Below are 144,179 nucleotides of genomic sequence, written 5' to 3'. Positions count from 1 at the left end.
CTGCCCCAGCTCCTGCCACACCTGTACATTCCTGCACCAGCTCTTGCCAGCTCTTAAAATCAGCTCCTTCCGCATGTTCAACCCTTCACCAGGCCTCCCACCCCTGTACAAGCCTGCCCCAGCTCCTCCCACACCTGTACATGCCTGCCCCAGCTCCTCCCACACCTGTACAAGCCTGCCCCAGCGCCTCCCACACCTGTACAAGCCTGCCCCAGCGCCTCCCACACCTGTACAAGCCTGCCCCAGCGCCTCCCACACCTGTACAAGCCTGCCCCAGCGCCTCCCACACCTGTACAAGCCTGCCCCAGCGCCTCCCACACCTGTACAAGCCTGCCCCAGCGCCTCCCACACCTGTACAAGCCTGCCCCAGCGCCTCCCACACCTGTACAAGCCTGCACCAGCTCCTCCAACACCTGTACATGCCTGCCCCAGCTCCTCCCACACCTGTACATGCCTGCACCAGCTCCACCCATACCTGTACATGCCTGCCCCAGCTCCTGCCACACCTGTACATTCCTGCACCAGCTCTTGCCACACCTGTACATGCCTGCACCAGCTCCTCCCACACCTGTACAAGCCTGCCCCTGCTCCTCCCACACCTGTACAAGCCTGCCCCAGCTCCTCCCACACCTGTACAAGCCTGCCCCAGCTCCTCCCACACCTGTACAAGCCTGCCCCAGCTCCTCCCACACCTGTACAAGCCTGCCCCAGCTCCTCCCACACCTGTACAAGCCTGCACCAGCTCCTCCCACACTTGTACAAGCCTGCACCAGCTCCTCCCACACCTGTACAAGCCTGCCCCAGCCCCTCCCACACCTGTACAAGCCTGCCCCAGCTCCTCCCACACCTGTACAAGCCTGTCCCAGCTCCTGCCACACCTGTACAAGCCTGCCCCACCTCCTGCCAAACCTGTACAAGCCTGCCCAGCTCCTGCCACACCTGTACAAGCCTGCCCCAGCTCCTCCCACACCTGTACAAGCCTGCCCCAGCTCCTCCCACACCTGTACATGCCTGCCCCAGCTCCTCCCACACCTGTACAAGCCTGCCCCAGCGCCTTCCACACCTGTACAAGCCTGCCCCAGCGCCTTCCACACCTGTACAAGCCTGCCCCAGCGCCTTCCACACCTGTACAAGCCTGCCCCAGCGCCTTCCACACCTGTACAAGCCTGCCCCAGCGCCTCCCACACCTGTACAAGCCTGCACCAGCTCCTCCAACACCTGTACATGCCTGCCCCAGCTCCTCCCACACCTGTACATGCCTGCACCAGCTCCACCCACACCTGTACAAGCCTGCCCCTGCTCCTCCCACACCTGTACATGCCTGCCCCAGCTCCTCCCACACCTGTACAAGCCTGCCCCAGCGCCTCCCACACCTGTACAAGCCTGCCCCAGCGCCTCCCACACCTGTACAAGCCTGCACCAGCTCCTCCAACACCTGTACATGCCTGCACCAGCTCCACCCATACCTGTACATGCCTGCCCCAGCTCCTGCCACACCTGTACATTCCTGCACCAGCTCTTGCCAGCTCTTAAAATCAGCTCCTTCCGCATGTTCAACCCTTCACCAGGCCTCCCACCCCTGTACAAGCCTGCCCCAGCTCCTCCCACACCTGTACATGCCTGCCCCAGCTCCTCCCACACCTGTACAAGCCTGCCCCAGCGCCTCCCACACCTGTACAAGCCTGCCCCAGCGCCTCCCACACCTGTACAAGCCTGCCCCAGCGCCTCCCACACCTGTACAAGCCTGCCCCAGCGCCTCCCACACCTGTACAAGCCTGCCCCAGCGCCTCCCACACCTGTACAAGCCTGCCCCAGCGCCTCCCACACCTGTACAAGCCTGCACCAGCTCCTCCAACACCTGTACATGCCTGCCCCAGCTCCTCCCACACCTGTACATGCCTGCACCAGCTCCACCCATACCTGTACATGCCTGCCCCAGCTCCTGCCACACCTGTACATTCCTGCACCAGCTCTTGCCACACCTGTACATGCCTGCACCAGCTCCTCCCACACCTGTACAAGCCTGCCCCTGCTCCTCCCACACCTGTACAAGCCTGCCCCAGCTCCTCCCACACCTGTACAAGCCTGCCCAGCTCCTCCCACACCTGTACAAGCCTGCCCCAGCTCCTCCCACACCTGTACAAGCCTGCCCCAGCTCCTCCCACACCTGTACAAGCCTGCACCAGCTCCTCCCACACTTGTACAAGCCTGCACCAGCTCCTCCCACACCTGTACAAGCCTGCCCCAGCCCCTCCCACACCTGTACAAGCCTGCCCCAGCTCCTCCCACACCTGTACAAGCCTGTCCCAGCTCCTGCCACACCTGTACAAGCCTGCCCCACCTCCTGCCAAACCTGTACAAGCCTGCCCAGCTCCTGCCACACCTGTACAAGCCTGCCCCAGCTCCTCCCACACCTGTACAAGCCTGCCCCAGCTCCTCCCACACCTGTACATGCCTGCCCCAGCTCCTCCCACACCTGTACAAGCCTGCCCCAGCGCCTTCCACACCTGTACAAGCCTGCCCCAGCGCCTTCCACACCTGTACAAGCCTGCCCCAGCGCCTCCCACACCTGTACAAGCCTGCACCAGCTCCTCCAACACCTGTACATGCCTGCCCCAGCTCCTCCCACACCTGTACATGCCTGCACCAGCTCCACCCACACCTGTACAAGCCTGCCCCAGCTCCTTCCACCCCTGTACAAGCCTGCCCCAGCTCCTCCCACACCTGTACAAGCCTGCCCCAGCTCCTCCCATATGTGTAAAATCAGCTCCTCCCACACCTGTACAAGCCTGCCCCAGCTCCTCCTACACCTGTACAAGCCTGCCCCAGCGCCTCCCACACCTGTACAAGCCTGCCCCAGCGCCTCCCACACCTGTACAAGCCTGCCCCAGCGCCTCCCACACCTGTACAAGCCTGCACCAGCTCCTCCAACACCTGTACATGCCTGCCCCAGCTCCTCCCACACCTTTACATGCCTGCCCCAGCTCCTGCCACACCTGTACATTCCTGCACCAGCTCTTGCCACACCTGTACATGCCTGCACCAGCTCCACCCACACCTGTACAAGCCTGCCCCAGCTCCTTCCACCCCTGTACAAGCCTGCCCCAGCTCCTTCCACCCCTGTACAAGCCTGCCCCAGCTCCTTCCACCCCTGTACAAGCCTGCCCCAGCTCCTGCAACACCTGTACAAGCCTGCCCCAGCAACACCTGTACAAGCCTGCCCCAGCTCCGTCCACCCCTGTACAAGCCTGCCCCAGCTCCTCCCACACCTGTACAAGCCTGCACCAGCTCCTCCCACAGTAATGCTATAGAACTCACCTGATAAGCCTCCCACATTGGCCCAGTTCATCCGAGTCACAAATATGCTTTTAATTCGTGATAACCTGAGCCTAGGAGAGAAGACATGAAAGGCATTGTCCGCCATCATGTATGAAGCAAACACGCAGTATATACTCGGACATGCTGCATACACAGACACGCTATATACACTGACACTGCATACACGGGACACGCCGCATACACGGGACACGCCGCATACACGGGACATGCGCACCGGACACCCAGCACGCACACAAGGGACACGCCGCACACACATAGTCACCTACTTGTTCTCATGCAGCAGTCTCTGCGTCCCTTCTCCACAATTAAACAGATACCTGCAGGAGAAACACAGATGGAAAATGATAGAACAGTGATAAAGCACAGAGGCAGCAGTCCTAACGTCAGCAGCCTGTCCTCATCTCATTACTTCCTCACAGCCCCGCCTCCCCACCTCTCAGCATTTTCTCCACTCACATCTGTCCTCACCCCACTGCACTCAGCATGTTACATAGTTATTTTGGTTGAAAAAAGACATACGTCCATCGAGTTCAACCAGTACAAAGTACAACTCCAGCCTGCTTCCTCACATATCCCTGTTACTCCCCTCAGCCACAGGATGTCTCCACCGCAATATGTTCTGAGCCCCTCCCATGGTGTGGTGAGGTCCCGCCCCCGCGGTTACTGGTTGTGTGGTGAGAAGAGTATTCGTACAATACGAGCAGACCAATAGTTAGAAGATATCTCCATTATTGCATCCCAAGCAGTAGTAACACTCCAAGATTCCATCTCAAATATACAGCAGTTCAGCTCACTCACACCCCCAGCACAATTCTGCCTCCAAAACACATAAACACAGCCACCTTGCTCTTATAGGCATTGTGCTGGGAATACACGATGAGATTTTTCAGCAGATTTACTGTCCGATCAATTTCCATTCACTTCTATGAGCAGGCACGTGCAGGGGAGGGGGGGGGGGGGGGGCTTCTGGTGCCCAAGTACCCCCCCCCCTCTTTAAATCCCCTTTGCAGGCCCCTTTGGCTGCAAAAATGAAGCTCCGTCCCTTTCTGTGGTAAGCTCCACCCACAACCGCAGGAAGCCCCTCCCCATCTGGCACACTTTGGAGTAAAGAGGTGCCATACAGAAATCCTAGTGTAACCATCCCCACAGCTGTGTGGGAGCAGGTAAGATGGTGTCTCCCTGACAGCAGTGACCTCTCCCTAAACCTTGCACCCACAGTGACCTATCCCTTCCCCTAAGACCCATACTGACCTCTCCCTCCCCAGCATTAACGCTGCAGTGATCCTGCCTCCCCCAGCACCCACACCAACTCTTTCCTCCCCCAGCACCTACATTGACTTTTCCCTCCGACAGCAATGGGATTGGCTTACAGTGATGACAGTGCCAGGAGCCAATGAAAATGGCTCCTGACCTGCACACAGTGCTCTGCTGTCACAAAGATGGCAGGCCGAGCGAATTGCAGCGGGGTCAAAGCGGCGATCTCAGCAGTAACGGCGGGGACGCACGGTTAATGGGACATTGAACCTACGTCCAGCTCCTTCCCTGGTGTAGTGTGGCCCCACCCCCAAGGTTGCTGGCTGCGCTCAGAGAAGAGGTAGAGGGAGTCCCCGGAGTCCCGGCTCCTCACCCCCACACACTGCACATAGAAGGAATGTGGCCCCTCCCCTGGTGTAATGTAGCCCTGCCCCCATGGTTACTGACTGTGCTCAGAGAAGTAGTAGGGGGATGCCCTGGAGTCCCAGCTCCCCGCCCCCACACACTGAACTTAGAAGGTATGGGCCCTGTTCATATTATGTGCGTGTGGAAAACGTGCAGAACGCATTTAGTAAACGCACTGGAAAAACGCATGCGTTTGTACGCGTTTTTGTAATGCGTTTGTATGCGTTTTTCCTTACGCGTTTTTGATCATACCTGGAAGAGGTGTATACCAAATGTTTTTTTTTTTTTTCTTGAAGGATGTCAGCTACACTTCCGACGAGAAACGCACCTCCGAATACGCATACAAAAACGCATGCCATGCGTTTTTAGTGCGCGCCCATTGACTTTCATTATAATGCGTTTCTGTGCGCGACGCACAGAAATGCATCCAACTATGCGTTTCTGGCACGCATACGTTTGCCACGCGTATATGTGAACGAGGGCCATACCTTTGCATTGATTTTTCTGGCCCTCGCAAAACGCACACAAAACGCGTACCTTAAAAACGGACACAAACGCGTGCAGTGTGAACGGGGCCTAAGGGTCGACCCCCAAGGTTGCTTGCTGTGCTCAGAGAAGAGGTAGAGGGAGTCCTAGCTCCTCACCCCCACACACTGCACATAGAAGGAATGTGGCCACTCCCCTGGTGTAATGTAGCCCTGCCCCCATGGTTACTGACTGACTGTGGTCAGAGAAGAAGTAGGGGGATGCCTTGGAGTCCCAGCTCCCTGCCCCCACACACTGAACTTAGAAGGTATGAGGCTCTACCCCTGGTGTAGTGTAGCTCCTCCCTGGTGTAGTTCCTCCCCTGGTGTAGTGTAGCCCGCCCCATGGTTACCGACTCTGCTCGGAGTAGAGGTAAGGGGAGGCCCCGGAGTCCCGGCTCCCCGCCCCCACACAGAAGGCATGAGGCCCCTCCCCTGGTGTAGCTCCTCCTTGGTGTAGTGTAGCCCCTTCCCCACAGTTACTGGCTGTGGTCAAAGAAGAGGTAGAGGGAGGCCCCGGAGTCTCGGCTCGCCGCCCTTACACACTGCACGTAGAAGGTATGAGGCCCCTCCCCTAGTGTAGCTCCTCCCCTGGTATAGTGTAACCCCTCCTCGAGGTTACCAGCTGTGCTCAAAGAGGTAGAGAGCGGCCCCAGAGCGCCGGTTCCCTGCCCCCACACACTGCACGTAGAAGGTATGAGGCCCCTCCCCCAGTGTAGCTCCTCCCCTGGTATAGTGTAACCCCTCCTCGAGGTTACCAGCTGTGCTCAAAGAGGTAGAGAGCGGCCCCAGAGTGCCGGTTCCCTGCCCCCACACACTGCACGTAGAAGGTATGAGGCACTTCCCCTGGTGTCCTCCCCTAGTGTAGTGTAGCCCCTGCCCAGGTGAAGAGTAGCTCCTGCTCTGGTGTAGTGTAGCCCCTGCCCAGGTGAAGTGTAGCTCCTGCTCTGGTGTAGTGAGGCCCCGCCCCCACGGTTACCAGCTGTGGTTGGAGTAGAGGGAGGCCCCGGAGTCCCGGCTCCCCACCCCCACACAGAAGGTATGAGGCACTTCCCTGGTGTAGTGTAGCCCCTCCCCAGGTGTAGTGTAGCTCCTGCCCTGGTGTAGTGAGGCCCCACCCCCACTGTTACCAGCTGTGGTTGGAGTAGAGGGAGGCCCCGGAGTCCCGGTGTAATGTCAGATATTGCAGCCCCGCACGTTGTGCAGCCCCGCATGCGCAGTAGGAGCCTGCGCCCCATTACATTGTGCAGCCACGTGTGAAACGTCCTAAATATCTCCGCTTCCGCACCACGTACACCCCCGAAATTTTCAGGGGAAGGAGGGGACCCCCACATCTAGCTCTGTGCCGAATTGCAGCCCCCGAGCCCCGCTGGTTCCCGAGACTGATTGCAGCAAACCTATCTCGGGAACTAGCGGGGCTAGGGGGCTGCAATTCGACACAGAGCTGGATCTGGGGGTCCCCTCCCTCCCCTGAAAATTTCCCGGAGTGTACGTGGTGCGGAAGCAGAGATATTTCAGCTAAATGTTTAACTTCCCACTGAGCATGCGTGATACTCAGTGAGGAAGTCTGCTTCCGGGCTGCAATATCTGACATTACACCGGCTCCCCGACCCCACACACTGCACTAGAAGGTATGAGGCACTTCCCTGGTGTAGTGTAGCCCCTCCCCAAGTGAAGTGTAGCTCCTCCTCTGGTGTAGTGAAGCTCCTCCCCTGGTGAAGTGTAGCCCCGCCCACGCGGTTACCGGCTCTGGTCGGAGAAGAGGTAGAGGGAGGCCCCGGAGTCCCGGCTCCCCGCCCCCACACACTGCACGTAGAAGGTATGAGGCCCCAGGCCGGTCGTGGCGCTCTGCTTGTCTTTGTTCTTGATGTGTCGCAGAGGCTCCCGGGGCGCTTTGCTCTTGCGGCCGGAGTAGGCCCGAGCCTCGGCCTGAGACATGATAAGCGGCCGGGACAACCTTCGCCACAGCAGACCGGAGAGCCCCATACAGCGGAACATGTGCTTTCCCGCCAGCCAATCAGCGCTGGATCCTGAGACTGCTGCCTACTGCCAGCCAATCAGAGCACGAGTCCCGCCCCTCAGCTGGATCGCCAGCCAATGAGCGCCTCGCACTTCCGCCGCTGACGGCTTTTCCCTGTTTCGGGCTGCGAATTACCGATAAGCGCCCAGGCTGTGCAGCCAATCATGGCTCAGCATCCGGCTGCGTCACTGCAGGTCTGCGGTCTTCCTCCAGAGGTTGGGCGGAGTTATATGACCCGCCTCTCTGTATCCCGTTATCAGTCCCATCCTCTCCAGTGACGTCTAGATCCGCCTCCAGGTGAGTGACAGCCCGGGGATCCAATCACAAAGCATGATTCATGCTCCGGACTCCGGTTGACCAATGAGAGGACGAGTTACCTCAGAGCGGCCGGTGTAGCATTGTGTGCTGTGCAGAAGCTGCGTGCGGAAGACCTTCAAGGGTCCCCGAGGTGAGAAGAATATGGGGGCTGACATGTTTATTACCTATAAACAATGCTCATTGCCTGGCTGTCCTGCTGATCCTCTAATAGCCCCTAAACACGCATGCAGCAGATCAGGTGACGCAAATGTTATTGGATTAGCTGCCTGCTTGTTCCTGGTGTGTGATTCAGCCACTACTGCAGCCAAAGAGATCAGCATGACAGCCAGGCAACTGGTATTGTGTAACAGGAATAAACATGGCAGCCTCCATATACCTCTCACTTCAGATGTGCTCTCAGCTTTACCTGTGTGTGGCTTATACCCGAGAGGAGGAGCCAAGGCAGTGGGCGTGGCTACAACACTTTTGATTGAAAAATGTAATTTTTTATATTAACATATTTTTATTATTGATCTTCCATAGCGCTGTGTCATGTAAAGTGTGAACTATGCAGTATTAATGACTATGAGAGCGCAGATGCATGAGGGGTCCACACGCTGCAATGAGGACAGACAGGGTCAGATCTGTACTTTCCCGCTCTAAAAGCATACCTGAAGTGACATGTGCCATGATGAGATATACATGTGTATGTATAGTGCCTAGCACACTAATAACTAGGCTGTGTTCCTTTTTTTTCTTTCTCTGCCTGAAAGAGTTAAACATCACGTAAGTGGCAGTTCCTGTCTGGGTCAGACTACAATGTGACCCTCACTGATAAGAAATTACAACTATAAGGGCCCGTTTCCACTAGCGCGAATCCGCATGCAGACAACGCATGCGGATTCGCATAGGCAATACAAGTGGATGGGACTGTTTCCACTTGTCAGTTTTCATTTGCGTTTTTGTGTGCAGGATTTTTCTGCACGGTAGACCCTGCAGAATTCGCCTGCGTGTGGAATGCAGACGAATCGCAGGCAATGTATTTAATTGGGAAATCGCATGCGTTTTTGCATGCGTTTTTCCCGCGATTTCGCATTGAAAGTAATGTAAATTGACACAGGCAGTGACATGGTTAAAATCGCATATACCCTGCCGATGCGAAATCGCGGCAAAAAACGCATGCGGAATCGCATCCGCATGCGATTTTGTCAGCGGTGATATGCGGCGATTCTGCACCGCAATAGTGGAAACGGGCCCTAAAACACTTTCCTAGCAGAAAATGGCTTCTGAGAGCAGGAAAGAGATAAAAAGGGTCAAAAGTTCATAGATTTTTAGCTCTGGCATACTTCAATGAATGTGTCATTGAGCAAAATCAATATAACAGTCAAAACTTAAAAAGTCAATTTCAAAATCTGTGGAGTATCCTAAAAAGTCATTATTAGAAGAAGGAGGAGCGATACAATTGTTTATTTCATTAGTTTATTTTCACCTCGGGTTTCTTTTAACCACTTTAAGACCACTCCACGCCGATTAGCGTGGACCCATCGGAAGACCGAGGACTGCTCAATGCCAATTGACATATAGTCCTGGGGCGGGGTTTTGCAGGAGATCTCGCACCAATGTGCACACATCTCCACTTGAATGACGAAGCTCCACTCCGTCATCAGTCTCCGCGCGGCGATCGCTGCTAGGAGACTGATAGGTGGCGAGTAGTATAGCGCTGCGATGTACGGCAGCACTGTACTGGGGACAGCCGTGCCACTTGACTGTCCCCCTGGGAGGCTCAGGAGTGATTGGCCTATGACAGCGATCGCTGTGATTGGCTGGCGGGGGGAGGTAGGGAAAAAAATAATTTTAAAAAGCCAAATAATTAAATAAACAAATGTCCCAGCAGGGATCAGAGCCTACCAACAGAAACTCTGTTGGTGGGCAGAAAGGGGTGGGGGGAATCACTTGTGTGCTGAGTTGTACGGCCCTGCAGCAAGTCCTTAAAAGACTTACGAGGCCAAAATCTGCCCCCAAAGCGTAAAAAAAGTTATCTACCTGCATGACTTTGTAAGGCACGGAGGACGCTGTCCGCGCCCTCTGTGCCGTTCCGCCTGATCCCCTCTGCTCAATAGCCCCCCGAAAGGCTGCGACCCCACGGTCCGGGTCGGTATCTGCAGCCTGCATACTCCTCGGGGTGGATCGGGGTGGTTGACCCTAGAGCTGCGCAGCCGCAGTAGCGGCTATGCGGACTGCGCAGCCGTGGCCAGCTCCGGCGGCCATCTTTATGCAGGCTGCAGATACCGACCCGGACCGTGGGGTCGCAGCCTTTCGGGGGCCTATTGAGCAGAGGGGATCAGGCGGAACGGCGCGGACGGCGTCCTCCGTGCCTTACAAAGTCATGCAGGTAGTTAACTTTTTTTTACGCTTTGGGGGCAGATTTTGGCCTCGTAAGTCCTTTAAAGAGGAACTGTCGTGAAAATCTTAAAATGTAAAACACATACAAGAAGTATGTTTCTTCCTGAGTAAAATGAGCCATACATTTCTTCTCTCCTACGTTGCTGTCATTTACAGTAAATAGTAGAAATCTGACAGAAACAACAGATTTTGGGCTAGTCCATCTCTTCATGGAGGATTCTCAGCATGGCCTTTACTCTTTATAAAGACACTCCTTGAAAAAGATTTATACAAAGATGCTGACCAACTTCGCTGCTCACCGTACACTTTTTTGGCAGTTGGACGGAGCAACTGCCATTCATTAAGTGCATTTTGAAAATAAAGAAATTCCTGTGTACCCCCAATGAGGAGATGGGCTAGTCCAAAACTTGTTGGTTCTGTCAGATTTCTACTTCCTACTGTAAGTGACAGCAACATCGGAGAAAAGTAATATATCCCCCGATAGCAGTCTGACCGATGGGTTAGAGACTGCTCAACTTTTGCTGCTGCAGGAGGCTTCGGCTATCTTCAGGAGCCGGAGTGCGCAAGAACGTGTGCTCACAAATGCACAGTAAAGAGCGCCATCGTCAGGAGCACTCAGGCTTCCGAAGATAGCCGAAGCCTCCTGCAGCAGCGGAAGTGAGACGTCTCTGACCCATTGGCCAGAGACTGCTAATGGTGGATCCAGTGCTGGAACTCGAGGACTATAGAAGGAACAGAAAGGCTCTATAGGACCTAGAGCCTTCCCTCTTCTTAGGTGAGTATCTGTTTGTTTGTTTTTTTATACGCTTCAGACTCTCCTCCTGCTTCTCCCTGATTGGCTGAGGGCAGTTCAGGGTGACACAAGGCTGAGAAGTGAGAAGCTACTGAAATACGATCTATGCTTTGCTCACATGTGTTTACAAAGCAAGCTAGCTATGACAGTGCAGTTTCTAGAAGGGAAAAAAAAAGAATAAGGGAGGAAATTACATCAGGATTGGCTTTAGTCAGAGGAAGTAAAATGGAAAATTCCTGAAAAAGTTTTCTCTTTATTTACTATATAAGATTCACTGAAATCAAAACGTGGACAGTATTATGCTATGTACGTATTAAATTAATAATGACAATTATTTATGTTTTTGTGGCAGGGACCAGGTGCATACCATGTGATATAATCCAATCTTAGTAAGAACAAATTACATAGTGACTGGTGAAGGAGGGTTGCAGGATAGCTGTCCCAGTTACCAAGGTGAGCATGAAGCCTGATGTAACAGACCATGTTTTTACATTTTATTTATAATATTTAATACATTTTTTTTCTATTACTACTAGTACTGGGATGCAGAGGTGGATTGCTGAGTGAGGCAATTAAGCACCTCTTCTGCATTCTGGGAACTGACAGCTTTCTTCTGCAGGAGTTCACATATGCCACAGCCACGGGATTACTCACCACCATGACCCCACATACCTCTTAGGTACCTAGTACCTCAGAGGAACATTTGAAATAACAGCCACACTAGGGGAGACCAGAAAAATTGAGCAGTTACTGCCTAAACAAAAATAGCAGCCACATTAGGTGAGGCCAGGAAAATGAAGCAGTTACCTGGCTAAACATCGGAAGAAGCCACCACATTAGGTGAGGCCAGGAAAATGAAGCAGTTACCTGCCTAAACATCGGAAGAAGCCGTCACACTAGGTGAGGCCAGGAAAATGAAGCAGTTACCTGCCTAAACATCGGAAGAAGCCACCACACTAGGTGAGGCCAGGAAAATGAAGCAGTTACCTGCCTAAATATCGGAAGAAGCCGTCACACTAGGTGAGGCCAGGAAAATGAAGCAGTTACCTGCCTAAACATCGGAAGAAGCCACCACACTAGGTGAGGCCAGGAAAATGAAGCAGTTACCTGCCTAAACATCGGAAGAAGCCGTCACACTAGGTGAGGCCAGGAAAATGAAGCAGTTACCTGCCTAAACATTGGAAGAAGCCACCACACTAGGTGAGGCCAGGAAAATGGAGCAGTTACCTGCCTAAACATCGGAAGAAGCCGTCACACTAGGTGAGGCCAGGAAAATGAAGCAGTTACCTGCCTAAACATTAGTAGAAGCCACCACACTAGGTGAGGCCAGGAAAATGAAGCAGTTACCTGCCTAAACATCGGAAGAAGCCGCCTCACTAGGTGAGGCCAGGAAAATGAAGCAGTTACCTGCCTAAACATTGGTAGAAGCCGTCACACTAGGTGAGGCCAGGAAAATGAAGCAGTTACCTGCCTAAACATTGGTAGAAGCCGCCACATTAGGTGAGGCCAGGAAAATGAAGCAGTTACCTGCCTAAACATTAGTAGAAGCCACCACACTAGGTGAGGCCAGGAAAATGAAGCAGTTACCTGCCTAAACATCGGAAGAAGCCACCACACTAGGTGAGGCCAGGAAAATGAAGCAGTTACCTGGCTAAACATCGGAAGAAGCCACCACATTAGGTGAGGCCAGGAAAATGAAGCAGTTACCTGCCTAAACATTGGAAGAAGCCACCACATTAGGTGAGGCCAGGAAAATGAAGCAGTTACCTGCCTAAACATCGGAAGAAGCCGTCACACTAGGTGAGGCCAGGAAAATGAAGCAGTTACCTGCCTAAACATTAGTAGAAGCCACCACACTAGGTGAGGCCAGGAAAATGAAGCAGTTACCTGCCTAAACATTGGTAGAAGCCGTCACACTAGGTGAGGCCAGGAAAATGAAGCAGTTACCTGCCTAAACATTGGTAGAAGCCGTCACACTAGGTGAGGCCAGGAAAATGAAGCAGTTACCTGCCTAAACATCGGAAGAAGCCGTCACACTAGGTGAGGCCAGGAAAATGAAGCAGTTACCTGCCTAAACATCGGAAGAAGCCACCACATTAGGTGAGGCCAGGAAAATGAAGCAGTTACCTGCCTAAACATTAGTAGAAGCCACCACACTAGGTGAGGCCAGGAAAATGAAGCAGTTACCTGCCTAAACATCGGAAGAAGCCGTCACACTAGGTGAGGCCAGGAAAATGAAGCAGTTACCTGCCTAAACATTAGAAGAAGCCACCACATTAGGTGAGACCAGGAAAATGAAGCAGTTACCTGCCTAAACATTGGTAGAAGCCGTCACACTAGGGGCTTGATTCACTAAACCTTCATAACTCAAATATCACACCTTATCAAAGATATCAAACTTTAACAAAGTTAACACGCCTTATCAGAGTAGCATAGCGAGCGCTACAAACGTATGCCTAATTGGCAATGGCACTCGTCCTGCCCTGAGCGCCTGCGGGTTCGTAGCGCTCGCTATGCTACTCTGATAAGGCGTGTTAAGTTTGATAAGGTGTGATATATGAGTTAGCACGGTTTAGTGAATCAAGCCTTAGGTGAGGCCATGAAAATGGAGCAGTTACCTGCCTAAACGTTTGAAGGAGCTGCGGAGGAGGCAGAAAGTGGAATAATAGGAGGCTGACTTGTGCTTTGAGTGCTTTTCTCCTTAAGGGCCTCATGCCACAAAGCCTGGTGATGGGACTCTAGGGGCCTGCTCAGTGTTGTTGTCTCTAGATGCGTGCTGCTCTGCCCTCGACTAAGTTTTTCTTGACAATGACGCAGATGGTGTTGATGTCAGCAGCACACACACCCTGAAATATTCCCACACTAAAGACCCTTGTTGAGCTGGCCTGGTACCACTGGAAGTCATAGCTCCCAACTTTCCCTCTTTCTTCCTAATTTGTCCCTCTTTCAGGACTTTGTCCCTCTTTCTATGTAAATATTTATATTTCTCTACTAAAAAATGTGTTTGTTTGCCTCTAAACTTTATTCCCATCCTTTAAATTGATTAATTAAAATTAATTTTAAAATATTAATATGTAGGAGAATGCACCAGGATAGAAAGGGCCAGTGTGGTTTGAATTATAAAACCACATTTTTATTATGAAATCTTTCTGGTATGCATGGCTAGGGGTGTGGTCAGGGGGTGTGGCATGGGCGTGGCTTAAGTATCCCCCTTTCTCATCTCAAAAAGTTGGCAGGTATGCTGGAAGTGACCGTGTGCGGTGGCTGGCCAACCCCTGGTGACGTGACACCCCGCTGTCCTCTGCAACCTCTCCCTGCTTCCTGTCCTTTTCCTCCCTCTCTGATGAAGCAAGTTGTTTCATGGCCAAGCTCCTGAGCTGGGCGCCGCTATGGCACTAATGCTATTGTGTGCCCCCCGCCTAAGGGTGATTCAGTGTCCCAGCAATTGCCAGACCCTGAATTACCTCTCCCTCCGAGTTGCTGTAACTCGGAGGGGGAATAGTATTTGACGCCGCCAGGAATTTGAGCGGCAGCCGGGAGAGACGTCATTTGGCCCACCCTGCGCCCAACTGACGGGCAGCATACCAATACCATACCTCCCAACCTATTGAGATGAGGAAGAGGGACACTTAAGCCATGCCCCTGCCACACCCCCTGATCATGCCACTGCCACACCCCTAATCATGCATACCATAAAGATTTCATAAGAAAAATATGTTGTTATATAATTCAAACCACACTGGGCCTTTCATTCTTGGTTCATTTTCCTTCATATTAACTTTTTAAAATTAGTAATATATCAATTTAAAGGATGGGAATAAAGTTTTGAGTCAATCAAACACATTTTTTAGAAGATATATATATATATATATATATATATTTACATAGAAAGAGGGACAAAGTCCTGAAAGAGGGACAAATGAGGAAAGAGGGGCAGGGCTCCAAAAGAGGGACAGTGGGAGGTATGCTAATACATAGTCCTCTCTGAGGCTTGGTCTCTTCCTCTGAACTCTTCTCCTCCTGTTCCTTTCTTGTGGGCACCCATGTGACATCCATCATCACCACCCTCATCATCGCTTACAGCTCGCAGCAGGGATAACCTTGTGGTGACCTGGGGACTTCTGTCAGAGTGCCTGCCTTGCTCCTCTCCCTCATCCGATGCGTCTCTCTTCTACATCAATGCCTGGGGAAATAGCACCTCCTCGTCCTGGACGCTGACTGATCAGTGGCTTGCATTTGCTGTCACGATGCCCACTTCCTGGGTGAATTGGTAGAATGTTGCACTCTCCCTATGAATGAATGTGAGTGTTGGGCTGTCCAGGTGGCACCATATGGTTCCCTTCAGCTGTCAGCTTCCAGTTTGTGATCTCTAGATAGAGATTATCTGCTGTTTGCAGCCGAGAAGTCCCCAATCGGGCTAATGACGTGTTTGGTGATGGTGTAGATGCTTTGCCAGCCCGATGGCTCCGACGCAGCGGAGAGACGGTTCTGGAGAGGACTGCGCAGAGGTCAGCATCCCAAGCAGCTTGGCATGACTACAAAGCGGCCAGAAATGTGTTTGTCATTTGTGATTAGCTAAACACATGTTTAACCTCTGCCTATGGCCGCAATGTTATGTTCTATAGTAGGCCGGGGGAATCATGTCCATATGTTCAGAATGGGATAATTGCTGTACTTTACTTCACAAGACAACAGCTATACATACCAGAAAGATCTGCAGTGCAGTCGGTCTGTCAGGATCCGCGTCACAGCACGCCTGCAGAGGGTTTTGACCAAATCAAGAGGAGGAACAGCATTATTTAACCTCCTTCGCGGTAATCACGAGTCGGGGGTGTAACAAGGTCCCATCGGGCCCCCCCTGCAGAAATACTGAATGGGCACCCCCCCCCTGGGGCCGTTTTGGGGGGCTGGAGGGGTCGCAGCATGAGGGGAAAGCCATGCTGCACAGCGGCGGGGAGGGGGGACGCCCCCCCCCCCCTCACCTCGGGCTCTCCCCTCCAGCGTTGAATACTTTGTGTACGCAGGCGGCGGGCAGTGGCAGATACATACCTTCCGTGCGCTCCAGCATGGACGTTTCTCCCTCTAGTGTCTGAAGTGACTTCCTGTATAAACAGGAAGTTGCGTCAGGTATGTATCTGCCGCTTCCTGCCACCTGCGTACACAAACTATTCAACCCTGGAGTGCGACCCCTCCAGCCCCCCAAAACGGCCTCAAGCGGGCCCCAGGGGGGGCTGCAGGCCCTATTGTTACGCCAGTGTCACGAGTTCAGCTCGGGGTGGAAAAAACATGCCAGGAGCGGTATCCCCGAGCTGAACTCGTGGTAGCCGCCAGGAGGTCTATGTAAAGCAATACGCGCAGCGGGCGGTTTTCCTCATCTCCCGGGAGAAACCCGACATTGGCAGCCATTCTTCTTCCTCTCCTCCGAGGCATTGCTTGTCCCGGTGAGATCATTGTCTATCGTGATGATGACATCCGGCAATCTCACTATGCGGTTACAGCACCACCTGGAGGACGGAGGGAAAACTGCAGCGCTGGGAGGTGAGTAAATGCTGAACTGCTGCAGATCTACCTAGCAGCATGATTTTTTCCGGGTTTTAGGATCCAAAACCATGCAAAAAATTGCACCGCTTTTAAGCACCATCTACACCATACAATTTTTTGTGCGAGGGCTGGTTCTTATAAGACAGAATGTACCCTGGGGCTAACCAAGCTTCTACTCCAAACTTAATCCAATTTCCTCCTATTCTATAAACAGTAGCTGCCCCTCCAGTTCTGTGGGCTGATCAGGCATGGTGGCAGCGATATAAGACGCACATACGTGTCTGCTGTATGTGGGGTCTCTGGCAATGATGTACCCTCTAATGGGGCACGTTGTAAAATGGAAACTAGACAGAGAATTGGTCTGGCTGCTCTCTCATACCTGCCACGTTTCAGTGCTCCGGAGTTTATGCTTTTATCCTTAAACAAAACACAGCGAAGGGCTGAGGAAGAGCAGATGGAAGAGGGGACGGCAGACAGAGTGCAGCCGAGAGGATGACATTTATGTGAGCACAGCGTTATATAAACACACATTCTACCATGTGACATCACACACGCCACAACACTCCGCAGACAGACTTCTCCATACTGTCCCCTCTACTCTGCCTGACCCAGCATCAGCTACTGCATGTTATCCCATACTGTCCCCTCTACTCTGCCTGACCCAGCATCAGCTACTGCATGTTATCCCATACTGTCCCCTCTACTCTGCCTGACCCAGCATCAGCTACTGCATGTTATCCCATACTGTCCCCTCTACACTGCCTGACCCAGCATCAGCTACTGCGTGTTATCCCATACTGTCCCCTCTACACTGCCTGACCCAGCATCAGCTACTGCGTGTTATCCCATACTGTCCCCTCTACTCTGCCTGACCCAGCATCAGCTACTGCATGTTATCCCATACTGTCCCCTCTACACTGCCTGACCCAGCATCAGCTACTGCATGTTATCCCATACTGTCCCCTCTACTCTGCCTGACCCAGCATCAGCTACTGCATGTTATCCCATACTGTCCCCTCTACTCTGCCTGACCCAGCATCAGCTACTGCATGTTATCCCATACTGTCCCCTCTACTCTGCCTGACCTAGCATCAGCTACTGCGTGTTATCCCATACTGTCCCCTCTACTCTGCCTGACCCAGCATCAGCTACTGCATGTTATCCCATACTGTCCCCTCTACTCTGCCTGACCCAGCATCAGCTACTGCGTGTTATCCCATACTGTCCCCTCTACACTGCCTGACCCAGCATCAGCTACTGCGTGTTATCCCATACTGTCCCCTCTACTCTGCCTGACCCAGCATCAGCTACTGCATGTTATCCCATACTGTCCCCTCTACACTGCCTGACCCAGCATCAGCTACTGCATGTTATCCCATACTGTCCCCTCTACACTGCCTCACCCAGCATCAGCTACTGCGTGTTATCCCATACTGTCCCCTCTACACTGCCTCACCCAGCATCAGCTACTGCGTGTTATCCCATACTGTCCCCTCTACACTGCCTCACCCAGCATCAGCTACTGCGTGTTATCCCATACTGTCCCCTCTACACTGCCTCACCCAGCATCACTACTGCGTGTTATCCCATACTGTCCCCTCTACTCTGCCTGACCCAGCATCAGCTACTGCGTGTATCCCATACTGTCCCCACTACTCTGCCTGACCCAGCATCACTACTGCGTGTTATCCCATACTGTCCCCTCTACTCTGCCTGACCCAGCATCAGCTACTGCGTGTTATCCCATACTGTCCCCTCTACTCTGCCTGACCCAGCATCAGCTACTGTGTGTTATCCCATACTGTCCCCTCTACTCTGCCTGACCCAGCATCAGCTACTGTGTGTTATGCCACACTGTCCCCTCTACACTGCCTGACCCAGCATCAGCTATTGCGTGTATCCCATACTGTCCCCTCTACACTGCCTGACCCAGCATCAGCTACTGCATGTTATGCCATACTGTCCCCACTACTCTGCCTGACCCAGCATCAGCTACTGCGTGTATCCCATACTGTCCCCACTACTCTGCCTGACCCAGCATCAGCTACTGTGTGTTATGCCACACTGTCCCCTCTACACTGCCTGACCCAGCATCAGCTATTGCGTGTATCCCATACTGTCCCCTCTACACTGCCTGACCCAGCATCAGCTACTGCATGTTATGCCATACTGTCCCCTCTACTCTGCCTGACCAAGCATCAGCTACTGCGTGTATCCAATACTGTCCCCTCTACACTGCCTGACCCAGCATCAGCTGCTGTGTGGTATCCCATACTGTCCCCTCTACACTGCCTGACCCAGCATCAGCTACTGCATGTTATCCCATACTGTCCCCTCTACTCTGCCTGACCCAGCATCAGCTATTGCGTGTATCCCATACTGTCCCCTCTACACTGCCTGACCCAGCATCAGCTACTGCATGTTATCCCATACTGTCCCCTCTACTCTGCCTGACCCAGCATTAGCTACTGCGTGTATCCCATACTGTCCCCTCTACTCTGCCTGACCCAGCATCAGCTACTGCGTGTATCCCATACTGTCCCCGCTACACTGCCTGACCCAGCATCAGCTACTGCGTGTTATCCCATACTGTCCCCTCTACACTGCCTGACCCAGCATCAGCTATTGCGTGTATCCCATACTGTCCCCTCTACACTGCCTGACCCAGCATCAGCTACTGCATGTTATGCCATACTGTCCCCTCTACACTGCCTGACCCAGCATCAGCTACTGCGTGTATCCAATACTGTCCCCTCTACACTGCCTGACCCAGCATCAGCTACTGCATGTTATCCCATACTGTCCCCTCTACACTGCCTCACCCAGCATCAGCTACTGCGTGTTATCCCATACTGTCCCCTCTACACTGCCTCACCCAGCATCAGCTACTGCGTGTTATCCCACACTGTCCCCTCTACACTGCCTCACCCAGCATCACTACTGCGTGTATCCCATACTGTCCCCTCTACACTACCTGACCCAGCATCAGCTACTGCGTGTATCCCACACTGTCCCCTCTACACTGCCTGACCCAGCATCAGCTACTGCGTGTATCCCATACTGTCCCCTCTACACTGCCTCACCCAGCATCAGCTACTGCGTGTTATCCCATACTGTCCCCTCTACACTGCCTGACCCAGCATCAGCTACTGCGTCTTATCCCATACTGTCCCCTCTACACTGCCTGACCCAGCATCAGCTACTGCGTGTTATCCCATACTGTCCCCTCTACACTGCCTCACCCAGCATCAGCTACTGTGTGTTATCCCATACTGTCCCCTCTACACTGCCTGACCCAGCATCAGCTACTGCGTGTATCCCATACTGTCCCCTCTACACTGCCTGACCCAGCATCAGCTACTGTGTGTTATCCCATACTGTCCCCACTACACTGCCTGACCCAGCATCAGCTACTGCGTGTATCCCATACTGTCCCCACTACTCTGCCTCACCCAGCATCAGCTACTGCGTGTTATCCCATACTGTCCCCTCTACACTGCCTGACCCAGCATCAGCTACTGCGTGTATCCCATACTGTCCCCTCTACACTGCCTGACCCAGCATCAGCTACTGCGTGTTATCCCATACTGTCCCCTCTACACTGCCTCACCCAGCATCAGCTACTGTGTGTTATCCCATACTGTCCCCACTACACTGCCTGACCCAGCATCAGCTACTGCGTGTATCCCATACTGTCCCCACTACTCTGCCTGACCCAGCATCAGCTACTGCGTATTATCCCACACTGTCCCCTCTACTCTGCCTGACCCAGCATCAGCTACTGCATGTATCCCATACTGTCCCCTCTACACTGCCTGACCCAGCATCAGCTACTGCATGTATCCCATACTGTCCCCACTACTCTGCCTGACCCAGCATCAGCTACTGTGTGTTATGCCACACTGTCCCCTCTACACTGCCTGACCCAGCATCAGCTACTGCGTGTTATCCCATACTGTCCCCTCTACACTGCCTCACCCAGCATCAGCTACTGCGTGTTATCCCATACTGTCCCCTCTACACAGCCTGACCCAGCATCAGCTACTGCGTGTATCCCATACTGTCCCCTTTACACTGCCTGACCCAGTATCAGCTACTGCGTGTATCCCATACTGTCCCCTCTACACTGCCTGACCCAGCATCAGCTACTGCGTGTATCCAATACTGTCCCCTCTACACTGCCTGACCCAGCATCAGCTACTGCATGTTATCCCATACTGTCCCCTCTACACTGCCTCACCCAGCACCAGCTACTGCGTGTTATCCCATACTGTCCCCTCTACACTGCCTGACCCAGCATCAGCTACTGCATGTTATCCCATACTGTCCCCTCTACACTGCCTCACCCAGCATCAGCTACTGCGTGTTATCCCATACTGTCCCCTCTACACTGCCTCACCCAGCATCAGCTACTGCGTGTTATCCCATACTGTCCCCTCTACACAGCCTGACCCAGCATCAGCTACTGCGTGTATCCCATACTGTCCCCTCTACACTGCCTGACCCAGCATCAGCTACTGCATGTTATCCCATACTGTCCCCTCTACACTGCCTGACCCAGCATCAGCTACTGCGTGTATCCCATACTGTCCCCTCTACTCTGCCTGACCCAGCATCAGCTACTGTGTGTTATCCCATACTGTCCCCTCTACACTGCCTGACCCAGCATCAGCTACTGCATGTTATCCCATACTGTCCCCTCTACACTGCCTCACCCAGCACCAGCTACTGCGTGTTATCCCATACTGTCCCCTCTACACTGCCTGACCCAGCATCAGCTACTGCATGTTATCCCATACTGTCCCCTCTACACTGCCTCACCCAGCATCAGCTACTGCGTGTTATCCCATACTGTCCCCTCTACACTGCCTCACCCAGCATCAGCTACTGCGTGTTATCCCATACTGTCCCCTCTACACAGCCTGACCCAGCATCAGCTACTGCGTGTATCCCATACTGTCCCCTCTACACTGCCTGACCCAGCATCAGCTACTGCATGTTATGCCATACTGTCCCCTCTACACTGCCTGACCCAGCATCAGCTACTGCGTGTATCCAATACTGTCCCCTCTACACTGCCTGACCCAGCATCAGCTACTGCATGTTATCCCATACTGTCCCCTCTACACTGCCTCACCCAGCATCAGCTACTGCGTGTTATCCCATACTGTCCCCTCTACACTGCCTCACCCAGCATCAGCTACTGCGTGTTATCCCATACTGTCCCCTCTACACTGCCTCACCCAGCATCAGCTACTGCGTGTTATCCCATACTGTCCCCTCTACACTGCCTCACCCAGCATCAGCTACTGCGTGTTATCCCACACTGTCCCCTCTACACTGCCTCACCCAGCATCACTACTGCGTGTATCCCATACTGTCCCCTCTACACTACCTGACCCAGCATCAGCTACTGCGTGTATCCCACACTGTCCCCTCTACACTGCCTGACCCAGCATCAGCTACTGCGTGTATCCCATACTGTCCCCTCTACACTGCCTCACCCAGCATCAGCTACTGCGTGTTATCCCATACTGTCCCCTCTACACTGCCTGACCCAGCATCAGCTACTGCGTCTTATCCCATACTGTCCCCTCTACACTGCCTGACCCAGCATCAGCTACTGCGTATTATCCCACACTGTCCCCTCTACTCTGCCTGACCCAGCATCAGCTACTGCATGTTATCCCATACTGTCCCCTCTACACTGCCTCACCCAGCATCAGCTACTGCGTGTTATCCCATACTGTCCCCTCTACACAGCCTGACCCAGCATCAGCTACTGCGTGTATCCCATACTGTCCCCTCTACACTGCCTGACCCAGCATCAGCTACTGCATGTTATCCCATACTGTCCCCTCTACACTGCCTCACCCAGCATCAGCTACTGCGTGTTATCCCATACTGTCCCCTCTACACTGCCTCACCCAGCATCAGCTACTGCGTGTTATCCCATACTGCCCCCTCTACACAGCCTGACCCAGCATCAGCTACTGCGTGTATCCCATACTGTCCCCTTTACACTGCCTGACCCAGTATCAGCTACTGCGTGTATCCCATACTGTCCCCTCTACACTGCCTGACCCAGCATCAGCTACTGCGTCTTATCCCATACTGTCCCCTCTACTCTGCCTGACCCAGCATCAGCTACTGCATGTATCCCATACTGTCCCCTCTACTCTGCCTGACCCAGCATCAGTTACTGTGTGTAACCCATACTGTCCCCTCTACTCTGCCTGACCCAGCATCAGCTACTGCGTGTATCCCATACTGTCCCTTCTACTCTGCCTGACCCAGCATCAGCTACTGCGTGTATCCCATACTGTCCCCTCTACACTGCCTGACCCAGCATCAGCTACTGCGTGTATCCCATACTGTCCCCTTTACACTGCCTGACCCAGCATCAGCTACTGCGTGTATCCCATACTGTCCCCTCTACACTGCCTGACCCAGCATCAGCTACTGCGTGTTATCCCATACTGTCCCCTCTACACTGCCTGACCCAGCATCAGCTACTGCATGTTATCCCATACTGTCCCCTCTACACTGCCTGACCCAGCATCAGCTACTGCGTGTTATCCCATACTGTCCCCTCTACACAGCCTGACCCAGCATCAGCTACTGCGTGTATCCCATACTGTCCCCTTTACACTGCCTGACCCAGTATCAGCTACTGCGTGTATCCCATACTGTCCCCTCTACACTGCCTGACCCAGCATCAGCTACTGCGTCTTATCCCATACTGTCCCCTCTACTCTGCCTGACCCAGCATCAGCTACTGCATGTATCCCATACTGTCCCCTCTACTCTGCCTGACCCAGCATCAGTTACTGTGTGTAACCCATACTGTCCCCTCTACTCTGCCTGACCCAGCATCAGCTACTGCGTGTATCCCATACTGTCCCTTCTACTCTGCCTGACCCAGCATCAGCTACTGCATGTTATCCCATACTGTCCCCTTTACACTGCCTGACCCAGTATCAGCTACTGCGTGTATCCCATACTGTCCCCTCTACACTGCCTGACCCAGCATCAGCTACTGCGTGTTATCCCATACTGTCCCCTCTACACTGCCTGACCCAGCATCAGCTACTGCATGTTATCCCATACTGTCCCCTCTACACTGCCTCACCCAGCATCAGCTACTGCGTGTTATCCCATACTGTCCCCTCTACACTGCCTCACCCAGCATCAGCTACTGCGTGTTATCCCATACTGTCCCCTCTACACTGCCTCACCCAGCATCAGCTACTGCGTGTTATCCCACACTGTCTCCTCTACACTGCCTCACCCAGCATCACTACTGCGTGTTATCCCATACTGTCCCCTCTACTCTGCCTCACCCAGCATCAGCTACTGCATGTTATCCCATACTGTCCCCTCTACACTGCCTGACCCAGCATCAACTACTGCGTGTTATCCCATACTGTCCCCTCTACTCTGCCTCACCCAGCATCACTACTGCGTGTTATCCCATACTGTCCCCTCTACACTGCCTCACCCAGCATCACTACTGCGTGTTATCCCATACTGTCCCCTCTACTCTGCCTGACCCAGCATCAGCTACTGCGTATTATCCCACACTGTCCCCTCTACTCTGCCTGACCCAGCATCAGCTACTGCGTGTATCCCATACTGTCCCCTCTACACTGCCTGACCCAGCATCAGCTACTGCGTGTTATCCCATACTGTCCCCTCTACACTGCCTGACCCAGCATCAGCTACTGCGTGTTATCCCATACTGTCCCCTCTACACTGCCTGACCCAGCATCAGCTACTGCGTGTATCCTACACTGTCCCCTCTACTCTGCCTGACCCAGCATCAGCTACTGTGTGTTATCCCATACTGTCCCCTCTACACTGCCTGACCCAGCATCAGCTACTGTGTGTATCCCACACTGTCCCCTCTACACTGCCTGACCCAGCATCAGCTACTGCGTGTATCCCATACTGTCCCCTCTACACTGCCTGACCCAGCATCAGCTACTGCATGTTATCCCATACTGTCCCCTCTACACTGCCTGACCCAGCATCAGCTACTGCGTGTATCCCATACTGTCCCCTCTACACTGCCTGACCCAGCATCAGCTACTGCATGTTATCCCATACTGTCCCCTCTACACTGCCTGACCCAGCATCAGCTACTGCGTGTATCCCATACTGTCCCCTCTACTCTGCCTGACCCAGCATCAGCTACTGTGTGTTATCCCATACTGTCCCCTCTACACTGCCTGACCCAGCATCAGCTACTGCATGTTATCCCATACTGTCCCCTCTACACTGCCTCACCCAGCACCAGCTACTGCGTGTTATCCCATACTGTCCCCTCTACACTGCCTGACCCAGCATCAGCTACTGCATGTTATCCCATACTGTCCCCTCTACACTGCCTCACCCAGCATCAGCTACTGCGTGTTATCCCATACTGTCCCCTCTACACTGCCTCACCCAGCATCAGCTACTGCGTGTTATCCCATACTGTCCCCTCTACACAGCCTGACCCAGCATCAGCTACTGCGTGTATCCCATACTGTCCCCTCTACACTGCCTGACCCAGCATCAGCTACTGCATGTTATGCCATACTGTCCCCTCTACACTGCCTGACCCAGCATCAGCTACTGCGTGTATCCAATACTGTCCCCTCTACACTGCCTGACCCAGCATCAGCTACTGCATGTTATCCCATACTGTCCCCTCTACACTGCCTCACCCAGCATCAGCTACTGCGTGTTATCCCATACTGTCCCCTCTACACTGCCTCACCCAGCATCAGCTACTGCGTGTTATCCCATACTGTCCCCTCTACACTGCCTCACCCAGCATCAGCTACTGCGTGTTATCCCATACTGTCCCCTCTACACTGCCTCACCCAGCATCAGCTACTGCGTGTTATCCCACACTGTCCCCTCTACACTGCCTCACCCAGCATCACTACTGCGTGTATCCCATACTGTCCCCTCTACACTACCTGACCCAGCATCAGCTACTGCGTGTATCCCACACTGTCCCCTCTACACTGCCTGACCCAGCATCAGCTACTGCGTGTATCCCATACTGTCCCCTCTACACTGCCTCACCCAGCATCAGCTACTGCGTGTTATCCCACACTGTCTCCTCTACACTGCCTCACCCAGCATCACTACTGCGTGTTATCCCATACTGTCCCCTCTACTCTGCCTCACCCAGCATCAGCTACTGCATGTTATCCCATACTGTCCCCTCTACACTGCCTGACCCAGCATCAACTACTGCGTGTTATCCCATACTGTCCCCTCTACTCTGCCTCACCCAGCATCACTACTGCGTGTTATCCCATACTGTCCCCTCTACACTGCCTCACCCAGCATCACTACTGCGTGTTATCCCATACTGTCCCCTCTACTCTGCCTGACCCAGCATCAGCTACTGCGTATTATCCCACACTGTCCCCTCTACTCTGCCTGACCCAGCATCAGCTACTGCGTGTATCCCATACTGTCCCCTCTACACTGCCTGACCCAGCATCAGCTACTGCGTGTTATCCCATACTGTCCCCTCTACACTGCCTGACCCAGCATCAGCTACTGCGTGTTATCCCATACTGTCCCCTCTACACTGCCTGACCCAGCATCAGCTACTGCGTGTATCCTACACTGTCCCCTCTACTCTGCCTGACCCAGCATCAGCTACTGTGTGTTATCCCATACTGTCCCCTCTACACTGCCTGACCCAGCATCAGCTACTGTGTGTATCCCACACTGTCCCCTCTACACTGCCTGACCCAGCATCAGCTACTGCGTGTATCCCATACTGTCCCCTCTACACTGCCTGACCCAGCATCAGCTACTGCGTGTATCCCATACTGTCCCCACTACACTGCCTCACCCAGCATCAGCTACTGTGTGTATCCCATACTGTCCCCTCTACACCGCCTGACCCAGCATCAGCTACTGCGTGTATCCCCAACTGTCCCCTCTACTCTGCCTGACCCAGCATCAGCTACTGCGTGTATCCCATACTGTCCCCTCTACTCTGCCTGACCCAGCATCAGTTACTGTGTGTATCCCATACTGTCCCCTCTACTCTGCCTGACCCAGCATCAGCTACTGCGTGTTATCCCATACTGTCCCCTCTACACTGCCTGACCCAGCATCAGCTACTGCGTGTATCCCATACTGTCCCCGCTACACTGCCTGACCCAGCATCAGCTACTGCATGTTATGCCATACTGTCCCCTCTACACTGCCTCACCCAGCATCAGCTACTGCGTGTATCCCATACTGTCCCCTCTACTCTGCCTGACCCAGCATCAGTTACTGTGTGTATCCCATACTGTCCCCTCTACTCTGCCTGACCCAGCATCAGCTACTGCGTGTTATCCCATACTGTCCCCTCTACACTGCCTGACCCAGCGTCAACTACTGCGTGTATACCACACTGTCCCCTCTACTCTGCCTGACCCAGCATCAGCTACTGCGTGTTATCCCATACTGTCCCCTCTACACTGCCTCACCCAGCATCAGCTACTGCGTGTTATCCCATACTGTCCCCTCTACACTGCCTCACCCAGCATCAGCTACTGCGTGTTATCCCACACTGTCTCCTCTACACTGCCTCACCCAGCATCACTACTGCGTGTATCCCATACTGTCCCCTCTACTCTGCCTGACCCAGCATCAGCTACTGCGTGTTATCCCATACTGTCCCCTCTACTCTGCCTCACCCAGCATCAGCTACTGCATGTTATCCCATACTGTCCCCTCTACACTGCCTGACCCAGCATCAGCTACTGCGTGTTATCCCATACTGTCCCCTCTACACTGCCTCACCCAGCATCACTACTGCGTGTTATCCCATACTGTCTCCTCTACTCTGCCTGACCCAGCATCAGCTACTGCGTATTATCCCACACTGTCCCCTCTACTCTGCCTGACCCAGCATCAGCTACTGCATGTATCCCATACTGTCCCCTCTACATTGCCTGACCCAGCATCAGCTACTGCGTGTTATCCCATACTGTCCCCTCTACTCTGCCTGACCCAGCATCAGCTACTGCATGTTATACCATACTGTCCCCACTACACTGCCTCACCCAGCATCAGCTACTGTGTGTATCCCATACTGTCCCCTCTACACCACCTGACCCAGCATCAGCTACTGCGTGTATCCCAAACTGTCCCCTCTACTCTGCCTGACCCAGCATCAGCTACTGCGTGTATCTCATACTGTCCCCTCTACACTGCCTGACCCAGCATCAGCTACTGCGTGTTATCCCATACTGTCCCCTCTACACTGCCTGACCCAGCATCAGCTACTGCGTGTATCCCACACTGTCCCCTCTACTCTGCCTGACCCAGCATCAGCTACTGTGTGTTATCCCATACTGTCCCCTCTACACTGCCTGACCCAGCATCAGCTACTGTGTGTATCCCACACTGTCCCCTCTACACTGCCTGACCCAGCATCAGCTACTGCGTGTTATCCCATACTGTCCCCTCTACTCTGCCTGACCCAGCATCAGCTACTGTGTGTTATCCCATACTGTCCCCTCTACACTGCCTGACCCAGCATCAGCTACTGCATGTTATGCCATACTGTCCCCACTACTCTGCCTGACCCAGCATCAGCTACTGCGTGTATCCCATACTGTCCCCACTACTCTGCCTGACCCAGCATCAGCTACTGTGTGTTATGCCACACTGTCCCCTCTACACTGCCTGACCCAGCATCAGCTATTGCGTGTATCCCATACTGTCCCCTCTACACTGCCTGACCCAGCATCAGCTACTGCGTGTATCCCATACTGTCCCCACTACTCTGCCTGACCCAGCATCAGCTACTGTGTGTTATGCCACACTGTCCCCTCTACACTGCCTGACCCAGCATCAGCTATTGCGTGTATCCCATACTGTCCCCTCTACTCTGCCTGACCAAGCATCAGCTACTGCGTGTATCCAATACTGTCCCCTCTACACTGCCTGACCCAGCATCAGCTGCTGTGTGGTATCCCATACTGTCCCCTCTACACTGCCTGACCCAGCATCAGCTACTGCATGTTATCCCATACTGTCCCCTCTACTCTGCCTGACCCAGCATCAGCTATTGCGTGTATCCCATACTGTCCCCTCTACACTGCCTGACCCAGCATCAGCTACTGCGTGTATCCCATACTGTCCCCACTACTCTGCCTGACCCAGCATCAGCTACTGTGTGTTATGCCACACTGTCCCCTCTACACTGCCTGACCCAGCATCAGCTATTGCGTGTATCCCATACTGTCCCCTCTACTCTGCCTGACCAAGCATCAGCTACTGCGTGTATCCAATACTGTCCCCTCTACACTGCCTGACCCAGCATCAGCTGCTGTGTGGTATCCCATACTGTCCCCTCTACACTGCCTGACCCAGCATCAGCTACTGCATGTTATCCCATACTGTCCCCTCTACTCTGCCTGACCCAGCATCAGCTATTGCGTGTATCCCATACTGTCCCCTCTACACTGCCTGACCCAGCATCAGCTACTGCATGTTATCCCATACTGTCCCCTCTACACTGCCTGACCCAGCATCAGCTACTGCGTGTATCCCATACTGTCCCCTCTACACTGCCTGACCCAGCATCAGCTATTGCGTGTATCCCATACTGTCCCCTCTACACTGCCTGACCCAGCATCAGCTACTGCATGTTATGCCATACTGTCCCCTCTACACTGCCTGACCCAGCATCAGCTACTGCGTGTATCCAATACTGTCCCCTCTACACTGCCTCACCCAGCATCAGCTACTGCATGTTATCCCATACTGTCCCCTCTACACTGCCTCACCCAGCATCAGCTACTGCGTGTTATCCCATACTGTCCCCTCTACACTGCCTCACCCAGCATCAGCTACTGCGTGTTATCCCATACTGTCCCCTCTACACTGCCTCACCCAGCATCAGCTACTGCGTGTTATCCCACACTGTCCCCTCTACACTGCCTCACCCAGCATCACTACTGCGTGTATCCCATACTGTCCCCTCTACACTACCTGACCCAGCATCAGCTACTGCGTGTATCCCACACTGTCCCCTCTACACTGCCTGACCCAGCATCAGCTACTGCGTGTATCCCATACTGTCCCCTCTACACTGCCTCACCCAGCATCAGCTACTGCGTGTTATCCCATACTGTCCCCTCTACACTGCCTGACCCAGCATCAGCTACTGCGTCTTATCCCATACTGTCCCCTCTACACTGCCTCACCCAGCATCAGCTACTGCGTGTATCCCATACTGTCCCCTCTACACTGCCTCACCCAGCATCAGCTACTGCGTGTATCCCATACTGTCCCCACTACACTGCCTCACCCAGCATCAGCTACTGCGTGTTATCCCATACTGTCCCCTCTACACTGCCTCACCCAGCATCAGCTACTGTGTGTTATCCCATACTGTCCCCTCTACACTGCCTGACCCAGCATCAGCTACTGCGTGTTATCCCATACTGTCCCCTCTACACTGCCTCACCCAGCATCAGCTACTGTGTGTTATCCCATACTGTCCCCTCTACACTGCCTGACCCAGCATCAGCTACTGCGTGTATCCCATACTGTCCCCTCTACACTGCCTGACCCAGCATCAGCTACTGTGTGTTATCCCATACTGTCCCCACTACACTGCCTGACCCAGCATCAGCTACTGCGTGTATCCCATACTGTCCCCACTACTCTGCCTCACCCAGCGTCAGCTACTGCGTGTTATCCCATACTGTCCCCTCTACACTGCCTGACCCAGCATCAGCTACTGCGTGTATCCCATACTGTCCCCTCTACACTGCCTGACCCAGCATCAGCTATTGCGTGTATCCCATACTGTCCCCTCTACACTGCCTGACCCAGCATCAGCTACTGCATGTTATGCCATACTGTCCCCTCTACACTGCCTGACCCAGCATCAGCTACTGCGTGTATCCAATACTGTCCCCTCTACACTGCCTCACCCAGCATCAGCTACTGCATGTTATCCCATACTGTCCCCTCTACACTGCCTCACCCAGCATCAGCTACTGCGTGTTATCCCATACTGTCCCCTCTACACTGCCTCACCCAGCATCAGCTACTGCGTGTTATCCCATACTGTCCCCTCTACACTGCCTCACCCAGCATCAGCTACTGCGTGTTATCCCATACTGTCCCTTCTACTCTGCCTCACCCAGCATCAGCTACTGCATGTTATCCCATACTGTCTCCTCTACTCTGCCTGACCCAGCATCAGCTACTGCGTGTATCCCATACTGTCCCCTCTACTCTGCCTGACCCAGCATCAGTTACTGTGTGTATCCCATACTGTCCCCACTACTCTGCCTGACCCAGCATCAGCTACTGCGTGTATCCCATACTGTCCCCACTACTCTGCCTGACCCAGCATCAGCTACTGCGTATTATCCCACACTGTCCCCTCTACTCTGCCTGACCCAGCATCAGCTACTGCATGTATCCCATACTGTCCCCTCTACACTGCCTGACCCAGCATCAGCTACTGCATGTATCCCATACTGTCCCCACTACTCTGCCTGACCCAGCATCAGCTACTGTGTGTTATGCCACACTGTCCCCTCTACACTGCCTGACCCAGCATCAGCTACTGCGTGTTATCCCATACTGTCCCCTCTACACTGCCTCACCCAGCATCAGCTACTGCGTGTTATCCCATACTGTCCCCTCTACACAGCCTGACCCAGCATCAGCTACTGCGTGTATCCCATACTGTCCCCTTTACACTGCCTGACCCAGTATCAGCTACTGCGTGTATCCCATACTGTCCCCTCTACACTGCCTGACCCAGCATCAGCTACTGCGTGTATCCAATACTGTCCCCTCTACACTGCCTGACCCAGCATCAGCTACTGCATGTTATCCCATACTGTCCCCTCTACACTGCCTCACCCAGCACCAGCTACTGCGTGTTATCCCATACTGTCCCCTCTACACTGCCTGACCCAGCATCAGCTACTGCATGTTATCCCATACTGTCCCCTCTACACTGCCTCACCCAGCATCAGCTACTGCGTGTTATCCCATACTGTCCCCTCTACACTGCCTCACCCAGCATCAGCTACTGCGTGTTATCCCATACTGTACCCTCTACACAGCCTGACCCAGCATCAGCTACTGCGTGTATCCCATACTGTCCCCTCTACACTGCCTGACCCAGCATCAGCTACTGCATGTTATGCCATACTGTCCCCTCTACACTGCCTGACCCAGCATCAGCTACTGCGTGTATCCAATACTGTCCCCTCTACACTGCCTGACCCAGCATCAGCTACTGCATGTTATCCCATACTGTCCCCTCTACACTGCCTCACCCAGCATCAGCTACTGCGTGTTATCCCATACTGTCCCCTCTACACTGCCTCACCCAGCATCAGCTACTGCGTGTTATCCCATACTGTCCCCTCTACTCTGCCTGACCCAGCATCAGCTACTGCATGTTATCCCATACTGTCCCCTCTACACTGCCTGACCCAGCATCAACTACTGCGTGTTATCCCATACTGTCCCCTCTACTCTGCCTGACCCAGCATCAGCTACTGCATGTTATCCCATACTGTCCCCTCTACACTGCCTGACCCAGCATCAGCTACTGCATGTTATGCCATACTGTCCCCTCTACACTGCCTCACCCAGCATCAGCTACTGCGTGTTATCCCACACTGTCCCCTCTACACTGCCTCACCCAGCATCACTACTGCGTGTATCCCATACTGTCCCCTCTACACTACCTGACCCAGCATCAGCTACTGCGTGTATCCCACACTGTCCCCTCTACACTGCCTGACCCAGCATCAGCTACTGCGTGTATCCCATACTGTCCCCTCTACACTGCCTCACCCAGCATCAGCTACTGCGTGTTATCCCATACTGTCCCCTCTACACTGCCTGACCCAGCATCAGCTACTGCGTCTTATCCCATACTGTCCCCTCTACACTGCCTGACCCAGCATCAGCTACTGCGTATTATCCCACACTGTCCCCTCTACTCTGCCTGACCCAGCATCAGCTACTGCATGTTATCCCATACTGTCCCCTCTACACTGCCTCACCCAGCATCAGCTACTGCGTGTTATCCCATACTGTCCCCTCTACACAGCCTGACCCAGCATCAGCTACTGCGTGTATCCCATACTGTCCCCTCTACACTGCCTGACCCAGCATCAGCTACTGCATGTTATCCCATACTGTCCCCTCTACACTGCCTCACCCAGCATCAGCTACTGCGTGTTATCCCATACTGTCCCCTCTACACTGCCTCACCCAGCATCAGCTACTGCGTGTTATCCCATACTGCCCCCTCTACACAGCCTGACCCAGCATCAGCTACTGCGTGTATCCCATACTGTCCCCTTTACACTGCCTGACCCAGTATCAGCTACTGCGTGTATCCCATACTGTCCCCTCTACACTGCCTGACCCAGCATCAGCTACTGCGTCTTATCCCATACTGTCCCCTCTACTCTGCCTGACCCAGCATCAGCTACTGCATGTATCCCATACTGTCCCCTCTACTCTGCCTGACCCAGCATCAGTTACTGTGTGTAACCCATACTGTCCCCTCTACTCTGCCTGACCCAGCATCAGCTACTGCGTGTATCCCATACTGTCCCTTCTACTCTGCCTGACCCAGCATCAGCTACTGCGTGTATCCCATACTGTCCCCTCTACACTGCCTGACCCAGCATCAGCTACTGCGTGTATCCCATACTGTCCCCTTTACACTGCCTGACCCAGCATCAGCTACTGCGTGTATCCCATACTGTCCCCTCTACACTGCCTGACCCAGCATCAGCTACTGCGTGTTATCCCATACTGTCCCCTCTACACTGCCTGACCCAGCATCAGCTACTGCATGTTATCCCATACTGTCTCCTCTACACTGCCTGACCCAGCATCAGCTACTGCGTGTTATCCCATACTGTCCCCTCTACACAGCCTGACCCAGCATCAGCTACTGCGTGTATCCCATACTGTCCCCTTTACACTGCCTGACCCAGTATCAGCTACTGCGTGTATCCCATACTGTCCCCTCTACACTGCCTGACCCAGCATCAGCTACTGCGTGTTATCCCATACTGTCCCCTCTACACTGCCTGACCCAGCATCAGCTACTGCATGTTATCCCATACTGTCCCCTCTACACTGCCTCACCCAGCATCAGCTACTGCGTGTTATCCCATACTGTCCCCTCTACACTGCCTCACCCAGCATCAGCTACTGCGTGTTATCCCATACTGTCCCCTCTACACTGCCTCACCCAGCATCAGCTACTGCGTGTTATCCCACACTGTCTCCTCTACACTGCCTCACCCAGCATCACTACTGCGTGTTATCCCATACTGTCCCCTCTACTCTGCCTCACCCAGCATCAGCTACTGCATGTTATCCCATACTGTCCCCTCTACACTGCCTGACCCAGCATCAACTACTGCCTGTTATCCCATACTGTCCCCTCTACTCTGCCTCACCCAGCATCACTACTGCGTGTTATCCCATACTGTCCCCTCTACACTGCCTCACCCAGCATCACTACTGCGTGTTATCCCATACTGTCCCCTCTACTCTGCCTGACCCAGCATCAGCTACTGCGTATTATCCCACACTGTCCCCTCTACTCTGCCTGACCCAGCATCAGCTACTGCGTGTATCCCATACTGTCCCCTCTACACTGCCTGACCCAGCATCAGCTACTGCGTGTTATCCCATACTGTCCCCTCTACACTGCCTGACCCAGCATCAGCTACTGCGTGTTATCCCATACTGTCCCCTCTACACTGCCTGACCCAGCATCAGCTACTGCGTGTATCCCACACTGTCCCCTCTACTCTGCCTGACCCAGCATCAGCTACTGTGTGTTATCCCATACTGTCCCCTCTACACTGCCTGACCCAGCATCAGCTACTGTGTGTATCCCACACTGTCCCCTCTACACTGCCTGACCCAGCATCAGCTACTGCGTGTATCCCATACTGTCCCCTCTACACTGCCTGACCCAGCATCAGCTACTGCGTGTATCCCATACTGTCCCCACTACACTGCCTCACCCAGCATCAGCTACTGTGTGTTATCCCATACTGTCCCCTCTACACCGCCTGACCCAGCATCAGCTACTGCGTGTATCCCCAACTGTCCCCTCTACTCTGCCTGACCCAGCATCAGCTACTGCGTGTATCCCATACTGTCCCCTCTACTCTGCCTGACCCAGCATCAGTTACTGTGTGTATCCCATACTGTCCCCTCTACACTGCCTGACCCAGCATCAGCTACTGCGTGTATCCCATACTGTCCCCTCTACACTGCCTGACCCAGCATCAGCTACTGCGTGTATCCCATACTGTCCCCGCTACACTGCCTGACCCAGCATCAGCTACTGCGTGTTATCCCATACTGTCCCCTCTACACTGCCTGACCCAGCGTCAACTACTGCGTGTATCCCACACTGTCCCCTCTACTCTGCCTGACCCAGCATCAGCTACTGCGTGTTATCCCATACTGTCCCCTCTACACTGCCTCACCCAGCATCAGCTACTGCGTGTTATCCCATACTGTCCCCTCTACACTGCCTCACCCAGCATCAGCTACTGCGTGTTATCCCACACTGTCTCCTCTACACTGCCTCACCCAGCATCACTACTGCGTGTATCCCATACTGTCCCCTCTACTCTGCCTGACCCAGCATCAGCTACTGCGTGTTATCCCATACTGTCCCCTCTACTCTGCCTCACCCAGCATCAGCTACTGCATGTTATCCCATACTGTCCCCTCTACACTGCCTGACCCAGCATCAGCTACTGCGTGTTATCCCATACTGTCCCCTCTACACTGCCTCACCCAGCATCACTACTGCGTGTTATCCCATACTGTCTCCTCTACTCTGCCTGACCCAGCATCAGCTACTGCGTATTATCCCACACTGTCCCCTCTACTCTGCCTGACCCAGCATCAGCTACTGCATGTATCCCATACTGTCCCCTCTACATTGCCTGACCCAGCATCAGCTACTGCGTGTTATCCCATACTGTCCCCTCTACTCTGCCTGACCCAGCATCAGCTACTGCATGTTATCCCATACTGTCCCCACTACACTGCCTCACCCAGCATCAGCTACTGTGTGTATCCCATACTGTCCCCTCTACACCGCCTGACCCAGCATCAGCTACTGCGTGTATCCCAAACTGTCCCCTCTACTCTGCCTGACCCAGCATCAGCTACTGCGTGTATCTCATACTGTCCCCTCTACACTGCCTGACCCAGCATCAGCTACTGCGTGTTATCCCATACTGTCCCCTCTACACTGCCTGACCCAGCATCAGCTACTGCGTGTATCCCACACTGTCCCCTCTACTCTGCCTGACCCAGCATCAGCTACTGTGTGTTATCCCATACTGTCCCCTCTACACTGCCTGACCCAGCATCAGCTACTGTGTGTATCCCACACTGTCCCCTCTACACTGCCTGACCCAGCATCAGCTACTGCGTGTTATCCCATACTGTCCCCTCTACTCTGCCTGACCCAGCATCAGCTACTGCGTGTTATCCCATACTGTCCCCTCTACTCTGCCTCACCCAGCATCAGCTACTGCATGTTATCCCATACTGTCCCCTCTACACTGCCTGACCCAGCATCAGCTACTGCGTGTTATCCCATACTGTCCCCTCTACACTGCCTCACCCAGCATCACTACTGCGTGTTATCCCATACTGTCTCCTCTACTCTGCCTGACCCAGCATCAGCTACTGCGTATTATCCCACACTGTCCCCTCTACTCTGCCTGACCCAGCATCAGCTACTGCATGTATCCCATACTGTCCCCTCTACATTGCCTGACCCAGCATCAGCTACTGCGTGTTATCCCATACTGTCCCCTCTACTCTGCCTGACCCAGCATCAGCTACTGCATGTTATCCCATACTGTCCCCACTACACTGCCTCACCCAGCATCAGCTACTGTGTGTATCCCATACTGTCCCCTCTACACCGCCTGACCCAGCATCAGCTACTGCGTGTATCCCAAACTGTCCCCTCTACTCTGCCTGACCCAGCATCAGCTACTGCGTGTATCTCATACTGTCCCCTCTACACTGCCTGACCCAGCATCAGCTACTGCGTGTTATCCCATACTGTCCCCTCTACACTGCCTGACCCAGCATCAGCTACTGCGTGTATCCCACACTGTCCCCTCTACTCTGCCTGACCCAGCATCAGCTACTGTGTGTTATCCCATACTGTCCCCTCTACACTGCCTGACCCAGCATCAGCTACTGTGTGTATCCCACACTGTCCCCTCTACACTGCCTGACCCAGTATCAGCTACTGCGTGTATCCCATACTGTCCCCTCTACACTGCCTGACCCAGCATCAGCTACTGTGTGTATCCCATACTGTCCCCTCTACTCTGCCTGACCCAGCATCAGTTACTGTGTGTATCCCATACTGTCCCCTCTACTCTGCCTGACCCAGCATCAGCTACTGCGTGTTATCCCATACTGTCCCCTCTACACTGCCTGACCCAGCATCAGCTACTGCGTGTATCCCATACTGTCCCCGCTACACTGCCTGACCCAGCATCAGCTACTGCGTGTTATCCCATACTGTCCCCTCTACACTGCCTGACCCAGCGTCAACTACTGCGTGTATCCCACACTGTCCCCTCTACTCTGCCTGACCCAGCATCAGCTACTGCGTGTTATCCCATACTGTCCCCTCTACTCTGCCTGACCCAGCATCAGCTACTGTGTGTTATGCCACACTGTCCCCTCTACACTGCCTGACCCAGCATCAGCTACTGCGTGTATCCCATACTGTCCCCTCTACACTGCCTGACCCAGCATCAGCTACTGCGTGTATCCCATACTGTCCCCACTACACTGCCTCACCCAGCATCAGCTACTGTGTGTATCCCATACTGTCCCCTCTACACCGCCTGACCCAGCATCAGCTACTGCGTGTATCCCAAACTGTCCCCTCTACTCTGCCTGACCCAGCATCAGCTACTGCGTGTATCCCATACTGTCCCCTCTACTCTGCCTGACCCAGCATCAGCTACTGTGTGTATCCCATACTGTCCCCTCTACTCTGCCTGACCCAGCATCAGCTACTGCGTGTATCCCATACTGTCCCTTCTACTCTGCCTGACCCAGCATCAGCTACTGCGTGTTATCCCATACTGTCCCCTCTACACTGCCTGACCCAGCATCAGCTACTGCGTGTATCCCATACTGTCCCCTCTACTCTGCCTGACCCAGCATCAGCTACTGCGTGTATCCCATACTGTCCCCTCTACTCTGCCTGACCCAGCATCAGCTACTGCGTGTTATCCCATACTGTCCCCTCTACACTGCCTGACCCACCATCAGCTACTGCGTGTTATCCCATACTGTCCCCTCTACACTGCCTGACCCAGCATCAGCTACTGCGTGTATCCCACACTGTCCCCTCTACTCTGCCTGACCCAGCATCAGCTACTGCGTGTTATCCCATACAGTCCCCTCTACACTGCCTGACCCAGCATCAGCTACTGCGTGTATCCCATACTGTCCCCTCTACACTGCCTCACCCAGCATCAGCTACTGTGTGTATCCCATACTGTCCCCTCTACACTGCCTGACCCAGTATCAGCTACTGCGTGTTATCCCATACTGTCCCCTCTACACTGTCTGACCCAGTATCAGCTACTGCGTGTTATCCCATACTGTCACCTCTACTCTGCCTGACCCAGCATCAGCTACTGCATGTTATCCCATACTGTCCCCTCTACACTGCCTGACCCAGCATCAGCTACTGCGTGTATCCCATACTGTCCCCTCTACACTGCCTGACCCAGCATCAGCTACTGCGTGTATCCCATACTGTCCCCTCTACTCTGCCTGACCCAGTATCAGCTACTGCGTGTTATCCCATACTGTCCCCTCTACACTGCCTGACCCAGCATCAGCTACTGCGTGTTATCCCATACTGTCCCCTCTACACTGCCTCACCCAGCATCAGCTACTGCGTGTTATCCCATACTGTCCCCTCTACACTGCCTCACCCAGCATCACTACTGCGTGTATCCCATACTGTCCCCTCTACACTGCCTGACCCAGCATCAGCTACTGCGTGTTATCCCATACTGTCCCCTCTACACAGCCTCACCCAGCATTAGCTACTTGCGTGTATCCCACACTGTCCCCTCTACTCTGCCTGACCCAGCATCAGCTACTGCGTGTATCCCACACTGTCCTCTCTACTATGCCTGACCCAGCATCAGCTACTGCGTGTATCCCATACTGTCCTCTCTACTCTGCCTGACCCAGCATCAGCTACTGCGTGTTATCCCATACTGTCCCCTCTACACTGCCTGACCCAGCATCAACTACTGCGTGTTATCCCATACTGTCCCCTCACCTCACTCAGCATCAGAACCTCACCACTGGGCAGAGTAGAGGGGACAGTATGGGATAACATGCAGTAGCTGATGCTGTGTGTGGGTGAGACACAAACCACTGCAAGGAAACCTCACCACTGTGGGAGGGCAGGAGACACACACTACTGCAGGGAGATCTCGCCATTGTGGGAGGGGAGGAGACACACACCACTGCAGGAAGATCTCTCCATTGTGGGAGGGGAGGAGACACAAACCACTGCAGGAAAATCTCACCATTGTGGGAGGGGAGGAGACACAAACCACTGCAGGGAGATCTCTCCATTGTGGGAGGGGAGGAGACACAAACTACTGCAGGGAAATCTCACCATTGTGGGAGGGGAGGAGACACAACCCACTGCAGGGAGATCTCACCATTGTGGGAGGGGAGGAGACACAAAGTACTGCAGGGAGATCTCACCATTGTGGGAGGGGAGGTGACACAAACCACTGCATGGAGATCTCACCATTGTGGGAGGGAGGGGAGGAGACACAAACTACTGCAGGGAAATCTCACCATTGTGGGAGAGGAGGAGACACAAATTACTGCAGGGAAATCTAACCATTGTGGGAGGGGAGGAGACACAAACCACTGCAGGGAGATCTCACCATTGTGGGAGAGGAGGAGACACAAACCACTGCAGGGAGATCTCACCATTGTGGGAGGGGGGGAGATACAAACCACTGCAGGGAGATCTCACCAGTGTGGGAGGGGAGGAGACACAAACCACTGCAGGGAGATCTCACCAGTGTGGGAGGGGAGGAGACACAAACCACTGCAGGGAGATCTCACCAGTGTGGGAGGGGAGGAGACACAAACCACTGCAGGGAGATCTCACCAGTGTGGGAGGGGAGGAGACACAAACCACTGCAGGGAGATCTCACCATTGTGGGAGGGGGGGAGATACAAACCACTGCAGGGAGATCTCACCAGTGTGGGAGGGGAGGAGACACAAACCACTGCAGGGAGATCTCACCAGTGTGGGAGGGGAGGAGACACAAACCACTGCAGGGAGATCTCACCAGTGTGGGAGGGGAGGAGACACAAACCACTGCAGGGAGATCTCACCAGTGTGGGAGGGGAGGAGACACAAACCACTGCAGGGAGATCTCACCATTGTGGGAGGGGAGGAGACACAAACTAATGCAGGGAGATCTCACCATTGTGGGAGAGGAGGAGACACAAACCACTGCAGGGGGATCTCACCATTGTGGGAGGGGAGGACACTGCAGATCCCGTCCCTTCCTCGCTTTCCAGTAGATAAGCCTGTCTCAGTGAGGTTTTGCGGAATATAAAAGCACAGCGGGTGACACGTCCCAGACGCTGCGGTGGAAAGCGAGGTCCTCTGTTTTTCCTGACTCTCTGCCAAGCCGTGGCACAGCCCGTGAATCACGTTTTATGTTATGATATTTGTACACTCTGTGAGCGCGCTGATAATAGCCATGCTACACAGCCTGGAAAATGGAAGGAATTGATGGCATCATTAGCTGCCGCATTCTCTTCCAGATATTCCTCTCCGACGTCAGTACAAGGGCTGCAGAAAATTCCTCACAGCAGGCGGTGCAGAGGACTATCAGCTGAGACCAAACACTAGGGAACACACCTTTACCCATTGCTCTTTACTATCTATGTTACAGAGGTGGAATAGTAAAGTGATTGTGGATTCTTTACTGTACAGGTAGTCTGGTTGTGGATTCTTTACTGTACAGGTAATTTGATTGTGGATTATTTACTGTACAGGTAGTCTAATTGTGGATTCTTTATTGTAAAGGTTATTTGGTTTTGTATTCTTTACTGTATGGGCAATCAGCCTGGATTCTTGACATAAATCTGTAGATCCTTCTCCACTTACAATCAGACTGTGACTATGGTTAAAGCCTGGTACAAACTTTCAGTTATGATTGGCCAATCACTGACCAATTTTACCACCTCCGTATTGTATGAGGGTCAACATCTATTGAACATTATGAGCAGATTGTGTTGGTTGCCTTGATCTCTTGGATTTTGATGAAGCATCCATCCGGCGCAAGCATCCAACAGGCGCAAGCATCTAACCAGCGCAAGCATCCAACAGGCACAAGCATCCAACAGGCGCAAGCATCCAACAGGCGCAAGCATCCAACAGGGACAAGCATCCAACTGGCGCAAACATCCAACAAGTGCAAGCATGCAACAGGCACAAGCATCCAACAGACACAAGCATCCAGCGGGCACAAGCCTCTAACAGGCACAAGCCTCTAACAGGCACAAGCATCCAACGGGCACAAGCATCCAACGGGCACAAGCATCCAACGGGCACAAGCATCCAACGGGCACAAGCATCCAACGGGCACAAGCATCCAACAGGTACAAGCATCCAATAGGCACAAGCATCCAATAGGCACAAGCAGCCTGTTCAACCTGTTCAGTCAGGGCTGGTTTTAGTAACAATGGGCCCCCCGGGCAAAATTAACCTGGAGGCCCCCAACAGACCCATCACTCCACCCCTCCGACCACAATGCGGCATTAGGGGCCCTTTGTTGCAGCAAAATTTCACCCCAGGGCCTCTGAGCCGGCTATTGTTCCTCCCCCCACAGATCACCTCCCAACAGCTGTGCTTTCTGGGGCCCCTGCAATGTCTGTGGCAGTGTAACATCTCACCTGTCCTGATGGGGGCGCCCCTCTGTTAGTCCTTTGGCTTTACTGCAGGGTCCAGGAAACACAGTTAAGTTGGGGTGAGACACCTTGTGGGCCCCTACAGGCTCTGAGGCCCTGGGGCAGTCGCCCCCTTTGCCTCTATGGAAGCGCCAGCCCTGTGTTCAGTGGTACCCAAACCAAGCCTAGGAGGGGGTGGAAGTCCACAGCCAATAAGATTTCTTATAGTTTCTGTCTTCTTGTCTTTATCCTTTATATTTAGTAGTGATGGGCACAAATTTCACATAATCGTAATTTACAATTACAATGCAAAATCGTATTGCGAAATTTTGGGTAAAATAGTAATTAATTTCATTTGTATCAGGAGCTTAATTTTGCAATTTAGTGTAATTTTCGTGTAATTTTGTGCCAACTTTAGCGGTTAATAGCAAAGCTCCCATACAGTACATGCTAACCACACCAAAATAGCTACATATGTTAAGGGGAAGGGTGGGAACAAGGCATTTTTTTTTTTCAAAATGACCTTGTAGTTTTTGAGAAAATCCATTTTAACCTCCTTGGCGTTCTGGACGAGCTGAGCTCAAGGCTCAAGCCCTGGTGGGCCGATTTGAATATTTTTTATTTTTTGAAACACGCAGCTAGCACTTTGCTAGCTGCCTGTTTCTCCGATCGCCGCCGATCCGACGCATAACAGATCCCCCCCGACCCCTGCGCAGCCTGGCCAATCAGTGCCAGGCAGCGCTGAGGGGTGGATCGGGACTCCCTGTGACGTCGATGACGTCATTCTGTTTGTCGCCATGGCGACGGATGAAGCCCTGAAGGAAATCCTGTTCAGAATGGGACTTCCTGATGGGCATGATTGCGGGCGGCGATCGGAAGGGTGGGTGTGATTCAGCAGGAAGGGGGGTATCATGTAGCTAGCGCTAGGCTAGCTACATGATTAAAAAAACACGGCCGTGGGAAATCGGAACGCCAGGGAGGTTCCACACACGCCAGGGTCGATGTTCTCAAAAACAGCAAGGCTTTTTTAAAATATAATTTTTTTTGCATTGTTCCACCCTTCTCTGGTGACGGTAGCATGTATGGGGGGGGGGGGGGGCTTGCTATTAGCCACTAAAGTCAGCACAAAATTATGGAAATGTAAGGGATTGCTCCTCTCGGTCGCAGTATGGTCTGAGATGGCGACAGAGGTAGGGTCAGCTGACGTTTGGGCGGGGGTTTATGTAATAAACAATACTATATGGATGCTGACCCTGGCTGGAATTGAACCCAGGTCTCTCACATCAGAGGCGTTGCTCTTGACCACTATTCTATGGCAGTCAGGATGTTTGCTGGTTAGTACTGGTTACTCAGCTGACATGTATTGCCAACCGTGTCAGCTGATCTCTCTCTCTCAGCTGATACTTAAACAAGATTAATGCCTGTGTGTGATTGGCTGCTGTGTACACGTGGCCGGCCACTGATCGGATGACTGGAGTATTTAAGGCTGCTCAGTGCACTTGTTCCTTGCCCATGATAGCTTCTAGCTTGCTGGTTGTGCTGTTACCTGCTGTTTATATTGAATTATCTGGACTTTGACCTCGGCTTTGATTACTGGACCTTCCCTTGTCTGCTGCCTGAACTGACCTCTTGCCTGGAATATCGTGACAACCATTGCTGCCTGGTTTGATTTCGGAAATGTTCTTTGACTACTCTCTACCTTGGCCTCCGGTACTGTGATATTTCTGCTTACCCATGTATGTCCCTGGACTGTTGCTGGACTTTGTTATTCTGTATCCGTGTTTGGCCTGGAAGTTTATTTGCTCACCCTGCATTCAGCTCCAATACCTTGCACACTAAAGGCCTGGGTGTAACCGAAGTCAGGTCAGTGTTGCTTCCTCACCTCCTGTTCAAGCGGGGGCACGCCACATAGGGTGAAGTGTGTGGAGTTAGATTGGGGCATTGGAGCTGATTCGTGGGTGGATATTCCTACAGGCCTGACAGGAAAATTACGCAAAACTACAAATGGATTATGCAAAATCAGCTCATCACGTCATCACGTATGGCCAGAATTGTGAGAATTTACACTAAATGTTGCATAGCTGTAATGAGCAGATTATGAGCATTACTAACATTTAGATATTATTTTGTTCATCATAAATTAACCTTCGTATTGTACATTAAATTGTCATTTTCTGCATAAATGTGAAACTTGTACGACATAAACCCGCTATGGTCCCAAAATGAAACTTTGCGAGGGGGAGGAGCTTAGTGCAAAGTCATTTTTTGATTTTTTTTTTTAATAAATATTAAATTTGCATTTTATTTTTTGAAAAATGTAAATATTAAATAATAAAAGGTTTAATCCAACTACATTTTGTCATGTAACACACCAAATGAAAGCACGGCAAAGGAGCCTTAAAATAACTTGTTACCCGGGTCTGCATCTCATCTCATACCAGAGGAAATTGTCAAACCACACATAGAAGAACCAATGCACAGGATTCAGCCTCTGAAGTCAGAATGCAACTCACCAGGATACAGTCACAGCCATTGAAATGCGAGAAAATACGGCGGTGCACATCCAGCTAAAACATCACTTATATTCCAACAGCTTCAAAATCCATTCACAAAGCATAATCCATCAAAATGGAGAGAGGCGCAAGCAGTGAGAGGTCTACAGTGGTTTCGCGCTGTATATAGGGTGGCACATCATCAGGACCAGAAGAAATTGTAGTAAATTATTTCAGGAGAATGCAGCAATTTTTATTTTTGAAAACTTACAAAAAATCAACATGTCCTAACTGTTGAATGGCTGGCCAAAACCACTTTTTAAAGGGAAACTTCAGCCTAAAAAAACATACTGTCATCAAGTTACATTAGTTATGTTAATTAGAATAGATAGGTAATATAATCTCTTACCCACCCTGTTTTAAAAGAACAGGCAAATGTTTGTGATTCATGGGGGCTGCCATCTTTGTCATGGGGGCTGCCATCTTTTTGGTTGAAAGGAGGTGACAAGAAGCAGGAGACACAGTTCCAATTGTTCTGTGTCCCGATTACCCCTCCCAGCTGCACGCTAGGCTTCAAATGTCAAATTTAAAATAAATTGCCCTAAAACAGTAGAACGAGAACAACAAAATCAGAAATCCCATCATGCTTTGCACAGCATCAGGGGAAAAAAGCCCGGGCAGTTTTCTTCTGTGCAGCTAAAAATGAGGCTTGTATAAGAGAAAAAAAAGTTCTGATGCTGTGAAACTGTTAAAGAAACACAATGGGCTTGATTTACAAAACGGTGCTAACTTTAGCACTGGCCCTTAGCACGTCTACACTCAGTTTAAATGTGAGAAGTAGTGACCGTGCGCAAAGTACCGTGCGCAAAGTTTTGCGCGCGCACTGCACAGAGCGCAGGGCGCTCCACGCGAAGTGCCCACTAAAGCCTATGGGACTTAGCGCGTGCATAGGACTTTGCGCGCGGTACTTAGCGCGCGATCTGATTGAGAAATCCGGTGCTAACCTACTTAGCACCCTGGTTAGCACGTCTAAAGACTTTAGACGTGCTAAGTAGGTTAGCACCGCATAGTAAATCAAGCCCAATGCCTTTTCAGTGCTGCTGAGTCGATTTTTAGTCTGGAGGTTCACTTTAATGACTTCTGTTCATAACTCTATAAGAAAGATACTGTAGCTACACCGTGTTTCATCAAAACCAAAGGATGTCTGTCAAAATCAGTGTGTTGATGTGACGTGGAATGTCCCAGTGGTAAAATTGGTCAGTGCTTGGCCAATCATAATTGAAAGTGTGTAGCAGGCTTTAGGGTACATACACACATGTCATGTGTGCTTCCCTTCAGAATCTGTTTGTAGTATTCAACATCTGCCCTTCCTTACACTTCCAGAACATGGTAAAATCAAAATTGGTTGTTTGTACGGACCCGTTACCAGAATGATGCCTGCTGAGTGAGAACTGCCTACCAGTATGTGCCCCCCACAGGGTGAGGGTAAAGCCTGGTACACACCTTAACATTGATGGGCCAATCACTGACCCATTTTACTGCCTTCATGTAGAATGAGTGGGTAGTATTCACAATCTGTTCACCCTCATACTACAGGCAGGGCCGGATTTAAGCCACGGCCACATAGGCCATGGCCTAGGGCACCACAGTATCAAGGGCGGGCAGCAGGCTATACTGAGGAAAGCGGGGGAAGGGTGTGTGTGTGTGTGTGTCACCCGGCTACCTATACTGGAGGGAGGGGGTCATCAGGCTATCTATAAGGAATGGGGGTAGGGTCATCTGGCTTCTTATACTAAAGGGAAGGGGGGTCATCAGGCTTTCTAAACTGGAGGGGGGGTTATCTGGCTACCTATACTGGAGGGAGGGGAAAGGGTCATCTGGCTACCTATACTGGAGGGAGGGGAAAGGGTCATCTGGCTACCTATACCGAATGGGGGCAGCTGCTGACAGGGGCCTTGGGCGGTAAAGAGTACAAATCCGGGCCTGACTACAGGGAGGTGGTACAATTGGTAATTTATTGGCCAATCATAACTTAATTTGTGCCAGTCTTTAGATATTGGGATGCTGCCCCTGCAGGATGAGGGTAGTTGTTGGGATGCGGCCCCTGCAAGGTGAGGGGTAGCTATTGGGATGCTGCCCCTGCAGGATGAGGGTAGTTGTTGGGATGCGGCCCCTGCAGGGTGAGGGGTAGCTATTGGGATGCTGCCCCTGCAGGATGAGGGGTAGTTGTTGGGATGCTGCCCCTGCAGGGTGAGGGGTAGCTATTGGGATGTTGCCCCTGCAGGGTGAGAGGAAGTTGTTGGGATGTTGCCCCTGCAAGATCAGGGGTAGTTACCAGGACAATGCCCCTTGGAGAATAATTTCCACCATCTTTGTTTTTTTTGTTTTTTGTTTTTTATTCAAAACAGAATTGCAAATTTTTATTCAAAATAGCATAACATACTTTACACAAATGTAACTTTCAAAAACTGGAAAAATATACAAATATTTTCTTTTATGGCAAATACCTAAAAGAAAGTTGCATAAAATCATTTCCTTGGAAGATTAAGGCGAGAATAATGTGCAGAAAATCCCTTGCATGTGGCTACAGAGAGAGGTATGGTGATTGGCTACAGAGAGAAGTATGGTGATTGGTCAGGGAGAGAAGTATGGTGATTGGCTACAGAGAGAAGTATGGTGATTGGCTACAGAGAGAAGTATGGTGATTGGCTACAGAGAGAAGTATGGTGATTGGTCAGGGAGAGAAGTATGGTGATTGGCTACAGAGAGAAGTATGGTGATTGGTCAGGGAGAGAAGTATCATGATTGGTCAGGGAGAGAAGTATACAATTAATTAACACTGCGCCACAGTTCCCCGCAAATTGTATCACCAAAATAACAGTTCCTGGGCTCGCTGCAGATAGTCCAATCACTGGGTAATAAGTTCAAAAGTTGCTGCTGCGCTCTCCAGACCTGCAGGTCTGGAGAGCGCAGCAGCAACTTTTGAACTTATTACCCAGGGAGAGAAGTATGGTGATTGGTTAGGGAGAGAAGTATGGTGATTGGTCACGGAGAGAAGTATGGTGATTGGCCACATAGGGAAGTATGGTGATTGGCTACAGAGAGAAGTATGGTGATTGGCCAGGGAGAGAAGTATAGTGATTGGCCAGGGAGAGAAGTATGGTGATTGGCCGGGGAGAAAAGTATGGTGATTGGCCAGGGAGAGAAGTATGGTTATTGGTCAGGGAGAGAAGTATGGTGATTGGCCACAGAGAGAAGTATGGTGATTGGCTACAGAGAGAAGTATGGTGATTGGCCAGGGAGAGAAGTATGGTGATTGGCTGAGGAGAGAAGTATGGTGATTGGCCACGGAGAGAAATATGGTAATTGGCCACGGAGAGAAGTATGGCGATTGGCTATAGAGAGAAGTATGGTGATTGGCCAGGGAGAGAAGTATGGTGATTGGCTACAGAGAGAAGTATGGTGATTGGCCAGGGAGAGAAGTATGGTGATTGGCCACATAGGGAAGTATGGTGATTGGCCACAGAGAGAAATATGCCTCTTTGGTATTTGCCATATTTGCCATACTTTTACCCCTCACAAGAACAGGCTGCAGAAATTTTTACATGACAGTTTGTGGTTGATACCACAAAGAAGTGGTGAAGGCACACATTTCACACACCATATACTGGCCACAAATGGCCGATCGTCACACATAATGTACAACACACAACTATAGTCGGCGTTCAGGGTCCGACTGTATATTGTAGGCCTATGATAAAAGGCATTGCAGGACTTAACCGTCCACCATTGTTAGATGATGATACTTCTAATTTTCCAGCTTGTGGAGTTTACGGAGAGCAGATAGTAAAAGGTGAAAATGTCCCTCTATCCGTCTTCATCACTCTGTTTCAGCCACCTCAGCCCAGGAGCATAATGAAAGCTAAAATAGTCTCCTTTCATTTTCTCTTGGCCGCGGTCACATGATTATGCCTACAGCATGTTACTAGTCCAGTACTGGATTTCTCTCCCAGATTATATCTTGGTAGCTTCCTGTAGGCATAATCACGTGACCACAGCCCCAGGGAGAGGCAAGGAAAGATCTTTTGCTTCTGAGTGAATTACGGGATTCATTTTACTTGCAGTGTATGTGGCAACACGTCGGCATAAGAAGCATTTTCTCCTCAAACTCTTCCAGAGTCAGTCACATGACAAATGCCAAGACACTGGCACAGGAGGGAGGGAATCTCTCCAGCGAGGGGATAGACCTTACACCAACGCACTACAGCATTGATGTAACTGCTAGCTAGAAGTGGTCTCCATTCACCACCTGTCCCCAGAACACCCGTCTCTATGGCTTTTCCACCCATGACACAAACACCAATAAAAGCTCAAAGGCTCATCTAGAAATTCAGAAGTTTTTATGCTTTTTTAATAGTAGCAGAAACGTTTCTGTACCGTGTTAGCCAAACAAATTATGTAGGTAGAAAAAAACAAAGTCTTGTATGCTTTTTTTTAAAAAAAAATGGTGTTTGTTTTTCTTTGTACTTACTATTATTGCTTGTAGAAAAAGTAGAGCAGAGTACAAGAAGGGGAGGGACCAGGGTCAGCGCTACCATATGGGCAACCTGGGCATTCGCACCAGGGCTGGTTCCACAGACTGACAGAGTAGTGCGTCTGCTGGGACAGGTGAGATGCTACTCTGCCGAAGGCACTGTAGGGGCCCCGAAGAACACAGTTAAATTGGGGGGGGGGGGGGGGTCCTAGTATGCCCAGCAGTCAGCTCAGGGCCCTGGGGGAGAAGGGCCCCTAATGGCACTTTTGGTAATGGGGCGGGATCCCTCTGGTTATTTTTGCCCCGGGGCCACATGTTACTTGGATCGGCCCTGGGCAGGACTAGCGGCCATGTTGGATTTGGCTTGCATATGTGGTCTTCCCTAGACCTAGTAAATGAGATGCTAATAATTTCTGGCTGACATGCACATTTTATGCAAATTGTGTGCAGCTGGGGTGTGGCATATGTAAAATCAGCAGGAGGTGCATGTGATTGGTTCAATATGCCTGAGTTATTTGCATCTCATTGACCACCTCGGCTTTTCGCCACTAGGGGAGCAGCATTCCAAGGGAAATGGAGCCCAAAGAGAAAAATGGGAGTGCTGGGGCAAAAGTAGACATTCCTGGAGATGGGAGTATCTCTGTTACTCTCCACAGCTTTGCTTTAAAGAGACACTGAAGCAAAAAAAAATATGATATAATGAATTGGTTGTGTACTATGAATAATTACTAGAAGATTAGCAGCAAAGAAAATATTCTCATATTTTTATTTTCAGGTATATAGTGTTTTTTCTAACATTGCATCATTCTCTAATATGTGCAAATTACACAGCACTCAGCATTCAAAATGATTCTTTCAGAGCAGTCTGTGAACTAATGACCTCTCCTCTGCCAGAGGAAAAGTGAATAGTTAACTAACAGTTGAGATAATAAAAGTCAGAAAACAGCCCTCTCCACGACTTTGAAAGTCGTAGAGATAATGGCTCTTTTGTATAGAGATAACAACTGGAGTTTCTAAAAGGGGAACTGAAGAGAGAGGTATATGGAGGCTGTCATGTTTATTTCCTTTTAATCAATACCAGTTGCCTGGCAGCCCTGCTGGTCTATTTCTCTGCAGTAGTATCTGAAGAACACCAGAAACAAGCATGGAGCTAGTCTTGTCAAATCAGACTTATAAGTCTGAGCCACTGAAACACCTGATCTGCTGCATGCTTGTTCAGGGGCTATGGCTAATAGTATTAGAGGCAGAGGAACAGCAGGGCTGACAGGCAACTGGTATTGTCTAAAAGGAAATAAACATGACAGCCTCCATATACCTCTCTCTTCAGTTCCCCTTAGTACTGGAAACAATTAGACTGATGTATCTGATCTTAATGTTTTATTTCTTAGCTGTACTACACATACAAATCATAATATCATAGGTTTTTTTTTCGCTTCAGTGTCTCTTTAAACTATGGACTGTGCAGCAATTCCCATCTTCCCGCATGAGGAACTATCTGCACAAAGCCGGAAGCATTGCGCCTCTTCCTGCATACCTGCACTAACCAGCAAACTCTGCAACACTTATTATCGGCCTCATGGATGCTTTGTAGTGTTTACTCTCAAACTGAGAGGACTACGTTACATTACTTACAAAGCTGGATGTTTCATTTATTAGTGGCAGATCTATCATGGATAAAAGGTCTATTTATCACAAATGTGAAGAAAATTAAGCCAGCCCACTGGAGTCCTGACATTACAGCAGGGATGAGGCTAGTGATGTATTCTGTAAAGTACCTCAACACCCATGATATCAGACCTACCACAAGTACTCCCAACATTTGTGGTATCAGATCCTCCTTAAAGAGACACTGAAGCGAAAAAAAATATGATATAATGAATTGGTTGTGTACTATGAATAATTACTAGAAGATTAGCAGCAAAGAAAATATTCTCATATTTTATTCTCAGGTATATAGTGTTTTTTTTTTTACATTGCATCATTCTATAATATGTGCAGATTACACAACACTCAGCATTCAAAATGATTCTTTCAGAGCAGTCTGTGAACTAATGACCTCTCCTCTGGCAGAGAAAAATAAGTTTGTTTACAAACAGTTGAGATAATAAAAGTCAGAAGACAGCCCTCTCCAAGACTTTGAAAGTCGTAGAGCTTAATGGCTTTTTTGCATAGAGATAACAACTGGAGTTCCTTAACTCTTCCTGCACTGGAAACAATTAGACTGATGTATCTGATCTTAATGTTTTATTTCTTAGCTGTACTACACATACAAATCATAATATCCTAATTTTTTTTTCCGCTTCAGTGTCTCTTTAAAGGGAAGGTTCAGGGAGGGAAGTGAAAAAATAAAAATCAATTTCCACTTACCTGGGGCTTCCTCCAGCCCGTGGCAGGCAGGAGGTGCCCTCGGCGCCACTCCGCAGGCTCCCGGTGGCCGACCCGACCTGGCGAGGCCGGCTGCCAGGTCGGGCTCTTCTGCGCTCCAAGGCCCGGCACTTCTGCGTCCAACGCAGCCGCGCTGACGTCATCGGACGTCCGCCGGGCTCTACTGCGCAGGCGCAGAACTACTGCGCCTGCGCAGTAGAGCCCGGCGGACGTCCGATGACGTCAGCGCGGCTGCGTGGGACGCCGGGCCTTGGAGCGCAGAAGAGCCCGACCTGGCAGCCGACCTCGCCAGGTCGGGTCGGCCACCGGAGACCACCGGGAGCCTGCGGAGTGGCGCCGAGGACACCTCCTGCCTGCCACGGGCTGGAGGAAGCCCCAGGTAAGTGGAAATTGATTTTTATTTTTTCACTCCCCTCCCTGAACCTTCCCTTTAAGTTCTCCCAACATTTATGGCATCAGACCTTCCACAAGTACGTCCAACATTTGTGGTATGAGACCATCCTCAAGTGGCCCCAATAGTTTTGGCACCAGACCCTTCTCAAGTGCCAAAAGATTTGTGACATCATGGACCACCACAGACAGGAAGAGGAGGAGACTTACTAAAGATGGGTGTGCAGTGGTGGCACTTCACTTGACACACTGTGCTTTTGGCAAAAAGTCGAACCCCAAAGCCTGGGAGTGAAAAACCTCAGAAGCAAATAAAACAAACCTATGTCTCACCTCCTGCCCCTAGGACACCCAATAACCAGTCTCCATATTCATGGGGGATTCAAGGGACAAACGGTGAGGGAAAATCTCTCCAGTAGGGACACAGAGATACCCTCCCCCCCTCCAAAGGTTTATATTCAATCTCCATATTATGTCATAATTTATTAGAAACTCCAGGAATAGTGATGGTCGTGTCTAGGAGAACTCATGGAGAAGCATTGGAATTTGTTTGATCAGCAAATTTGCAAAACTCTGATTTGCTGAGATCACATCCTACTTTATCACATGATCATGACTAGCAAATCAGAGACTTGCCTATCTATCACATGACCAGACTGATCACATGCTTCTCCATGACTTCTAGAGGTGACCACCTCTATCCAGGAATTGGGTTTAATAATCCATTAATAACCGTTACGGAAAAAAGTGTAATGCCTTCAGTTTGTAGTGGCGGATTTGTACCCAGATGGATTGCCGAGTCTTAGGATAAACATAGTTCAGGTTTGGGCGTTTTTACACGGAGCTGACGATACCCCGGAAAGCAGAGAGAAGCGTAGAGGCCTCACAAGGGGACATTTTTGTGACAATAATAATAATGATAACGGCTATAAATATTCCGACATAAAGTGCTACTTTCACTTCTGCATGGAATGGCTTCTTAACAACAGTAAAAAATACAACTTTTGACACTTTGTGATTTGTACGCGATATATTAGCAGTGCACAGTGAACTCTGGTACAAAAAAAAAAACGTGATGCGTTCAACATAAAATCTATCGCTACGTATATTTACAGCATGCGGCAATATCACCCGGTCACCGCCGGTGACTCCCACACCTCTGTGACGCCCGATGGCCAACACACGAGAAACCTGCAGGCTATATCTACACAGTGTACATCATACACAACAGTGAAGGTTTCCTGACCATCTTCTACAGCCCCCTCTACAAAATCGGGGTGCAACCGTCAAGAATTAGTGTGTTTTCCAGTAGTGTAAATACAGGAGAGACGCAGTGACCCTACAGACAAGGGTGACGTCTGTACAGTACCGGATCTTGACACGGCCTTGGGGCGGGACTCAACCCTGACCTGTTTTATATATATACAGTATATATCGTTTATACAGGCCAGAAAAACACCTCGCAATTATTTACACAATTTACACCTCCAGAAACTCCAGCAATGTCAAAGGCAGCCTGCATGCTCACACAGACTAGTCTATTTACAGTAGCCCGATGTTCAGCAAAGCCATCTTCAGCCTACACATGAATAAGTGGTTTGTGAAATGTCATCTTCTGGCATCGCCTCTGCTTTTGTACCTTAAAAGCTAAATTGTAAAAACTCAACTAAACCCAAAACTGAATGAGTACAATTCTGAAAGCAAACAATTTGTTTAAATTAGTATTGCTTTGCTTTGGCCCGGCCTCGATTTATTTTACAGCTGAGCTTGCCTGCAGCTGTATGTCTGTTCATACAGATACAGGATACCTGCAGTCTGCCAGCTTCCTGTTTAGAACATGGGATCTTGAAATTCCACTTCCTGTGAAATCCGAGCAGGCTGTGACACAAGCTCCGCCCATCCCTTGTATAGGATTTAATGTAAGTGAGGTGAGGGGTGAACTGTGCAGCTTAAGAAACAAATGAGCAAGTTATTCCCATGCTCCACCCTTGTCACCGCCTCTGTCCCCACCCTCTTCCACCACCTTTTCCATGCTCCACCCTTGTCTCCGCCTTTGTCCCCACCCTCTTCCACCTCCTTCAGCCACATGTTTCGTCTGGTAAGGGTGGGCATTTTAGTTGGATCACTGTTCCTCCTCCTAATTGTATGTCACATGGGGGGACATTCACAAAAGAACCGTTATTTTAATGTAGGCAGACAGTGCACATTAAGATTATTGAGGTTTATGCAAATGACGAGGCGTGACTTACTCTATAGATGATGTAACACATTGCTGGGTAACAATTTGGGTAACTCGAAGAAACACATAAATCCAGGCACATCGCATCAAGTTAGGACCTTTAAATAAGTTATTAGGGAGGTACTAAAGGGGTGTGTGGGCAGAAAAAAATATTGCCACACCCCCTTTAGCCCCTCCCTAATAACGTATTTAAATGGCCTAACTTGATTCGATGTGCCTGGATCTACTGTATGTGTTTGTCCTTGTAACTGACCCTTGTGGCCAGGGTTTACTCCAGGGCCCTCCCTCCTTCCCCTGCCTGACCAGTGTCAGTATGCACGTAGCTTATGCTGGTGTATGTGCATGGTGGACATTAATATATTTCCTTAGCTCCCTTGTACGATTAGTTTGATGCGCTATCTGTCCCAGGAGAGGATGTCAGGATATGAGCTCCTAATCTTTAGATAGGTTTGATGCAATGAATGTGTTTGCATGTCTGCACTATGCATGTTACAGGGCCAGAGTTAGGACACCTATGAATACCTGGGTACTTCTGCGCTACAAAAAAAAATGTGTAAATAGCGACAATCTTAACGTGCATTGTCTGCTGGTCAGATTTCTATTCTTTTGTGAATTCACGCCATCATCCTGACCCTCCAGCTGAATCCAGAGAGGACAGGAAGCGAGCTGCACTGCAGTGACCAGCATCATGGAACAGGTATATGTGCTTTCTTTATACTGTTTCTACTCATCATCTGGTTTCCTATTAAAAGTTATTTTGTGCAGTTTTGGGTTTAGTTGCAAGTGAATCATACAAAACAAAGGGCATGAGTCCATTGTTTTATGTTCCTAAGTTGTACCCTTTCCTAATGGAAGTCACAATTTCCTGTATTCATTGTTGCATTGTATTATTATTATGTATTATATAATGCTGATTCCTATCACACGCTGTCCCTCAGAGGGGCTCACAATCTAACGTTCCACCGCAGTCTAGGCTCAATTTGGGGACTTAAGCCAGTTACCCATTAACCTACTGGTTTGTTTTTTTCGGGAAGAGGGAGACCATACAAACTCCAGGCAGATAGTGTTCTGGCCAGGATTTGAGTCCGGGGCTCCAGCGCTGCAAGAGAAGCGTGCTAATTATTGTACCACCCCTCCATACAACCGTCCCCAATGTTTCCAAAGACACAAGTGTTATGGAACCTCTTCACAAACTAGTATTATAAGCTTAATTCCTTGTCTTGCTCTGGTACCAAAATAAGCTCTGGAATTTCGTTTACAATGCACGGACCCCACTGAAACCGGAGGTATTGTACATCACGAATGTTGAGTCACATATGTTAGGTATTTCCTTATTCCCCCTACATGCTAGACCAAGTCGAAGGCACTTGTAGACAAACTTTGGCACGCTGCTTCGTTGTTTGCTACCATACAATACTCGCAAGCCATTTTGGACCTGTAAAAGGGGACAGCGATGCAAAACAATGACAATGTAAATTCTATGGAAAGTACACATTCTCTAGACAGTTTTTGTTTGATGTAGATCATTCAGCAAAGGAGTTCTTTGTGGTTGAAGAACTGCATTTAGAACCAGTAAAATATAGAGGTGCTTTATAAACCCACTCAGAATGTAAGGCCTAATGTTGACCTGAGTCCAGCATTTGTGGCTGTCCCTCTAGAAGAAGAAGGGTGTTCTGGAACCTCATATGATCTAGGACTCATAAAATAGGTTAAACATCTTTCATTTACATGACTGGTAATTTGTAGCTCCTTACTTTGGCATCTGCACTGACGTTTCCTGAATGTAAATGAGGTGGACTCTACCATTGTTCCAAGTGTAGGTCCATTGCATTGTTTAAGTTGAGATCTGTAACGTCTAGGAAATCAGTGTTGAAGATGCTGGGACCAGTAGTGGTCAGGGAACCCAGACCTGTGGCTGAGCTAGGTGGGGTCAGGTCCAACCATTCCATAGTCTCCCAAGGAGACTCTGTAAAACTTAAGTGCTGGAGAGCAGTGCTTTCTGCGGAGGATGGGGACATCTGGGTCTCCATAGGAGATAGAGAAGTTTCCAAGATCTCTCGGGACGGGAGAATATCTTCAGTTACTTTGCCTGGAAATCCGTCAATACCGCGTTCAAAGTGCCCCTCCTCATTTCCAATCTTTAACAGTGGGATTTCTGCCGGCCTTCCGATAGGGCTGTGGGAATTTAATAAGACTTCAAGATGGCTGTCGTTATTGGAGCAGTTCTCGTATGGAAGGTGAGAACTTGCAGCAGTTAGGTTTTGGTTTCCAGTTGGCACGCTCAGCTGAGTCAGCTTCTGCCCACATGACCTCTCGTCTTTGGCATGGGCTGGCATTTCTGGAAGAAAAAGACAAAATATTACCAGAAAGGATAAACACGACTGAAGGTGAATACAGAAGCAGGACTATTTCCGAGATAACACTCTGCAGTATGGTCTTACCTCCACTCTCGATCAGAACATCCAGGAGCTCGTCCATCTGCTGGCTTCTCGTGATTTGCTAGGAATGAACACAATACAGTGGAGATAATTAGTCAAGAAATGTTTGTTATGTGAGAAGGATCTCAAAGTTGATGATATCATTACAGTATTCAAGGCTTAATACAGTATGGGTAGTTGTATTGAGCCTCTGGGACCAGTATTGAGGCTCTACCACATCATATTGTCTGAGTATTCCCAGCAGCCTATTGACTTCACAAAGTAGCCTTCGACTATTGTCTTGTGCCTGAGGAAACCCAAAGAGGGGACAATACATCACCAGACTTGGCCAGACAAATTATTGGCCTCCCCACCTGCTGGCTACGTAACAAAACAAAATAGAAGCCAGAAGTTTGTACACAAATTATGGGCCAATTAAAGTCAAGAGTCGCCCATACCAATACATTGACTACACGTGAATTACTGTCATACACTCTGTGACTTGTAGTGCAATAGAAAATATGAGAAAATACACAGAATAAGCTGCAAAGTGTTACCTGTCTGACAGCATCCTCATAGGATGGCAGTTGCTTGGAATCCGATGAGGGTGCATTTGAGAAAGTCATACAAGGTACGGGAAGCTTTTGCCCTGCCTGGGGAGATGGTTGTAAAATGTTCATCTGGAAGCAGATATATAAAGTGAATATTAATGGCTCGCTTAAAGAAAGTGTATGAAGCAAACCCACCCACAGAAAAGTTCTGAAGTCTCGGAAATTTCCACCATAAAGATAACTATGGGATAACTTTATCAACGGCTTCCATAGCTGGAGCACAGAAGTGATCCAGCAGTCAGCCCCAGCCTGGAACTGTCTGATCTTATGTGGTAAGGAATTACAGACCTCCCCTTGGTCATTCATGACAACCGTGAGGATTGCTAAGGTCTTCATGGTTGTGTAACCAATGGACATACCAACAGCCAAGATTAGCACTAAAGCTCATTTCATTTAAATTTACCACAAAAATAGCACTGGACACGTTTGCCTAGTAGTTCAGTTCTAGGCTACAGCTTTCACCTTCCCCACTTGTATTATCTGTATGTAGCGGGGAGTATAGCCTTATTGTCAGTGCATCACTGATATTGGGAGTTGGTACGAGGAGTGCGTTGCTTCTTCTGCCTCTACTGGTCATGGCTCCTCACTGGATAACATTAGGTATGTTGGGAGGTAGGACCAGCAGAAATACAAGGGGCATCATGGTGGTGGTGGTGACAATAAGGCACATTCCATAACCCACTTGTAGTCCTAGAGATAAATTAGTCAATGCTAGTCCAGTGCCATTTCTAATTTGAACTTTTGATAGGCCGTAGGGATCCTGGCTAGATTTTATGTTGTGGAACTTCCATTTCCTTTTCTACGGTGGATTCACTAGTATAAACAATGCATATCTGAGAAGTAAGTATGACAGATGGCAAGCCTGATGTCCTTCCTGGTGACATAGAAGAGCCAAGACCTATCTAGGCTGCTGGGTGCAGTAGATTATGAGTTTCAGAAGGCGCACAGGACACACTTTGTCCATCGTGGCCTATGATGATGACATCATTGTCCATTGTGGCCGATAATGATGACATCACTAGATTTGAGAGTTCTTTTCATTTTGGGGAGAATCACTGCTCATATCAGCATATGTGGGGGGCACAGTTACAGCCTTGAACACATGCAATGATTTCTAAACATTAAAATGTCTACATTTAAGTATGTTTATTTCAACATTATCTTTAAGAGAGCATAACACAAAAAAAGCGGACTTAGAAATGTAATCAAATCAAACCTCTTACGTCTAATATAATAAATAACAGCAGCACAACTTCTCTTAATTGTCTTCTGTAACGATCGGTGAAGCACAGAGAGGTCTGATTACCGGTGACCTGCAGCGTCACGGGGAATACAGACGTATACCAGATTATATGTGATCTGCAGTATCACCGATAATCCAATATACTGGCTAACCTCTGTTCACCTGAGTAGAGTGTAGTGTTTGGTGTAACAGTTACACAAAAATGCCGAGGCCTGGGTGCAGCAAGGAGAACTGCACGGATTCCTTCCGCAGACCTGAGCTATCCAAGACGGGAGGAGTCAGACTGACAGTAGGAAGGAAAGTCCGAGAGTGACACTCAGGAAGAAGTGTCACTAACAGGACTGGGAACCGCCTCCAATCGTGAGGTCGGTTCTCGAGGTCGGACAAGCCAGGTCGTACACACACGGACAGATAAAGTACAAATACAGTAGGCAAAGGCGGAGTCAAAGTACAGGCAGGGTTCGGCAACGGGGTATCAGATATATCGGGGTACAAAATCAGGAGGCAGAAACAGAGTCTAGGAACGAGCCGAGGTTCGGCAACAGAGTATCAGAAATATCGAGGTACAAGGTCAGAGTTCAGGCGGATAGTCGAGGCAGGCAAAAGTCATAACAAATAATCACAATCAAACTAGTACTTTAGCTATCAAAATCTATCTAAGTGTAGGATTACAGCTCCTGCTGGTCCCGGCACACTTGAGGATCTGACTACGGATCTGGGTGCTCCCACATGTGTGATCGCAACGCCAGACGAAGCAAGAGTGAACAGCCGGCAGTATATATGCACCTAAGCATCCCCTGCACCTCCCAGATTGCTGGACCAATGGGGAGCGGAGTAAAGAGTCAGCTGACCTGCCTGATCAGCTGACTCTCTCCCGGGTGTCATAAGGCCTGCTTGAGTGCGCGCGCGCGCGCGTGTCACTCTAAACTCTGTGGGACTACGGGTCCCAGCCACCGCAGCCCCGCTCAGCGGTGTCTCTGCTGCAGGGACATGTGCGCGAACCGCCGCGTCCAACGCGGCGGTTTCGCCGCGTTGCCCCACCTGCTGCATGGAGGCAGCCGCCTCATGATGTGAAGAGGCGGCTGCCTCTCCGTGTGATGCGGAAAGAGCCGCCCGCCGCTGGCTCATGGCGGCGGCTCTTCCGCGATTCCTCACAGTACCCCCCCCCCCCCCCCCCCCGAGGAGTGGACTCCGGACAGCTCCTTCTAGGCTTCTCTGGATGTGAAGCGTGAAATTCCCTTACTAACTCATCCGCATGCATGCGGTTCCCAGGTACCCATTGCCTCTCCTCAATGCCGTACCCCTTCCAATGTACGAGATACTGTACCGAGTTCTGTACAGTACGTGAGTCTATGATCTTCTCCACCTCATACTCGGGTTGGGCATTGACTAACACCGGAGGAGGAGGAGTGGGACCCACCTGGGCTGCGGGTTTGAGAAGTGATACGTGGAAAGACCTCACTCCACGCATGCTGGCGGGAAGATCCACGGTATACGTGACATCGTTGATCTTCCTAGTAACTGGGAATGGACCCACGAACCTGGGACCAAGTTTGTCAGAGGGTTGTTTCAGGGTCAGGTGACGAGATGACACCCAAACCAAATCTCCTGGTTGAAATCTCCACTCTACCGAGCGTCTCTTATCAGCCTGACCTTTCTGACTCTGAAATGCTTTAACGAGATTATTCTTAATGGTCCACCACCTGTCTCTAAATGACCTTTGCCAGGCCTCCAAAGCTGGGAACGGAGTGGATGCAACTGGCAAAGGAGAGAATTTAGGCAATTTACCTGTCACAATCTGAAATGGACAGAAACCTGAGGAAGAGCTCTTCAAGTTATTGTGGGCAAACTCTGCATAAGGAATATATTTAACCCAATCGCTCTGTGTCTCGGCAACATAGCACCTCAAAAATTGCTCTAAGGATTGGTTGACCCTCTCCGTCTGGCCGTTTGTCTGCGGGTGGTACCCCGAGGAAAATGACAATTTCATGCCCATTAGGTGACAAAATGCCTTCCAAAACTTCGAAACAAACTGGACTCCCCGATCGGATACTATGTTTTCTGGAATGCCATGCAGTCTGAAAACATGGATGATAAATAAATCGGCCAGTTCCTGGGCCGAGGGGAGTCCTTTCAGAGGCACGAAGTGGGCCATCTTACTAAAACGGTCAACCACCACCCAAATAACTGACATGCCCTCAGATCTCGGAAGCTCTCCCACAAAGTCCATGGACAAATGGGTCCATGGCTCACTCGGGGTGGGCAAAGGCTGTAAAGTACCTACAGGTGCCAGGCGGGAGGGCTTGCTTTTTGCGCACACCGCACATTCCCTGACAAACTCCTTACAGTCGGCGGCCAGCGAAGGCCACCATACACATCTGGCCACGAGATCTTGCGTTCTAGACGCTCCCGGATGTCCCGCATTCTTATGGGAATGAACCATCTCCAAGATCTGAAAACGGAGTGGTAACGGAACAAATAACACCCCGTCTGGTTTCCCTTCTGGGATATCCTGCTGAAAAGGACTCAAAGTCTCTTTCCAGTCCTCCCAAGTCTCGGTGGCGGCTAACACCATACTTCGTGGGACAATGGTCTCGGAAACAGAGGGCTGTGCTGTCTCCGGCTCAAAACACCTAGAAAGTGCGTCCGCCTTGGTATTCTTACTACCTGGCGTGTATGTGATCAAAAATGTAAATCTCGAAAAAAATAGCGACCACCGAGCCTGTCTCGGGCTTAACCTTTTAGCCCCCTCGATGTATTCTAGGTTTTTGTGGTCGGTATAAACCGTGATCGTGTGCTCGGCTCCCTCTAGCCAATGACGCCATTCTTCAAAGGCCAATTTGATGGCTAGGAGCTCCCTGTTGCCTATGTCGTAGTTTCTCTCTGCCGGAGAGAACCTTCGAGAAAAATAGGCACACGGGTGTAGTCTACCCTGAAGACCAGAACGCTGGGACAGCACAGCCCCCACCCCGATCTCCGAGGCGTCTACCTCAACAATAAACGGAAAGGAAGTGTCCACATGTCTGAGTATGGGGGCTGAGCAGAACAACCCCTTTAACTTAGAAAAAGCCTGTAAGGCCTCGGGAGACCAATGAGTGGTGTCTGCCCCTTTTTTAGTAAGGCTAGTGAGAGGGGCGACAACTGTGGAGTACCCCTTTATAAACCTTCTATAATAATTCGCAAACCCCAAGAACCGTTGCAATGATTTTAACCCCACCGGCTGTGGCCATTCTAGGACCGCGGAAACCTTGGCAGGGTCCATAGACAGACCTGAGGTGGAGATTATATACCCCAAAAAAGCCACCGACGTGACCTCAAAAATACATTTCTCGAGTTTGGCGTATAACCGATTCTGCCTCAGTTTGTCTAACACCATCCTGACATGGGTTCTGTGTTCCGGGAGGTTGTTAGAAAAAATGAGAATGTCGTCAAGATAGACTAGGACGAACTTTCCCAAGACCTCCCGAAAAACCTCATTGATGAGTTCCTGGAAGACGGCCGGGGCATTGCACAAGCCGAAAGGCATCACCCTATACTCGTAGTGCCCATCAGGGGTATTGAAGGCCGTCTTCCATTCATCGCCCCTCCTTATACGCACCAGGTTGTATGCCCCCCGTAAATCCAATTTTGAAAATATCCTAGCCTCAGTGACTTGTGTGAATAAATCGTCTATAAGTGGTAGCGGGTAACGATTCTTCACCGTGATTTTATTGAGGCCACGATAATCAATGCAAGGCCGTAAACCCCCGTCTTTCTTTTTAACAAAAAAGAAGCCTGCCCCAGCGGGTGACCGGGATGGCCTAATAAAGCCCTTTGCTAAGTTCTCACGGATGTACTCCTGCATGGCAAGTTTCTCGGGACCAGATAAATTATATAAATGGCCTCGAGGAGGCATACAACCAGAACGAAGGTCAATGGGACAGTCAAATGGGCGATGCGGGGGTAATTTATCCGCGGCCTTGGGACAAAACACATCGGCATAATCCGAATACTGTTCCGGTATACCCTCCACCTGTACCTTAGTTAAACCCAATGTTAGTCTCCCCAAACACTGCTGGAAACAATGAGGTGACCAGGCTGTCAACTGTCCTGTGGCCCAGTCTATCTGCGGGGAGTGGACTTGCAACCAAGGCATGCCTAGGATTATAGTGGAGGTGGACATGTGTAAAACAAAAAATTGTAACTGCTCCTCGTGCAATACCCCTATGGTGAGCTTCACAACCGGAGTCTGTGACAGAGGACAATTCCGCTGCAAAGGGGAATCGTCAACAGCCGTAACCTGAATGGGGGGTCTCACGGGAGTGAGTAGTAGACCCAACTCCTGAGCAAACTCAAAATTCATAAAGTTAGCCGCTGAGCCGGAGTCAATGAAAGCTTCAGTGGCAACAGACCTATCATCCCATGTGACAGTACAAGGGAGAAGCAATTTTTTCTCTTTAAGGGGTGAAGTTTGTGTGCCTAGGGTGTCACCCCCCACTACTCCTAGGCAGACCCGTTTCCCGCCCTGTTGGGGCAATTTCGCACCCTATGCCCTGCCTCTGCACAGTATAGGCACAGTTGTTCCGTCATTCTCCTCCTCCGCTCCACCTGGGTCAGTTTTGATCGACCAATTTGCATTGGCTCTGGTGGAGGCAAGGCCGGAGAGGACGAGACAGACGGAGTTGCGGTTACTGGGGATGCTACAGCTGGTACAGCGTACGAAGTCACCCTGACCCGGTGACTACTCCTAGCCTGCCTCTGATGGCGTAGCCTGCGATCTACGCGAATGGCTGATGAAATGGCCTCGTCAACTGTCTTGGGCTCGGGTACGGTCAACATAAGATCGGAAACCTCTTCCGACAACCCAGACAAGAAATAGTCCATGAGGGCAAAATTATCAAATCTCGAGGTGACTGACCACCTACGGAACTCTGCCGCATAATCCTCGACTGACCCTCTGCCTTGCCGTAAGAGTTTGATCTTCCGCTCTGAGGATGCCGCAAGATCAGGGTCGTCGTAGATTATAGCCATGGCCTTAAAAAATTCCTCTACTGAGGTCAAGGCAGTATCGGTAGCGGGCAGGTTGTATGCCCAAGACTGGGAATCTCCAGTCAATAAAGTTTTAATGAAAATGACCCGTTGGGTCTCAGTCCCCGAGGATCGGGGTCTTAACTCGAAATATGACAACACTCTACTCCTGAAATTCCGGAAGTCAGACTTGTGGCCGGAAAACTTATCAGGGACAGGCATACGTATGTCCTCACTGTGAGGGGATCGCACTGAATCAACTGATGTCTGGAGGGTTCTCACAGAGCCTGTTAAGGCATCAATTAAGGCTTTGTGCTGGCCTAGTGACTGATGAATGCTATCCACCGAAGTGGCAAGCACAGTCAGAGGATCAGTGCGTTCCATCGGTATTTTGGTCTGGCGTTCTGTAACGATCGGTGAAGCACAGAGAGGTCTGATTACCGGTGACCTGCAGCGTCATGGGGAATACAGACGTATACCAGATTATATGTGATCTGCAGTATCACCGATAATCCAATATACTGGCTAACCTCTGTTCACCTGAGTAGAGTGTAGTGTTTGGTGTAACAGTAACACAAAAATGCCGAGGCCTGGGTGCAGCAAGGAGAACTGCACGGATTCCTTCCGCAGACCTGAGCTCTCCAAGACGGGAGGAGTCAGACTGACAGTAGGAAGGAAAGTCCGAGAGTGACACTCAGGAAGAAGTGTCACTAACAGGACTGGGAACCGCCTCCAATCGTGAGGTCGGTTCTCGAGGTCGGACAAGCCAGGTCGTACACACACGGACAGATAAAGTACAAATACAGTAGGCAAAGGCGGAGTCAAAGTACAGGCAGGGTTCGGCAACGGGGTATCAGATATATCGGGGTACAAAATCAGGAGGCAGAAACAGAGTCTAGGAACGAGCCGAGGTTCGGCAACAGAGTATCAGAAATATCGAGGTACAAGGTCAGAGTTCAGGCGGATAGTCGAGGCAGGCAAAAGTCATAACAAATAATCACAATCAAACTAGTACTTTAGCTATCAAAATCTATCTAAGTGTAGGATTACAGCTCCTGCTGGTCCCGGCACACTTGAGGATCTGACTACGGATCTGGGTGCTCCCACATGTGTGACCGCAACGCCAGACGAAGCAAGAGTGAACAGCCGGCAGTATATATGCACCTAAGCATCCCCTGCACCTCCCAGATTGCTGGACCAATGGGGAGCGGAGTAAAGAGTCAGCTGACCTGCCTGATCAGCTGACTCTCTCCCGGGTGTCATAAGGCCTGCTTGAGTGCGCGCGCGCGCGCGTCACTCTAAACTCTGTGGGACTACGGGTCCCAGCCACCGCAGCCCCGCTCAGCGGTGTCTCTGCTGCGGGGACATGTGCGCGAACCGCCGCGTCCAACGCGGCGGTTTCGCCGCGTTGCCCCACCTGCTGCATGGAGGCAGCCGCCTCATGATGTGAAGAGGCGGCTGCCTCTCCGTGTGATGCGGAAAGAGCCGCCCGCCGCTGGCTCATGGCGGCGGCTCTTCCGCGATTCCTCACATCTTCTTTGATTAAAGTCTATCTTTGAAGATAGTAGCAAAAAAGTTTCTGTAACGTGTTAGCTAAACAAATTATATAGGTAGAAAAAAAACAACGTTTTGTAAAAAATAATACCTTTTAATGGCTAACTGATAGAGTTAAATCGTTGAAGATAAAATCTCCAACCACACAAAGCCTCACCTTTCTGGAACTCTTTGGAGAAACGGCGTCTTTACTGCTCTGCTTGTTGTCTGAAGGGTTGGCGTAAACTGACTGTAAATTGTTCTGGTTTGGAGAGTAACAGACCGTACTGCCAACATTCTGCAAAAAGACAAAATTACGGTCAAATAATCTCATCAACTTTTCAAAGATAAAGATGAAAAGGAAGAGGATCACTGAACTGTATTGTCTTCTGGGGTTTGTTCATTACAACTCTGACCATTACGGAGACCCTCATATGATAAATTCAAGGCTTCTCAGCACTAATGGGCAACAAGATAATTGGAAAATGACTCCTTCACCCCAGTGAGCACACCAGAAACGCAATAGTCGTTCCCGTGAATAGGCCTCCGTAGCTCGAGCTACTTACACATTTGAAATCAGTGTGGTTGGAATAAAGGTTAGAGATGTGTTTTGAGTGACAGTTTAGGAACAAATTCTGCAGAGACATACTGCTTGGCTTCTCAATGGGCAACCTATTCTACTCTATGGAGAGGGGATGAGGGACAAGAAGTGGAAGGACTTCATTGGACCATCCTGCAGGAACAATCAGATGCACTTTTCAGTGAACTAGTACGATGGACACCTAGTAACCTTTTTGACCATGTCAGGAGAAAACTGTACATATCCTAGACTTTCCACAAACATGATTACAAACCATTGTCTTGAGGAAGGAAAACCTGAGGTGTCTACATATCCTTATTGCTATGTCCTCTGAGATAACTTTAAACCTAAAACTTAACATTTAGCACAATCCAAGAGGAAATCCAAGCATTGTGAAAGGGGGGGGGGGGGGATGAGGGCCTGTTATTTGCGATCAGATCCACTGAAAGTAGCACTCCTTTAGCTCTGGACAATTCTGTTGGGTTCCCCAGAGACCTGTTATTATAAATCTAAGTAAGGGCTAGTGCACACCAAAATCGCTCTTGCAATTGCTAGCGCTTGGCCATTTGTGATAGCGATTTTGTGATGGGATTTTCAGAACGATTTTTAAAATGAATGAGCGTTTTTGCACACGCTGAATTGCTCCAAACAATGCTACATGCAGCGCATTTGTGATTTTAGAAAAATCACAATGCTGCTGTGGGAACATCCTCATAGGGTTTCAGTAGCCAAACACATTTCAAAGCACTGGCGAGCTGAAAAGTGCTCAGAAGTGCTCTTGGTGTACCAGCCCTTACAACTAATGAGAGTGATGTCTGTTACAAGAGCGTCTCACCTTCAGTCACCTTCAGCCTCGCAGCAATTAGGGATGGTAATGTTTAGGGGAACTCATGGAGAAGCATGTGATCAGTTTGATCGGCTGATAGATTTGTAAAGTTCTGATTTGCTATTATGACTTCCTGGTTTAACACATGATCATGACCAGCAAATCAGAGCCTTAGACCACTAATGTGACAGAAGGGAGTCCCTGTCTTAGGGAAAACACTGCTATGAGTGGGAGGAGGAGCCCCAAAACATTTCTGGTTAGAATAATCAATCTTATCTTGAGTGAGGAAAAGGATATCAAAACCCCAATTTTATTAGACACTTAAAAGGACGAGGCCTTTTGAGGGTCTTACCTGCTTTTTCAGGTCAGGGTTACAGTGTCTTTGTATAGAACAAAAGAGCCTCTAATAGACTCTCTAATAGGCTCTCCAAGTTCCTGGTGTTCTAGTCTCTAGACACTGTAACCCTGACCTGAAGGAGAGAGTATGCATGTGAGAGTAAGCTGTGATGAGCACAGATTTCGCATAGACGTAATTTTGCATCAAAATTTGCAATTACCATATGGAATCATAATGTGAAATTTTGGGAACATTTTTAATTAATCTTGTCTGTAATCATTTGTAATTTCGCATTGTTTTCACATAATTTTCGCATAATTTTGTGCCAACTTTAGTGGAGAATAGCAAATCCCCCATATATGCTATAGTCACCAGAAAATGGATTTTAACCACTTTACCCCCAGCCGTCCCCTTTTCCATCCTTTCACCCCCAGGGACGGAGATATCCGTACCTCCCGCCGCTGCCCGCGCTCCCGCTCGCTCGTGTGCGCGCCCCCGCGCTCGTCCACGCCGCCGCCCGCTTGCCCAGAGATCAATGAATGGGAAAAACCGTTCCCGTTCGTTGATCCAAGCCCCCGCAATGATCCGCTGCTTCTACGAGAAGCAGCGCGATCATTGTGAAGAAATAAAAAAGGTTCCCAGCCTCCTAGTACTTCCTGCAAGCCTCCTTCCGGATGCTTGCAGGACGCATAAACAAAAAGTTACTGTGGCCATCTTGTGGCCAAATAGTAAAACTACACCCTAAAGCATTTTTCATATTCAAATACATTAGTTTTACACAAAAAATTAACTCCTTACATCCCACACTCCCCAATTATTATTTTTTTGTAATTAAAAAAAAAATAAAAAAAATTTACAATTAAAAAAAATACATAGTTACCTTAGGGACTGAACTTTTTAAATATTTATGTCAAGACTGTATAACACTGTTACTTTATAAACTACGGGCTTGTAATTAGGGATGGACGGAAAACTGAAAAAAATTCACCTTTATTTCCAAATAAAATATTGGCGCCAAACATTGTGATAGGGACATAATTTAAACGGTTTTATAACCGGGACAAATGGGCAAATACATTTCATGGGTTTTATTTACATTAGCATGCATTATTTAAAAACTATAATTGCCGTAACCTGAAAAATAATGAATTTTTTCCCACATTTTTTCCTATTTTCCCACATTTAGAATAAAATAATTCTTGGCGTAATGTCCCACCTAAAGAAAGCCTAATTGGTGGCGGAAAAAACAAGATCTAGTTCATTTCATTGCGATAAGTAATGATAAAGTTATAGACCAATAAATGGAAGGAGCGATGAAAGGTGAAAATTGCTCTGGTGCTCAAGGGGTAAAACCCCCCAGTGGTGAAGTGGTTAAAAATGCAAAGGAAACGTGTTTTTTCAACTCAGAAAAATGGCCTTTTAAAAAACTTTTTCCGTAGCATTTTTTTTTAATCAATTTTCTCAAAAACTACAAGTTTTTTTCGAAAAATTATTATTTATTATTTTTTACTTGTACCACTATTCTCTATTTGGTGACAATAGCACATATGTCAGCTAAAGTCAGCAGGAAATTATGCGAAAGTTACATGAAAATTATGCAAAATTATGACTGATTACATGAAATCAAATGAATTTACAAATCTATATTAGGTAAAGGTGTAATTACGAAACTATACACAACATTTTGTGTAATCTTAATTAGCTGATTACGGGCATCACTAGGGCTAAGACCCGAGGGAAATGCATACTCCTTTTAGGTGTCCAATAATTTTAATAAATCTCTTCCAATCCATCCCATTACAGGAAAGAGGTCAGAATTATGACCATGGCCACCCCAACGCTCTCTAGTGCAGGAGGAACTTTAAATCTTCTCCATTAGTTGAAGTTTAACTCATACTTTGATTAATCTAAAGAAGCTCGTACCTTCAGCTTTTGAAGCAAACAAGCTCTGCTGGTCAGGCATTAAGTAACCAGTAATGACAGGATAGGGTAAGCAGTGAAATACACAGTTCACACTGGTAAGTATGGTTTCTCTCCGCAGGATAGTTACCTGTCCAGTACGAAGCCGGTTGTTGACATGTTGTGGAGATATACTTCGCGTGTCACCTTGTGAGTTTGGAGATACAGGCAGCAGGTACTGGCAGCGGTTGTTTGGAGATGGCGGGAGGCTGATGTGTTGTGGGCTGGAAGTAGGTCCATGCGGGGAATGCTGTGGAGAACACTGAGGACTTAAGAACGTGGAGGACATGGAGGATGGGTTAGAGGCCTCCAAGCAGCGGTTGTTAATCAGGCATGATAATTGTTGCGCTGCACATGGTCCCATGTTTTCATTTGTGCCGCTTGCCTGGGCTTTCATAGTCATTTGCTTAGAGGCAAAGGGACAACTCGACACATTTTCCTGTTTGATGTGTACGCCAAAGAAGTGTTGAGATGGAAGTGTCTTGTCTTGAGGCCCCCCTTTCTGCTTCTGTAACTGAAGCCGGAGCTCCTCCACTTGTCTCTGCTCTTGCTGAAGTTTCCAGGTCAGCTCGTTGATGACTTTTTGTTTCTCCACCAACATTTTGTCCTTTTCAGCATCAATCCCTTCCAGTTCTTGGTAGCTGCCACTGTTCATACTGCTCATGAGACTTTCCTCAGCACTTAGGTGGATCGGGGAAGGGTGTAGACCAAACTGAGGAGAAGACATTGGTCCATCACTGAAGGTGTCAGGCAAAGACCCATTAACAGAAAGGTCAGAAGAGGCTGGTGATATTGGAGGAGTGGAGCTGGTGCTACCAAACTGATAGAATCCACTGGAGATAATTCCTGTGGATGGGTGGGTTTGGTAACTCGACATGGAATTATTTGGTGTAACCGGGAAGGTAACAGTTGTGATTTCACCAAAGGTTGGAACGGTGTTACCGCATTCTTGGAAAGGCCGCAGACGCTCCATCAGCGACGTCTTCGTACCAGAGACAGGCAAACCACGTATTCTAAGTTGCTGCCTCAACTCCGATACCTTAGAAGAAAAAAAGAAGATGCTGAATTGAAGCCTTTTCTAAGCAGATGTAGAAGAAAATGTGGGAATACAACCCTAACCGGGACTGATTCACGACATGGATCTTGTGAATTCTCTCACCTTCCTTAGTTTTCAACTTAGCTATAAGGAGAGGTAATTAGTGACAAACTACAAGGGGGTTGATGCACTAAAATCTGGTCAATCTGTCATGTGCAGATATATTACACGCCAAGTTTACTGCCAGTACTTTATTTGAGTAGCGTGTCTTGCAGATTGACCGGCTTTTTGTGCATCAACCCCAAGGAGACATCATTTATGAAAGAAGTGGGGAATCAAGCCTTAGGTCTGCGATAAGCCAGTGAAGCCCAATGGCCAGTTTTGGGTACTCAATTATTAGGGATGATCAATGACTTGCCAAGAAATCTGAGTTCATTTAGATCTTATGCAAAATTTTGCAGCTTGAAAATAGACCAGTCAGATCCTGCAGCATCCTCAATCCATTAGTCCATTTTCACGCTGCATAAATTAGCATACAGATTAGCATGATATCTGCATCAATATTGTTCGCATCTCACCTACCATCATTATGAAGGCCCTCTGAGGCTGCACACATAGTGGATTTTGTGCTGGGCCTTTTCATTTGTCCCACCATTTTCCATTCAGACTCGGTTCCCATGATGACAGGTCATGCTATAGACAACCTCAGCAGTTTCAATGTTCAATCCACTATGACTATCCCAGCAGGTCTCATCACTCAGTCATATCAGTTGTAATGGGCATGACATAGACATTTATGACTTCTGTCCAGTATCTAGAAAGGTTGTGCAAGATGGGACTTGCGTTCCATCACAGCAACAAACACTATTAACAACTGACGTGTCAGAACATGCCCGTACGAATCCCTTACTTAGCGTGGGATTTGTTGACTTGTAAATTTTCCAGTAAGGTGTGAACCAAGCCTTAGAAGATTATCACCCACCTTCAGGTCATCCAGATTAGATGGAAGAAGTCCTGGCTTCATAGAAGACACATTAGACTGACTGGAGAAGTTGGTCTTCACTGGAGACAAAGAAGGACTGGTCACGGCAGATATGTTGGAATTACGACTCATCTGCTCATTTGGCTGCCTTCAGGGAAACAGAACATATATGAGAAATCAGTATTTCAAGTTTTCAATAATGAAGATGTGACTGCAACTTTGTCCTTGCCTAAGGTCTCAGATGTGGTGGAATTCAGGTAGACTGGTACATGGGAAGTTCCAGAAGAGGTCTTCCCAATTCTGCTGGACTGTGCAGCGCTTAGTCTACACATCGTTGTACATCTACAGGATCTACAAGTTCCTGCTTGATGATGAGTTTTTTGCCGAGGGCAGCTCTTACGTGTTTTGTTATCCTCACACTGGTTGGTCAGAGGTGTGTGACTTTTTTCCTTGATTAACTGAATCAGGTAGGATGAATGTTCATATGGATGATATGTAAATCTGTGCCGGACTAATACTAACTCGACTGAGAATCAAGCATGTGTACAAATGTCCCTCAAGCTCCAGAATGCTGGATCTTTAAATGCTTGGTGCCACCGAACGGATTGTTCCCTGCCTTCCCTTCCCACCAGAAGCTGCTCCCGCATCCGCCATGCTGTTGTCCACCGACCCCCCCCCCCCCCCCCCCCCCCATTCTCATAGAAACAGGCACTTGCTATAGCAGAAAGCAAGGCAGGTGTAGTACAGCACTCAGTTTTAGAACTCTCACTTTGGATCAAGTTCCAGTCCAACTGGACAATGACCACTGTGCATGGGTGCTAATAAGAATATTAGTGAACATTTACTTTTTGACCTTGTACAATTCTGCCTCTGCCTCAGTATGTATGTTTGTGGATTGCGGAAATATCCATAACCACAGGTGGGGCACCACAGAATTTGATAAATAAAATCAAAACTTCTACCAGTTAATTAACAGATTTGGTAATTGTTCAATGATTTGCTTGGTGAAGCTGTTTTGCATGCAAGGAAATGGAGGAGAACTCTACTGAAACAGAAGGACGATGAGACATACATGAGATGTGAGTGGCACATGCTAGGGAATGGAGAGAACTTTACTGACACAGAGAAGGACGATATGTACTTAACATGTGAGCGGTGCTTGCTAAGGAATAGAGGAGAACTCTACTGACAAAAGAGAAGCATGATGAGATGTACTTGAGAAGTGAGCGCTGCATGCTAGGGAATGGGGAGAACTCTACTGAAACAGAAGGAGGATGTATGAGACATACATGAGATGTGAGTGGTGCATGCTAGAGAATGGAGGAGAAACTCTACTGAAACAGAAGGAGGATGATGAGACATTACATGAGATGTGAGTGGTGCATGCTGGGGAATGGAGAGAACTCTACTGACGCAGGAGAAGGATGATAAGATGTACTTGAGATGTGAGTGGTGGATGCTGGGGAATGGAGGAGAACTCTACTGACGCAGGAAAAGGATGATAAGATGTACTTGAGATGTGAGTGGTGCATGCTGGGGAATGGAGGAGAACTCTACTGACAGGAGAAGCACGATGAAATGTACTTGAGATATGAGTGGTGCATGGTGCGGAATGGAGAAGAACTGTATCTGAAACAGAAGGACGATGAGACGCACTTGAGCTGTGAGTGATGCATGCTGGGGAAATGGAGGAGAACTCTACTGAAAGAGGAGAAGGATGATGAGACGTACTTGAGATGTGAGTGGTACATGCTGGGGAATTGAGGAGAACTCTACTGACACAGGAGAAGCACGATGAGATGTACTTGAGATGTGAGTGATGCATGCTGCGGAATGGAGGAGAACTGTACTGAAACAGAAGGACGATGAGACGCATTTGAGCTGTGAGTGATGCATGCTGGGGAATGGAGGAGTACTCTACTGAAAGAGGAGAAGGATGATGAGACGTACTTGAGATGTGAGTGGTACATGCTGGGGAATTGAGGAGAACTCTACTGAAACAGGAGAAGCAACGATGAGATGTACTTGAGATGTGAGTGATGCCATGCTGCGGAATGGAGGAGACTGTACTGAAACAGAAGGACGATGAGACGCATTTGAGGCTGTGAGTGATGCATGCTGGGGAATGGAGGAGTACTCTACTGAAAGAGGAGAAGGATGATGAGACGTACTTGAGATGTGAGTGGTTCATGCTGGGGAATGGAGGAGGACCCTACTGACACAGGAGAAAGATGATGAGATGTACTTGAGATGTGAGCGGTGCATGCTGGGGAATAGAGGATGAACACTACTGACACAGGAGAAGGATGATGAGACGTACTTGAGATGTGAGTGGTGCATGCTGGGGAATGGAGGAGAACTCTACTGACAGGAGAAGCACGATGAGATGTACTTGAGATATGAGCGGTGCATGCTAAGGAATAGAGGAGAACTCTACTGACACAGGGAAGCACGATGAGATGTACTTGAGATGTGAGTGGTGCATGCTGGGGAATGGAGGAGAACTGTACTAAAACAGAAGGACGATGAGACGCACTTGAGCTGTGAGTGATGCATGCTGGGGAATGGAGGAGAACTCTACTGAAAGAGGAGAAGGATGATGAGACGCACTTGAGCTGTGAGTGATGCATGCTGGGGAATGGAGGAGAACTCTACTGAAAGAGGAGAAGGATGATGAGATGTACTTGAGATGTGAGCAGTACATGCTGGGGAATGGAGGAGAACTCTACTGACACAGGAGAAGGATGATGAGATGTACTTGAGATGTGAGCGGTGCATGCTGGGGAATAGAGGAGAACTCTACTGACACAGGAGAAGGATGATAGGACGTACTTGAGATGTGAGTGGTGCATGCTGGGGAATGGAGGAGAATTCTACTGACGCAGGAGAAGCACGATGAGATGTACTTGAGATATGAGCGGTGCATGCTAAGGAATAGAGGAGAACTCTACTGACACCGGAGAAGGATGATGAGACGCACTTGAGCTGTGAGTGATGCATGCTGGGGAATGGAGGAGAACTCTACTGAAAGAGGAGAAGGATGATGAGATGTACTTGAGATGTGAGTGGTACATGCTGGGGAATGGAGGAGAACTCTACTGACACAGGAGAAAGATGATGAGATGTACTTGAGATGTGAGCGGTGCATGCTGGGGAATAGAGGAGAACTCTACTGACACAGGAGAAGGATGATGGGACGTACTTGAGATGTGAGTGGTGCATGCTGGGGAATGGAGGAGAACTCTACTGACACAGGAGAAGCACGATGAGATGTACTTGAGATATGAGCGGTGCATGCTAAGGAATAGAGGAGAACTCTACTGACAAAGGAGAAGCACGATGAGATGTACTTGAGAAGTGAGCGGTGCAGCTGGGGAATAGAGGAGAACTCTACTGACACAGGAGGATGATGAGACATACATGAGATGTGAGCGGTGCATGCTGGGGAATGGAGGAGAACTCTACTGACGCAGGAGAAGGACGATGAGACGCACTTGAGATGTGAGTGTTGCATTCTAGGGAATGGAGGAGAACTCTACTGACAAAGGAGAAGCACGATGAGACGCACTTGAGCTGTGAGTGGTGCATGCTGGGGAATGGAGGAGAACTCCACTGAAAAGGGAGAAGGATGATGAGACGTACTTGAGATGTGAGTGGTGCATGCTGGGGAATGGAGGAAAACTCTACTGAAACAGAAGGATGAGGAGGCACACTTGAGATGTGAGTGGTGCATGCTAGGAAACAGATGAGAACTCTACAGAAACAGAAGGATGATGAGATGTACTTAGGATGTAAATGGTGCAAGCTAGGTTATGCAGGAGAACTCTACTGAAACAAGAGAAGGGCCATGAGACGTACTTGAGATGTGAGTGTTGCATGCTGGGGAATAGAGGAGAACTCTACTGACACAGGAGAAGGACGATGAGACATACTTGAGATGTGAATGTTGCATGCTGGGGAATAGAGGAGAACTCTACTGACACAGGAGAAGGACGATGAGACATACTTGAGATGTGAGTGGTGGATGCTGGGGAATGGAGGAGAACTCTACTGACACAGGAGAAGGATGATGAGATGTACTACTTGAGATGTGAGTGGTGCATGCTGGGGAATGGAGGAGAACTCTACTGACACCGGAGAAGGACGATGAGACGCACTTGAGCTGTGAGTGGTGCATGCTGGGAATGAAGGAGAACTCTACTGAAAAAGGAGAAGGATGATGAGACGTACTTGAGATGTGAGTGGTGCATGCTGGGGAATGGAGGAGAACTCTACTGACACAGGAGAAGGACGATGAGACATACTTGAGATGTGAGTGGTGGATGCCAGGGAAGGGAGGAGAACTCTACTGACACCGGAGAAGGATGATGAGACTTACTTGACCTGTGAGTGTTGCATGCTAGGGAATGGAGGAGAACTATACTGACACAGGAGAAGGACGATGAGACATACTTATACAATAATACAATACAATAACATTTCTATAGCGCTTTTCTCCCATAGGAGAACCCTACTGACACAGGAGAAGGATGATGAGACGTACTACTTGAGATGTGAGTGGTGCATGCTAGGGAATGGAGGATAACTCTACTGATATAGGAGAAGGGCCATAAGACGTACTTGAGATGTGAGTGGTGGCATGATGGGGAATGGAGGAGAACTCTACTGATAAAGGAGAAGGGCCATAAGACGTACTTGAGATGTGAGTGGTGCATGCCTTGGTAGCTGAAGTGATGGTGCTGTTGCTGCTGTTGTTGGCTTAGGATCTGTAGCTGAAGGAATAGTTGTTGCTGTTGAAGCAGTCTGGCGTAGGCAGAGTCCATGGTGGAGGAGATTTCTCTGCTTTTTGGTCGGAGGAATGTACTGGTGATATTTCAGCTTTTTCACCTTCGGCTTGATGTCTTTGGGCTTCTTGTGCCGGTTCTTGGTGTCTGTGCTAGACTTGGTCTGCAGAGGAGGACACAGATTAGCGCTTGACCTTCACTACATTTTACACAAGTGTCCTCTATTATTCACTGATACATTTTTACCCCTTATATCGAAGTTCCCACTGAAGTCACTGGGTTTTGTGTCACACTCAACCTCCAACCCTCTTGAGGACCTTTGCAGCACCACCAGGTGCAATAATGTGTCTTCACCTACCAAGCAGCTGCGGGCAGGGGAGAACGTAACCACAAAACATCTAAAGTAAACCTCTGAAATTATAAAACACTAAATGAGTTTGAGCCAGTGCTTGCTACTGTTCAAGCCTTCAACAAGCCCTTGTTGATGGTTTTGTGGAGGGAACAGTGCTAGAATGGGCCAGTGGAAGATCTCCCCAGTGTAGAGATGTCTCATCATCACCTCTCGTTCTTGGTGAATCTGTATTTTTGCTCCAAGGACTGTCCCTTTCAAAGAAACTCACCTTGACAGTGGTGGAGTTTGGTGCAGCAGGTCCTGATGTTGACAGGTGGCCGTCTTGGTGCAGCGGGCATGGGCGACTCTGGGGACTGGCCGCATCCTGTGAATCATTGTCATTCTCTTTGGTGTGGCTCTGGAAATAGAGAAGCAGAGGACTCTGCTTACAAGAGATATCTCATACCGTGTTACCACCAGTCCCACAAGCTAAAAACGTGGACGCATTCTTTAATACACCTCCATGAAAAACAAGAACCTACAAATGCCTCTGAAATAACTCGATAATTATTGTCACCCATCATTGTTTATTCCATACTTAACATAATCACACTTTGCTTTAGAGTTTTGATACCACATAAAATGCCAAATAATAATAGATAAAAAATGGCACGAGCAGAAATACGCAACAATAAGCAATTTTATTAATGAGGTTATTTTCAGTAGAGTTCCTCTTTAACATAAGAAGCCCGTTGGTAGGAGTGTGCCGATAACACTCTTACTTTACGCACCACACAAGGAGACGCCCGGCTAGCCAGGATTACATCGCAAAAATGTCCCAGATCTACCATATTGTGATTTATTGTCCTGTTTGTCTGCTGGCTGCTTGGAAGGCACACAAGACGTGTCCGATATCAGCAGACTCTACGGAGGAAGGTCACGGTCGTCATTCTGTGCACGATAGAGGACCCGGCTGGTTTTATGGATTTTCTCTCTTTAATGGCAGATGACTGAGTGCCAAGACCCATCCAGGAGAGAAGTGACCATATCTGGAGAATGTTCTCCTCTGCCAAGCTGAGCCTCTTATTGAATTAAGCACTCTGACATTTCTGCTGTAGTTGAGCTGAAGTTACTCAGATTCTATCACCTGAGGCACTGGAGTAACCAGATACATTGGAATAAAGGTGTGAGGAGCCCCCAGGTCCCTGACGTACTATCCCCAGATCATGTTCTTCAACAAAGTACTGCCAGACCCCAACATAGTACCCAGCCTCAGGGTAAGTGGCCGATATGTTAGCTTCTGGGAGATGGAGCAGTGGCTGACATGGTAGCTGGTGGAACATGGTCAAGTATGTATTATCGATATTTGGAGGAAATTGCCAACATGGTGGCTCCAGGAAGATGGAGGAGTATTTATGATCCATCCTCAGGGGAAATGGCCACATGGGGGCGTCTGTGACATGGAGGAGTATTTATTTCCCCGTCCTGGATGGAATAGGCCAACATGGCAGCTTCTGGGGGATGGAGGAGTGCTTATTACCCATTCTCTGAGGAAATGGCCAACATGGTGGCTTCTGGGAGACGGAGGAGTATTTATTACCGCGTCCTCTGGAAAAAAAATGGCCGACATCTTAGCTTCTAGGAGATGGAGGAGTATTTATTACTTTGACCTCGGAGGAAATGGTCGACATGGTGGCTTCTGGGAGGTGGAAGAGTATTTATTACCCCGTCCTCCGAGGAAATGGCCGACATCTTGGCTTCTAGGAGATGGAGGAGTGTTCATTATCCAGCCTTAAGGACTGCTGCAGAAGGCAATTATTTTGCACAGTTTAACACACTTCTTATAAAAGCTCTGGATGGGGAGATGACAGAGCAGGCAGCAAGAGCAGGAAGTCGGAGGTGGTGAATGTTCAGCTGGCTGTAGTAATGTGCCTACTGCGCCTATTGGTAAAACTGTCACTGATAAAGAATAATGTTTACAATAATTTTACAATATATAACCCTGAAGTTAGGAATATATTTCTTGAGTGGTGGACAGAGCAGAGTTTGTGGTTTGTGTCCCTGTTGGGGAGGTTTCTTTTGAGTTGCTGTGGTTTTCTGGTGATGAAATGTGAGGGGTGAATCTCTGAATAGGGGATTCAGTATAACACTTTGCCTGTGTCACGTTGTGAAGAGCACACACGGTCTTCAGCCTGGCTACACACGGCTCTCCAGCAACCCAGATTCATAGCATCAGTAGAGGACTTTGCTTGTGTCATGTTGTGAAGAGTTAAGAGCACACACGGTCTTCAGCCTGGCTACGCACGACTCTCCAGCAGCCCAGATTCATAGCATAGTAATCTCACCGAGCTCTTAAAATATTATTCGGAAACCAGCATGACAGGCGACAATTCTGTAATCTGCACTCCGTCTGGAAAATGACACAACGCTGAGGATCCCGGCAGGGAACAAGTCACTCGTGCTCAGGAACTTGGCACAGGCAGAGCAATAAATATCTCCAGGACGTTTCTCTCCAAATTCTGTCCAGCTGTGGCTACTGACTGTCCTACAGCAAGCCATACCGAGCATTGAGCAATGTCTGCAATGAGCAGAATGGTTTCATCACTTCTCCAAACAGTCCTCTTGCAGGATGATGGGCATAAGGGTCCTATAGCCTTATACACATGCACAATGAATGTCGCACAGTAGTAACCAGATCTATTGGGTGACATTGCAGGGCCGAGGCTGTTAGCCTGCTGGCTGGTGGATTGGGGGGGGGGGGGGTGGAGCAGCACCAGAGTGATGTCACGTGGGAACTTGGCTAGTGGGGAGAACATAATAGAGGCTATGCATGGTCATGGTACAGTTGGACGTCCCTCCTGTTTTTTCCTCCTGGTGTCCAGCGTTGTTGCGTGTGGAGCATTCATGTTTGCCTATGTCTGGCTTAGATTAGGTCAGGTCTGACACACTCAGAAGCCGCTGTGAATGTGTTGTGTTTTGTCAACTGCTCTGCATTGTGGCTGAACTTTCAGATCATCTTTTCTGTTTGATTTACATTTTACGGTGAAAAGTCAGACTACAAGCAGTGGACCCTGGCTGAAAGCTCATTGAACCGCTAGCATGCAGTAGCAGCTGGATGCTGTATGACACCGTGCGGCCACCGGTCCCCGCCCCTCATTATCTGATAGCTCATTGAACCGCTAGCATGCAGTATGCTGTTGGATGCAGTATGACGCCATGCGGCCACCGATACCCGCCCCTATTCATCAGAAATCTGTTGTTTGAATGAACCGCCAGCAAGCAGTATGCCGCTGGATACAGTACGATGCCATGCGCCACCGGTCCCCGCCCCTCATTATTGGAAATCTGATAGCTGATTGAACCGCTAGCATGCAGTACACCGCTGGATGCAGTACAACGCCATGCGGCCACCGGTCTCTGCCCCTCATTATCAGAAATCTGATGGTCGATTGAACTGCTAGCATGCAGTATGCCGCTGGATGCAGTACGACGCCATGCGACCACCGGTCCCCACCTATCTTCATCGGAAATCTGATGGTTGATTGTATCGCTAGCATGCAGTACGCCGCTGGATGCAGTACGACGCCATGCAACCACCGGTCCCCACCCATCTTCATCGGAAATCTGATGGTTGATTGTACCGCTAGCATGCAGTACGCCGCTGGATGCAGTACGACGCCATGCGGCCACTGGTCCCCGCCCCTCATTATTGGAAATCTGATAGTTGATTGAACCACTAGCATGCAGTACACCACTGGATGCAGTACAACGCCATGCGGCCACTGGTCCCCGCCCCTCATTATCGGAAATCTGATGGTTGATTGAACCGCCAGCATACAGTACGCCGCTGGATACAGTACGATGCCATGCGGCCACCGGTCCCTGCCCCTCATTATCAGAAATCTGATGGTCGATTGAACCGCTAGCATGCAGTACGCCGCTGGATGCAGTACGACGCCATGTGACCACCGATCCCCACCCATCTTCATCGGAAATCTGATGGTTGATTGTATCGCTAGCATGCAGTACGCCTCTGGATGCAGTACGACGCCATGCAACCACCGGTCCCTGCCTCTCATTATCGGAAATCTGATGGTTGATTGTACCGCTAGTATACAGTACGCCGCTGGATGCAGTACGACGCCATGTGACCACCGATCCCCACCCATCTTCATCGGAAATCTGATGGTTGATTGTATCGCTAGCATGCAGTACGCCGCTGGATACAGTATGACGCCATGCGGCCACCGGTCCCTGCCCCTCATTATCGGAAATCTGATGATTGATTGAACCACTAGCATGCAGTACGCCGCTGGATACAGTATGACACCATGCCGCCACCGGTCCCCGATCCTCATTATCGGAAATCTGATGATTGATTGAACTGCTAGCATGCAGTACGCCGCTGGATGCAGTACGACGCCATGCGGCCACCAGTCCCCGATCCTCATTATCGGAAATCTGATGATTGATTGAACCGCTAGCATGCAGTACGCCGCTGGATACAGTATGACGCCATGCGGCCACTGGTCCCTGCCCTTGTTCACTCCTCTTCTTCATAGAGATTCACCAGCACATCCAATTACAGTTTTGATCGATAAACTGCCTAAAACCGACTGAAAGTAGATTGATCGGGCATGTCAGCGGGTGTTATAGAAACTCATCAGAAGTGCATCAAAGTAATAAAGTCAAAAAAACTGACATGCATGTGTCCAGCTTAACAGCTGAAGTAAGTTAGGAGTCCCTAGAGGCAGAAGAAGAGGTCCAACATATGTGAATAATATTATCTTCCTATAGGAGGTCAGAAAAACAAATGTTTGCTTTCTTAAAACAGAAAGAATTTGCGATAATTCAGGTTGGAGTGAGCTTGAGATGTCTCCCAGTGCAACACTGCTGAATAGGAGGTGAGGAATGGCAGCCCCCATACTCACCTCCCTGCAGCGCTCCAGCTATTCGCAGGACAGGCTCTTCTCATGCCGACAACAAGCTTTGGCCTTCAGTCAGCTGATACGACAGACCTGTAAGGCGGCCAGCTGGGTGGGCTGACTCTCTGGCCACGTTCTCCTTTCAGCATCCTCCTTATTAGTCTTCTAAAAGCAAAACCCTGTCGTGGGTTATAAACAGCCTCAGAGTTGTGATCATGATGCCCTTGCTGCAGCCAGCGCGCCCCCGAGACCAATCGCATTTCATCAGCCCCCCTCACCATTAGACACGGCACGCAGACAATACTTTGGCCGCACGCCCTCAGAGCTTGGAAAATTGCATGCTGCCATGCCAAGTACACTGTGTAACAAAGACGCAGGAATGAACATGAGCTGGTCCCGGCCAAAAATCTGTCATTCCCGGGTTTACAAACTCCCCAGATCTATACACAGATCAGTGGCATCATCTGAAGATCGATGACAACGCGGAACAACGTCTGGTAGCCCTGTGTCGTGTCACTCCGACATTCTAAACAATATGATCTATAGATTTCTCACCGAAGCCTTTTATGAGTCAGATGATGAAACTCAACCAGACGAAAGGTTCTGCCGACAACCATCCATCTCAGCGTCCAACGGCTCTAACGGCTCATGCCAAATGTTCATGGTGGACTTCCCAAGTGCTAAACTGAGTGTGCTGGTGACCTCTGTGCAGCCTCTCAACAACACTTACATCTCTTTACAAAATATACATCTCTTCAGCAGTTCACAAAACAGCGACTAAATATCACACTCAAAGTAAGAGGTTTCACACCTTGTAAGGGCTCTTAAAGAAAACCTGAACTGAAAATTAAAAGTCAAAATAAGCATACACAAGTCATACTTACCACCCGTGCAGTTTACTCCTCAATCTCTTTTTTCTCTCCTGCGTCCTGTTTGTCCACTGTGATCAATGGAATTTTCCATCCTCCATTTTGAAAATGACAATTACACCATAACAGCTTTCTGGTCAGCACACAGTTAAACTGTAACATCGCCCACTTGAGCCATAGGGAAACATGGACACATCAGTTCTCCTCTCAGCTGTAACTGACAGCAACTGATATATAACTGAGAGCAACTGACATATTTCAGTTCTGACAAAATGTTGTCAGAACTGGAAGGGATCATTGTCAGAAGAAAATGGTGAGCTTCTGAGAGGAACTGATGGCAAGGTAACTATGTAATGTTCATTTGAAGTTACCTCATGTGTTTATTTTAAATAATTTTACTCAGTACAGGTTCTCTTTAAGGCACACAGGGCACAACTATCACCACAAACACGTGGCACGCGCATGTTGCGGCGACAGGTCCTCCGTGTGTATGAGGCGCGCGCCACGAACTGTCGCTGCTAAGAGCTGTCGCCAGGCGATTGACTTGGCCAATCGCCGGCAACAGCTGTCGCAGCAACTGCCGCTAGTCCGCCACGCGTACTGCGTGTGTATGTGCGGACTAGCGACAGCTACCCACAGCTAGAAGGGAGCTTCCGGCGGGTGGCTGAACCTTTGGCGACAGCTTCTGCCGCGTCTCTGCCTGCCGTGTAGACAGCTGTCGCTTAGGCGGAGCTGTCGCCGAGCTGTTGCGCACACGTCTCCTGTGTGCTAGCAACAGCTGCAACGGTCCCCCGTGTGTGCTTGCCGGACTCAGTTCAGGACCTGATGCCCTTGGTTGTTATTGCTGGCCCGGGCTGCACACATGCAAGTCAGCTGTGTAGCCGATAACACGCTGTATTGCTATGAGGGGGGATGACGGAGGGACACAGAGGGGCACATTTGTGACGTCACGAAATTTCCAGTCGATCTGATGAGAAGATTGCATGATGTGTAGCAAGCATACGATGAGATGCTAGATGAGATCAGACAGGTGAAGAGAGATAATGATTAAGATGAGCCCCAATGTCCCACCTGCGTCCTGTATAGAAACCGATAAACCCATCGCTGGAAACGAGGATGACCTGAAGATGTACATACATAAAACACGACACATGTGAAGTCCCGCACATATGACGTACATAGAACACAACACACGTGATGTCCCGCACATATGACGTACATAGAACACAACACACGTGATGTCCCGCACATATGACGTACATAGAACACAACACACGTGATGTCCCGCACATATGACGTACATATAACACTACACATGTGATGTCCCGCACATATGACGTACATATAACACTACACACGTGATGTCCCGCACATATGACGTACATAGAACACAACACACGTGATGTCCCGCACATATGACGTACATATAACACTACACACGTGATGTCCCGCACATATGACGTACATAGAACACAACACACGTGATGTCCCGCACATATGATGTACATATAACATACACACGTGATGTCCCGCACATATGACGTACATAGAACACTACACACGTGATGTCCCGCAACATATGACGTACATAGAACACAACACACGTGATGTCCCGCACATATGACGTACATAGAACACTACACACGTGATGTCTCGCACATATGACGTACATAGAACACAACACACGTGATGTCCCGCACATATGACGTACATATAACACTACACACGTGATGTCCCGCACATATGACGTACATAGAACACAACACACGTGATGTCCCGCACATATGACGTACATAGAACACAACACACAGGATGTCCCGCACATATGACATACATATAACACTACACACGTGATGTCCCGCACATATGACGTACATAGAACACAACACACGTGATGTCCCGCACATATGACGTACATATAACACTACACACGTGATGTCCCGCACATATGACGTACATAGAACACAACACACGTGATGTCCTGCACATATGACGTACATATAACATACACACGTGATGTCCCGCACATATGACGTACATAGAACACTACACACGTGATGTCCCGCACATATGACGTACATAGAACACAACACACGTGATGTCCCGCACATATGACGTACATAGAACACAACACATGTGATGTCCCGCACATATGACGTACATAGAACACTACACACATGATGTCCCGCACACACATATGATGTACATACGACATAACACACATGTTCACACACACATATGACATACACATGACACGACACATGTGAAGTACCACACACATTTGACGTACATAGGACACAACACACGTGAAGTCCCGCACATATGACGTACATAGCACACGACACACGTGAAGTCCCGCACATATGATGTACATAGGACACTACACATGTTAAGTCCCCCACATATGATGTACATAGGACACGACACATGTTAAGTCCCGCACATATGACGTACATAGCACACGACACACGTGAAGTCCCACACATATGACGTACATAGGACACGACACACGTGAAGTCCCGCACATATGACGAACATAAGACACGATACATGTTAAGTCCCCCACATATGACGTACATAGGACACGACACATGTTAAGTCCCCCACATATGACGTACATAGGACACGACACATGTTAAGTCCCCCACATATGACGTACATAGGACACAACACACGTGAAGTCCCACACATATAATGTACATATGACACAACACACGTGAAGTCCCCCACATATTACATACATAGAACATGACACACGTAAAGCCCCTCAGATATAGCGTACATAGGACACGACACACCTGAAGTCCCACACATACAATGTACATATGACACAACACACGTGAAGTCCCCCACAAATGATGTACAGGATTTAAGCCCGACGAAGGCTGCAAAGCCGAAAGCTCGCTTATTCTTTTTAGTTAGCCAATAAATGGTATCATCCTGATTTATAACTTCTTGCTTTTACTGATGGCTACTGATGGCACGGTACAAGACTCTACTGCTACTATGATGTACATATGACACACATTAAGTCCTGCTCACATAACGTACATAGGACACGACACACGTGAAGTCCCCCACATATGATGTACATATGACACGTCACACACATATGACGTACATATGACACACGTGAAGTCCCACACACATGATGTACATAGGACACGACACGTGAAGTCCCGCTCATATGACATACATATAACACGACACGTGTTGACACACACATGACGTACATAGGACACGGCACACATGAAGTCCCGCACACACACAACCTGTTCTGTCATACATGGTCTCCAGAGCCCCCATTATGAAGCCATGCACATGAGGGAGGAGGTGAGGCATGATGTGTCACCAGCACTATTTACCAGCAACTTCTGATTGTTGTATATCAGGCAGAATTCAGATTCCTTCTGAGTGTGGATCAGGACATCACCTGCCTCCTTCAGCTCCACACATTACATGAAGAACATTAATAAACTCAATCGGTGGACCTAGTCCACATTCCATACAACACACAAGACGGCATTCACGGCAAAGTTCCTGAGACCGCTCTATCCTGATTGGTTGGCATATTTCTTATCCCATTCCTCATGGCCCTCAGTCAGTGGGCTTGATTCACAAAACGGTGCTAGCCATTTGCACAGCTTTCCGCGAGTTTTCGTGCAAACCCCCCCCCCCCCAAAAAAGTTTGCTCGCGAAAAACGGTTATCGTGCGCAACAAGTCACATTCAATTGCATTTTTCGCACGTCAACGTTCGTGCAATAACGCGAATTAAGCACACGAACGTGACCGTTAACACAGAAAAAAAATCATGAACACTAATTTTTGGCACACGATAACCGTTATTACGCAACATTTCGCACAAAGCACTTTTCATAGCGTGCATACAGCACCGTTTTTTGTGAATCAAGCCCAATGTCTGAGATGTGTAACTGTAGCCAGGACAGGAGGCAGAAGACGAAGCCAGATGCCATTCTGAGACAGGAACATAGCACCTGTGTATATACCGCATCCACCATCGCCATGGCAGTGTATCTACACTGCTCAAACTGTGACCATTAAACCCTCCATCTACCACCCTGTCTCAACCCTCCCAGATCCCCCCTACATGAAGCCACCATCCTCAGCTGGAAACAGGAGGGACCTGTGATAATGACAAGACTTCTATGTGCCCGTTCTCCATGGTAGGGTAGATTAGATGACATTTTTGGAATAAGCGTTGACATACATGGAAAGTAGATTACCTGTGATTGGACTGAGTTGAAGGAGGTGTCCATGGTTTTGGTCTCTTGTGGAGATGAACTTGGATTTCCTGGGGTTTCCTCTCTCCTCTCTTGGTCTGGAGACAGCCCGTCATTGCTACTGTCTTCCTCGAAGGCAAAGGCATCCACTTGTTTGGAGTAACTAGATGCATTACCTGCAGCAATGAGAATAGAGAGACAGATACAACATGAGTGAGCATTGAGAGGTTCCTACAACCGTCAACTGGTCAAACGTAAACCTCATATGTACAAATAATAAGTCCGAAAGTCATCCAACCATCACAATATGGCAGGTGTGGGCTATTCGCTACAAGTGATACCATCATTTGCTGGACACCAAAGACAACATCACCGCTCTACAATATGTAAATGAGTTACCATGGAGAAAAACCTTGAAATAGTGGACACAGCGCCCAGCAGACTATCCATATTGGGCTGGATTTTTGGCTGCTAAAGAAGAACGGCTAATAAGGATGGATCGATTGGCTGCTGAAGAGGAATGTCTAATAAAGATGTATCGATTGGCGGCTGAAGAAAAACGGCTAATAAGGATGGATCCAGCTAGCGTGCCTCCAACACCTGAGGAGATGGGAAACCCTAGCAGCATATAGAAGACATTTCGACAACGCGCAACCTACATGCTGTGTGCATGGCGGGAGTTAACACAATTACCTAATGAGCATTACGTACTTTGTGTAACGCCTGGTAACATTTCCGTGTGGTATCAGACGGTCCACCCCAAGCAGAAACACGCGGCAGATGGGGGGCTGATTCACAAAGCTTTTCTCATGAAATATCTCACCTTACTTATCAACTCACAATGTATCTCTCCTTACCTGACTTAAAGTGCACCCAAATTAAAATTACAAGATTTCAGAAATAAAATCTATTTTCTAAGTTATAATAATAAATAGCAGCCTTTTTTCAGCTGCATGATGACAAATATAAAATATTTTACATTTATTGGAGAAACCCCTCCCTTCCTTTCACATTGCCAGGAAATAATCCGGCAGACTGGTGGAGTAGGTGGTGTCCAGCAAAGGAGGAATTGCAAATGGCTGCCCCCAGTATAACCCTAGCTATGCAAAAAGGAGGGTGAAAAGCATGCACTGAAATGCTCATAGGCTTGAAGAAGTGTTTATTTATATTTGTATGTGTCAGAGTGGTGCAACTAAATATTTTGAATTAAAAAAATGTTTGGTTTGGGTGCGCTTTAAAGGGAATCTGAAGTGAAAATAAATGTATGATATAATGAATTGTACGTGTAGTACAGCTAAGAAATAGAACATTATTACCACAGATAGGAGTCTCATATTGTTTCCGGTACAGGAAGAGTTAAGAAACTTAACTTGTTATCTATGCAAAAGATCTCTCCTGAATCTTCTCCTAGGAGATAATTTTTCATCTTCGGTTTAGAATAACTTTTCATCACTCTGCAGTTGAAAATGTTCCAAAAAGTAGGTGAAAAAGGGCTGCCCAAATGATTCTGAGTATTTTCTTGCTTGCTGGTGGCTTTACAGGCATTTTATTAATAATGGGAAAATATCACCCAGGAAAAATGGATTGAGCCCGTCGTACGTTAAGAAATAAAGGAGTGTATTCGGTGAATATCCTTATGGATAAAAACAATCCACTGCGCTCTTCTAGGGGTTAGACCTGCAAAAATAGCTTCACATAGCGTAACACTGCTTCATTTGGCATATCTCTCATACTTCACCAAAACTTCAGTGCCCGTGACTGACAGTGCAACACTGTGTGCCCACCACCTCAAAAACTGGGAGTCTCACCAGATGCAGATTCAGGTGGGGCTCTCGCTCAAAACGCATGTCTTACTCCGCACTTCAGTGATTTATACCCATCATCGGTTTTAAAATGGCCTTTTAATAAACACAATAAAATGTCATTGCGCAGTATGTCAATCCAACAATTAAAACACCACTGCGCTTCTCGCGCACTCCAACCACTTACAAGATCCAGATGAATAGATAGCGTGCCATAGCGGTAAGTCTCCTAGGCCTGACGTACTGCTTTCTGTATACCGTCCGCGGCGTCCCGCGCTCTCGGCCGTCCGCTCCTGCCTAGTGCTTCCACGTTCCACCACTCTCAACGTGACCTGTGTCAGGCGTACTGGCTCAGCGGAAATTTTATTGTGTCTATTAAAAGGCCAATTTAAAACTGATGATGATGGATGTGAATCACTGAAGTGCGGAGTGAGACATACGTTTTGAGCGAGAGCCCCACCTGAAAAAGAGAGGTGGTCTGCATCTGGTGAGCCTCCCAGTTTTTGAATTGGTGGGCACACAGTGTTGCACTGTCAGTCACGGGCACTGAAGTTTTGGTGAAGTATGAGAGATATGCCAAACGAAGCAGTGTTGTGAAGCTATTTTTGCAGGTCTAACCCCTGAATGAGCGCAGTGAATTGTTTTTATCCATAAGGATATTTAAAGTGGATGAAACACGGCGCACTAACAGGACTGCCATATAAGTGACTGTGGATATAGAATTTTACATTTTGGTTTGTGGTAATTGTTACAAGTGGCGCAGCATATTATACAAAAAGTATTCAGTGAATGCCGGTATTTTTCTTTCTACCAGTACTTCTGAAAGCACTGTAGCCTGCGTTGGGCAGTTAGCAAGTCATGTAGTGTAGTACCCTTGTTAACGTACGCGTTGCCTAGGTAACATAAGCTGCGCTAACTGCGCAACCCTTGCTGCGGACCAAATTTACTGACTACACCCCAATGAGAGATGATCCATAAGATGGGTAAGGTGAGGTCATTCGTAAAATGAGTTTTGTGAATATCCCCATTGCTCCTCTTGTGTTTCCTGCTTGGTGTAATTATCGCCTGTTGTCTCTGAGGTGCCCACAGCTTCAGATATCTATAATCAGACATCTCCCTTCTCGTATACTCTCATGTTATCCCCCTTCTCCAGAAATGCACAAGGTGTGGTAATCTCATACAGGACACATTCCTCATACTAGCAGGACCTCGGGTTCCTCCAGACAAGGCTTTCTTTAAGCCCTATCATAGACCACCATGCCAGGGAGAGACATCACTCAGGGTCCTGATAATCCCTATGTTCCTGGATCAGACGACGTTCTCTCCTCTGAGGTGGAGACTGGAGAGGTCTGAGTGCTGACAGGTAGCTGGTAAATGGCTCTGTGATATCAGCCCTCAGCTATGTGCCAGTGCATAATGCAGACCTTTCTGCCCACCATTTGGAAGTTATTAGGCTTTTGGCTACGATGTTTCCACTCTAGTCAGATTACGTAAATTACCAGACTGCACTTTGCAGTGTCTGAACCTTTTATCTACAACAGGTTGATGCCAAATGATCCTGGCTTTATAGGTTTGGACCGGTAGAGCCTTAATACCAAAGGGACGTCTTTAAATCATAATTCTGTAAAAAAATGCAGTAAATGGCCAAAAAAATCTTAATTGTCGGACATATCAAGGCGTCCAGATCTATGACAGACTGCCAAACCCTCTGAGTGCTGAACACCACAAGTTGTGTAGGCATGGCACAACTGTGCTCCAAATTACTTTCAAATGAAGTCTGAAGAAACCTTTAACTGCTCTGAAACCAGAGGGAATAGCAAGTCTGATGTTATTCCAAACATCGCCTCTTCAGTCTGTGGAACAGTGTTGGTTACAACATTGGCAACAACATTAAAGTCTTTCAATTAGGTCTTGTGGCTCAAACAGTCTTTGGGACTACTACTAAATGATTTTCTCTAAAAAGATGAAGCTGATGGACACCTTAGCAGCTTGGCCTAATTTATTCTCAGGATTCAGTCTAGAAATGAACCAAGACCACATGGATCAGAAAAATATATGACTGACATTTGGGGTAAATAAGATAGAAAATGTATACAGCAAAGTGGATTTCATTTGTAACTTGCATTGTTAGACATTTTTAGTGTCCGTTCTGGACCTTGATGGAGAGTCAACAGCTTTGGATATGGCCTGAACTCAGAGGGACCATCGTACATCCTAAAATATCCTTCAGGTGAACCGGAGGTGAGTGGCATGGAGGCAGGCCTGGATTTACATCACAGGAACCTATAGGCACAGATGTCCTGGCACCCTAGACTTCATCTTCCATGAACATACATACCCCTGCCGAACCAAACCGCAAGTGTTCTGGCTGTCACAGCTGTCAGGTCTCCCTTACTTCTCTTGCCTGTCATCGGTAGCTACTGGTGTCCCTTAGTGTAAGGTAGCCAGAGGTACCTTCAGTATTACATAGCTGGTGGTGGCACCAACTGTAGGGAGTTCGCGTCAGTGGAATGCAGAGAGCTGGTTGAATAACCTCTCATTTATGATCTGCTCAGGACTCTGCATAAGGAGGGGGGAGGCAAGTTTCCATCATCAGGCGCCTATAAATCCGGCCCTGCATGGAGGCTGCCATATTTAATTCCCTTTTCAATAATACCAGTTGCCTGGCAGTCCTGTTGCTCTTCTGGTTCACAACCCTGGAACAAGCATGCAGGTAATCAAGTCCAGCTTGAGTCAGGGCACCTGATCTGCATACTTGCTAAGGGTCTATGGCTAAAAGTATTAGAGGCAGAGGATCAAGAGGACAGCCAGTCAATCTGTATTGTTTAAGAGGAAATAAATATGGCAGTCTCCACATCACTCTCATCTCAAGTTCCCGTTATAGAGATGAGCCTTCAGAATAATGTTGTTTTGTCTGATTCACATGAGGATCTAGTTAGCTGTCCAAAAAAGACTGCCAAAAACAATTTAGATGTAAAGCGGTGTTCAGATAAACTTGTCCAAATTCAAAGGGTAAAATCAATTAGATGGAGGTAGAAAAGGCTCCTCGGATGGTAGGAACACTTACTGTGACTACTGGCAGGTCTAAGGGAAGTAAAAGCTGTCTAGATCTCAGGGCTAAGAGGACCTGTCATACCTTTCATGGCTTCTTTCACAGTAGATTCCAGAGGAATGATATTCTTTTCCACCAGCTCTAACGGGCCAGGCCTAAGAGCAATTCTTTCATTCAGGTCATCGGCAAGACGAGCCCGTTTCAGCTTGATTTGGGCAGCTTGAGCCACTCCCTCGGCTGAGGAATCTAGGAGGACATTAACAGTAGGTTCTGCTGGTAAGTACTCTAACAGAATTACACATCAGTCGTTGTTTAACCACTTAATGACAACCAGACTTATCAAAACGTCCTGCTAGAGCCTCTTAATGCTCTTACAGTGCTGCTGCCACTGTGCGCGTGCACGTGCGTGCTCCCGTGTGTGCATGTGCGTTCCTGTGCACGTGAGATTAGTGAGAAAAAAAACCACAGAAAAAAATACACCTTTATTTCAAAATAATATTTTGTCACTATACTTTGTACTAGGGACATAATTAAAATCGTGTGATAACCAGGACAAATAGGCAGATAAAATGTGTGGGTTTTATGTACAGTAGCAGTGTTTATATTAAAAGTATAGGGGATGAAATTGTAGAAATAGTGTATTTTACATTTTTTCCTTGTTTTTTTCCCTTCAAATTGCATAGAAAATAAATTAATTACTGAAAACAAATATCAACCCCAAAAAGCCTAATTGGTGGTGAAAAAACAAGATATAGATCATTTCATTGTGATTAGTAGTGATTAAGCTATTGGCAAATGAAAGGGATAAGCACTAAAAGGTGAAAATCGCTCTTGTCCGTTATGCTGGGAATACACAGTTAGATCTGGCGGCTCGACTCCCGCGCATCCCCGCTTGTCCCCGTGGCCATCCGGATCGATTCCCGCTTGTCCCCGCGGGTGCTTCCTTATTTTCCGCTAGATTTCCGCTATTGTCCGCCCGTGGGTATCGAGCGGGGAATCGATCCACGCGGTGATCGGATATGTCAAAAATTATCAATCGAGCGAACAGTGGCTCGATTGATACGAATTATCGACCCGTGTATGCCCAGCATTAAGCTAAAAAAACGCTTTGAGGTGGAGTGGTTAAAATTTTGCATTTCAGTTTAGAAATATTGTACTAGACAATTCCGATACGTTTCACAAATCATGATGAAATATCGGTGAGACCATGGCTGATCATGGCTAGGATTCCATAGTGGACTTAGTTACTGTATGATCAATTTAGTTCTACTAAAGTACTATATGTTATTTTGACAAAGAGCAGATCCAGCTAACAAATAAGAGTGGCCTTTGTTCAATTGTCCTAAGCTTTCTCTTAAGTCAGGGGTGTCAAACTCAAACACAAAGTGGGCCAAAATTGAGCTCTGGGACCAAGTCGTGGGCTGACCTCAATGTCTAATGGCCACCTCTCTGCCTTATAAAGTTCCCTGGTGTCTAATAGCCCCCCTCCATCCCATATACAGTTCCCTGGTGTCTACAGCCCCTCTCCTTCCCCTATACGGTTCCCCGGTGTCTAGTGACCCCCCCCCCCCCTCCCTCATCTATACAGTTCCCTAGTATCTTGTGATTTCCCCCTCCCCTTATGGCTTTCCTGGTGATCTAGGGCTTACCCTCCACTATAGCTTCTCTAGTGGTCTAGAGTGGACCACACATATTGCAAAGTGGGGAAACCACCTGAGAGCCACATTTGATGGCTCAGTGGGCGAGATTTGGCCCACGGGCTGGAGTTTGACATGTACGTACTAGGTGATATTTTCACACCTTATTACCAAAATGCCTTATAAGCCACCAGCCAACAAGAAAACACTCAGAATAGTTTGGCAGTACTTTATTTTTGTGCTACTTTTTGAAGTGCAAAGTACTGAAAAATTATTTTAAACAGCAGATGGAAAAGTGTCTCCTAGGAGAAAACTTAGGAGAAAAATAAAATTGAATATGGGCCAATACTCGTCATAAAACTTTCAACATACATTGTGAATTGCTGGTTATAGCAATTATATACCCTAATATTAACATGACCATTTCATCCAACTGTACATCCAGAGCTAATGGTGGACAGCACACACATAGCCCGGTATTTACCCAGCCATTTATCCAACTATAGAGTTATTTTAGTCATTTAAGCCATTTTTAGAGTAACTTTAAGAATTCTATGACGTTATAGGCATGTGGATATAAAAAAAAAAAAAAAAAAGATCAGGCAGGGAGCTGGGATTTTGTGAGATGAACCAAAAAGGCCCCCCACCTACTAATTTTCTGGTGTCCTCAGCAAAGGCTAGTGGTTCTGCAAAATGTGCCTGGTTATTCTACCTCACCAGTCTCAAGCCCTCCTCCATCAGGTTCCACCAACGGTGACTTTTCTGGTCACTTGGCCTTGCTGGTGGATACCCTGTGACTGGTTGTCATAACATTACGGATGGTCTGTGTAACGGAGTGGAGAGGACTAGCTGGAACGCACAACAAAACCAATGGAGAGATTGTGGTGTGAAGAGCATATCGGACAGACTTCTGACCAGTGCCTTACCTTGTAGAATGTGCATGTTTGTCTGGTCAGGCTTCTCCAGTCTCTGCCTGACCTTGTGCTTCAGACAGTCTTCAGTCTGGGGAGGAATCATGACAAGAAGGTGAGTATAAATCGGGGTAACTGGTGACTTATGTAGCAGTCCTGAAGGTGGAAGGAGTAAGAGATACAACTTATGTGCTTCTAGGTCAGATATTTGTGGTGCCATGTTGAATTACATCCCTTTTACCCCCAAACGTACAACATTGTGTAAATGTAACATCTACATAAAAACAGAATGTGAAAATATACAAATCCTGTAAATCTTACACTTTAAAAAACAACATTAAAAGACAACATATGAAACTTTGAAATGTTATTGTTTTATCAAAAATATTGTCCTATTTTGAATTTGATGCCAACAACAACAGATTTGAGAAAGTTGCGTAATCCTATAAAAACAAGAGACTGTCTCATGAGTAATTAGGTTATCCGACAACAAGTCAGTAACATGCACAGTAACAGAGGAGGAGTACTCCGTCGTGTGATACCGCTTTTAATAGAGAAAGTGCGCAATAAAATACACTTTATGCGTGTCGATAAAAACAGGCATATCAATGGGCATAGAGCCCTCCAATGTGTCTCAGGTGGGCGCAACCTCAATATGCCGTGGCCAGCAGCTGTTTGTGGACCGGATGGCAAGAAGTCCTGGGAGCCCCACCGTCAGATCTTGATTGTGCTGGTTGCGTTACAATGCGTTTCGGCATTCCATGCCTTTGTCGGGTACCTGTGCTGGCCACAGCGGTTTGAGGTTCCACCCACCTGAGACACACTGGAGGGCTCTCTGCCCATTGATATGCCTGTTGCTATCGACACACAAAAAGTGTATTTTTATTGCGCACCTTCTCTATTAAAAGCGTTATTACATGACGGAGTGCTCCTCCTCGTTTTCTGTTCTTCTCTGTACAAGCCAACCCTACAGCCAGGTCAAACAGGAGCTGCCAGTGTTGATGACCTCAGATTCTTGCTGATCTTTCACTTCTGGCCTAGCAGCGCAAGATTTCACATGTTTTTTTCTACAAGTCAGTACCATGACGAGATATAAAGAGAGTGTCTCAGAGAGGCGGAGTCTTTTGGATGTAGAGGGGGAGGAGTATACTTCTCTGTGAAACATTGTGAGGGCAAATAGTCCAATCATGTAAGAATAAGATATTTCCATGCAAAAAATTACAAAGACTTAAAAGGGTTTAATCAACTACAGATATATATCATTAAAGGATTCAGAAAATGCAAAAAAATCTCTGTACACCATGGACAAGGATGAAGGCTAATACTGGATGGCCGTGATCTTTTGGCCTTCAAACAGCACTGCTCTATTAATAGACATGATTCTGTATTAGATATCACTGTATTCGGTTAGGAACACCTCTGAAATTACTGTTGCTTGACTAAAATAGCAGCACAATAAGAAAACGAACAGGGACAACGTTTGTTAAGCTGCCTTGGAGATGAAGGACAAGAAACACCTGCTTTTACCCTTTTATGGTTTAGTTTCCCTGGAATTCGAGGGTAGGAGACACCTGCTTAATGCAATGTCATTGGGACCTCAGTGTCCCTGGAAATGAGGGTCAAAAGCCAACTGCAGTGGACCCCCACACACGCACTTCCTGAGACTGGAAGAAGACCATGAACTGTTACCTTGACTCGCTCCAGGCTCTTTCTCTGCTCTTGAATTCCAGCCGGGCTCTTGAGGGCTGAAACGATAAACAAACGTATGGATAAACATAACAATCCGGACAACACACACGTGACTGGAGGTTAGAACCCTAAACTTCCCTCTTATACCTAAATCCCGGCCAGATTCTATGCAAGGACAAACCGAGACAGCGGGAAGATATGCCCGTCTGAGATCTCCCAGGAGGCCAAGCTTCCAAAGGGCTAAACCATAGGCTGATTGGAAGTGTTATAAAAATAGGCAAATACACGATTTCCAGACATCCTGGGTTTGACGCTGCCATAAAATGTTGAAAGACCAGAACAGACCCCAAGCTGACTTGCACAACTTCTGACAGAAATGCTCTACAGGTCTCTGTTTACAAGGAGGGGGTGATTTTATAATCCTATATTCAAAGGGAACCAGAGGTGAGATTAATATGGAGGCTGCCATATTTATTTCCGTGTAAACAATGCCAGTTGCCTGGCAGCCCTATTAATTCTCTGGCATGAGTAGTGTCTGAGTCAAAACCCTGGAACAAGTATATGGCTAATCCAGAGTACGTGATCTCCTGCATGCCTGCTCAGGGTCTATGACTGAAAGTATTAGAGGCAGAGAATCAGCCGGACTGCCAGGCAACTGGTATTGTTTATAAGGAAATAAATATGGCAGCCTCCATATCCCTCTCACCTTGGGTTCCCTTTAATTTTAACAATGATAAAGACGACAAACAACTCCTGTTTATCACTTTGGAATTTCTCAAGCATGGCTAACGTTGGGTTCATTGGAATCCATAACACGTACTTGCTCAATCTCTGTTGTTTGGTGAATTGTATCACCTGGCCCTGAAGAGTTGTTAACCACTTAAAGAGACACTGAAGCGGAAAAAAAAAGTTATGATATAATGAATTGGTTGTGTAATACAGCTAAGAAATAAAGTATTAGGAGCAGAGACATAGGTCTAATATTTGTTTCCAGTACAGGAGGAGTTAAGAAACTCCAGTTGTTATCTATGCAAATTGCCATTGAGCTCCACAACTTTGAAAGTCGCAGAGAGCTCTGACTTCTGATTAGGTTATCTCAGCTGTATTGTGTTTTTCTTTTGCAGAGAACATTTCAGGACAGGTCAAAAGTTCACTGCCTGTTCTGTAAAAACATTTTTGAATGCTGAGTAATGTGTAAACTGCAAATATTATAGAATGATGCAATGTTATAAAAAAAAAGGCTGTATAACTGAAAATAAAAATATGAGAATATTTTTTTTGCTACCAATGTTCTAGTAATTACCCCTACTACACAACCAATTCATTATATCATAATTTTTTTTCCGCTTCAGAGTCTCTTTAACCTCCCTGGCGGTAAGCCCGTGCTGAGCTCGGGCTATGCCGCGCAGGAGGATTTCTCAGGCCCTGCTGGGCCGATTCGCATAATTTTTGCTAGCTGCGTGTGCATTGCGATCGCCGCCGCTACTCGGCGATTAGCCGCCGATCGCTGTGCCGCCCCCCCAGACCCCGTGCGCTGCCTGGCCAATCAGTGCCAGGCAGCGCTGAGGGGTGGATCGGGACTCCCAATGACGTCGGTGACGTCATCCTGCCCCATCGCCATGGCGACGAGGGAAGCCCTTCAGGAAATCGCGTTCTTTGTCGGAGGCGATCGAAGCGGGCGGGGGGGGGGGGGGGGGATGCCGCTGCACAGCGGCTATAGCTACATGGTTTAAACATTTTTTTTTACAAAAACACTGCTGCGCTGCCCCCTGGCGGCTTCTAATAGACCGCCAGGAGGGTTAAGGACCATGGACTTAAACCCCCTTAGTGCCCAGGCCATTTTTTACAAAATAGGCCCCTGCAGCTTTAAGGCCTCGCTGCAGGGCCATACAACTCAGCACACAAGTGATCTCCCCCCCCCCTTTCTGCCCACCAACAGAGATATCTGCTGGTGGGCTCTGATTGCTCCTAGGATTGTTTGTTTATTCATTATATTTTTTTTTTTAATTTTTTATGAAAAACACTATTTTTTAAATTATTTTTATAACAGTCCCTCCCTCCCTCTGCCAGCCTATGACAGTGACCAGCTATGATAGGCTTCAGCCAATGAGAGCTGATTGCTCTCCTGCGTCCCAGGGGGACAGCCGTGTCACACGGCTGTCCCTAGTACAGCGCTGCCGTGGATCGCATTGCTGTACACAGTAAATAGACGGTGTTCCGCCGTCTAACAGTCTCTTAGCGGCCAGATGTCCGGGCTTTACTGGAGAGAGGAGGTGGGCGTGATCTCCTGTAAAACACGCCCACAGGACCTTACGCCGATCGGCATTAGGCGGTCCTGGGGCTGCCGTGGTGGTCACGCCCACGCCCTGGAGGCCAGATGTCAGGGCTTTGCTGGAGAGTTCTTTGCTGGCTTCCTCTGTTGGGAGCCATCTTTGATAGTCGGGGACTAGCAGCTTGTACTGTGAACTGAGCAAATACCAAAATCAGTTGTGGAGCTGCTCCTCTGAATGCTCTAAGTAAAAAAGTCTAGAATCTTGGAAAGCATCAATGATATCTGTCACGAATCACGGCAGTGACTGTTGCAGACATTGCCCAGAAAAGGACAGACCTAAGGTGCCCATGAATGCTCCAATTTGCCAGGTGATCAACCGTCCAAAATGGGGGATGGGATATGTTGTGGCTTCCCGCCCATTCTCACCCATAGTGGTGTCGCCTTCATTCTATCATTACCAGGTCACCATTACTGCTAGGAGATGGGCTGCAGCGCAGGACACCCACAACACTACCATGGAGCAAGTGCCTCCATCTTTTGTGTGGTGCTGGCAGCAGGATAATTGTAAGGATCTAGGTGAAGAGCACCACGCCTTCCTGATACTGCAGCTCGCATCTTCCATATGACAGGGATACTGTCAGTGTCAGTGGCTCATACTCTGCTCACCTATAGAATTTCCAGCATGCTGGAGACTTACACATCCCAAATGACTCAGAACTGAGGGTGGAGTCATAAGCACAAAGCTCCACCCAGAATGTGTGTCAGTTATGGACGACATCCCCCCCCCCCCCTTTCTTGTGACTACCCTTAGTTCTAATATCCGAGCTTCCTGTATTGGTCATCCTAATTGTCATGATCTTCATAAACCAACTGACACGGTTACGTTAATCGGTTAGCAGACCTTGCGTTAGCGATCACACGGTTAGTGGCTACAAACAAACGTCGCGGAGAATGAATCGTTGCGTTTGGGCTGGGCTCTTGAGGAGCGGAGGTTAAAGAGGAACTCCAGTGAAAATAATGTAATAAAAAAAGTGCTTCATTTTTACAATAATTATGTATAAATGATTTAGTCAGTGGTTGCCCATTGTAAAATATTTTAAATCCCTGATTTATATTCTGACATTTATTACATGGTGACATTTTAAATGCTGGCAATTGATGTAGCTGCTGCTTGCTGTTTTGGCAGTTGGAAACAGCTGTAAACAGCTATTTCCCACAATGTAACAGGGTTCACAGACAGGAAACTGCCAGGAGTACCACGGTCCTCAGAGTTTCTTTGTGGGAGGGGTTTCACCACAATATCAGTCATACAGCGCCCCCTGATGGTCTGTTTGTGAAAAGGAACAGATTTCTCATGTAAAAAGGGGTATCAGCTACTGATTGGGATAAAGTTAAATTTTTGGTCGGAGTTTCTCTTTAAGCACAGGTCTGAACTTCGGCTGCTGTCCAGCATTTCATTTTAGTCCAATTTGCATTTGCTTTGCTTTTTCTCCACGCTGTCAGTGCTTTTCTTTTGTGTTTGAAGTCCTTTTCATTAGTGTTTTGAATTTACTGAGAGGCTGAAAACAAACACTATTCTAAGGCTAAAGAAATGTAACTATGAGCCTATTGAATATAGAATAAAATAATAACTGTTGGCTGAGATGACTGTGTAGGATGAGGCCCCGGATAGGACGGCTGAGGCTGTTGTGGAGCTTTGACCAGCTGTGATCCCCGTATAGAGGCAGATGGTGCAGAGCCTGCAGGAGACACCCTACGCCGACATACATCGGGACATAATAAATATTTACTGGTGCGTCTCTACACACACTCACTGCAGGAGACGTGCGAGAGACGTGGGGCTGCCTCTGCTGATAGCCTCGCTGAGCCGGAATAGCAGAATTTATACACAGAGTGGAGCTGGGAGCCACGTGGCCGGCTGCAAATACTCCACGTGCTTCTGTGATAATGAGCAGTCCTGCGTCACCTCCTCCATTTCCAACCATTATTATCCCAGAAGAGAGGTGAGAGCTCATCTCTGCTACTCCCTCAGCGCACACCTGACAGCAGGACGCAAAGTTACACACATGCCCGCTTGTATCACTAGCATCAGGGCCGGATTTAGGACAAGGCCGCCTAGGCCATGGCCTAGGGCACCACAGAAGCTAGGGCACCACAGAAGCAAGGGCACCACAGCAGCAGGCTGACCTTATGCAGCATTTGTAAACTTGCAAATGCTGCAATGCAGGGAGATCATGCGAGCGCCTGACCGCGGTACTCAGCTGTGCAGCAGCCACCTTGCTCTCTGTGCATGTTTGCATTGTGGCCGGTGGCTATGGAGTTGGGCGGCAATGGAGACAGAGGGGAAGATGAAGCTTCTGCACTGGAGATGAGCTGAGAAATGAGTGACACTGATGGCTGCTGCGGTGTGAAGGCAAGCTGGCTACCTATACTGAAAGGGGGAAGTGGGAAAAGGAGGGATTTAGGGAGTCATCAGGTTACCTATACTAGAGGGAAGGGGGAGGGGTCATCTGGCTACCTATACTGGAGGGGAAGGGGGGGGCCATCTGGCTACCTAATACTAGAGGGAAGGGGGAGGGATTATCTGGCTACCTATACTGGAGGGGGTGAAAGCGGCCTTGGGCGATAAAGAGTACAAATCCGGCCCTGCTAGGCATGCTAGGCAATTGCCAGCTTCCCACAAGTTCCTCCATCTAGCTGACTGTGGGAGGCTGTATCTATGTCCATTGTTAAGGGTGGGCGTGGCCCTATGTAAGAGGCGGGATTAAGAAGCGTCATGTTTTCAGGGGTGCAGTTTAAGGCGATTAGATTTATATGCTATTAGGCGTCTGACACTTACAGTAAATCCGGCCCTGGGTATCTAGGTCTTCCTAAATAATGGCCTGGGATGGGAATTTAACGTCACTACAGGTGTCCCCCTTAATAGTTTATTGACAATGCCAGATTGCTAAACAACCAATGACGTCCAAGCACTATGGTTGAGCTCCTCCCACTCTAATTCTGCTCACCCTCCTCTCCATACAACAGAGCAGGCCGCTCCATGTGTCTGTATAGTGATAGTCACTAGGACCGTCCGGATCACCGTCACTCATTCCAGACAACTGTACACAAGTACTCAGCTACGCTATGAAGCTGCAGTACAGAATTGGGAACCCCTCCCCCTCATATTGCGCATTTCCCCATACAGGACTCCATATCATAAGACCAGCTAAAATATTACATCTTACAAACCAATAACTTCACTAAAGGGCCAGTAGCAGGCAAGAGGCAGAGAGAGGACCAGAATTACATCATGTCAGTTTGCAGTTATGGGTAAGGTCTTCAGACCTCAGGGCCTGAGCAGTATTGCTCCCTCTGCATTCCCTTTGCTCAGAGTAATAGAGCATGGGCATGGTACTTTGGCAGTACTGACTGTCATCAGAGGAGAGTCACCGAATACTGCTAAACGGCACCAGACTGGGCACAAATCTCACGTCTATGGATTACGGATGCCCCAGACTCCCACAAACAGCCCAGAACTCGTGTTTATGGAGGTGAGCAGTGGCAAAGGTGATTGGGTTGTGTCTCTTTGGCTTGCTTTAGATAAGACCGGCCTACTGGCTACATTAATGGGCTCAATGCTAGGTTTTGTTTGAATGTGAGGTTCACACTATGCAATTTCCTGTCAGATCGACGGGTCAAATCAATAATTCACGAAATGTCTGATCTGCTCCAGATCGATAACAGGATCGATGATCAGTTCAGTACTGCACAAAATCGATCCCATTATGGTATTGCATTATGTGTACCTAGAATAAGACAAAACACAATTATAGCGATCATTAAAATCTGAGTGGTAAAATCAATGAACCTCCCACCAGATTCACGGCCATTGTTTGAGATCTGGAGGCGTGTCCTGTGGACGAGCGCCTGTAGTTTGGAGCACCATGTTGCAGGTTCTTGTGGTGCCGTAGAGCTCTCGCACGTATTCCGAGTCGGAAGTTTCAGCTGGATTAGTTTTAGTTTAGTGGTGATGAGTAGATGACACTTCACAACACTCAGAGGTCTCTAGTAACATTGCAGGAACATATACACAAGTCCATGAAGGTGAGTATTGCTAGTCCACTCATGTAAAAGGTTAGTGAGGGTCACATCGGTGAGGGACGCCCGTGAGAAGGTCTCAGAGGAATACTCACGATGCCGGAAGCCATGGTCCGCTAGATGCTGACGCTCCCTTCTCTGCTGAAGTCGTAGCTGTAGAACTATGTAGAAGAAAAATGTTAAGAATGAGGACCGTTCTCTATGACAAGATCTCCTCTCCAAGCTGGATGGAGAAGGGCTTCCCATAACCCAGACAAGAAGGAAGCTTCTTCTTCAGAAGCTTGTGTCTCAATGGCATGGTGGACCACATGTCAGGGTCATCCAATTAATGGTTGGATGGAAATCCAGCAGGATAGACACTGCTGTGTTGGGAAGACCCACAGCAAGGTGAACAACACAACTAACATTTGTGCGTGAACAATTACAGGAGGCCTGGGCTCTGGGCCCTGTAGTATTAGGTACTGTGCTTTGGGCCCTGTAGTATTAGATACTCTGCTCTGGGCCCTGCAGTAGTAGGTACTCTGCACTAGGCCTTGTAGTATTGGGTACTCTGCTCTGGGCCCTGCAGTAGTAGGTACTCTGATCTGGACCCTGTAGTATTAGGTACTCTGCTCTGGACCTTAGTAGTATGCGGTACTCTGCTCTGGGCCCTGTAATATCAGGTACTCTGCTCTGGGCCTGTAGTATTATATCTCCTGTTCTGGGCCCTGTAGTATTAGGTACTCTACTCGGGGCCTGTAGTATCAGGTACTCTTCTCTGGGCCTGTAGTATTATATCTCCTGTTCTGGGCCCTGTAGTATTAGGTACTCTGTTCTGGGCCCTGCAGTAGTAGGTACTCTGCTCTGGGCACTGTAGTATCAGGTACTCTTCTCTGGGCCTGTAGTATTATATCTCTTGTTCTGGGCCCTGTAGTATTAGGTACTCTGCTCTGGGCACTGCAGTAGTAGGTACTCTGCTCTGGGCCTGTAGTATTAGTATCAGGTACTCTGCTCCTGGGCCCTGTAGTATTAGATCCCCTGCTCTGGGCCCTGCAGTATTAAGTACTCTGATCTGGGCCTGTAGTATTAGGTACTCTGCTCCTGGGCCCTGTAGTATTAGATCCCCCTGCTCTGGGCCCTGTAGTATTAGGTACTCTGCTCTGGGCCTGTAGTATTAGGTACTCTGCTCTGAGCCCTGTAGTATTAGGTACTGTGCTCTGAGCACTGCAGTAGTAGGTACTCTGCTCTGGGCCCTGTAGTATTAGATCCCCTGCTCTGGGCCCTGTAGTATTAGGTACTCTGCTCTGGGCCTGTAGTATTATATCCCCTGCTCTGGGCCCTGTAGTATTAGGTATTCTGCTCTGGGCCTATAGTATTAGATACTGTGCTCTGGGCCTGTAGTATTAGGTACTCTGCTCTGGGCACTGTAGTATTAGGTACTGTGCTCTGAGTACTGCAGTAGTAGGTAATTTGCTCTGGGCCCTGTAGTATTAGATTCCCTGCTCTGGACCCTGTAGTATTAGGTACTCTGCTCTGGGCCTGTAGTATTAGGTACATTGCTCTGGGCACTGTAGTATTAGATCACCTGCTTTGGGCCCTGTAGTATTAGATCACCTGCTTTGGGCCCTGTAGTATTAGATCCCCTGCTTTGGGCCCTGTAGTATTAGATACTCTTCTTCGAGCACTGCAGTAGTAGGTACTCTGCTCTAGGCCCTGTAGTATTAGATACTCTGCTTCGAGCACCAGAATTCGATATTTATGTGTTTGGTACAGGCTGAATTAAAACCGCCAAATGTATTTTATCTTTTAGGAGCTCTGCTGGTGAGATCTCTGCACACATGAGTCCCCAGCTTTGCACATCTGCCACACCCAACAATGCAGGAGGAGGAATTTCTGACAAAACATAGAAAAAGTCAGACAGGAAGCACCACGGTCTCTCTGGCAGCACTTCCTGGCGGACTGGTACACCAGGCACAGGTAAGACCAACAATGTGACGGATGTCTGGTGGGAGAGGGGGGTTTAACGAAACCATATATATAACAATAGATGTAACAATCCTCTAAAGCCCAATAAACAAGTGTTTTGCTCACATAAAAGGGTGTGGAGGAGTCGCTGTGTGTTGTTGGGCTGCAGCTAGCATGCATCTGTGTGGAAAGTATGTGATGCTCTCATAGATTATAGAGACAGTCAAGGCCGGAGCCATGATGACAAGATGGCGTCTTCCTCTCTCTCTCTATCGTGTTTACATTCTGCTCTTGGCAAGATACGTTTATTTACAACATTACATCAAGTCTAATCTCCAGCACAGTACAGAGGCGGTGTAAACAGTCTCCCCGACTGCTCTGATTGTCAGTGTGACCCAGATGTGGCTGTATTTATGGAGTGTCACACAGGTCGGCAATGTGGCCATCATGGTGGAGGAATGAGATGTGAGATAAACCCTCATCTCCTGATGCCACAGACCTACCAGAAGCCCTCACACATCTTCTCACAAGACTATCCTTCATCTGATTCCACAGACCTACCAGAAGCCCTCACACATCTTCTCACAAGACTACCCTTCATTCCTGATGCCACAGACCTACCCGAAGCTCTTTTACATCTTCTCACAAGACTATCCTTCATTCCTGATGCCACAGACCTACCCGAAGCTCTTTTACATCTTCTCACAAGACTATCCTTCATTCCTGATGTCACAGACTTACCTGAAGCTCTCTTCCATCTTCTCACAAGTCTATGCTTCATTCCTGATGCCACAGACCTACCCGAAGCTCTCTTCCATCTTCTCACAAGACTATCCTTCATTCCTGATGTCACAGACTTACCTGAAGCTCTCTTCCATCTTCTCACAAGTCTATGCTTCATTCCTGATGCCACAGACCTACCAGAAGCCCTCACATATCCTCTCAGAAGACTATCCTTCATTCCTGATGCTACAGACCTACCCGAAGCGCTCACACATCTTTTCACAAGACCAGGGGCGTAACTAGAAATCACTGGGCCCCCCTGCGAAACTTTGGATGTGCCCCCCAGCTGTCGTTGCTGGAGGGGGGAGCGCTGATGGTAGCCCAAGGTGAGGTGGGGAAAGCTGGCCCCACTCCCTGACCCTGTTTGTGCCTGCTGCTCCCCTTTCCTGCATTGCGCCCCCTCATGGCCCTTGAGGGCCCCCAGAGCCAGGGCCCCCCTGCGGCTGCATCCCTTGCAGGGGCTTTTGTTACACCGTTGCACAAGACTATCCGTCATTCCTGATGCCACAGACCTACCCGAAGCTCTCTTACATCTTCCCACAAGACTATCCTTCATTCCTGATGCCACAGACCTACCAGAAGCCCTCACATATCCTCTCACAAGACTATCCTTTATTCCTGATGCCACAGACTTACCCAAAGCACTCATGCATCTTCTCACAAGACTATCCTTCATCTCCTGATGCCACAGACCTACTCGAAGCCCTCACATATCTTCTCACAAGACTATTGTGAGGAAACGCGGAAAAGCCGCCGCGTGTGCCAATAGGCAGGCGGCTGACTCCGCGTCCTACGCGGCGGTTTGCTTGCGTCTGGTTGTGTGGTGGAACGCGGAAAAGCCGCCGCATGTCCTGACAGCAAAGCGGCTGTTTGCATGCAGCAGCATGTGCTTGGTGTGGCTGGGTCTGTTAGTGCATCTAGGCAGATGGAGAGCTATGCTCGCGCGGGCCTGAAATCAGGACCTTTATACCTGCAGAGGAAGTGTCAGCTGATCAGGAAGGTCAGCTGATTCCTGCAGGACTCATGATTGGCTGAATGGTTCGGGCGGGGCAGCAGAGTCCAGCAACTATATATTCTGCTGCTTAGTCAGTTGCTGGTTGCCTGTCGTTGCAATCACTTCGTGGGAGCACGCAGACCCTTAGTCAGATCCGAAAGTGTGCCGGGACCAGCTGGAGCTGTAATCCTACACTTAGCTAGATTCTCTTGATAGTCTAAAGTACTAGTTTGATTGTGATTATCTGTTATGACTTTCTGCCTGTCTGACTACACTGCCTCTGTCTTCTGATCCTGTACTTTGTTTGTCTGTGAGTTGCCGACTTGGCCTTCCCGACCCTGAGAACTATCTCTATCGCTAGGAGATAGTTCATACCTGTATGTGCTGGGCACCTGCTTCACAGGGCCAGCTCTGTATGTGCTGGGCACCTGCTCCATAGGGCCAGCTCTGTATCTGCTGGGCACCTGCTCACAGGGCCAGCGCTGTATTTGCTGGGCACCTGCTCCTCAGGGCCAGCTCTGTATTTGCTGGGCACCTGCTCCTCAGGGCCAGCGCTGTATTTGCTGGGCACCTGCTCCCCAGGGCCAGCACTGTATGTGCTGGGCACCTGCTCCATAAGGACAGCTCTGTATTTGCTGGGCACCTGCTCCCCAGGGCCAGCGCTGTATTTGCTGGGCACCTGCTCCACAGGGCCAGCTCTGTATTTACTGCCCCAGGGCCCATGCTGTATTCATTGGGAACCTGCTCCTCAGGTTCCTCAAGCTTGTTACTATTCTTCTGTATTCTGATCTTGTACCTTGTCATTCTGATACCCTGTTGCCGAACCTCGGCTCGCTCTTAGACTCTGCATCTGACTCCTGATTCTGTACCCCGATATTTCTGATACCCTGTTGCCGAACCCTGCTTGTTTATTAGTCTCCGCCTCTGCGTTCTGAATCTGTACTGTATCTGTCCGTGTGTTACGACCTGGCTTGCCTGACTTCGAGAACTGACCTTACTGTTAGAGGCAGTTCCCAGATCTGTTAGTGACACTCTCTCCTAGGTGTCACTCACGTTCTGTCCTTCCTACGCTCCGCTTGACTCCTCCCCCGGGAGAGTCAAGGCCTTCGGAAGGAATCTGTATTGCTGCAGTACTTCATACTGTACGGCACTTGTTTCTGAGGCTTAGTCCTCGAGGTATTACTGTTGCACCAAGCACTTACCCTACTCAGGTGTTCAGAGGTTAGCGTTATATCGGATTATCGGTGATACTGCAGATCATCGATAATCGGGTATATTCTGCATTCTCTGTGATACTGCAGTTCACCGGTAATCAGACCCTCTCTCTGCTACACCGATCGTGACAACTATCCTTCATTTCCTCATGCCACATACCTACTTGAAGCCTCACACATCTTCTCAGAAGACTATCCTTCATCTCCTCATGCCACAGACCTACCCGAAGCCCTCACACATCTTCTCGCAAGACTATCCTTTATCTTTTGATGCTACAGACCTACTCCAAGCCCTCAAACATCTTCTCACAAGACTATCCAGGGTCGGACTGGGACACGTGGGGCCCACCAATGAAATTTCAACCTGGGGCCCACACATCCCATGATTGCGGTGAAAAAAGGGCGTGGCCATGCACCAGAAGGTGGGCGTGGTCATGATGTATTATGGACAGGGCCAAAAACGTACATGATTTTAGCAGCATTGTAATTTAGAGACTCTGCTGCCCAGCAAAACTTTGCATAGAGTCCCCTCCTCCAATATAAAGTAATGTTCTACTTTTCAGAGGTTGCGACCACAGAGGTTGCGACTGAATCGGGGCCCTTGGGCCAAAGGGGCCCCGAAGGGCCCTCCCTCAACTACAGTATTACCTCTCTATTGGTCCTTTGCTCATAATAATCACTTCTATAGATACTTTGAACAGTGGTAATCATTAAACTATTTCCCATCCCCTTCTTGCACCTCTGACACTGTAGTTGCCATTGTCAGGTTTTGGTGCATCGTATCAATTGTTATGTACAGAGTGCTTGGGGGGCCCCATTGTAAAATTTGCATCGAGGCCAACAGCTCCTTAGCTACGCCACTGCTCTCAGCATGAGTGATTACAGCACTGAGAAGAGAATTTTTGTGCTGCAGGCAGCAATTGGAGCTCTGTCAGACAAGGAGGGGGGGGGGGGGCACCAGAGACCTGGAGGGGGGGCCCACCGAGGGAAAAAACTGTACTACTGTGGCCCAGTCCGACCCTGAGACTATCCTTCATCTTCTGATGCCACAGACCTACCCCAAGCCCTCACACATCTTCTCAGAAGACTATCCTTCATCTCATGATGCCACAGACCTACTCAAAGCCCTCACATATCCTCTCAGAAGACTAGCCTTCATTTCTGAAGCCACAGACCTACCCAAAGTCCTCACACATCTTCTCACAATACTATCCTTCATCTCCTGATGCCACAGACCTACTCAAAGCCCTTACACATCTTCTTACAAGACTATCCTTCATCTCCTGATGCCACAGACCTACTTGAAGCCCTTACAAATCTTCTCACAAGACTATCCTTCATGATAGTCCTGAGCAACCCTGAAAGTGACCGTGTTAATGTCCATTAAATAAGGTCCCGTGTCAAAGAATATGGAACAATACCACATGTCCTTCTCTCTATAGATTATGGAACAATACAGAGGGTCCTCCACTGCTATATAAATACATAATAATAATAATATGTTAGGGGCATTAGACTATTTCTGTGGTAGAATGAGATTGTGAGCTCCTCTGAGGACAGTCAGTGACATGACTATGTACTCTGTAAAGTGCTGCAGACAATGTCAGTGCTATATAAATACATAATAATAATAAAAATAATATGGTAGGACATTAGACTATGACTATGGTAGGATTAGATTGTGAGCTCTGAGGACAATAACATGACTATGTACTCTGTAATGTGCTGCAGAAGATGTCAGTGCTATATAAATACATAATAATAATATGGTAGGACATTAGACTATGACTATGGTAGGATTAGAGTGTGAGCTCCTCTGAGGACAGTCAATGACACGACTATGTACTCTGTAATGTGCTGCAGGAGATGTCAGTGCTATATAAATACATAATAATAATATGGTAGGACATTAGACTATGGTAGGATTAGAGTGTGAGCTCCTCTGAGGACAGTCAGTGACATGACTATGCACTGTGTAATGTGCTGCAGAAGATGTCAGTGCTATATAAATACATAATAATAATATGGTAGGACATTACACTATGACTATGGTAGGATTAGATTGTGAGCTCCTCTGGGGACTGTCAGTGACATGACTATGTACTCTGTACAGTGCTACGGAAGATGTCTGGGTTATCGTTTAGTTGGGGTACGGAGGATCCGTGTAAAGCTGTACATTTGGATTCACATATTTCTGCATAATTACGGTAGGTACAGTATATAATGAAGCAGATTTTCTGGAAATAAACTATTCATCATCTATTGAGATGGAAATAAATGGAGTTTTCCTGGCACAAGCTGAGAGGTGAGAAGCCATTAAATGTTGCAGTAATAAAAGGAGGAGATTCTACCATCTGGATTGTATTTATCCAAACCGTCAGGGCAGGGAGGAGACACAAAGATTTGATCTGTTCCTGAACACACACAGATTATCCTACAATGTTCTAGAACAATTTATCATGTCACTGACAGACAGAGATCACATTGTGAATATTTATGATGTCATTTCAGTTGCAAAGACAAGTGTGTCTTGCCTACAGTGAAGCATGGTGGTGGGAGTGTCATGGTGTGGGGCCGGCACTGGGGAGCCACAGTTCATTGAGGGAACCATGAATGCCAACATGTATGTGATATACTGAAGCAGAGCATGAGCCCTCCTTTCTGGAAACTGGGCTGCAGGGCAGTATTCCAGCATAACGACTTCAAACCTTCCTCCAAGACAACCACTGCCCTGCTAAAGAGACTGAGGGTAAAGATGCTGGACTGGCCAAACATGTCTGCAGACCTAAACCTTATTGGGGGGCATCCTCAGACCCCTGCCACACCGGGACATATTCATTGCATTGCGGTACCCTTTTTTCGGAAGCATCCAATTTGACACAAAGCATCAGTGCATTACCTGTCAACATATGCAATGACGTGCGGTGGCCGGAAGTCATGTAAGTCAATGACACCATATTTTTTTAATGTTTCACATTCGCGTTGCGATGCGCATGCACGGAAGTGTATTTTTTTCAATATACTTCCGCTGCAGCGGACTCGCCTTGCTGTCAGTATGATAGCAGCAGGGCCGGCGCTGCCATAGAGGCAAAGGGGGCAATTGCCCCGGGGACCCCGACCTCTGCAGAGGCCCCGCGCCACCAACCCTGCCAAATGCTGCTCCCCGGGTCCCTGCGAGTGTGCTTCAATTAACTACCTATCTGATTGGTGGGCAGGCAGCAGCTGCACATCCCATGCACTCTGAGGCTGGCACGCTGTCTCCCTCTCACTCTATGACCCGGCACATAAACATGTTGTTTACGCTCCGGGTCATAGAGAAGGAAGGAGACACCGTGCCAGCCTCAGCCGCTGCCTGCCCGCTGAAGCACACTCGTAGGGACCCGGGGAGCAGTCAGGTGATCGCACGGGGGGGAGGGGTGGAAACTCAGACATGGGGGCCCCCACGCTTAAACCGGCCCTGGATAGCAGAGCTCTGTGAGTCAGCCAGGAGCCGATTTCATTGGCTGCTGATCCCATGATCACTGGGAGCCAATCACAAAAAACCTGTACCGTGTGTGGCCACCTTTCCCAGGCCAGACTTTGTGCAGATACCCCAGCAGTCCCTCATACTATGCAGGGAAGTGTGTGCAGAGGTCAGACAATCTCTGTGGCCTTCCAGAGAATTTCCTACCAACCGACTTCATGCAGGATTATGCACATTTTCTATGCAAATGTAAATTGAAAATGGACCAATCATGTCCTACAAGGTTTAATTAGATTGGATGATTTTCAAGCCGCATATATTTGCATCTGGAATTCACAATCCTGAATGAGCTTAGATTTATTTGCATCTCACTGATTTTCCCTACTATCATCATTTCTTTAGTGAGCGATTGTAAGAGCGGCAGTTCTCCCTTGTGCCTGCAGAGGGCAGTGTGGCTCCACCTCTCTCTCTGCTTCACTATCAGCTCAATGTACTGCCAGTGAGTGACAGGAAACAGTGTCCCCTTATCGCAGTGTCACCTGAATGTTTGTCACTGCAGAGAGGCACAGATAACAAGTGGCACAACCTGTTCTTCCTCACAGAACATTCCAGTGACATGGAACCCCCTCTCCACTCCGGAATCTCTGCTGCTAATATACAGTATATCCAGCTTATACAGAGCGCTGAGAGCGTTAACCCCTCATCCTCCTCCTCTCCGGGATCTCTGCCGCTAATATACTGTATATACCGCTTGTACAGCGAGGAACCCACAGAGCATTAACCCCCAGCCTCCTCCTCTCCGGAATCTCTGCCGCTAATATACGGTAAATCCAGCTTATACAGAGCGCAGAGAGCGTTAACCCCTCATCCTCCTCTTCTCCGGGATCTCTGCCGCTAATATACTGTATATACCGCTTGTACAGCGAGGAACCCACAGAGCATTAACCCCCAGCCTCCTCCTCTCCTCTCCGGAATCTCTGCTGCTAATATACGGTAAATCCAGCTTATACAGAGCGCAGAGAACGCTAACCCCTCATCCTCCTCCTCTCCGGGATCTCTGCCGCTAATATACAGCAAGGAACCCACAGAGCATTAACCCCTCATTCTCCTCCTCTCTGGATTCTCTGCCGCTAATATACTGTATATACCGCTTGTACAGCAAGGAGCGCAGAGAGCGTTAACCCCTCAGCCTCCTCCTCTCCTTTCCAGAATCTCTGCCTCTAATATACTGTATATACTGCTTGTACAGAGCGCAGAGAGCATTAACCCCTCATCCTCCTCCTCTCCGGAATCTCTGCCTTGCTGCCAGTAATATATATATACCGCTTGTACAGCGAGGAACCCAGAGAGCATTAACCCCTCAGCCTCCTCCTCTCCGGAATCTCTGCCTTGCTGGCAGTAATATATATACTGCTTGTACAGCAAGGAACCCAGAGAGCATTAACCCCTTAGCCTCCTCTTCTCCAGAATCTCTGCCTTGCTGCCAGTAATATATACTGCTTGTACAGTGAGGAACCCAGAGGAGCGTTAACCCCTCAGCCTCCTCCTCTCCAGAATCTCTGCCTTGCTGCCAGTAATATATATACCGCTTGTACAGCGAGGAACCCAGAGAGCGTTAACCCCATCAGCCTCCTCCTCTCCAGAATCTCTGCCTTGCTGCCAGTAATATATATACCACTTGTACAGCGAGGAACCCAGAGAGCGTTAACCGCATCAGCCTCCTCCTCTCCAGAATCTCTGCCTTGATGCCGGTGATATATATACTGCTTGTACAGCGAGGAACCCAGACAAGTCAGGGACAAAGTTGTTGTGAAGCACAAGTCAGGTTGGGTTATAACAAACATCCAAAGCTTGGAATATCCCCCATAGCACCATGAAATCCATACTTTTCAAATAGAAAGAACCTGGTACCACAACAAACCTGCCAAGAGAGGACAGCCCACCAAAACTCCCAGACCGGGCAAGGAGGGAATTAACCAGAGAGGCAGCAGAGAGACCAACCCTGCAGGAGTGGCAGAACTCCACACCAGACTGGAGTATCTCTCCATAGGACCACAATAAGCCGCACAGTTAGGCATGTGGGTGTCTCCAATGTATGGAGGAGGGTGCTCTGGTCAGACGAGAATCAGATTTATCTTTTTGGCCACCAAGGAAAATACTATGTCTGGCTCAAACCCAACACATCCCATCACCTCAAGAACATGGTGGTGGCATTATGTGGGGGTGTGGGGATGTTTTTCAGCAGCAGGGAAACTGCTCTGACTCGAGGGAAAGATGGATGGTGCTAAATACAGGGATATTCATGAGCAAAGTCTGTGTCAGTCTACCAGTGATTGGAGACGGTCCGAGGTTCACCTTCCAGCAGGAGAATGACCCAAACCAAGCTCTGTGGGGTAGGACTTGAAGCACCCAGAGTTATAGATTGCCTGGCAAGCTCATGGTGAACCAGAACTCCTAGGAGTGTGTAAGGGGGCTACAAAGGACTAAAAAGCCCTCTTAGGGCTGGTGCACACCAGAGTGGTTTGTGAGCATTTTTAAAAATGCTAGCTGTTTGAAAACCGCTTGGCTAATGTATTTCAATGGGATGGTGCACACCAGAGCGGTTTGTTTTTTCCACAAACACAAACTCGGGGGCTGCAGCATTTTTTAGATTTCTGAGGCGTTTCTGCCTCGGAAAGTGGAAAACCGCTCTGAAAAACGATTGATCAGAGCTGTTTTCCCGGCGTTTTTGTTACAGAAGCTGTTCAGTAACAGCTTTACTGTAACAATGTATGAAATCTGCTACACAAAAACGCTCCAAAAAACGCTAGGCCTGTTTAGAAAACCTCTCTACACATGCCTAGAATCGCTCTGAAAATCTGCTTCACAAACCTGTAGCGTTTTGCGGATCTGCTAGAGGCTTTTGGTGGGCACTGGGCCTTACTGATTTCTTAGATTACAAGATTGGCAAATCAACAATTCACAAAAAATCTGGTTAGCAATGGAGCAAACTTTTTTTTTTAATAGAAAATTAACGTTGTCATGGCACTACAATAATTGTAAATTACTTGCTATAGATAGTCAACACCCATTTATGAAACAAGCTTTGCAGATGGCTCTTCTATAAGAACAAAGGATAAAAGTGACCCAACAGCATTTACACTATTGGGCGGCAATCAGAATTTTGCTCCTGGACTAGACCTAGCATGGCTTACACAAAATAACATAAACCCACAAATGACTGTAGTCTATGGGAACTGAAAATAAATACTTGGATAAATCCTTGTTTTGCAATACACTTGTCAATAATCAAATTACTAGTTTCCTTTAAAGACTACAGACACAGGGTAAACTAGACACAACACAGGGGATTGCATTTGATAAATGGTTCCAAGAGTAAAACAAACCACCAAAAATACTCTCCAAATTGTATGGCACCATCCAAAATTTGAACGCTCAACAAAACACACAATTACTAGAATACTGGAAGGGGGGGGGGGGGGGGGGGAGATACAGCCTTATTTAAAAAAAAATGTTAAGTAAAATAGAATTTTGCCTTCTTAAAATAGAAGGTATTTGCGATTTTTCAGGTTGCCCAAACAGTCTGTCATGTTGGATTATATTATTGTGGCTCTGTACAATTAACAAGCTGACACATCATTGCATTCCAGCAGATCTGGAGGTGTAGCTCACAGGGACAACAAAGGATAATTTGCATATTCAGCAGTGATGCATTGTGGGAAACATCTCGGAACTCACTCCAACCTGTGGAATTATTGCAAATACTTTCTGTTTTAAAGAGACTCTGTAACAACAAAAACCTCCCCTGGGGGGTACTCACCTCGGGTGGGGGAAGCCTCCGGATCCTAATGAGGCTTCCCACGCCATCCTCTGTCCCACGGGGGTCTCGCCGCAGCCCTCCGAACAGCCGGCGACTGTGCCGACTGTCAGTTCAATATTTACCTTTGCTGGCTCCAGCGGGGGCGCTGTGGCGACTTTCGGCACGGAAATACCCGATCTCCGTTGGGTCCGCTCTACTGCGCAGGCGCCGGAAACTTGCGCCTGCGCAGTAGAGCAGACCCGACGGCGATCGGGTATTTCCGCCTACTTCGGCGCCGAGAGCCATCAGAGCGCCTGCGCAGGAGCCAGGAAGGTAAATATTGCGTCACGGCTGTACGGAGGGCTACAGCGAGACCCCCGAGGGACGCAGGACGGCGTGGGAAGCCTCATTAGGATCCTGAGGCTTCCCCCACCCGAGGTGAGTACCCCCCAGGGGCCGTTTTGTCGTTACAGTTCCTCTTTAAGAAAGTAAACTTTTGTTTTGCATAGCATTTAAAGAGACTCTAAATCGAGTATCAATTTACTTTTTTAACACGCAGTAATGTTAATCAGTATAACCGCTGCTAAAATGCCGTTATCCCGCAGCAAAACGAGGGGTCTTTACCCCCCAAATCCCCTCTGTAAGCTCAGGGGGAGCGCTTCCTGAAGAGGCAGAGCTAAGCCCTGTAGCTCTGCCTCTCAGCGCGTCAATCCCCGCTGATTGCCGCCTCTCCCCGCCCCTCTCGATCTGCCTTCACAGAGAGGGGCGGGAGAGAGGCGGAGATCCGTGTGGCGATTGACGCACATGGAGGCAAAGCTGCAGCTCATAGCTCTGCCTCCATGAGCAGCAAAATCCACGACCAAAAAAGTAGTGGATTTTGCAGGGGGGATTTGGGGGGTAAAGACCCCTCGTTTTGCCGCGGGATAGCGGCGTTTTAGCAGCGGTTATACTGATTAACATTACTGCATGTTAAAAAGTAAATTGATACTTGCTTCAGAGTCTTTAAGTATGAGGGCTTTTTGGTCCTTTGTAGCCCCTTACACACTCCTGGGAGTTCTGGTTCACCATGAACTTGCTGGTTAGTCTGTACCTTTGGGTGTTTCAAGTTCTACCTCATAGAGTCACATTAATCCATGCCATGCACTGATGAGGATCAACCAATCCGAAACAGTCTGTATGTATGTTGGATTTTTGTGACTCTGTACAATTAACAAGCTGACACATCATTGCATTCCAGCAGTTCTGGAGGTGTGGCTAGCTTACAGTAATGACAAATAGATCATTTGCATATTCAGCAGTGATGCATTGTGGGAAACATCATGGAGCTCACTCCAACCTGAATTATCGCAAATACCTTCTGTTTTAAAAAAGCAAAATTGTTTTGCATAGCATAGTAGGAGGGCTTTTTGGTCCTTGGGAACCCATTACACACTCCTGGGAGTCTTGGTTCACCCTTCCTGACGCCTAACCCTAAATCCCCCTTCCTAACCTTACAATAATCAAAACAAAATCATTTTCAAAAATGAATAATTTGTAAATGCAAAACATTAAAAATCTCAAAAACTATAATGTTCTATTTTTCAAAATGCTAAAAAAAGTTTAAAACTATAACATTGTAATTTTCAAAACGATAATTATTGTTCGCCTAAATTCCTACTTTGGGCGCCTAATAGCCGATATTTGCATTAGCGCCTATGAGGCACCCAAACTGTCCATTAGCTGCTGGGCGCCCCAATCTCTCGCTTTCGACGGGTTCAGCTAAAAAGGAGGACAAAAATGACCACATTTATTTTCATCTCCAGGGTTACCATTACATATTTTTGTCCTGCCACAAAACAAGGATATTTCATCTTGGAATGATCAGAAAACTTGCATTTTCTCTTTTTGGTTTTAGACTTTTCTGTTTCTTTTGAATTTGACATTTTACAAGAACGTATTACGTAGTTATTACTTTTTCAGGCAATCTGCTGCTATTCATGTTGATCACCTGATTTACTGAACTCCACCTGAACAAAGCAGACCTCGTCCGTCACATCTGGCCTGGGTGTAATCAGAATTGTCTGTTACACTCGCAATCCTGACCTGGGCCTTATTGCACAATGGCTGCTGGCCGTACGGAGACACTTCTGCTGCAAGACTTCTCACATGAATTAACTCCTTCACTACAGCCCTAGCTTTAAGTAAAACTTTAAGATCACTAGGAGAGGAAGTCACATCATAGCTCCCAACTGTCCCTCTTTTGGAGGGACAGTCCCTCTTTGGGAGCCCTGTTCCTCTGTCCCTCTTTCCTCCTCATTTGTCCCTCTTTCAGGACTTTGTCCCTTTCTATGTAACTATATATATTTCTCTACTAAAAAAATGTGTTTGATTGACTCTAAACTTTATTCCCATCCTTTAAATTGATATATTACTAATTTTAAAATTTGAATATGAAGGAAAATGAACCAGGATAGAAAGGACCAGTGTGGTTTGAATTATAAAACAACATATTTTTCTTATGAAATCTTTATGGTATGTGTGACTAGGAGTGTGACGGGGGTGTGGCAGGGGCGTGGCATAGGTGTCTCTCTCATCTCAAAAAGTTGGAAGGTATGGTCACATACTTACCCTCAGGATCCTCTTTCATGTCCTCCTCCAGACCACCGCTGGGACCCCCTGGAAGTTCACGGTGGTGTTCCTGTCCTTGACCGGGCGTGGCCACACCATGCAGGACACCTCACACCTACCCAGTAGCACAGACAAAGACCAGCCAATCGACTCTGTAGAAAACCATAGAAGCAGAAAAGATTTGGGCACCAGCTCAAGTTGCTTGCAAACACCCGCTTTGTAAGGTAAGATACCATATATGCATATGATCATGGATCAGGGCCCGGAGGCAGTGGTGGCTGATCGATGGGCCATAGCGTTACCCTGTGGATCAGGGCCAGGAGGCAGTGGTGGCTGATCGATGGGCCATAGCGTTACCCTGAGGATCGGGGCCGGAAGGCAGTGGTGGCTGATCGATGGGCCATAGCGTTACCCTGTGGATCAGGGCCAGGAGGCAGTGGTGGCTGATCGATGGGCCATAGCATTACCCTGTGGATCGGGGCCGGGAGGCAGTGGTGGCTGATCGATGGGCCATAGCGTTACCCTGTGGATCGGGGCAGGGAGGCAGCGGTGGCTGATCGATGGGCCATAGCGTTCCCCTGTGGATCGGGGCAGGGAGGCAGCGGTGGCTGATCGATGGGCCATAGCGTTACCCTGTGGATCGGGGCCGGGAGGCAGTGGTGGCTGATCTATGGGCCACAGCGTTACCCTGTGGATCTGGGCCAGGAGGCAGCGGTGGCTGATCAATGGGCCACAGCGTTACTCTGTGGATCAGGGCCGGGAGGCAGTGGTGGCTGATCGATGGGCCATAGCGTTACCCTGTGGATCGGGGCCGGGAGGCAGTGGTGGCTGATCGATGGGCCATGGCGTTGCCCTGTGGATCAGGGCCAGGAGGAAGCGGTGGCTGATCGATGGGCCATAGCGTTACCCTGTGGATCAGGGCCAGGAGGCAGTGGTGGCTGATTGATGGGCCATAGCGTTACCCTGTGGATCGGGGCCGGGAGGCAGTAGTGGCTGATCGATGGGCCATAGCGTTACCCTGTGGATCAGGGCCAGGAGGCGGCGGTGGCTGATCGATGGGCCACAGCGTTACCCTGTGGATCGGGGCCAGGAGGCAGCGGTGGCTGATCGATGGGCCATAAGTAACATTACCCTGTGGATCAGGGCCAGGAGGCAGCGGTGGCTGATGGATGGGCCACAGCGTTACCCTGTGAATCGGAGCCGGGAGGCAGTGGTGGCTGATCGATGGGCCATAGCGTTACCCTGTGGATCGGGGCCGGCAGGCAGTGGTGGCTGATCGATGGGCCATAGCGTTACCCTGTGGATCGGGGCCAGAAGGCAGCAGTGGCTGATCAATGTGCCATAGCGTTACCCTGTGGATCGGGGGCAGGAGGCAGCGGTAGCTGATCAATGGGCCATAGCGTTACCCTGTGGATCGGGGCCGGGAGGCAGTGGTGGCTGATCGATGGGCCATCGCGTTACCCTGTGGATCAGGGCCAGGAGGCAGTGGTGGCTGATCGATGGGCCATAACATTACCCTGTGGATCAGGGCCAGTATGCAGCGGTGGCTGATCGATGGGCCACAGCGTTACCCTGTGGATCGGGGCCGGGAGGCAGTGGTGGCTGATCGATGGGCCATAGTGTTACTCTGTGGATCGGGGCCGGGAGGCAGTGGTGGCTGATCGATGGGCCATAGCGTTACCCTGTGGATCAGGGCCAGGAGGCAGTGGTAGCTGATCGATGGGCCATAGCGTTACCCTGTGGATCAGGGCCAGGAGGTAGTGGTGGCTGATGGATGGGCCATAGCGTTACCCTGTGGATCGGGGCCGGGAGGCAGTGGTGGCTGATCGATGGGCCATAGCGTTACCCCGTGGATCAGGGCCGGGAGGCAGTGGTGGCTGATCGATGGGCCATAGTGTTACCCTGTGGATCGGGGCCGGGAGGCAGCGGTGACTGATCGATGGGCCATAGCGTTACCCTGTGGATCGGGGCCAGGAGGCAGCGGTGGCTGATCGATGGGCCATAGCGTTACCCTGTGGATCAGGTCCAGGAGGCAGCGGTGGCTGATCGATGTGCCACAGCGTTACCCTGTGGATCGGGGCCGGGAGGCAGTGGTGGCTGATCGATGGGCCATAGCGTTACCCTGTGGATCGGGCCGGGAGGCAGTGGTGGCTGATCGATGGGCCATAGCGTTACCCTGTGGATCGGGGCCGGGAGGCAGTGGTGGCTGATCGATGGGCCATAGCATTACCCTGTGGATCGGGGCCGGGAGGCAGCGGTGGCTGATCGATAGGCCATAGCGTTACCCTGTGGATCGGGGCCGGGAGGCAGTGGTGGCTGATCGATGGGCCATAGCGTTACCCTGTGGATCGGGGCTGGGAGGCAGCGGTGGCTGATCGATGGGCCATAGCGTTACCCTGTGGATCGGGGCCGGGAGGCAGAGGTGGCTTATCGATGGGCCATAGCGTTACCCTGTGGATCGGGGCCGGGAGGCAGTGGTGGCTGATCGATGGGCCATAGCGTTACCCTGTGGATCGGGGCCGGGAGGCAGTGGTGGCTGATCGATGGGCCATAGCGTTACCCTGTGGATCGGGACCGGGAGGCAGCGGTGGCTGATCGATGGGCTATAGCGTTACCCTGCGGATCGGGGCCGGGAGGCAGCGGTGGCTGATCGATGAGCCATAGCGTTACCCTGTGGATCAGGGCCGGGAGGCAGCGGTGGCTGATCGATGGGCCACAGCGTTACCCTATGGATCGGGCCGGGAGGCAGCGGTGGCAGATCGATGGGCCATAGCGTTCCCCTGTGGATCGGGACTGGGAGGCAGCGGTGGCTGATCGATGGGCCATAGCGTTAACCTGTGGATCAGGGCCAGGAGGCAGTGGTGGCTGATCAATGGGCCATAGCATTACCCTGTGGATCAGGGCCAGGAGGCAGTGGTGGCTGATCGATGGGCCATAGCGTTACCCTGTGGATCAGGGCCAGGAGGTAGTGGTGGCTGATCGATGGGCCATAGCGTTACCCTGTGGATCGGGGCCGGGAGGCAGTGGTGGCTGATCGATGGGCCATAGCGTTACCCTGTCAGACACGTGGGTTGCGATTATCAGTTTCCTGCTGGAATCTACTGGAAATCAATGTGTTGAAGGAATCGGTCACAATCTGATGAGATTTTGACCAGAGAGAGATGGATCTTATTGGCACATCGGCTCATCATTGAAATGTGCATGCCTAGCTCGTACCTGCCAACTTTTTGAGATAAAGAGGGAAACTTTAAGCCACACCTCTAATCACGCCCCTGGCGTGTATCAATTTAAATAATAGAAATAACATTTAGAGTCAATTAAACACATTTTTCAGTAGATATAATATAAATATTTACACAGCTCTGTACATTCAGTCCCGAAAGAGGGACAAATGAAGATGAAAGAGGGACTGAGCTTCCAAAGAGGACCTGTCCCACCGAAAAAGGGACAGTTGGGAGCTCTGCTAGCTTTAGATCAATGCATGGTCTCTGTGCTACGAGCCCATCGAACCCGCTACAGCTACTGCCACTATCCCACTACTGTGCCTACATCTGTGACCCTCAGCCAATCACAACCGCTCCATGGAGAGGGAGTCACATGACGTGGGATGTAGCTGTGACCCTCAGCCAATCACAACCGCTCCATGGAGAGGGAGTCACATGACTTGGGATGTAGCTGTGTCCCTCAGCCAAACACAGCGCTCCATGGAGAGGGAGTCACATGACGTGGGATGTAGCTGTGACCCTCAGCCAATCACAACCGCTCCATGGAGAGGGAGTCACATGACGTGGGATGTAGCTGTGACCCTCACCCAATCACAACCGCTCCATGGAGAGGGAGTCACATGACGTGGGATGTAGCTGTGACCCTCAGCCAATCACAACCGGTCCATGGAGAGGGAGTCACATGACGTGGGATGCAGTTGTGTCTCTGGACTTTGTGTCTTCCTGCAGGGACTACAAGCAGAAAGGAATAGTACGAAAAGAAAAAAGAAGGGACAGTTTTAGAGTAGTAAATTACAATTTTTTTTTTAAATAATTATAGTAATAAAAATCCAAAATTGTAGAATAAATAAATTAGTTAAAAGAGAGATATTTCCCAAAAGAGAAATCATGAGTACAGAATTGGACCTCGCCGTCCCGCGGTGAAAGTCCTGCACGCTAAGCGTATTTATAGCATTGCTGTTTATTTTTTTGTTAATGCGGAAACCTGTGAATCTATAGAAGATGATAATTAACCCCTGATATGCTGAACAGGCATTTTGGGAATGTGCAACGAGGGGAAGACTCGCATTCCCCACAGATACGCATGAATACACAACGCTTATAAAATGATATAGTTCGAAAAAAACAAAAAAAATAAAGTCTTATAAAAGTAATATCTTCTAATGGCTAACTGATAAAGTTAAATGATGCAAGCTTTCAGGGATCTAGTCCTCTTCTTCAGGCATACAGTATTTCCAGATGTTAGCGGAATTAAAACACTGATGTATATAAATAGTAAACAGGAAGATGACAGTCAGCACAGCCAGCACGGTTACTGTTTAACAGTTAGATTAGGTATAACCATTAACCGAATATGTTCTAATTCACAGGACAGAGACAGACAACTTATGTTGCTACGTAATATATTCATAGATCAAGGATATCATCCACAAATCAATGATGACCAAATACACAGACCCCTGAAAGCTTACATAATTTAACTTTATCAGTTAGCCATTAAGGGCTCATTTCCACTATCGCGAATTCGCATGCATTTTTCGCATGCAAATTCGCATAGCAATACAAGTGAATGGGACTGTTTCCACTTGTCAGGATTCCTTTGCGTTTTTCTGTGCAGAAAAAATTCGCATGACAGAGCCATCAGAATTCGCATACCGCATACCGCTATGCGAATCGCATACAATGTATTTAATAGGAAATTCGCATGAGGTTTTGGTATTTTCATGCGAATTCACATAGAAACAATGGAAAAGCACACCAGCACTGCCATGGTTAAATTCGCATACATCGTCATCCATACGAATTCGCGTGCGAATTCGCATGAAAATTCGCATGGACTCGCATGCGAATTTCGCATCCGCATGCGAATTTTTACCGCGGCGATTCGCACCGCACAAGTGGAAATGCAGCCTAAAGGTATTACTTTTACAAGACTTTTTTTTTTTTCCTACCTACATAATTTGTTTGGCTAACACGGTACAGAAACATTTTTACTAACATTATAAAATGATAAAGATACGCTCGGCTCAGGTAGTGTACGGAGCGCTTTGTTATACTTAACGAGCGCTCCACTGAACCTGCCCGGAGCCCGGCGGGTCTAGTAGCTTGAAAGTACGATATTCCCGCACTTTGATTGGTCCAATAACCTGACTGTCATGTGACAGCCAGGCAGCCTAAAGGGCCAATTAAAGTGCAGGAATCTTGTACTTTCAAGCTGGTGGACCTGCCGGGCTCCGGGCGAGTTCAGTGGAGCACTCGTTAAAGTGAACCTCCGGACTAAAAATCTACTCAGCAGAACTGAAAAGGCTTGGTGTTTCTTTAACAGTTTCACAGCATCAGAACTTTGTTTTTCTTACCAAAGCATAATTTTTAGCTGCATTTTTAGCTAAGCTCCGTCCCATCAAAGAAAACTGCCCCGGCTTTTTTCCCCTGATGCTGTGCAAAGCATGATGAGATTTCCTATGTTGTTGTTGTTCACGTTACCTAGCAACTGGGAGGGGTGATCAGCACAAAGGACAGTTGGAACTGTGTCTCGTGCTCCCTGTCATCTCCTTTCAACCAAAAAGATGGCTCCCCCCATGAAATCACAAATATTTGCCTGTTCTTTTAAAACAGGGTGGGTAAGAGATTATATTACCTATCTATTTTAATTAACATAACTAATGTAACTTAATGACAGTATGTTTGTTTAGGCTGACGTTCCTCTTTAAGTGTAACGAAGCGCTCTTTACACTACCTGAGCCGAGCATAATTTCACTGTGCACGCTATGGCTGCATTATAACACTCCCTGCTCTCATTAAAGAAAACCTGAACTGAAAATTAAAAGTCAAAATAAGCATACACAAGTCATACTTACCTTCCATGTAGTCTACTCCTCAGTGTCTTTCTCCTGTCCCGCGTCCTGTTTGTCCACTGTGATCAAGGGAATTTTCCGTCCTCCATTTTGAAAATGGCCATTACCCCCATAACAGCTTTCTGGTCAGCACACAGTTAAACTGTAACATCGCCCACTTGAGCCATAGGGGAACATGGACATTTACCTGGTACATCAGTTTTCCTCTCAGCTATAACTGACAGCAACTGATATTTTACTGACAGCAACTGATATATTTCAGATCTGACAAAATATTGTCAGAACTGGAAGGGATTATTGTCAGAAGAAAATGGTGAGCTTCTGAGAGGAACTGATGGCAAGGTAACTATGTAATGTTCATTTGAAGTTACCTCATGTGTTTATTTGAAATATTTTTACTCAGTACAGGTTCTCTTTAAGCTGCGCTGCTGTAGCATTACAGCTTAGTGGATCAAGCCTCTAGTACCTGACGACACATCCATTGGGGTCTGTGCCGTAAAATTGACCATTGTGAGCCATTGAGGCTGGGTGCACACATAACATAACATGAAAAGCTGCATTTTATGTCATGTTTTATGTTAATGTTGTGTGCGTTTTTTGTGCGTTTGCGGTAGCGATTACCGCAGATGCGTTTTCAAACATTTTGCTTGCGTTTTAATGTGTTTGATTATAAAAACCGCATGCGTTTTACATTTGCATTTTATGCAAATCAATAGGAAGACAACAGGAAGCGGAAATACATCATAAAATATTTTTTTTTTCGAAAAACGCATGGAAAACGCATATAAGACACATACCATTGCGTTTCCATTGAGTTTCATTATGTGCGTTTTTGCTGCGTTTTTGAAGCTCATGCAACAAAACCAGCATTTTTTGAAAACGCACACATCAAAAACGTTTCTGCGTTTTTTATATGCGTTTTTTTTTTCCCGCGGCCCATAGATTTCCATTAGCGACAAAAACGCAGCGTTTTCTGCAACGCTAACGTTTCTGCTATGTGTGCACCTAGCCTAAACAGAGCAGGATGTCCTGAATCCCTGTTTAACCCTTTCCCTGCCAGCTGATTTGTCCTAAACGCGAACATTGCGGCTGCCGGTGTGGGACACGGGCATGGAGCCGGCGATTGGGTGAGTAATTACACTCCGACCGCTGCTCCAGCAAGGCAGGGAGGCACAAACAAAGGATAGCTGGGTCTCAACCTTAATTTTGCAATTATAGCTGTGGATTTATTAGTAGCAGAAAACACAACGTTTCGGCCGCAAGGCCACAGGAGGAGGGCCCATGTGGACAGAGGGAGGAATGATGTTGGCCAACTCCCCCCCCCCCCTTTGCTTTCCGGCGGCCAAATTGCCAATTTAACATTGTACATAGTACATTGTTTGCAGTTTGAGCACTTCACTGCCAACACATAGAGCTGGTGCACATTAGAGCGGTTCTGGAGCGTTTTTAAAAACGTTAGCGTTTTGAAAACCGCTTGGCTAATGTATTTCAATGGGCTGGTGCACACCAGAGCGGTTCGTTTTTTCCACAAACGCAAACTCGGGGGGCTGCAGCATTTTTTAGATTTCTGAGGCTTTTCTGCCTCAATGTAAAGTATAGGAAAGTGGAAAACTGCTCTGAAAAACGCTAGATCAGAGCGGTTTTCCAGGCGTTTTTGTTACAGAAACTGTTCAGCTTTACTGTAACAATATATGAAATCTGCTACACAAAAACACTCCAAAAAACGCTAGGCATGTTTAGAAAACCTCTCTAAACATGCCTAGAATTACTCTGAAAATCTGCTTCACAAACCTCTAGCGTTTTGCGGATCTGCTAGAGGTTTTTGGTGTGCACTGGGCCTTACCTTGTACGTGCTTGGCAGATAAAGGGTTAAAGCCATGTACACAGATCCAAAATTAGGTTGGCCAATCACTGACCAATTTTACCATTTCCATGTAGAATGAGGGCTAACAGCATTTGAATATTATGAACATATTGTGCAGGTAAACTCTCATACTACACGGAGGTGGTAAAATTGAGCAATGATTAGCCAATCAAAGCTGAAGGTGTGTCCCAGGCTAAAGTCTTGCTGTAGCTATCTCCACACATCTACGATCACATGACTGCTAACTCCCTGTCCTTCCAGCAGATGGTACGGCCCCCACACAGCCCTAATCTCCCAGCAGATGGTATGGTCCACACACAGCCCTGATTTCACAGCAGATGGTATGGTTACACACAGCCCTGATTTCACAGCAAATGGTATGGTCCACACACAGCCCTGATCTCACAGCAGATGGTATGGGCCACACAGCCCTGATTTCACAGCATAGGGTATGGTCTTCACACAGCCCTGATCTCACAGCAGACGGTATGGTCCCCCCTCCCCACACAGCCTTGATCTCACACAGCACATGGTATGATCCACACACAGCCCTGATCTCACAGCAGATGGTATGGCCTCCACACAGATTTGATCTCACAGTACATAGTATGGTCCCCACACAGCTCTGATCTCACAGCAGATGGTATGGTCCCTTCACAGCAGATGGTATGGTCCCCACACAGCCCTGATTTCACAGCAGAGGGTATGGCCTCCACACAGATTTGATCTCACAGCTGATGGTATAGTCCTAACACAGCCCTGATCTCTTAGCAGATGATACAGTCCCCACACAGCCCTTATCTCACAGCAGATGGTATGGCCCAAAACAGCCCTGATCTCACAGGAGATGGTATGGCCCGCACACGGCCCTGATCTCACAGCAGATGGTATGATCTCCACACTGCCCTTATCTCACAGCGCATGGTATGGTCCCCACACTGCCCTCATCTCACATCATAGGGTATGGTCCCCACACAGCCCTGATTTTACAGCAGAGGGTATGGCCTCCACACAGATTTGATCTCACAGCAGATAGTATGGTCCTAACACAGCCCTGATCTCACAGCAGATGGTATGGTCCACACAAAGCCCTGATCTCACAGAAGATGGTACGGTCCCCACACAGCCCTGATCTCACAGCAGATGGTATGGTCCACACACAGCCCTGATCTCACAGAAGATGGTATGGCCCCCCACACACCCCTCATCTCACAGGAGATGGTATAGCCCATACAAAGCCCGGATCTCACAACAGATGGTATCGTCCCTACACAGCCCTGATCTCACAGCAGATGGTATGGCCCACACAGCCCTGATCTGACAGCAGATGGTATGCCTACCACACATCCCTAATCTCAAAGCAGGTGGTGGTCCTCACACAGCCCTGATCTCACAGGAGATGGTATGGCCCCCACATAGTCATGTCACTGACTGTCCATAGAGGAGCTCACAATCTAATCCTACCATAGTCATAGTCTAATGTCCTACCATATTATTATTATGTATTTATATAGCACTGACATCTTCTGCAGCACATTACAGAGTACATAGTCATGTCACTGACTGTCCTCAGAGGACCTCACAATCTAATCCTTCCATAGTCATAGTCTAATGTCCTACCATATTATTATTATGCATTTATATAGCACTGACATCTTCTGCAGCATGTTACAGAGTACATAGTCATGTCACTGACTGTCCTCAGAGGAGCTCTCAATCTAATCCTACAATCTTCATAGTCTAATGTCCTACCATATTGTTATTATATATTTATATAGCACTGACATCTTCTGCAGCACTGCACAGAGTACATAGTCATGTCACTGACTGTCCTCAGAGGAGCTCACACTCTAATCCTACCACAGTCATAGTGTAATGTCCTACCATATTATTATTATGTATTTACATAGCACTGACATCTTCTGCAGCACATTACAGAGTACATAGTCATGTCACTGACTGTCCTCAGAGGCGCTCACAATCGAATCCCACCATAGTCATAGTCAAATGTCCTACCATATTATTATTATTGTTGTTGTTATTATTATTATTAGTATTATTATTATTATGTATTTATATAGCACTGACATCTTCTGCAGCACTTTACAGAGTACATAGTCATGTCACTGACTGTCCTCAAAGGAGCTCACACTCTAATCCTGCCATAGTCATAGTCTAATGTCCTACCATATTATTATTATGTATTTATGTAGCAGTGCCATCTTCTGCAGCACTTTACAGAGTACAGTCATGTCACTGACTGTCCTCAGAGGAGCTCACAATATAATCCCACCATAGTCATAATGTAATGTCCTACCATATTATTATGTATTTATATAGCCCTGACATCTTCTGTAGCACACTATAGAGTACATAGTAGTGTCACTAACTGTCCTCAGAGGAGCTCATAATCTAATCCTACCATAGTCATAGTCTAATGTCCTACAATATTATTAACATGTATTTATATAGCAGTGACATCTTCTGCAGCACTTTAAGAGTACATAGTAATGTCACTGATTGTCCTCAGAGAAACTCACAATCTAATCCCACCATAGTCATGGTAAAATGTCCTACCATATTATTATTATTATTATTATTTTTGTTGTTGTTGTTGTTGTTGTTATTATTATTATTATGTATTTATATAGCGGTGGCATCTTCTGCAGCACTTTACAGAGTACATAGTCATGTCACTGACTGTCCTCAGAGGAGCTCACACTCTAATCCTATCATAGTCATAGTGTAATGTCCTACCATATTATTATGTATTTATATAGCCCTGACATCTTCTGCAGCACATTATAGAGTACATAGTAATGTCACTAACTGTCCTCAGAGGAGCTCATAATCTAATCCTACCATAGTCTAATGTCCTACAATATTATTAACATGTATTTATATAGCACTGACATCTTCTGCAGCACTTTTATGGCTCATACACACGGGGTACGGCTGTCGCCGCAACCATGTGGCACGCGCGTGTTGCGGCGACAGGTCGCCCGTGTGTATGACGGCGCGCCCCGACTTGTTCAATCGCCGGCTACAGCTGTCGCCGCAACTTCGCCGCAACTGTCGCTAGTCCGCGTGTGTATGCGGACTAGCAACAGGAGACGCAATGCAAGTGAATGGAGCATCCGGCCGGGGGATGCTCCATTCACAGACAGCTTCCGCCGCGTCTCTGCCTTTCTGGCAAGACGTGTGGATAGCTGTCGCCGCCAGGGAGCTGTCGCTCCCTGGTCTCTTGTAGCCTTGCAACGGGGGACAATTGTCCCCCGTGTGTATGTAGCTTAAGAGTACATAGTCATGTCACTGACTGTCCTCAGAGGAGCTCACACTCTAATCCTACCATAGTAATAGTCTAACGTCCTACCATATTATTATTATGTCTTTATATAGCACTGACATCTTCTGCAGCACATTACAGAGTACATAGTCATGTCACTGACTGTCCTCAGAGGCGCTCACAATCGAATACAACCATAGTCATGGCTCTATTGTAGTCTAGGGCCAATTTAGGAGGAAGTGTAACTTATTTGTATGTTTTTGGAATGTGGGAGAAAACCAGAGTGTCTGGAGAAAACTCAGGCAGGCATGGGAAGACCATACAACCTCCATGCAGATACTGCCCTAGCAGGGATTGGAGCCCAGTACTTGAAGATGAGAGTGGTATCCACTATGCCACTGCGCTGCCCATGGTTAGGTGCTAAGGTTAGGGAGTAAAGCATATCTCCCTTTTATACACTGCAAATCATGTAGTGAATTCCAGGCCTTTAGTGGTTTGATTACACCCCCTGCTGTGTTAATGGTAAGGCATGCAGAGGTCAGCTTGTGTTTAGTGTGTATAAAGATAACACAATTGTCATTGAAGCTCTGTGTAAACAATCTGTCTGTGCCTGTCAGATAGAGGGGGCTGTCAGCAGGACCAGGAGAGGGTCTTGTACTGTCAGAGCTGAGAAGTCGTGGAAGAGAAAAGATTTATAAAAGTGGTCTATAAATACAGATATTATTGCTGGACAGTGACTCTGTATTCTGTCCATCAGAGGCAATCTCTTCACTTTTCCTGAAATTAGTCTAAAAAAGATGACAGTTCCTACAACTGCGACCAATCAGAACTTCATTCAATAGACAGAAAATGTCACAAATCATTATCACTTCTACCACTGGTCATTATTAACTGACAGGTCATACGGTTCAAATCTCGCAATCGGTTATCCAAACGTCAGATTGCATCGTGTATGCTCTGCATTGCTGCATTGCGCTGAATACTGAAATATATATATATCTCACACATACTCTCCCTTTGGTTCTGCATATTACATTCCCCATCTTCCCCATCTTATGAGAAGTCACAGTAAGATGCTATTGAATTGCAAGCTCTTGAGTACAGATTCCTCGCCGCCGATGTTTCAGGTATATCATTGTCTCATCAGTATGTCCTGAGGTCCCCATACACAGTGGATGGCCATCTGACGATTCGTCACATAATTTGCAATCATTTAACGTTTGGTGTAGTTGTGTAGAATGCGGATCCCTATCCATTGCCTGTCACCGGCCACATATCTGCCATCTGGCAGAGTCGTATTGGATGAGCCTTTTGTGCGTATGCGGCGAATCTGCCGATGACGTAAGGAGAAACATCCCCCTGCGCAGGAGGACACATCACTCCTGATTGCACAATTCACGCTCCTTGTTTATGCGAATAGTACGTCAACCGACTATCGATTTCTCCAGTGGCGCCAGTATGGCTGGTGGTCCGGTTATTTATCCGGTAATCCCAGAATTTTGCTATTTCCACAACATTATGAGTCGTCGTTAGATGACCGTCCACTGTGTATGAGAACCTTCCGATGTACCGCGTTGTGGAAGACGTTGGTGGTCTTCACAAGAGTAAACCTCTAGTAAGGTGTTTGTATGGCAGAAGCGGACGGAAACCAGAACTTGGGGTCGCCCACGTCACCTTTAGGACAATTTCCAACCTTAAGTAATTTCTTCGAATTTGTGTAGCCACTACCTGAGGAGCCGGATTTCAGCCTGGCAGGTTCTCCGACACGGCGTCCACCGACCGGTTACGCTCAGCAAATAATACACAGCAGGCAAAGAAAATGAAGGTGACCGGCATGGCGATTTATCCTACCTGATCTGAACTTGCTGCGAATGAGTAAGGAATGCTCCGATCCCAAAAGAGTCATGATGTTCCTTTAGTCGATATTCCAATATGGAAAATTAGTCCTGGGCAAGACCACCATGAGACGAGAGAAGGCGACATCCAGAAGTCCCCAGCTGGTGTAGCTGTCTCTCCCTCAGCAGCAGCAGAAGGTTGGAGTCTTTGGAGAATTTGGTCCCATCAAACACTGACCTTGTGCAAGAGGCAAATGCTTTCACATTCAGCTGTGTTGCATTAATTAAGTTGCATGGTTCAGAAGCCTCCTCCTCCTCCTCTCTATGTTACTATTACCAGCATCACTCAGCTCACAGCTGATGTCACTGTCTGCTAACAAACATCAAGTCTGATATCTGATCCTCCTCATCTTCTGGGAGGACTCCCAAAGAAACTTGCAGCCAATCAGAGAGCAGCCTCATCTGGAGCTAGAGAATGAACTGTGGGTCCACTCAGTCAGTGCAGCCTCTGCAGAAGACAAGCTAGCTTCTCAGGGTAAGAGTGTCCTCAGCCACAAGGGAATGACCCAACTCTTACCTGCTCTGCAGAAGACAAGCCAGCTTCTCAGGGTAACATGTGTCCTCTCAAGGAAGTGACCCAACTCTTACCTGCTTCTCAAGCTCATTACTCTTTCACGCAAAATCTACTTCTCCTTATTTCCGAGGGAAGAGACGGAAACAGGGACTGGCAGGCAAGCTGAGCTCAGGCTGTGGCAGCTAAAGAAATAACTCAGGAGCATCTGAGGAAGGAGAGGGGCGATGATGACCATGGGGCAAGGCTGCAGAAGACATCTCCTGATTGCCCTGAGACTAGCTGGAGTCCTCACTCTGGCCAGAAGTTTCCCTAGAAGATGTATTTCACTGATATTTTACTCCTTGTTTCTTTGCTGTTTGCTAGATTTTATATTCAGGTCCTGATATAAGTCACTTCTACGTTTTCTCCTAGGAGATAATTTTTCATCTTCAGTTTAAATTAACTTTTCAGCTCTCTGCAATTGAGAAAGTACCAAAACGTAGGTGAAAAATTAGTATTTTCTTCCTTGCTGGTGGCTTAAAAGGTATTTTATCGATAAATTGTGATATTATCAACTAGAAGAAAACTTTGGAGAAAAAGTGAATTCAATCTGGGCGTCAGTGTTTTCTAAACAGATCTGACGAGGTTTGTATGGCCACGTATAGTGGCTGGAGATGGAGAGTCGGGCTGAGTGGGTCTATCTACAACGCACCTTATAGACGTTACTAACACTAGGAAGTTCTAGGCTTCAGGTGAAGATGGCATTTCTGAGATGCCTCCCATTTATCCAGGCAAGTGTGTAAGAAACGATATACTCTCTATATAGTGTGTGCAAGTCAAACACAATTCTAATCAATATTTACTTCCTCAACTTGCAATGAATATATCTGTCGTACATTTTCCACCAGAAACAATTTGAACCACAATGCCATGTTATAGAATGAGCCCTACGGCAAACACCAAGTGTTATAAACAGCCTAGGGACACAGTGACCCCGCAATGTTCTGACCCAGCTCCTCCTGTACGGCCGTGAATCAGGTCCACGTAAGACCTGAATCCGTATAGAGATTGTGAGGGGTGTTTATAAGATCTACAGAGAGGCAGACATGTGAGGAATGAGTGGAATGAAAAACGATTAATGTGCCAAACAACTACATGAAGCACAATGTTGTAAGCGATGTACACACGTTAGATTAAACTCGGCCAGGGCAACCGATGAAGAGCTCCTCAGGCGAGAATCTAGTGAGCATCTAGTGTGTGTACAGTGGTAGTCTGACGTCACCTAATGATCCAGCATGTCAGATCCTTAGCCCCCTATTTAAACTTCTCGGACAGCACACCTATCTTGCTTCAATGGCTGTGCCAGGTCTAGTCCGAGTGGCTAGCACAGACTTGATATTACCCACAAGCAGAAAAATGACCAGCACTTTCCGAATTCTTAAAAAGCAGGTTATTTATTCACAAAAATGTGAACAGAAAGTAGACATGACATCCGGACTTCCGGAATGTAACTATAGCTCAGTAGGAGTGATAGCTCTTAGCTGCATACAGATCTCCTCAAGTATAGGATACACCTTCAATGCAGCCCAATTGTTTGTCAAGTGATAGCTGTCACTTGACAAAGAACGGTTGATCCGTTCGAAACGGCGACAGTCCGTTGTGAGCTATAGTTACATTCCGGAAGTCCGGATATCATGGCTACTTTTTGTTCACATTTTTGTGAATAAATAACCTGCGTTTTAAGAATTCGGCAAGTGCTGGTCATTTTTCTGCTTGTAGAATCTTAGCCCCCGATCGCCTTGTTCTGCCTACTTATCCCACCTGCATGAAGACCCTCCATTGTGCACAGTACAGCACCCCTCCGCCCCCCTACAGCAGCAGACACATCACTAGCCTGTGGGTTACTGATGCATCTGCACAACATCGGGCCTTAACTATCACCTATGGGGTGGAGTTCTGATGCCAGGTGGCATGAGGCTCCACCCCCTTCTATGTCACAACAGAGAAAACTGGGAGCTGTTCACCCCATCCTCTACCCTTCCCTCATCTGAGTCACTCTCTCTCCACCTCTACTGCCCTGTCCATCTCCACACTGGCCTCTGGTCTAATCACAGCTTCCTTTGCATCTCTCTGTGTCTGGCTGGTGAAGCAGGTTGTTTCAGTGCTAGGCGCCAAGTGCCTGAGCTGGGCACCGCCATAGTACTAATGCTATTGTGCGCACCCCACGCAAGGGTGATTCAGGGTTCCAGCGATCACCGTCTCCCAAATTTCTTCTCCCTCTGAGTTGCTATGACTCACAGGGGGAGTAGTATTAACTCCACCGGGTGGGCCGTCATTTGGCTCACCCTGTGCCACACTCACCGGTGGCGTACACATACATATGCCCTGGTTGGCCCATTTTCTGTCCACACACTTGCCTACAATCATTTTTGGTGATGCTGACATCACAATTGATAAAACGACTTCCCCATTGACTCCTCCCTCACAGAGGTCCTCTGTATTATATATTGTCCTCATTGCTCCCCATCTAACTTCTGGTAACTCTCTGTTTCTTCTGTCCTCACAACTTTATCACATTCATCCTCATCTCACCGCCCACTATTTGTAGCTATATTTTGCATTATGGACGGCCCCAACACCCGCTGCAACGTCCAAATTTACCCCAAAGCCAGTATTTACGTTAGAGCCTATGGCGGCGCCCGGAAAGTAGCATTATTGTTTGTTGGCCAGGTTGAGATGGTTAATGTTAACTGTAAAGGGGAGGGGGTTAAGGTTAGCCTTTGGGGGGGAATAGTTAAAGAGAACCTGAACTGAAAATGAAAAGTCAAAATAAACATACGCTGGTCATACTTACCTCCCATGTAGTCTACTCATCAATTCTCTCCTGCGTCCCATTTGTCCACTGTGATCAATGGAATTATCCGTACTCCATTTCGAAAATGGCCATTACCCCATAACAGCTTCCTAGTCAGCATACTGTTAAACTGTAATATCACCCACTTGAGCCATAGGGACACATGGACATTACCTTACACATTCAGTTGTAACTGACAGCAACTGGTATTTTTCAGTTCTGACAAAATCTTGTCAGAACTGGAAGTGATCACTGTTAGAAGAAAATGGTGAGCTTCTGAGAGGAACTGACGGTGAGGTAAGTATGTATTATTCATTTGCAGCTACGTCATGTGTTTATTTTAAATAATTTTACTCAGGTCAGGTTCCCTTTAAGGTTAGATGTGTGTGTGAGGGGCAGTTAAGGCAGGCCGTGGGGGGTAGTGGTTAAAGTTAGGTGTGTGTGTGTGGCAGGGGGGGGCTGTTAAGATTGGCTGTAGGGAGGAGGTTAAGGTTAGCCATGGGGGGAAGGGGGTTAAGGTTGGCCATGGGGTGTAGTTATGCTTAGGCTTCCAAGGGAGTGGTTAAGGTTAGTGTGAAAATAGGGCTATGTTGAGCCATAGTGAAGTATTGGTATCCATTGCCGATATTTCACTATGGTCATTAGTAACATAAGAGTAGAATATCTGTACATTTAACAATATTCTACTAGCCGCTATTTCTGGGCACCCTAATTTCCAGGTGCCTTGTTTTCATGTATGTGTTTTTAAACATGCAGCCACACATCTCAAACAATGAACATATCTCTATAATTTAGGGGACTGCTGGCTGCGTGGAGTTCTGGCGTTTGGCACACCGATGGTGATTAGTTGCTCAGTCACAGTGATGAAATGTCTTGTAGAATAAATGATCATGTCTATAATATAGGGAAATGCTGGCTGAATGGAGTTCTGGCGTTTGGCACACAACGGTGGGGAAGTTGCTCGGTCACAGTGATGAAATGTCTTGTAGAATACAAGCATTGGGCAGGTTGTGGTTGATGTCACCATACCATATAGATAAAATACAGAAGTCCCATCATCCCCTGGGCTTCTGACATGAGAGAGATAGTGTGAAATCATCATTATGTAACCTGAAGACTCCTCCCTACGCCGGATTAACTAAAGATTTCAGAAAACTGGGGACCTCCGTAAAGCATGAGTGATAAGTTCAGAATTCCACTAATTATATCTGGCTGCAGGAGTTCCCCAACACAGCTGCTAATACTCAGCTAATACTCCTGCAGGTCTTCCCCAGCACAGCTGCTGATACTCGGCTAATACTCCTGCAGGTCTTCCCCAACACAGCTGCTGATACTCGGCTAATACTCCTGCAGGTCTTCCCCAACACAGCTGCCAATACTCGGCTAATACTCCTGCAGGTCTTCCCCAACACAGCTGCCAATACTCGGCTAATACTCCTGCAGGTCTTCCCCAACACAGCTGTTGATTCTCGGCTAATACTCCTGCAGGTCTTCCCCAACACAGCTGCTGATACTCGGCTAATACTCCTGCAGGTCTTCCCCAACACAGCTGCTGATACTCGGCTAATACTCCTGCAGGTCTTCCCCAACACAGCTGCCAATACTCGGCTAATACTCCTGCAGGTCTTCCCCAACACAGCTGCCAATACTCGGCTAATACTCCTGCAGGTCTTCCCCAACACAGCTGTTGATTCTCGGCTAATACTCCTGCAGGTCTTCCCCAACACAGCTGCTGATACTCGGCTAATACCCCTGCAGGTCTTCCCCAACACAGCTGCTGATACTCGGCTAATACTCCTGCAAGTCTTCCCCAACACAGCTGCCAATACTCGGCTAATACTCCTGCAGGTCTTCCCCAACACAGCTGTTGATTCTCGGCTAATACTCCTGCAGGAGTTCCCCAACACAGCTGCTGATACTCGGCTAATACCCCTGCAGGTCTTCCCCAACACAGCTACTGATACTCGGCTAATACTCCTGCAGGTCTTCCCCAACACAGCTGCTGATACTCGGCTAATACTCCTGCAGGTCTTCCCCAACACAGCTGCTGATACTCGGCTAATACTCCTGCAGGTCTTCCCCAACACAGCTGCTAATACTCGGCTAATACTCCTGCAGGTCTCCCACAACACAGCTGCTGATACTCGGCTAATACTCCTGCAGGAGTTCCCCAACACAGCTGCTGATACTCGGCTAATACTCCTGCAGGAGTTCCCCAACACAGCTATTGATACTCGGCTAATACTCCTGCAGGTCTTCCCCAACACAGCTGCTGATACTCGGCTAATACTCCTGCAGGAGTTCCCCAACACAGCTGCTGATACTCGGCTAATGCTCCTGCAGGTCTTCCACAACACAGCTGCTAATACTCTGCTAATACTCCTGCAGGACTTCCCCAACACAGCTGCTGATACTCGGCTAATACTCCTGCAGGAGTTCCCCAACACAGCTGCTGATACTCGGCTAATGCTCCTGCAGGACTTCCCCAACAGAGCTGCTGATACTCGGCTAATACTCCTGCAGGAGTTCCCCAACACAGCTGCTGATACTCGGCTAATGCTCCTGCAGGTCTTCCCCAACACAGCTGCTGATACTCGGCTAATACTCCTGCAGGAGTTCCCCAACACAGCTGCTGATACTCGGCTAATGCTCCTGCAGGTCTTCCACAACACAGCTGCTGATACACGGCTAATGCTCCAGCAGGAGTTCCCCAACACAGCTGTTGATACTCGGCTAATGCTCCTGCAGGACTTCCCCAACACAGCTGCTGATACTCGGCTAATGCTCCTGCAGGACTTCCCCAACACAGCTGTTGATACTCGGCTAATACTCCTGCAGGAGTTCCCCAACACAGCTACTGATACTCGGCTAATACTCCTGCAGGTCTTCCCCAACACAGCTCCTGATACTCGGCTAATACTCCTGCAGGTCTTCCCCAACACAGCTGTTGATACTCGGCTAATACTCCTGCAGGAGTTCCCCAACAGAGCTGCTGATACTCGGCTAATACTCCTGCAGGTCTTCCCCAACACAGCTGCTGATACTCGGCTAATGCTCCAGCAGGTCTTCCCCAACACAGCTGTTGATACTCGGCTTATACTCCTGCAGGAGTTCCCCAACACAGCTGCTGATACTCGGCTAATACCCCTGCAGGTCTTCCCCAACACAGCTGCTAATACTCGGCTAATACTCCTGCAGGTCTTCCACAACACAGCTGCTGATACTCGGCTAATACTCCTGCAGGAGTTCCCCAACACAGCTGCTAATACTCGGCTAATACTCCTGCAGGTCTTCCCCAACACAGCTCCTGATACTCGGCTAATACTCCTGCAGGTCTTCCCCAACACAGCTGCTGATACTCGGCTAATGCTCCAGCAGGTCTTCCCCAACACAGCTGTTGATACTCGGCTTATACTCCTGCAGGAGTTCCCCAACACAGCTGCTAATACTCGGCTAACACTCCTGCAGGTCTTCCCCAACACAGCTCCTGATACTCGGCTAATACTCCTGCAGGTCTTCCCCAACACAGCTGCTGATACTCGGTTAATGCTCCAGCAGGTCTTCCCCAACACAGCTGTTGATACTCGGCTAATACTCCTGCAGGTCTTCCCCAACACAGCTGCTGATACTCGGCTAATGCTCCTGCAGGTCTTCCCCAACACAGCTGCTGATACTCGGCTAATACTCCTGCAGGAGTTCCCCAACAGAGCTGCTGATACTCGGCTAATACTCCTGCAGGTCTTCCCCAACACAGCTGCTGATACTCGGCTAATGCTCCTGCAGGACTTCCCCAACAGAGCTGCTGATACTCGGCTAATACTCCTGCAGGTCTTCCACAACACAGCTGCTGATACTCGGCTAATACTCCTGCAGGTCTTCCCCAACACAGCTGCCAATACTCGGCTAATACTCCTGCAGGTCTTCCCCAACACAGCTGTTGATTCTCGGCTAATACTCCTGCAGGTCTTCCCCAACACAGCTCCTGATACTCGGCTAATGCTCCTGCAGGACTTCCCCAACACAGCTGCTGATACTCGGCTAATGCTCCTGCAGGACTTCCCCAACACAGCTGTTGATACTCGGCTAATACTCCTGCAGGTCTTCCCCAACACAGCTGCTGATACTCGGCTAATACCCCTGCAGGTCTTCCCTAACACAGCTGCTAATACTCGGCTAATACTCCTGCAGGTCTTCCACAACACAGCTGCTGATACTCGGCTAATACTCCTGCAGGAGTTCCCCAACACAGCTGCTAATACTCGGCTAATACTCCTGCAGGTCTTCCCCAACACAGCTCCTGATACTCGGCTAATACTCCTGCAGGTCTTCCCCAACACAGCTGCTGATACTCGGCTAATGCTCCAGCAGGTCTTCCCCAACACAGCTGTTGATACTCGGCTTATACTCCTGCAGGAGTTCCCCAACACAGCTGCTAATACTCGTCTAATACTCCTGCAGGTCTTCCCCAACACAGCTCCTGATACTCGGCTAATACTCCTGCAGGTCTTCCCCAACACAGCTGCTGATACTCGGTTAATGCTCCAGCAGGTCTTCCCCAACACAGCTGTTGATACTCGGCTAATACTCCTGCAGGTCTTCCCCAACACAGCTGCTGATACTCGGCTAATGCTCCTGCAGGTCTTCCCCAACACAGCTGCTGATACTCGGCTAATACTCCTGCAGGAGTTCCCCAACAGAGCTGCTGATACTCGGCTAATACTCCTGCAGGTCTTCCCCAACACAGCTGCTGATACTCGGCTAATGCTCCTGCAGGACTTCCCCAACAGAGCTGCTGATACTCGGCTAATACTCCTGCAGGTCTTCCACAACACAGCTGCTGATACTCGGCTAATACTCCTGCAGGTCTTCCCCAACACAGCTGCCAATACTCGGCTAATACTCCTGCAGGTCTTCCCCAACACAGCTGTTGATTCTCGGCTAATACTCCTGCAGGTCTTCCCCAACACAGCTCCTGATACTCGGCTAATGCTCCTGCAGGACTTCCCCAACACAGCTGCTGATACTCGGCTAATGCTCCTGCAGGACTTCCCCAACACAGCTGTTGATACTCGGCTAATACTCCTGCAGGTCTTCCCCAACACAGCTGCTGATACTCCTGCAGGAGTTCCCCAACACAGCTGCTGATACTCGGCTAATACTCCTGCAGGTCTTCCCCAACACAGCTACTGATACTCGGCTAATGCTCCTGCAGGACTTCCCCAACACAGCTGTTGATACTCGGCTTATACTCCTGCAGGAGTTCCCCAACACAGCTGTTGATACTCGGCTAATACTCCTGCAAGTCTTCCCCAACACAGCTGCTGATACTCGGCTAATGCTCCTGCAGGTCTTCCCCAACACAGCTGCTGATACTCGGCTAATACTCCTGCAGGAGTTCCCCAACAGAGCTGCTGATACTCGGCTAATACTCCTGCAGGTCTTCCCCAACACAGCTGCTGATACTCGGCTAATGCTCCAGCAGGTCTTCCCCAACACAGCTGTTGATACTCGGCTTATACTCCTGCAGGAGTTCCCCAACAGAGCTGCTGATACTCGGCTAATGCTCCTGCAGGACTTCCCCAACACAGCTGTTGATACTCGGCTTATACTCCTGCAGGAGTTCCCCAACACAGCTGCTAATACTCGGCTAATACTCCTGCAGGACTTCCCCAACACAGCTGTTGATACTCGGCTAATACTCCTGCAGGTCTTCCCCAACACAGCTACTGATACTCGGCTAATACTCCTGCAGGTCTTCCCCAACACAGCTGCTGATACTCAGCTAATGCCCCGTGGAGGAGTTCACCAACACAGCTAGTGATACTCGGCTAATACTCCTGCAGGATTTCCCCAACACAGCTGCTAATACTTGGCTAATATTTCTGCAGGACTTCCCCAACACAGCTGCTAATACTCCTGCAGGTCTTCCCCAACACAGCTGCTAATACTCGGCTAATGCTCAAGCAGGTCTTCCCCAACACAGCTGTTGATACTCGGCTTATACTCCTGCAGGAGTTCCCCAACACAGCTGCTAATACTCGTCTAATACTCCTGCAGGTCTTCCCCAACACAGCTCCTGATACTCGGCTAATACTCCTGCAGGTCTTCCCCAACACAGCTGCTGATACTCGGTTAATGCTCCAGCAGGTCTTCCCCAACACAGCTGTTGATACTCGGCTAATACTCCTGCAGGTCTTCCCCAACACAGCTGCTGATACTCGGCTAATGCTCCTGCAGGTCTTCCCCAACACAGCTGCTGATACTCGGCTAATACTCCTGCAGGAGTTCCCCAACAGAGCTGCTGATACTCGGCTAATACTCCTGCAGGTCTTCCCCAACACAGCTGCTGATACTCGGCTAATGCTCCTGCAGGACTTCCCCAACAGAGCTGCTGATACTCGGCTAATACTCCTGCAGGTCTTCCACAACACAGCTGCTGATACTCGGCTAATACTCCTGCAGGTCTTCCCCAACACAGCTGCCAATACTCGGCTAATACTCCTGCAGGTCTTCCCCAACACAGCTGTTGATTCTCGGCTAATACTCCTGCAGGTCTTCCCCAACACAGCTCCTGATACTCGGCTAATGCTCCTGCAGGACTTCCCCAACACAGCTGCTGATACTCGGCTAATGCTCCTGCAGGACTTCCCCAACACAGCTGTTGATACTCGGCTAATACTCCTGCAGGTCTTCCCCAACACAGCTGCTGATACTCCTGCAGGAGTTCCCCAACACAGCTGCTGATACTCGGCTAATACTCCTGCAGGTCTTCCCCAACACAGCTACTGATACTCGGCTAATGCTCCTGCAGGACTTCCCCAACACAGCTGTTGATACTCGGCTTATACTCCTGCAGGAGTTCCCCAACACAGCTGTTGATACTCGGCTAATACTCCTGCAAGTCTTCCCCAACACAGCTGCTGATACTCGGCTAATGCTCCTGCAGGTCTTCCCCAACACAGCTGCTGATACTCGGCTAATACTCCTGCAGGAGTTCCCCAACAGAGCTGCTGATACTCGGCTAATACTCCTGCAGGTCTTCCCCAACACAGCTGCTGATACTCGGCTAATGCTCCAGCAGGTCTTCCCCAACACAGCTGTTGATACTCGGCTTATACTCCTGCAGGAGTTCCCCAACAGAGCTGCTGATACTCGGCTAATGCTCCTGCAGGACTTCCCCAACACAGCTGTTGATACTCGGCTTATACTCCTGCAGGAGTTCCCCAACACAGCTGCTAATACTCGGCTAATACTCCTGCAGGACTTCCCCAACACAGCTGTTGATACTCGGCTAATACTCCTGCAGGTCTTCCCCAACACAGCTACTGATACTCGGCTAATACTCCTGCAGGTCTTCCCCAACACAGCTGCTGATACTCAGCTAATGCCCCGTGGAGGAGTTCACCAACACAGCTAGTGATACTCGGCTAATACTCCTGCAGGATTTCCCCAACACAGCTGCTAATACTTGGCTAATATTTCTGCAGGACTTCCCCAACACAGCTGCTAATACTCCTGCAGGTCTTCCCCAACACAGCTGCTAATACTCGGCTAATGCTCAAGCAGGTCTTCCCCAACACAGCTGTTGATACTCGGCTAATACTCCTGCAGGAGTTCCCCAACACAGCTACTGATACTCGGCTAATACTCCTGCAGGTCTTCCCCAACACAGCTCCTGATACTCGGCTAATACTCCTGCAGGTCTTCCCCAACACAGCTGCTGATACTCTGCTAATACTCCTGCAGGTCTTCCCCAACACAGCTGCTGATACTCGGTTAATGCTCCTGCAAGAGTTCCCCAACGCGGCTGCTGATACTCGTTAATGCTTCTGCAGGAGTTCCCCAACACAGCTTCTGATACTCGGCTAATACTCCTGCAGGGCACAGAGTAGGAAGGGGGTGCAGGGCCAAAGCAGAGGTGGGAGAGGCTCCAGCCTCAGGGCGCATTGTAGGAGGGGGAACAGGGTGGGGCTGAGGCAGAGGCGAGAGAGGCTCCAGCCTCAGGGCGTAGTGTAGGAGGGGGCGCAGGGCCGCCCCAAGACAGAGGTGAGAGAGGCTCCAGCCTCAGGGCGCAGCGTAGGAGGGGGGTGCAGGGTGGGGACGAGGCAGAGGTGAGAGAGGCTCCAGCCTCAGGGCGCAGTGTAGCAGGTGGCGCAGGGCCGGGCAGAGGCAGAGGTGAGAGAGGCTCCAGCCTCAGGTGGCAGTGTAGGAGGGGGCGCAGGGCCGGGCGGAGGCAGAGGTGGTAGAGGCTCCAGCCTCAGGGCGCAGAGTAGAAGGGGGCGCACAACTCACTCAGCTATCATTCATCTGTTGTGTTTGAAGCAGAGAGAAATAAGAAAAGGGGATACATGGCAGTGACTGCAAGCCAGATAACTAGAGATTAAGGTGTTAGGGGCCCTAGTCTAATAGCAATCAGTGTGTGACAGCTGGGGTGGGAGGGATGGAGGGGCGCACTTTGATGTCAGCCTTTGGTGCTGGAGTACCTTGTCCCGGCTCTGCTGTTGCGTATCTTAAAGAGAAGAGCGGAAGTTCTGAGTTCAGGTCCGCTTCAATCCTCTTCTGGCGCACACTCAGGGAACTCTCTTTGCGTCACATGCTACGGCCCGCACACACAGTGTATTTCGATGCATTTAGCTTGCGTTTAGATGTTCTCTGCATGCCGCAAGTGGTTTTTATTCAATGTATTTTATCGTGATTTGCTGAAACGCAAACACATTTCCAAACATTAAAAACACATACGAAAAATCGTAAATAAAAAACGCATACGTAGGAAACACAGTGATGGCAAACGACTGCGAGTGCAAGTGCTACACACACTGAACCTGTATTCTGACCAGCAGACATCAATGATCAGCAGTTCTCTGAGTTTTCCGGATAGAATCGGTCGGACGCCATGATGGGGTTGCTCTCACCAGCCAATCAGAGGTCAGCGTCACATAATACATATTCGGTGCTCACCAGGCTTGGAGATACCCTGACATGCACACAGCTGGTGAGGCCTCAGCTCTGTCTCCTGTCTGTGGTACCCCCCCGGCCGGTATGTTAGGGGGTCACACCTGCAGCTGTCTGTGGGGGACGCAGTGAACTACAATGAAGCACTATTAGCCCATAACCTGCAGGCAAATTCACTGCAAACCGAGATGGGGAAATGTTCAACCACAAGAATTTCACCAGCAAGTGATGTAACAGCGGCCGGGACGTTACTCTCCGCAAGCTGCACATTCTTATGCAAGTCGTGTGCTTAACCCCTGTCAGTATGCAGCCAAACCGGGGAGACCCAAACTCTCAGGAGACCCTCATTCCCAGCATACAGATATGTGCAGAGCTGTGTTCAGAGTCATGTCACTGACTGTCCTCAGAGCTCACACTCTAATCCTACCACAGGCGTAGTCTAATCTCCTACCACATTATTATTTATTATTTATATAGCACTGACATCTTCTGCAGCACACTACAGAGTACATAGTCATGTCACTGACTGTCCTCAGAGGAGTTCACACTCTAATCCTACCATAGTCATAGTCTAATGGTCTAATGTCCTACCATATTATTATTATTATGTATATAGCACTGACATCTTCTGCAGCACATTACAGAGTACATAGTCATGCCACTGACTGTCCTCAGAGGAGCTCACACTCTAATCCTACCATAGTCATAGTCTAATATCCCACCATATTATTATTATGTATTTATATAGCACTGACATCTTCTGCAGCACATTACAGAGTACATAGTCATGCCACTGACTGTCCTCAGAGGAGCTCACAATCTAATCCTTAGGTGTTCCTAGCGGCTCATGGAGTTAGAGTATTGGAGTGGGGGTGTGGCCTAGTTTCTTATGAAGGTAGAATGTTGGAGGGGGAGTGGCCTAGCTGCTCTTTGAGGTAGAATATTGGAGTGGGGTGTGGTCTAGCTTCCCATGGAGGTAGAATGTTAGAGTGTGGGTGTGGCCTAGCTGCCCATGGAGGTAGAATGTTTCAGTGTGGGTGTGGCCTAGCTGCCTATTGAGTTAGAATGTTAGAGTGTGGGTGTGGCCTAGCTGCCCATGGAGGTAGAATGTTTGAGTGTGGGTGTGACCTAGCTACCCATTGAGTTAGACTGTTAGAGTGTGGGTGTGGCCTAGCTGCCAATAGAGGTAGAATGTTAGAGTGGGGGTGTGGCCGAGATTCCCATAGAGGTAGAATGTTGGAGTGTGGGTGTGGCCTAGCTGCTTATTGAGGTAGAATGTTAGAGTGGGGGTGTGGCCGAGCTTCCCATGGAGGTAGAATGTTGGAGTGGGGGTGTGGCCTAGCCGCTCATTGAGGTAGAATGTTAGCATGTGGGTGTGGCCTAGCTGCCGATAGAGGTAGAATGTTGGAGTGTGGGTGTGGCCTAGCTGCTCATTGAGGTAGAATATTGCAATGGGGGTGTGGCCGAGCTGTCCATGGAGGTTGTTTGTTATGTTAGGTTGCTTCTATTTGCAGACACACATGGTAGATTATAACTGAGAGGCTTTATTAATCATGCTTATCACAAAGCCCTGTGCCCTTCACAAACACACAGGGAGGAACCAATGAGTTGTATAAAAAATTAATCTTTATTAACAGTAGTGAGACACCTAGTGGCTTAACTGCAATACTACATATTACTACAGAGGTAGAACGTTAGAGTGGGGGTGTGGCCTAGCTGCCCGTAGAGGTAGAATTTTAGAGTGAGGGTGTGGCCTAGCTGCTTATGGAGAGACAGTGCTGCAGTGGGGGTGTGGCCTAGCTGCTTATGGAGAGACAGTGCTGCAGTGGGGGTGTGGCCTAGCTGCTTATGGAGAGACAGTGCTGCAGTGGGGTGTGGCCTAGCTGCTTATGAAGAGACAGTGCTGCAGTGGGGGTGTGGCCTAGCTGCTTATGGAGAGACAGTGCTGCAGTGGGGGTGTGGCCTAGCTGCTTATGGAGAGACAGTGCTGCAGTGGGGGTGTGGCCTAGCTGCTAATGGAGAGACAGTGCTGCAGTGGGGGTGTGGCCTAGCTGCTTATGGAGAGACAGTGGGGGTGTGGCCTAGCTGCTTATGGACAGGGCCGGATTTGTACTCTTTACCACCCAAGGTCAATGTCTCCAGCCGCCCCCCTTCAGTATAGGCAGCGAGATGACCCCTATCCTGTTCCCTCCAGTATAGGTAGTCAGATATACCCCCCTTCTCTCTAGTATAGGTAGCCAGATGACCCCTCCCCTCTCTCCCACTAGTATAGGTAGCCTGATAACCCCTTCCCCTCCCGTATAGGTAGCCTGATGACTACGTTTCCCACTCCCCCTCTTTCAGTACAGCTCGCCTCTATACTGCAGCAGCCATCGGTGTCACTCACTTATCTGCTCATCTCCAGTGCAGAAGCTTCCTCTTCCGCTCCGTCTCCAATGCTGTCCAAGTCTGTAGCTGCCCGCCACAACTCCAACGTGCACAGAGAGCAAGGTGGCCGCTGCACAGGTGGCTGACAGCAGGACGGTCAGGCGCTCGCCTGATCTACCTGCATTGCAGCATTTGCAAGCTTGCACATGTTGCACCAGTTTAGCCTGCTGCTTTGGTGCCCCTGATCCTGTGGTGCCCTAGGCCATGGCCTAGGAGGCCTTGGCCTAAATCCGGCCCTGCTTATGGAGAGACAGTGCTGCAGTGGGGGTGTGGCCTAGCTGCTTATGGAGAGGCAGTGCTGCAGTGGGGGTGTGGCCTAGCTGCTTATGGAGAGACAGTGCTGCAGTGGGGGTGTGGCCTAGCTGCTTATGGAGAGACAGTGCTGCAGTGGGGTGTGTGGCTTAGTTACTCATGGAGTCAGAATATTAGCGTCCTCTCCTGGGGTACAGTGTGAGCAATCACAGTGAAAGCATTTCTGCATTTTCTGCAGAATTTAAAAGGAAAAAGCTGAGTTCCTGGTAAATAGCATTTCTGGAATTCTCTGTGAAGAATATGCATATTTGCATCACAAGAACAACATGTTTTCATCCTGATTCATTTAACAACTTATATTTCCTGGGAATAAGCTGTGACTGCATGTCAGGGTAATTAGTCTGTGCTGTGATGAAGTGGGGAAGGTCTGGCGAAGGTCTGGGGGCCACGGGAATGGGATGGGATCACAGATAGAATCTAGA

General features: G+C 48.9%; 2 protein-coding genes across 2 annotated transcripts in view; both read right to left on the bottom strand.

Moving 5' to 3' along the window:
- ELAC2 (elaC ribonuclease Z 2) overlaps window positions 1-7,538 on the bottom strand; it is a 79,686-nt gene extending 72,148 nt beyond the window's left edge. Inside the window, exons 1-3 of the mRNA XM_068263175.1 lie at window positions 7,267-7,538; window positions 3,606-3,656; window positions 3,319-3,389 (exon numbers count right to left, since the gene is read on the bottom strand). Of these exons, the coding sequence (XP_068119276.1) occupies window positions 3,319-3,389; window positions 3,606-3,656; window positions 7,267-7,520 (376 nt within the window). The 5' untranslated portion in view covers window positions 7,521-7,538. The remainder of the gene's footprint in view (window positions 1-3,318; window positions 3,390-3,605; window positions 3,657-7,266) is intronic.
- A 43,932-nt stretch (window positions 7,539-51,470) lies between these two features.
- On the bottom strand, window positions 51,471-128,984 carry MYOCD (myocardin). Its single transcript, XM_068261894.1, is given in 15 exon segments — window positions 51,471-56,004; window positions 56,108-56,165; window positions 56,641-56,763; window positions 64,656-64,775; window positions 68,271-69,218; window positions 70,198-70,345; window positions 74,893-75,019; window positions 75,022-75,048; window positions 75,051-75,144; window positions 75,602-75,730; window positions 85,352-85,524; window positions 90,287-90,448; window positions 92,766-92,841; window positions 94,440-94,495; window positions 128,676-128,984. Coding segments are annotated over 15 exon segments (2,835 nt in total). The 5' UTR covers window positions 128,731-128,984; the 3' UTR covers window positions 51,471-55,465.
- Window positions 128,985-144,179: the final 15,195 nt, after the last annotated feature.

The sequence above is a fragment of the Hyperolius riggenbachi genome, chromosome 12 (genome assembly GCF_040937935.1).
Source record: "Hyperolius riggenbachi isolate aHypRig1 chromosome 12, aHypRig1.pri, whole genome shotgun sequence".
NCBI lineage: Eukaryota > Metazoa > Chordata > Amphibia > Anura > Hyperoliidae > Hyperolius > Hyperolius riggenbachi.
This window is presented reverse-complemented; position numbering and strand designations above follow the sequence as displayed.